Below are 144,179 nucleotides of genomic sequence, written 5' to 3'. Positions count from 1 at the left end.
TCGGTATATGTGAAATCACATTGAAAACATTTCATAGAAGAACACAGAGTTGATCTCCCCAATTATCAGGGCAGATACAAGTTTTATTGAGCAGAAGAGCAGGATCTCATGAACCAAGCAAGTGTGGCTTCACGTTTCATCTTGTAAAACAGAAACAGAGTACACCAGAGGAGGTCTTCTGTTACCTGTGGAGGTAAGTGGGGTCTCCTGAATCCCTTTCATCCTAGCACGAAACTGTGCCTCAAAACAGGTGTCACAGAAGTAAATGAAATGTATGCCAAGTTAGACTAGTAGTCTTTTGTTAAAACTTCATTTCAGCTACTGCTGAAACTACTGCTAAAGGATTGCAACATCTAGGACAGTGGTTTTTGGTCCTGAAAATGACAATACCGATAAAACTTATCACTAGACAACCACTACTCTTCTCCCTGACACTCAGCTCACAATGGTAATATAAAATGCTACTGGTTGCTATAGCTGCAAATCTAACATGTTTTCTGCACTTGTGCTCTTTAGTGTTACTGAACAACAATAAAAGGAATAAAGTCTAAAGATAAATGGCACTGTGGTCTCATGGGTAGTTCATGGTCCAACTTCATGTCCTGTACACTTTATTCCCTCCAATAATCAAACTGAAGATAGGAAAGACATAATACATCACAATTTAAAAAACTAAAAGGGATATGAAACTTAGAGGGTGCTCAAAACTTAGACTGTGACAGTCTGTGCACCTAAAGCCATCCTTCATGTCTCCTTGTCACTAACACCTCCCCAAAGCCAACCTCCCGTACATCTCATCTGAGGCCTCGACTCCATGAACAGGGTCCACAGTCACTACAGAGATGCCCATATGGTCACGACCCATCCTGTCCTCATCAGTGCGGTCTGTCCCATGTACTTCCTACTGGTTACAGGGACTTAGTATATTGTGTTTGAGGACACCACGGACAAAAAGATTTTTAACAGAGGCCTAAAAATAGACAGCAAGTCAGTAGAAGTAGGAAACAAACTCTTAGTTTTCTAAGAGTATTATACCAAAATATTTTCCACGATCATTTTTTTTGGTTGATCCCCAGTTAGTAGATATTACATGAGGTCATATTAAGAGGAAAATGCTGAAATTTGACTTTCTTCTGCCCCCAACCCCACAGTAGATGCATTTCATGATTCAAAGTGACTCATGCTGCTGGTGGCATTCTTACTATTTTGACCCTAAAAGATTCCTTACCATCCCCTGGGATCAAGTAGAGCCACATTTCTAAATGGACAACCTGTCGCTTACCTGCTCTGCGACTGTATTCCAGTTTATCCTCCAGATGTTCACCAGATAGAAAACATCTTGAATTTACCGGCTTTGTGCCAGGTATTGTTTTAAGTGCTAGAAACACAGAACTGAGCAAAGTTCAGTGGCCTCATGGAGCTTCTATTCTGTGGGAAACAAACAATAAGCAAGGAAACTGGTTAATTTTAAGAGTTGTAAGTCCCGTGAAAGACCTGGGATAGAGCCTGTAACAATGACCTGCACTGAGTTAGGAAGATGGTCAGGTGTTTCTCTGATTGGGAAAGAGGAATGGTGAGGAGTCGGCTGTGACAGGTCCGGGAAAGGCCCTACAAGCAGAGAGAAGAGCAAACCCAGGCCCAGAGGAACTGGTTTGCATGTCACAGGAGCAGAAAGGCCAGTTAGGAGGGGCAGGCGAGCAGTGGAATGCAGGAGGATTTCAGGGAAGCAGGACACACAGGGCGGGCATCAAGTCCTGAGGATCCAGCTAATGGGAAGCTACTGAAGGGTTTTAGACTGATGTGTGCATTTACATTTAGGAGACCAGGTGTTTTCAGAAGCCCACTTTGAAAACCATCTCTCCAATTGCTGTGTGGAAAAGGTTATTGAGACTACAAAGGGCCCCACCACAAAATGTAAAAATGCCTAACTACTTATGACAAGAAACCATTTAAACCACTAACATATCAATTATATATCAAAGCATATATAAAATATATACTTTTATTTCTTACTTATATAAACCCATATATCAAACATTTCACTGCCCAGCAAGCCATTTTGGCTCGAGATGGAATTTGGTGTGCACTAACTCATTCATTCCATGCCTGGCAAAGAAATACTGAGGCTGGGCCTCCCATAGATTTCTCACAATTACGCAAAACTGGAATAACCTCTCCAGTTGAGAATTAGATGGACTGACGGTTTATACCCTTTTATTGAGTGATTCCATTCCTCGGAATCCATCCTAAGGAAAGATTCAGGAATGTCATTAATATTTCATATAACTAGGATGCTCATCACAATGTTATTTATAAAGAGGAACAATTTAAATGTCCACTATTAGGAAAGTATTAAATAAATGACATAAGGAAATATTACATAGGTATTAAAACCCATCTCTTTAGCACGGGATAGGGGGAAATTGCATATTACTATAACTCCACATTTGTGAATGACAGAAAAACTACTGGCATAAAAATAATTCTAAAATGTTGGAATAAAATACACGCCAATTCTTCAGCTTTTATATCTGACAAGTGAAATTATAGGTAATTTAAATTTCTTCTTCATATTTTTGTGTATTTAAAATATTTTCTATATTGCTAGTATATAACTAAATTTTCAAGTGTTATTTAATAAATCTGAGCACCTACTATGTACAATAGCAAGAAGAACTTTTGTAGACAAAGTAGGAAATCCAGTGTGTCATTATTCTTAAGGAGCTTAGAGTCTAATACAGGAGAGGTTTTACATTTTTGTTTTTTTAAAGTAAAGTTCAATTGTAAAACCTCAGAAGTTCATTAGGGCAGGGCATCTTGCTAGTTGGCTAAATGGTATTTGTCTGATGTCTAGGGCAATGATTGGTAGAGATGACACGGTAATAAACACCTGGCGACTCTGTGTCCCAAATAGAGAATGACAAAGTCCAGTTTGAGATTAATCAAATACCCCACTGGCTCCCAGCCTGTAATGGTAATTAAAAAAAGAAATGACAACAAGGACAATTACTCATTAAGCCATCAAATAACAACATTTCCAAAAAAGTCAAGATAAGAAACTAAGCAGCTCTGTGTCTTTGGACACAAGAAGTCTCTTACGACAGCTGCAAAATTAAAGTTTCACAGAAAAATAGGGATAGATTCATCAAAATTTTTACATGGTAAAATATACTGGTTGTATATAGTGCAAAAGGAGCTATTTGAATACATACTACAACATTCAGTCAGTCCTCTGATTTAACTATTTCCCCACCCCCCCAAAAAAATAAAATTCATTCTTACTGAAGGAAATCTATAGAAATGCAGATGTGGATATATATGCAGAGCACATACATAACAACTTTTTCCCAAAGCACTTAATAGATCATTTTTACAATTCTATATGGTATTTAGAGTCTTGATAAAATGCATAATTATCTAAGAAAAAATAAATTGCAAAAGTTAGTCTCCAAAAAAATAGAAAGTCTAAACAGACTGGTTTTCAGAGAAAAAGTTGAGAAAGCTGTAAGAAAGATAAAGTCTTCCAAAACACCAGGTCATGAGCATTTCATAGAAGAATTCCACCAAACCTTTATAAAAGAGATCATTCCTATACTATATAAATTGCTCCAGGGCACACAAATAGGAAAACATTTAATATTTTTTATGGAGTATAACATTAATATCATTAATATGAAAACCTAAAAAAAAGATTACACAAAAAATAAAATTACAGACTAATCTGATAAATATCACTGCAAAATATTTAAATAAAATATTAATTGAATCCAGCAGCTCAATAAAAGAATAGTAGATAATAATCAGGATTATTCAATATGAAGAAACTAATTAATATCAATTATCAGAGCAGATCTAAGAAAAAATATTACAGAATCATTTCCATTGGCACTAAAAATTATTTTGTTAAGTATAAAGCACTGGAGGAAAATGTAGAAAAAAAAAAGTTAAAATCCAGTTGTAGAAGTTCATGCCAGAACAATAAAACGATTTCTGTTTACATATGACATGTAATTACATTTGACAAAAACTCAACCATTCTTGTTGGAATCATTCAATAACATAGACTCCATAGGTATTTATTTATGTACGTGTGTGTTTGTGTGTGTGTGTGCACGTGTGTGTGTGTTTGAGAGCTCCCAAAATCCAGCATGCTATTTAGTAAAGAAATATTGGAAGTCCTGAGCAAGACAAGCATTTCCACTCATACCACAATAATCTATTACACTACTATCAGCATTAGGCAGGAAAAAGAAATCCATGGTATAAAGTCTGGTAAGAAGAATATAAAATTATTTGAAGACGATATGATTATATACCTGAAAAACCCATGAGAATCAACTGAAAACTACTGCAACCAAGAGGAATTCAGAATTGTAGCAAGATACAAAATTGACATACATTAACTAATAGCTCTCATATACACAAACAACAACCACTTAGATTTTACAAGGGAAGGAAGGCCTCATTTACCATGACAACAAAAGGATCAAATGTATAGGGATAAACTTAACAAGAAACGTCCAAAAGCCTTATGAGGAAAATGATAAAAACATGCCTGAGCAGAAGTTAACATTTCCAAAATGTTCATCAGATATTTGAATGTAAATGCCGAGAGTTTCAGAGATGCATGCATTTCATGAAAACACATATAGCTTTCTGGTCTTGGACCAACTAGTGGGTGGATTTCAGAGTTGGCTCCATCATCTTTTGGCAATAGTGTATTTATTCTCAACGGATAGAGATTTACTGGTACCATGTTGAGATAAAACCCAAGAGAGAAGAATTTCTCTGAGGAAGAAATGAAGTGTCTGAAAAATATAAGCTACCTTAAGTACCTCTCCTCATGTCCTTTGCAAGGAAACAGGTGCTGAATGGCAACACCTTAATGAGGGTAATAAATATTTTAGTTAAGTGCATAGTTTCCAGGAGATAATAAGTGCTAAGATAAATGCCTTAGCTGTTAGAAACTCACAACTCTTCCCCTCTGGAAGTGGGATAAATTCCTCACAGCTATGAAAGATATTATAGAGACAGAACTAGTAAGACTTGGCACCATGACTGGGGCAGAGTTCTTCAGCTTGGGTAAGTGAACCAGAAAGGGGGCCAAAAGCCAGAGATGTTGACAAGACAGACCATGAATATCTGGGGCAGCTGGAAATACACAGAGTAGGAGCTTGAGCACGAAGTCAGGCCCAGAGATGGAGATCTGAGAGCCACTGGTATCGAGGTTTGAAACCCTGAGATTTTCAAGAAGTAAGAGCATCAGGTGGAAAAAGCACCAAAGAAGAAGAGAAGAGTAATGATTGAGAGCATGGAATATGAACTCACAAAAGACAGGGACCTTGCTTGTTTATCTTTACACTCCCCAGATTCTGATACAGCACAGGGCCTGACATAAATAGGTACTCAGTCAATGCTTATTGAATGAATGAGGGAATTGTGAAATACTGAGAGAGAGAGAGAGAGAGAGAGAGAGAGACAGAGAGAGACAGAGAGAGACAGAGAGACAGAGAGAGAGACAGAGAGAGAGACAGAGAGACAGAGAGAGACAGAGAGAGAGACAGAGAGACAGAGACAGAGAGAGAGACAGAGAGAGACAACATTCATAACAATAACAAGTGCAGCTCTGGGCAAACTATCTGGGTTCAAATCCCGTTTCATCACTTCTATCTGTGGGATAAATTACTTAATCTCTTCAGGTTTTAGCTTCTTCATTTATAAAATGGGGCTAATGGAAGATCATATCTTATGCAGTCATCATAAATTTTAATGTCATAATGTATATAAAAGGTTAGCATATTTCTAACGAAAGCACTTCATGGATATTATCTCACATCCTATAAATTTTAGCTTTACATTATTTTTTAAATTAAAAATAAAAGTATTGGAGGAGAACATAGAGAAAAATGTTAAAATCCTAATGTAGAAGCTCTTATCAAAACAATAAGGCAAGGAAAAGAGATAAAAATAATTAAAATTGGAAAGGAAAGAGCAATACTATTTCTATTTATTTATGACATGATGCGTTTTATATAAAATCTTGAAGAATACACACACATAAAAATACTAGAGCAAATAAATGAATTCATTAAATTTACAAGATCAACATACAAACATAAGTTTTGTTTTAATACACCAGCAATGAACAATCTGAAAAGAAAATTGAGAAAATAATTATATTTACAATAGCATCCAAAAGAATAAAATATCTAGAAATAAATTTAACCAAGAGAGTGAGATATTTATACATTGAAAACTACAAAACATTGCTGCAAGAAATTAAAGACCTAAATCAATGGAAAGACATCCTATGTTCATGGATTAGGAGACTTAATATTGTTAAAACTACAATATTATCCCTAAGCAATCTACAGATTCAATGTAATCCGGATAAAATTTCCAATAGCCTTTTTTGCAAACACGGAAAAGCTAATCTTCAAATTCATATAAAATTGCAAGGGCCCCCAAATAACCAAACAAAATTGAAAAAGAAGATCAAAGTTGGAGGACTTAAATTTCCTGATTTCAAAACTTATCACAGGCTACAATAGTCAAAACCGTGGTACTGACATAAGCCAGACATATAGACCAATGGCGTAGAATAGAGAGTCCAGAAATAAACCCAATGTCTATGGCCAACTGATTTTCAACAAGAGTGTGAAGACCATTCAACAAGAAAAGAATATTTTTTTCAACAAATGGTGTTCACTTCATCTAGGTAATTCTAGTCATGTTTCAGGTCTGAGCATTATGACCTTAGGGAGCTGTTCTGGAAAACTAGTCATGTTTAGAGGTTCCCTTTAACTCATATAGGTGTTCACAGCACCCAGTCCTTCTCTTTTGCAGTACTTAACCCAAGTGGAATAATTGTGTAATTAACTATTCAATCTTGGTCTCATCCTGTGGGCAGGGATCAATTAATTTTGTTCAAGACTACATTTCCAGTGTTTTTGTACAGAGGATGCACTGAATTACTATTTGGGGAGAAAATAATTCCATAAGGGCCACTACCCAGTCAATTGCTTTGTATCTGAAGTAGTTTATCTTAATATAACAAGTGAGATTTGAGGTGGGTCACTGAGGAATCAAAGACATGCCTATTATCCCAAGTTTAGCAGCAAACATCAGAGATACTCCAATGGGAAAACCAAAAACATAATAACCAATGACATTCAAGGCAGCAACAATCTTTTGTTTTCCTATACCTCTCAGGAACCCTAAAGAGAGGAAAACCAAAACCAACGTTGCAGTCATTTAGCTATCATCATATCAAGTTCAGAATACTATGTTTCTGTTTCACAAGTTTGCATGTGGTCAAATAGTTCTATAACAACAATAACAACAAACTGTAGCAGCTTTCATCAGAAACACACCAAGTAGCATCTAAATCTCTGACTATTTAAAAATATTTTGTAAAAGCATATGTTAAAAAAACATGTAGAGGGGAATAAAAGCCAGATGGCAAATGGACCTAAAATCATGTCACAAGGACTAATTGCTGAAACTGAGAATAAACCTCAAGGGATGATTCCAGGGTATAGCAGAAGGGTCTTCAAATACCTGTAAGTCTACAGATCAGCCTAGAGAAGGGTTTCTCAGTGATCACAGCTAACCCAAACAGAGCATGGCCTACCATGGAGGATACAGCAGAAGTCACTTCACCACGTGGCTAGAACATCACACAGGGCATTCAGGCCCCAATAAAGTAGAAGAGGCTGGATACCTCAGTCTCTTCCACCCTGAGATGCTACACTCTTAAGTAACCTGCAAAGGACAGATTGCTTGAAGCAAGAGCTCTTTCTTTTCAAAAATGAAATCACAGGCATTTAATTAAAAAGCTAGAAATACAAAACAAATTCTGGTATGTATATTAGAGTAAAATCACTCCAAATACTCACTGCAAGTACATCGAATAGATGAAAGGGAGCAAAAATAGGCATCACTTGGGAAATAATATCTCTGTTGGAGGAAAAGAAAGTAGTCAGTGACCCAAAAATCACAGTTAAGTGGAGTCTAATTAAATACTGATCTAACAAACCTAAAAAACGGATGAGTCGATTCAGTCAAAATAGTACTTTTCTATTTGACAAAATAAGGACACAATAATACCTCACTAATTTAAATTTTATTAGTTAGAATTTAGGTTAAAAGTGACCTGGGCTAGGATGTCACCAGAGAGGATAATTCTTAAAGTTTTGTTCATAGGTATAAACATGTGGGGATTGTGAAGAAAAATAAGCAGGTTTCAGCCTGTATAAGGTAATCTTCCTCTGAGTATGGGATTCTTCCTCAAAAATGGAGTTGAAGTTCAGAGTTCATATAGGGACCATTTACCTCATTGTGGATCTCCTGAACTCTGTCTAATTTGGATGGAAGATCTACCTGGGGAGGGTCTACAGTGGGGGTACTGGGGCTCCCGAGAGAGACACAGCAGAGATGGAGGTGATTAAAGACCTGCACGATGGCTCCAATGTGGATGAAATACATGAAAAAGACCAGAGTACTCGCCTCAAAGGAAGTCTTCCTGCTTTCCTCCCACTCACCCTAACAGATGTCACCAATTTAGACAGAGCCTGCAATAAGTCCTCTCACCAGAGGAGTGACCTCTTTGGAACAGATCTATAGGACTTCAAAGTTACCTAATGTGTGCACTATCTCTACTAATGAAATGACAACTTGGTCTTTCATTAAAAAGCATAAATATTTAACCAATGTTCCCCAGACACTGAATAAAATCAACAACGCAGAGAAAAGGAAAGACCAAAATGAGCATGCAGAACAGCTGACACAAAAGGAAACAGAAAAAAATGCAAGGAACAAAGGAGAAAAATTTTTTTAAATTATAATTACTATTCTTAGAGATATTCATAAACTAAAAACAGGCATTTGAGGGAAAAGGCGTAATTGGGGAAAAATGATTGTAAATGAAAAATGTGAACACTAAAATGAAACATTTTATTTACAGACTGGATAATGAAATGGACACAGCCAAAGACTAAATTTCAACTTTGGAGATAAAGTTGAGGAACTGTCCCAAAATATAGAGATAGAAAATGAGAAAAAAGAGACATGTCAGATTAATCCACAAATTCTACAATTTATCTAAACTTCCTAGAGCTAAAGAGAAATCCAGTGCTTCAGATTGATAAAGTGCCATGAGAAAAAAAGATTCACCTGCACCTAAACACATACAAGGACAAAAAGAATGTCTGGAAGATTTCCAGAAAATAAAATTTCCAAGACTAGAGGAGGAAGAATGGGTTGAACTCTCTCAAAGCTTCATTCCCAAAGAATAGTTGTTATTTTACAGAAAGACCATCTGTCTGGTGGTTCCTTAGAAAGCCCCACTTGAAAAGCTGTCTTTATTTCACCTGACTCAAACTTGTCCAGTGCTTAAGTTGATCTCTGGGAGATGTTTGTTGAAAATATTCACAAGCAAATGTTTTAGTTTCTGCCGCCTGAGGCAACAGATAATAGTTGGGGAAAACCAACTATTGGTAACCAACAAACTTGGTAGGAAAGTCTGGGGAATGATATACCTATAGGGGCTTTGAAAGCTCTGACATATTCCTGGGAATCAAGAAAGCCACGTGCATGCATAGGACTGTGCACACTCTCAAGAAAGACCAGAGATAGCTTCTCACCTCTGGCTGGACTTGAAACTCTGCACAAGCAGGAAATGAAGGTTAAGGACCAGTTGTAAACTACCTGGCTGAGTGTTAAAGGTGTGCCCTGACATATGTATAGACAGCCCCTCAGCAAAGACTGGAAGATGTTTGAGATGCAAGCATGTAAGGAAATCTCTATTCAATAATTAGTGGAACACTAAACTAATGCAACAGAGATTGTAGTGGCTGTTCAACAAAGACTATAGACTTTTTCAAAGTAGTTCATAAAAATCATTAAGCAAACAAACAACAACAACATCAACAACCAAAAATGCTGGAGAGGGAGAGAATATGATTTCTAGAATTGCTACAATATCACAAAAAATGTGCAGTTTTCAGCAAAAAGTTTTGATTCATGTAAAGAAACAAGAAAGTGTGCCCCATACACAGGTAGAAAAAGCAATAAATAAAAATTGTCCCTGAGGAAGCCCATACTTTGGACTCACTGAAGAAGACTAAGTCATCTATTTCAAATATGTTCAGAGTTCAAGAAAACATTGCCTAAAGAACTAAGGGAAAAATATGAGAAGTATGTCTCACCAAATAGGTGTTATCAATAAAGAGATAGAAATTATTTTTTAAAAAACACAAATGGAAACTGTGGAGCTGAAAAGTCAAAAAACTGAAATAAAATCAATAGAGGGCCTCCACAATAGATTTGAGTTGGCAAAAGGAAAAATCAGTGAACTTGAATATAGGACTAAGATTATTCAGTATGAGGAACAGAAAGAAAAATGAATGAAGAAAAATGAACAGAGATACAGAGGCCTGTTGGAACACCATTAAGAATACCAACACACACATAATGGGAATTCCAGAGGATGAGGAGAGACAGAAAAGGTCAGAAGAAATATCTGGAGAAAGAATGGCTGAAAGCTTCCCAAATTTGATTAAAGATATGAATCTACACATCCACGAAACTCAACAAACAACAAGCAAAATAAACTCAAAGAGTAGGTAAGGTCATTTGCTGAGAGTGATGGCTGAGGGTGATAGAGAGGGGGTCTGTAGTTTGAAGAAAGTGGAGAAGGTATACTATAGATTGCAGTGATGGACAGTGAGATGACCAAAGGGAGGCAAGATAGGAAATGATGAAGGTCTGACTGTGGTTGGTGATCTTACATTTCTAGTGGAACAAATATGTCCTCTTCGCGTGACTGTTACAAAAGTGATCAGCTATTTGTGCAGACAATATGCAACTGGGTTCCTCCAGGCTGGGGTTCTGCTATATAGGAGGGTCAAAGGAATTTAGGTTTCTAGCAAGAGAGTTACTAAAATGATGGGCCATGGTATCTAAGTTACAGAAGGAGAGAAATAAAAGCAGGGATGTCATTATTGATTGAGAAAGAGTGCAAGACCAGAGGTATCAACAGACTGGAGGGCTCAAGCAATTGAAGAATTCTTTTAAGTAGACATGGCTATAAAATCATGTTGGAAGCATTGGAGTTGTGGCCAACAGGACTGGAGATGGAGCAGTTATGTGTGATGATAAAGCCCAAAGTATGACCATGGGGGAATGTGCCTTAGATAGGGCAGAGAAGGTCACTGGGGTGAGGACTAGGGCATTGGAGTGAGAGGCTGTGACTATGGATGGCTCATCCATGTGGATGCTGGGTTCATCCAGGATGCTGGTAGGACTTGAAGGTAGAGAAGAAGACTATAATGAAGATGTGAGAGTTTTAGGCAAAAGAGGAGGAAATGAAGATGCAAAAGAACATATTATGTGTACAGGTGCCAGGAGCTGGAAAGGATCAGAAATACTATCATTGACAAAATTAGAAACCAAAAATTTGTAAAAATGAGCCCCCAAATAAGGAAATAAAGATTAGTGGGTATAAATATAGTATGTACTGTGTTCAAGACAACCAGATGAGGGAAGGGTGGGGATGTCGGGACTGATCAGTGGCACACTGGCAATCAACTCAGTTGGCTTAGTGTGGTGTAGCCATCAAAAACTTAATACTTCATTGAAGACTATCAGGTAGAAAGAGGTAGAATGGAAACAGTTTTTCTCTAAATGATGCGGGCTGAGCACTGCCTTAAGGTTTGTGCGAATTTGAGATAGTGGAGACTCAAACTCACATTCCATGAGAAATGGCTGAAGGAATTACAGATGTTTACCATGAAGAAAGACCCTGCAGAGTATGAGGGTCACCTTCAAACATCCATAGGGCTGTAAATCAGAAATGTATTTAGACCCTCACAAGCATAAGAACTGGAATAAGTGAGTGAAAATTATGAGTGGGTGTCATGCAGGGTGTCATGGGGGTCTCTGGTCCCACTCCCCACATAAGAACGCAGGATATGGTGAGGCCAAACAGGAACACCCACCGAGCCATAGATAGGGCAGTCATACCACTATAGTCTCGCTGGCGGCTAGGTTGGAAACACAGGGAGCAGGAGCCACACGATCTTCAATCCACACTCTGTCCCCTGCTAGCTTAGCCACAGCAGTTATATCAGTGGCTAATGGCTAACCGGTAACAGCTGGTGGTCAACTAGTCAGCACCTTTTCATGTGAGGCCGAGAGCCTGGAAACTGCTCTCTGGGACTCTGTCCCCACAGTGGGGAAGGGTAGATTTCAGCTTAAAATAAGTGACCTGAGAATCAAAGCTGCGTTGAGCAGTAGCAAGTTCCTCATCACTAAGGTTACAAAAGTATAAGTTGGACAACCTGGTGTGGGGGCAGAGCCCCAGAAAGTAGTTTCCAGGCTCTCGGCCTCACATAGAAAGGTGTTGGCTCAGGTAGCAAATGGCCAACTGTGATTGCATGGCCATCAGCTGTGGCTAGTTGGCCATCAGCTGTAACCAGTGAGCCATTGGCCACTAATATAACTGCTGTGGCTACGCTAGAAGCGAGAAAGAATGGGGGCTAGCAAGAAGATGGCAGCTGGGCTGGCAAGCGTGGATGGCAGTTTGCGGACAGTGTGGATCCAGCCTCCAGTGAGAGTATAGTGCCGCCAGCGAGAATATACTAGTATGACTCCCCTATCTGTGTCTCCGTGGGTGTTCCTTTTTGGCCTCACCATGTCCTGCGTTCTTATGTGGGGAGCGGGAGCAGAGACCCCACCGGACGCCCCGCACGACACCTGGCAAGGATGTTTTCAGAAGAATCCCAAAGTAACATGGGTAATTATATCAAATAGTCTTTTAGATCACTTCAATCCTAAGATTTTATCAAATTTGGAAAGTTCTTGCCATTCTTCTTCAAGTTCTTCCTTCCTTCCTTCCTTCCTTCCTTCCTTCCTTCCTTCCTTCCTTCCTTCCTTCCTTCCTTCCTTTCTTAATTTCAGGTGTACAAAATAACACAGTATTTAGACATTTATATACCTCACAAAGTGATAACCCTAAATCGACTCCATCTGACACCATACATAGCTATTACAATACCATTGACTATATTGCCTATGCTGTACTTTATATCCTATGACTACATATTTTTTAAATTATAGTTGACATTCAATATTACTTTATATTAGTTTCAGTTGTACAGCATAGTTGTTAATCATTTACATAACTTATGAAGTGATCCCCCCACAAATCTAGTACCCATCTGACACCATACATAGTTTTAATCATATTATTGACTATATTCCCCATACTGTACTTCATATCCCATGACTATTTTGTGACTACCAATTTGCACTTCCTATCCCTTCACTTTTCTCACTCATCCCCAAAACCTCCCTCCCATCTAGGAACCATTAGTTTGTTCTTTGTATCTATGAGTCTATTTCTGTTTTGTTAGTTCGTTTATTCTGTTCTTTAGGTTCCACAAATAAGTGACCTTTTATGGTATTTGTCTTTCTCAGTCTGACTTATTTCACTTAACATAATACCCTCTATGTCCATCCATGTTTTTGCAAACGGTTAAGATTTCATTATTTTTTATGGCAGAATAATACTCCATTGTAAACATGGACCAGCGTTCTTTATCCAATCATCTATTGGTGAGAATTTTGGATCTTTCCATATCTCGGATGTTGTGAATACCGCTGTGGTAAACATAGGGGTGTATATATATTTTCAAATTAGTGTTTTGGATTTTTTAAAAATAAATACCCAGGAGTGGATTTGCTGGGTCATAAGGTAGTTGTATTTTTAATTGTTTGAGGAATCTCCATACTGTTTTCCATAGTGGTTACACCAATTTGCAATCCCACTAACAGTGCACAAGAGTTCCCTTTTCTCCATATCCTTGCCAACATTTGTTTGTTGATTTATTGATGATGGCCATTCTGACAGGGGTGAGGTGAGTCTCACTGTGGTTTTTATTTGCATTTCTCTGATGATTAGTGATGTTGAGCATTTTTCCATATGTCTATTGACCATTTGTATGTCCTCTTTAGAGAAATGTCTATTCAGGTACGCTGCCCATTTTTTAAATTGGATTGTTTGTTTTTTTGGTGTTGAGTTGTATGAGTTTTTTAAAATAAATTTTGGATGTTAACCTATTATCAGATGTATCACTGGCAAATATCCTCTCTTATTCAGTAAAGTGTCTTTTTGTTTTGTTGATGGTTTCTCTTGCTGCGCAAAAACTTTTTAGTTTGATGTAGCCCCAATTTATTTTTTGTTTCCCTTGCCCAAGGAGATACATCATTAAAAATATTGATGCCGCGTGCCGGCCCAGTGGTTCAGACGGTTAGAGCTCCATGCTCCTAACTCCGAAGGCTGCCGGCTCGATTCCCACATGGGCCAGTGGGCTCTCAACCACAAGGTTGCCAGTTCAATTCCTCGAGTCCCGCAAGGGATGGTGGGCTTCGCCCCCTGCAACTAAGATGGAACATGGCACCTTAAGATGAGCTGCCTCCCGGATGGCTCAGTTGTTGGTTGGAGCGTGGGCTCTCAACCACAAGGTTGCCAGTTCGATTCCTCGAGTCCCGCAGGGGATGGTGGGCAGCGCCCCCTGCAACTAAGATTGAACATGGCACCTTGAGCTGAGCTGCAGCTGAGCTCCCAGATGGCTCAGTTGGTTGGAGTGCATCCTTTCAACCACAAATTTGCCGGTTCGACTCCTGCAAGGGATGGTGGGCTGTGCCCCCTGCAACTAGCAACGGCAACTGGACCTGGAGCTGAGCTGCGCCCTCCACAACTAAGACTGAAAGGACAACAACTTGAAGCTGAACGGCACCCTCCACAACTAAGATTGAAAAGACAACAACTGGACTTGGAAAAATGTCCTGGAAGTACACACTGTTCCCCAATAAAGTCCTGTACCCCTTCCCCAATTAAAAAAAAATGTTCTTAAAAGAAAAATATTATGGAGTGACATCATAGGAATGGCGGCATTGAGGTGGGCTTTTTGAACTCTTCTCTGGAACTTACCACAAGTTGAACATCTGTAACCCATCAAAAGACTCTCTGTTCATCACACAGAGCAGCTAACAGACTCACACAGGATTACTTGAAGGTGGGCAAACCGGGTGAGTGGGGGAAGAGGGAAGGGAGTGGTACAGAGATGTGGCCTGCATCTGCAGCTGGAGGGACGTGGGGGGCCCAGGACACAGAACAGAGATCACAGGAGCCAGGTGGTGTGCTCTTTCCCTGCGTCCCATAGATGATCTCTCCTGCCGAGAGAGCAGCATGTCCAACATTTGAGGCAGAACCTCAGCTGAGATCTCCAGCTGGGTCCTAGTCTCACAAAAAGACAAAAGGCAAAGGCCATACCTGGGCCACTCCCCCCACTCTTCCACAGCAATGCTACCCTGGCCCTTCCAGAGTCTCAAGCTGGTCCCTGAACTGAGCAGTAGTGCCAGATTACAGAGGCGCTGTAGTGCTCAGGACCTGGAAAAAGCCGGTTGCAGCTGTGACCTAGGGAAGAGACCAGGCCAGGAGACAGAAGGCACCTTCTTTCCCAGCCACCACCTTTTCTGTGCTGCTTGTGGCAGGGCAATTACAACTGTGGAGACACATGCAGGGGGCAACAGCAGGTGGCAGAGGCAGCTCTCGTTTTCTCAGAGAAATCTCAGGTCTTCCACACCCCCTGAGGAAAGAAGTGCCCTAAGACTCAAGAGACCTGGGCACAGGGAATAAGCCTACCTCCCAGTGGCTGGCTGTCGTGCTCTCAGCACATTTGTGCAGGGAGAGCAGAAATTGCACTGACTGAAAAAACTACCAACCATACCCCATAGCCCCACTCATCTAGAATAGCAGTGCCAGGGTCACTCTGTGCCCCAGGTCACTGGCTATTCCTCCACAAAATGCAGAGGACTCTTTGTACAGCAGAGGACAACATGGAGATTGCTTGGTGGGCTTAAGCCAAGACTGGTGCTGCTTTTTTTGTTATTACTATCATTTTTCATTTTGTGTGTGTGTGTGTGTGTGTGTATACATTTTCACCTTTCTCTCTTTTTTTTTCTCTTCCCTGCCCTACTTTTCCTCCCTATTTCCATTTTTCTGTATTGATATTTTTTCATATTTTTGATATTTTTGCCTATGTTGAGTGTTTGTATCGGTTGTTTTTACATGTGAGTATATTTGTTTTTTCTTTGTTGTTGTTGTTGCTGTGCTTGTTGATTTGTTTTGTTCTAAAATTGTTCTACACCAGGGCCCAGCCCAAGAGGCACAAAATTCAACACACCCAGAGGCCAACTCCAGACCAAACCAGAATATTACCAGGTTTGACCTACAAGTGACACACCCAGAGGGAATTCTCTACAGGCACAAGAGCCCACAGGGGCCAAGCCTCATCTGAGGGGTCAACCCTCATGCAGCAGCTCATCCACTGAGGGTGTAGACAATTCTCAAAACTAGGCAGCCTAGGAGTCAATCCCACCTACTGACAAGCAAAAAGCAATTAAAGCTGAACTTTAACAGGAGAATACACACAGCACAAAGGTCACCTTTGGAGCACATGCACAGGAGAATAAGGAAGTGGTGCAAGTCAAATGTAAAGGACACATACTACATAAGAACACCCAGCAAAGACTGAGAATCCTAGGGGATCTACCTAACACATCGAAACAAAAACACAGAGAGTCAGCCAGAATGGGGAAACAAAGAAACATGTCCCAAATAGAAGAACAGAAAAAGCCTCCAGAATTGGAACCGAATGAAATAGAGGTAACCAACCTATCAGAGACAGAGTTTAGAACACTGATGATAAGAATGTTTAAGGAGCTTAGTGACGACATAAAGAAGGATAGAGGAATCATAAAGAACAACCAGTTAGAACTAAAGGATACAATAACTGAAATAAAGAACACACTTGAAGGATTTACCAGCAGGTTAGATGAGGCAGAGGATCAAATCAGCGATTTGGAAGACAAGTTGGCAGAGATCACCCAAGCGGAACAACAAAAAGAAAAAAGAATTGAAAACAAAACAAGACAATGAAAATGGTTAAGAGACCTCTGGGATAACATCAAGGGCAACAACATGCACATCATAGGAATACCAGGAGGTGAAGAGAGGGAGCAAGGAATCGAGAAGATATTTGAAGGAATAATGACTGAATACTTCCCTAACCTGGTGAAGGAAATTGACATGCAAGCCCAGAAAGTGCAGAGAGTTTCAACAAAGATGAACCCAAACAGTTCCACACCAAGAAACATTATAGTTAAAAAGGCAAATGTTAAAGGCAAAGAGAGAATCCTAAAAGCAGCAAGAGAAAGACAGTGGGTTATATACAAGGGAACTCATATAAGACTATCGGCTGACTTTTCTGCAGAAACTTTGCAAGCCAGAAGGGAGTGTCAGGAGATATTCAAAGTGATGAAAAACAAAGGCCTACAACCTAGATTGCTTTATTCAGCAAGGCTATCATTTAAAATTGAAGGAGAGATAAAGAGCTTCTCAGAAAAGAATAAGCTAAAGGAATTTATTACCACCAAGTCAACAATGCAGGAAATATTAAAAGGGCTTTGTAAACAGAAGAAAGATGAAAACAATCGAACTAATGAAGACCAGAAATACAAATAACAAAATACAAATAACAAAACAGAAATACAAAATAATTTCAGAAAACTGAATGTACCTATGTACCTGTTAATAATCACTTTAAATGTAAATGGATTAAATGCTCCAATTAAAAGACATAGGGTGGCTGAGTGGATAAGAAAACAAGACCCTTGCATATGCTGTATACAAGAGACTCACCTCAGATTAAAAGACAGACATAGGCTGAAAGTGAAGGGTTGGAGTAAGATATTTCATGCAAATGCAAATGAGAAAAAATCTGGAGTAGCAATACTTATATCTGACAAAATAGACTTTAAAATGAAGAACGTATTAAAAGACAAAGACAGGCACTGCATAATAATAAAGGGATCGATCCAACAAAAGGACATAACCCTAGTAAGGATCTATGCACCCAACATAGGAGCACCTCAATATATAAAACAGATATTGACTGACATAAAGACAGAGATCAACAATAAAACATTGTCATAGTAGGGAACTTCAACACACCACTGACAACAAGGGACAGGTCCTCCATACGGAAAATAAATATGGAAACAGCGACCTTAAATAACACATTGGATCAGTTGGATTTAATCGATATTTTCAGAGCATTCACCCTAAAGCTGCAGAATACACATTCTTCTCAAGGCCACATGGATATTTTCCAAGATAGACCACAAAACAAGTTTCAATAAATTTCAGAAAACTGAAATCATATCAAGTGTCTTCTCGGACCTCAGTGCTATGAAATTAGAGATCAACTACAGGAAAAAAACTGGAAGACTCACAAATACATGGAGGCTGAATAACATGTTACTAAATAATGAATTGGTCAACAAGGAGACCAAGGAAGAAATCAAAGAATATCCCAAGACAAATGAAAATGAAAACACAAGGACCCAAAATCTATGGGATGCAGCAAAAGCAGCCCTAAGAGGGAAATTCATAGCAATTCAGGACTACCTAAAGAAACAAGAAAAATCACAAATCAACAGTTCATCCTTATACTTAAGGGATCTGGAAAAAGAATAGCAAAAATAAGCCCAAAGTGACTACAAGGAAAGAGATAATAAAGATCAGAGTGGAAATAAATCAAATAGAGACCAAAAAACAACACAAAAGATCAATGAATCCAAGAACTGGTTTTTTGAGAAGATAAACAAAATCGAGAAATCTTTAGCCAGATTCATCAAACAGAAAGAGAGAGAGAGAGAGAGAGAGAGAGAGAGAGAGAGAACCCAAATTAATAAAACCAGAAATGAAAGAGGACAAGCAAAAACAGACACCACAGAAATACAAAAAATTTTAAGAAATTACTATGAGCAACTATATGCCAACAACTTAGACAATCTGGAAGAAACCGACAATTTTCTAGAAGCATACAACCTTCCAAGGCTAACTCAAGAAGAAACGGAAAATCTGTGTAGACTGATTACCACTAGGGAAATTGAATCAGTAATCAACAAGCTCCCAACAAACAAAAGCCCTGAACCAGATGGCTTTACAGGTGAATTTTACAAAACATTCAAAAAAGAATTATCACCTATTCTCCTCAAACTATTTAAAAAAAAAATCCAGAAGGGAGGAAGGCTCCCAAACACTTTTTATGAGGCCCTTATCACCCTGATCCCAAAATCAGATAAAGACATTACAAAAAAAGAAAACTACAGACCGATATCCCTAAAGAACATAGATGCAAAAATCCTCAACAAAATATTAGCAAATAGAATTCAGCAATACATTAAAAAAATCATACACCATGATCAAGTGGGATCCATACCTGGTATGCAAGATTGGTTCAACATTCGCAAATCAATTAATATGATACACCATATTAACAAAATGAAAATCATATGATCATATCAATAGATGCAGAAAAAGCATTTGACAAACTCCAGCAACCATTTATGATAAAAAAAACTCTTAAAGTGGAAATAGAGGGACCATATCTCAACATAATAAAGGCCATATATGATAAACCCACAGCTAACATCATACTCAATGGAGAAAAGCTAAAACTGTTCCCCTTAAGATCAGGAACAAGGCAAGGTTGCCCACTTTCTCCACTTCTATTCAACATAGTGCTGGAAGTTCTAGCCACAGCAATCAGACAAGAAAAAGAAATAAAAGGCATCCAAATTGGTAAGGAGGAAGTAAAATTGTCATTACATACAGATGACGTAGTACTGTATATAGAGAACCCTAAAGACTCCACCAAAAGACTACTAGAACTGATAAATGGATTTAGTAAAGTAGCAGGATACAAAATTAATATTCAGAAATCAGTTGCATTTATATACACCAATAATAAACTATCAGAAGGAGAAATTAAGAAAACAGTCCCATTTACAATTGCTTCAAAGACTATAAAATACCTGGGAATAAATTTAACCAAAGAAGTAAAAGACCCGTACTCAGAAAAGTGTAAGACACTGAAGAGAAAACTTAAAGAAGATACAAATAGATGGAAAACACATACCATGCTCATGCATAGGAAGAATTAATATAGTCAAAATGTCCATACTGTCTAAGGCAATATACAGATTCAACACAATTCCTATCAAACTACAAAGGACATTTTTCACAGAAATAGAACATATAATCCTAAAATTTATATGGAACCATAAAAGACTCTGGATAGCCTTGGCAATCTTGAGAAATAAGAACAAAGTGGGAGGTATCATGATACCTGGCATCAAATTATACTATAAGGCTGCAGTAATCAAAACAGCATGGTACTGGCATAAAAACAGACGCATAGATCAAGGGAACAGAATAGAGAGCCCAGAAATAAATCCATGCCTATATGGTCATTTAATCTATGACAATAGAAGCAAGAATTTACTTTGGGGTAAAAACAGTCTATTCAATAAATGGTGGGGGAAACCTGGACAGACACATTAAAAAAAATGAAGCTGGGCCACCTCCTTACACCATATAAAGAATAAATTCAAAATGGATTAAAGACTTAAATGTAAGATCTGAAACCATAAAACTCCTAGAAGAAAATATAGGAAGAAAGTTTACAGACATTATCCGGAGTAATATTTGTACTGATATATCCCCTCAGGCAAGGGAAGTAAGAGAAAAAATAAACATATGGGATTATGTCAAACTAAAAAGTTTTTCACAGCAAAGGAAACCATTGATAAAACAAAAAGGGATCCTACTGAGTGGGAGAAGATATTTGTCAATGATATATCAGATAAGGGGTTAATATCCAAAATTTATAAAATACTCATTCAACTCAACACCAAAAAAACAAACAACCCAATTAAAAAATGGGCAGAGGAGATGAAGAGACATTTTTCTGAAGAGGACATACAGATGGCAAACAGACATAAGAAAAAAATGCTCAACCTCACTAATCATTAGAGAAATGCAAATAAAAAACACAATGAGATACCACCTCACCCAAGTCAAAATGGCTATCATCAATAAATCAACAAACAGCAAGTGCTGAGAAGGATTTGGGGAAAAGGGATCCCTTGTGCACTGCTGGTGGGATTGCAGATTGGTGCAGCCACTATGGAAATCATTGTAGAGACAAAAAACTGGAAATAATCCAGTAATTCCACTCCTAGGTATTTACCCAGAGAAATCCAAAACATTAATTCAAAAAAATTTATGCACCCCTATGTTTATGGCAGCACTATACATAATAGCCAAGACATGGAAACAACTGAAATGCCCATCGGTAGAAGACTGGATTAAGAAACTGGTACATTTATACAATGGATTATTACTATGCCATAAAGAAGAATGAAATCTTACTATTTGCAACGATATGGATGGACCTAGAGAACATTATGCTAAGTGAAATAAATCAGACAGAGAAAGACAAATACCATATGCTCTCACTTATATGCGGAATCTAAAGAATAGAATAAATGAACAAACTAATCAGAAACAGTCTCAGAGATATAGAGGAAAAACTGAGGGTTGCTAGATGGGGGGTGGGAATGAAGGAGAAGGTGAGGGGATTAGAAAGCACAATCGGTAACCACAAGGTTGCCATGGGAATATGAAAGTCAGTTTGGGGAATATAATCAATAATGTTGTAAAGATTTTATAGGGTATCCAATGGACACCTGTCTTATTAGAGAGACCACTTCAGGGATGGTGCAGATGTGATAACTATGCTGTACACCTGAAGCTGAAGCTGAATAATAATCAATGTCAAGTATAACATATACATATATACATAGTCACAAGAAGTGGAGTACAGCATAAGGAATAAGTAATGGCTGTATACGATGTCAGAGGTGTAGTAGTTTGGGGGACAGGGATTATCACTTTCTGAGTGGTATAAATGATAAATGTCTAACTATTACATTATTTTGTACACCTGAAACTAATAAACAAACAAACAAACAAACAAAAATGTTATGAAGGGTAATGTCTGAGAGTTTAGGTCCTATGTTTTCTTTTTGGAGTTTATGGTTTTGGGTCATACATTTAAGTCTTTAATCCATTTTGAGTTTGTTCTTGTATATGGCATAAGAGGGCGGTCCAGTTTCATTTTTTTACATGTATTTGTCCTGTTTTCCCAGCATCATTTATTAAACAGACTATCTTTACTTCAGTGTACATGCTTACTTTTTTTGTCATAGATTAAATGACCATACAGACATGTATTTCTGAGCTCTTCATTTTGTTCCATTGATCTATGTGACTGTTTCTATGCCAGTTCCATGCTGTTTGATTATTATGACCTTATAGTCTAATTTGGTAACAGGTAGCGTGATACCTCCAGCTTTGTTCTTCTTTCTCAGGATTGCTGTGGCTATTTGGGGTCTTTTATGATTCCATATAAATTTTAAGTTTATTTGTTCTAGTTCTGTGAAAAACGCCACTGGTATTTTGATAGGCATTGCACTGAATTTGTAGATTGTTTTGGGTAGTATAGACATTTTGACCATTAATTCTTCTTATCCATGAGCATGGTATGTTTCCATTTATTTGTATCTTCTTTAATTTCTCTCATCAATGTCTTATAATTTTCTGAGTACAGATCTTTTACTTTCTTGGTTAAATTTATTCCTAGGTATTTTAAATTTTTTTGATGTAATAGTAAATGGAATTGTTTTCTTAATTTCTCTTTCTGATAGTTATTTTTGTATAAAAATGCAACCAACTTCTGAATATTAATTTTGTATCCTGCCGCTTTACTGAATGCATTTAACAGTTCTAATATTTTTTTAGTGGAATCTTTGGGGTTCTTTATATATATGAGGTCAGACAATTAAGTTAGCAAACTCATCCTAGAAAAAGTGTTGCATACCTCATTGCTGAATATCACTATGGTCACCTTCAAAGTACTCCCCGTGGGAAGCTATGCACCAAAGCCAATGCCTAGTCCACCCTTCAGAGCAATTTTGGAACTCTTTTTCTGGAATGGCCATCAGAGCTGTCATCGTATTACTGTTGATGTCCTGAATGTCATCAAAATGTCTTCCTTTCAATATTTCCTTTATCTTTGGCTAAAGAAAGAAGTCGTTGGGGGCCAGATAGAGTGAGTAGGGAGGGTGTCACCAATACAGTTATTTGTTCACTGGCTAAAAACTCCCTCACACAGTGCTGTGTGAGCTGGTGTATTGTCTTGATGCAAGAGCCATGAACTGTTGGTGAAAAGTTCAGGTCGTTTTTGTCTAGCTTTTTCATGCAGCCATTTCAACACTTCCAAATAGTAAACATAGTTAACTGTTTGTCCAGTTGGACAAATTCATAATGAATAATCCTTCTGATATCAAAAAAGGTTAGCAACAATGTTGCAACAAGTTCACGAACTTAATTGTGAGACCTCATAGTCTCATGTCATCTGAAAATGACAGTTTTACTTCTTCCTTTCCCATTTGGATGCCTTTTATTTCTTTTTCTTGTCTGATTGCTGTCGCTAGAACTTCCAGTACTATGTTGAATAAAAGTGGTGAAAGTGGACATCCTTGTCTTGTTCCTGATTTAGGGAGAATGCTTTTAGTTTTTCCCCATTGAATATGATATAAGCTGTGGGTTTGTCATATATGGCCTTTATTATGTTGAGATATGGTCCCTCTATCCCATTTTGCTGAGAGTTTTTATCATAAATGGGTGCTGGATTTTTGTCAAATGCTTTTTCTGCTTTTATTTATATGACCACATGATTTTTGTTTTTCATTTTGTTTATGTGGTGTATCATGTTAAACTGATTTACAAATATTGACCCAACCTTGCATACCAGGAATGAATTCCAGTTTATTGTGTGTACGATCTTTTAATGTATTGCTGAGTTCAGTTTGCTAATATTTTGTTGAGGATTTTGGCATCTATGTTCATTAGGGATATTAGCCTATAGTTTTCTTTTTTTGTAATGTTTTTGGTTTTGGAACCAGGGTAGTGGTGACCTCGTACAATAAGTTTAGGACCCTTAGCTCCTTTTGAATTTTTTGGAACAGTTTGAGAATAGGTGTTAAGTCTTTTTTGAATGTTTGGTAAAATTCACCTGTGAAGCCATCTGGTCCAGGACTTTCGTTTGTTGGGAGCTTGTTTATTACTGATTCAATTTCATGAGTAGTAACTTGTTGGTTCAGATTATCTGTTTCTTCTTGATTCAGCCTTGGAAAATTGTATGCTTCTAGGTATTTATCTGGTTCTTCCAGATTGTCCAATTTTTTTGGGATATATTGCTTGTAGTATTTTCTTAAAATTTTTTGTACTTCTGTGGTGTCCATTGTCACCTCTCTTTTAATTCTGATTTTATTTGTTTCGGTCTTCTCTCTCTTTTTTCTTGATGAGTCTGGTTAAAGGTTTGTCAATTCTGTTTATCTTTAAAAACAACAGCAACAACAACAACCAGCTCTTCCTTTCCTCTATTTTGTTCATTTCTGCTCTGATTTTTATTATGTCCTTCCTTGTGCTCACTTGGGCTTTGTTTGCTGTTCTTTTTCCAGTTCACTTAGGTGTAAAGTTAGACTATTTATTTGAGATTTGTTTCTTGAGGTAGGCCTGCATTGCTCTGCATTTCACTCCTAGTGCTGCTTTCGCTGTGTCCCATAGATTTTGGGTTGTTGTGTTTTCATTTTTTTTGTCTCAAGTTGTCCTTTAATTTTTTTCTGCTTGATTTCACTGTTGACCCATTCATTGTTTAGTAGCATGATATTTAGCCTCCATACGTTTGTGTGTTTTTCAGTTTTTCTTGTAATTGATTTCTAGTTTCATACCATTGCAGTCAGAGAAGATGCATGATATAATTTCAATCTTCTTAAATTTATTGAGCTTGTTTTGTGGCCTAACGTGGTCTATCTTGGAGAAGATTCCATGTGCGCTTCAAAAAATGTATATTCTGCTGCTTTGGGGCGAAATGCTCTAAAAATATCAATTAAATCCATCAGGTCTACTGCATCATTTAACATTGCTGTTTCCTTGCTGATTTCCTGTCTGGAAGATCTGCCCATTGGTGTCAGTGGGGTGTTGAAGTCCTCTAGTATGATTGTGTTACTGTCAATCTCTGCTTTTATGTCATCGATTTTTGTTTTATATATTTAGGTGCTGGGTGCATAGATATTTGCTAGGGTTATGTCCTCTTTTTGGATTGAATCCTTTATCATTATGTAATGTCTTTCTTTGTCTCTTATTATACTCTTTGTTTTAACGTCTATTTTGTCTGATGCAAGTATTGCTACTCCAGATTTTTCTCGTGTCCATTTGCATGAAATATCTTTTTCCATCCCTTTACTTTCAATTTACATGTGTCTTTTGATCTGAGATGGGTCTCTTGCAGACAGCATAAGCATCCGTCTTGTTTTCTTATCCATTCAGCTACCCTATGTCTTTTTATTGGAGCATTTAATCCATTTATATTTAAAGTGATTATTAATAGGTACATAGTTATTGCCATTTTATTATTCATATTTATGTTCTTTTTTCTTTGTTTTCCCCCTTCTTCTTCTTAAAGAAGTCCCTCTAACATCCCTTTTAATACTGGTTTGGTGATGATGAACTCCTTTAGCTTTTCCTTGTCTTCGAAGGTCTTTGTCTGCCCTTCAATTCTAAATGATAGCTTTGCTGGATAGAGTAGTCTTGGTTGTAGGCCCTGGGTTTTCATCACATTGAATATTTTGTGTCAATCCCTCTAACCTGCAAAGTTTCTGTTGAAAAAAATCAGCTGACAATCTTTTTTTAAATTTTTTTTTTTTTTTAGTTAAACTTTATTGGGGTGACAATCGTTAGTAAAGTTACATAGATTTCAGGTGGTCAATTCTGTATTAGATCATCTATAAATCCCATTGTGTGTTCACCACCCAGAATCAGTTCTCCTTCCATCACCATATATTTGATCCTCTTTACCCTCATCTACCATCCCCCTCCCCCCTTACCTGCTGGTAACCACTAAACTATTATCTGTGTCTATGAGTTTTTGTTTCTCATTTGTTTGTCTTGTTCTTTTGTTGTTTTTGGTTTATATACCACATATCAGTGAAATCATATGGTTCTCAGCTTTTCCTGTCTGACTTATTTTGCTTAGCATTATAATCTCAAGATCCATCCATGTTGTCACAAATGGTCCTATTTTAGCTTTTCTTACCGCCGAATAGTATTCCATTGTGTATATATACCACAACTTCTTTATCCATTCATCTATCAAAGAACATTTTGGTTGTTTCCATGTCTTGGCCACTGTAAATAACGCTGCAATGAACATTGGAGCACACGTGTCTTTATGGATAAATGTTTTCAGATTTTTTTGGTAGATACCCAGGAGAGGGTTTGCTGGGTCATATGGTAATTCTATTCATAATTTTTTGAGGAACCGCCACACTGCCTTCCATAGCAGCTGCAACAGTCTGCATTCCGACCAACAGTGTATGAGGGTTCCTTTTTCTCCACAGCCTCTCCAACACTTGTTACTATTTGTCTTGTTGATGGTAGCCATTCTAAATGGGGTGAGGTGATATCTCATTGTGGTTTTTATTTGCATTTCTCTGATAATTAGTGATGTTGAGCATTTTTTCATATGTCTATTTGCCATTTGTATGTCCTCTTTGGAGAAATGTCTCTTCAGGTCCTCTGCCCATTTTTCAAGTTTGGTTATTTGTTTTTTTTTGTTGTTGTTGAGTTGCATGAGTTCCTTGTATATTTTGGATATTAGCCCCTTATCAGAGGCATTGTTTGCAAAAATCTTCTCCCATTCAGATGGTTGCTTCTTTATTTTGTCAATGGTTTCTTTTGCTGTGCACAAGCTTTTAAGTTTCATATAGTCCCATTCATTTATTTTAGCTTTTACTTCCCTTGCCTTTGGAGTCAAATTCATAAAATGCTCATTGAGCCCAAGGTCCATAAGTTTAGTACCTATGTTTTCTGCTATGAAGTTTATTGTTTCAGGTCTTATGCTTAAGTCTTTGATCCATTTTGAATTAATTTTGGTGCATGGTGACAGATAGCATTCTTTTGCATGTAGCTTTCCAATTCTCCCAGCACCATTTATTGAAGAGGCTGTCTTTTCTCCATTGTATGTTTTTTGCGTCTTTGTCAAAAATTATCTGTCCATATTTATGTGGTTTTATTTCTGAGTTCTCAATTCTATTCCATTGGACTACATGTCTGTTTTTCTGCCAATACCATGCTGTTTTGATTATTGTTGCCGTATAGTACAAGCTAAAGTCAGGGAGTGTGATACCTCCCTGCATTGTTCTTTTTTCTTAAGATTGTTTTGGCTATTTGGGGTCTTTTGTGGTTCCAAACAAATCTGATGATTTTTTTGGTTCTATTTCTTTAAAAAATGCCATTGGGATTTTGATGGGGATTGCATTAAATCTGTATATTGCTTTGGGTAATATGGCCATTTTAACTATGTTAATTCTTCCAATCCATGAGCACGGAATGTCTTTCCATTTCTTTGTGTCTTCTTCAATTTCTTTTAAAAATATCTTGTAGTTTTAGCATATAGGTCTTTCACATCCTTGGTTAAGTTTATTCCTAGGTATTTTATTCTTTTTGCTGCAATTGCAAAAGGAATTGTTTTTTTTATTTTTTTTCCCCCTGAGATTTCATTGTTAGTATATAGGAATGCAATGGACTTTTGTACGTTGATTTTGTAGCTGGCAACTTTACTGTATTCGTTGATTGTTTCTAATGGCTTTTTGGTGGAGTCTTTAGGGTTTTCTATATATAGCATCATGTCATCTGCAGAGTAACAATTTAACTTCTTCATTCCCAATTTGATGCCTTTTATTTCTTTCTCTTGCCTGATTGCTCTGGCAAGGACTTCCAATACTATGCTGAAAAGCAGAGGTGACAGAGGACAGCCCTGTCATGTTCCTGAACGTAGAGCAAAGGGCTTCAGTTTTTCACTGTTAATTATGAGATTAACTGAGGGTTTGTCATAGACGGCCTTTATTATGTTAAGGTATTTTCCTTCTATACCTATTTTATTAAGTGTTTTAATCATAAATGGATGTTGTATTTTGTCAAATGCTTTTTCTGCATCAATTGATATAATCATATGATTTTTGTCCTTTATTTTGTTTATGTGATACATCACATTGATAGATTTGCATATATTGAACCATCCTTGTGCCCCTGAGCTGAACCCCACTTGGTCCTGATGAATAATCTTTTTAATGCATTGTTGCATTCGATTTGCTAGAATTTTGTTTAGGATTTTTGCATCTGTATTCATCAGAGATATTAGTCTGTAGTTCTCTTTTTTTGTGTTGTCCTTATCAGGTTTTGGTATCAGGGTAATGTTGGCCTCATAAAATAAGTTAGGGAGTACTGTCTCTTCTTCAATTTTTTGGAAGAGTTTGAGCAAGATTGGTATTAGATCCTCTTTGAAGGTTTGGTAGTATTTGCCAGTGAAGCCATCTGGTTCCAGACTTTTGCTTTTGGGAAGGTTTTGGATGACTGATTCAATTTCCTTACTGATGATCGGTCTATTTAGATTTTCCAGTTCTTCATGGTTCAGCCTAGGAGGGCTATATGTTTCCAAGAACTTGTCCATTTCTACTAGGTTATTGAATTTGGTGGCATATTCTTGGATGATCCTTTGTATTTCTGTGGCATCCGTGATAACTTCCCATTTTTCATTTCTGATTTTGTTTATTAGTGTCTTCTCTCTTTTTATTTTAGTGAGCCTAGCCAAGGGTTTGTCAATTTTGGTAATGTTTTCAAAGAACCAGCTCTTTGTCACATTAATTTTTTCTATTGTCTTTTTGTTCTCTATTTCATTTAGTTCTGCTCTAATTTTTATTATTTCGTTTCTTCTGCTGACCTTGGGTTTCATTTGTTCTTCTTTTTCTAGTTCTTTAAGGTGTAATGTGAAGTTACTTATTTGGGATTTTTCTTGTTTCTTGAGATAGGCCTGTAATGATATAAATTTCCTTCTTAAAACTGCTTTCACTGCATCCCCAAAATTTTGGTAGGATGTATTTTCATTGTCATTTGTTTCTATGTATCTTTAGAGCTCGCCTCTAATTTCTTCTTTGACCCGGTCGTTCTTTAAAAGTATGTTGTTTAATCTCCATGTATTTGTGATTTTTCATGCTTTCTTTTTGCAGTTGATATCCAATTTCAAAGCCTTGTGATCAGAGAATATGGTTGGTATGGTTTCAATCTTCTTAAATTTGCTGAGTTTAGTTTTATGTCCCAATATATGGTCTATCCTTGAGAATGTTCCATGTACACTAGAAAAAAATATATAGTCTGATGTTTTAGGATGAAGTTCTCTATATATGTCAGTTATGTTCATTTCATCTAATGTGTTATTTAGGGCTGCTATTTCATTATTTATTTTCTGTTTGGATGATCTATCCATAGCTGTCAATAACGTATTTAGGTCCCTTAGTATAATTGTGTTTTGGTCAATTTCTCCCTTTAGTTCTGTTGGTAGTTGCTTGTATATTTCGGTGCTCCCTGATTGGGGGCATAAATATTGATGACTGTTATGTCTTCTTGTTGTATAGTCCCCTTTACCATTATGAAATGTCCATCTTTGTCTCTTGCTACCTTTTTCACCCTGAAGTCTGTTTCATCTGATATCAGTATAGCTACACCTGATATTCTCTGGATACCATTTGCTTGGAGTGTCAATTTCCACCCTTTCACTTTGAGTCTATGCTTGTCCTTGTAGCTGAGATGCGTCTCTTGGAGACAGCATATGGTTGGGTTTAGTTTTATGATCCAATCTGCTACTCTGTGTCTTTTTATTGGTGAGTTCAGTCCATTTACATTTAGGGTGATTATTGATATGTGAGGATTTCCTATCATTCTATCTTTAGTTTTCTGGTAAGACTGTATCTCCATTGTTTCTTTGCCTTTTTGTTGTTGTCTATTATTTCTGTGTGGTGGTATTCTATGATGTTTCCCTCTGTTTCTTCTTTTATTACAGTATATATTTCAGTTCTGGATTTTTTTGAGTGGTTACCCGTAAGTTTATGTAAAAGAAAGTCTGATATTTAGAGTGTTCCATTTTCTTCAGCACGCTTACTTTCTCCATTCCCATATTCCTGTTCAGGCCTTTACTCACCCCCTTTTTATGTCTTGGTTGCCACAAATTGTCCCTGTTGATGGTAGTTGAATAGCCTCCTTTAGTGTTTCTTGTAGTGCAGGTCGTGTATTAGAAAATTCCCTCAGCTTCTGTATGTCTGGAAAGGTCTTTATTCCTCCTTTGTATCTAAAGGATATCTTTGTTGGATATATTATTCTTGGCTCATAATTTCTCTCTTTTAATAGTTTGAATATTTGATTCCACTCTCTCCTGGTTTGTAGAGTTTTTGCTGAGAAATCTGATGATAATCTAATTGACTTTCCTTTGTAGGTTACCATCTTCTATCCCCTTGCTGCCTTGAGGATTCTTTCTTTGTCGTTGATTTTTGACAGCTTCAATACAATGTATCTTGGAGAAGGCCTGTTGGGATTGAGGTAATTAGGTGTTCTATTTGCTTCTTGGATTCGAGGATCCAGTTCTTTCCACAAGTTTGGGAAGTTCTCATCGACTATTAGTTTGAATATACTCTCTGTTCCTTTCTCTCTTTCTTCTCCTTCTGGTATGCCCATTATTCTTATATTGTTCTTTCTGATGGAGTCAGAAAGTTCTTGTGTGGGGAGCCATGGTTTCTTGCAGCCCTGAACCTTGCAGACTGGCTCGGTTTCTGCCCCCATAGCATTGCCTCTGCCTTATCTGAGAGGCGCCTAACGGCTACTGAGGAATGTGGTGAAAACGGCCAGTTCCCAGACACAGAAAACTAAGGGCTTTCTGGACAATTAGTAGATTCTGTCTCCTTGAGATATTTACTTTTGTGAGTTTCAGTGACCTTGTATCTTCTATGTCAAAGTAAGGTTGAGGCTGGAAAGATTTACTTTCACTGAGATAATGCATATCTTCTTCGTTTAACTGCACGTACTCAAATTGTATATATTGGTTAGAGATAATAAACTCAGGGCTTCAGCATGACTGAAGACCGGCCGCATTAGCATTTGTGTGTGTCTTTTATTTCATTCCCACTCCCCCATTCAGGTACTGATCGACTCGTGGCGGCTGGCCCGTCACACTTGGCGCCCGAACAGGGACCTGAATACGGGGGTAACAGTGAGGAACACCGCGTGGCAAGGGCCCAGCTCGTAGAGAGCTTATCAGTGGATGCGTGGTGAGTAAGGCACAATACCCCTCGGTCGAATGAATGTGTGAGTGAGTGATAGTTCCACGACTTCTTGTCACGGAGCTTGATTGGGCCCTAATCTGCGGTTCCGGTTCTGTCATACGGCATAACGGCGACTGGACTTCTGTCCACCTGTCCGGGGGTTTATACCGGAGCGCCTTAGCCAACACAGATTTAGCTCCGCGAGGGGCACGGCCAGACGGGCATCAGAGTGTTTTCTTTGTTTGAAAGAAGGGCCGAGTTAGGGTGAAGGATGGGTCACGCTAGCAGCAAGGACCTGTATGTTAGAGGACTTAAGAAATTGCTTGCCGCCCGTGGCAGTCGGGTGAGCAGAGAACAGTTAGATAAGTTTTTAGAATTTGTAAAAGAAGTTTGTCCATGGTTTCCAGAAGAAGGCACTGTCAGTCTGGAAACTTGGGAGAAAGTGGGAGAGCAGTTACAAGATTATTATGCTGCCCACGGACCTCAGCAGATCCCTGTAGAAACATTCGGGTTGTGGACCTTGATTAGAGATTGTTTAGATCTCAGGCGTAAGAGCTGTAAGCTAGAGAAAGTAAAACAAGCTGGCAATGAAGAAATTCTTTCATCTGCCGCTTCTCTGGCAGAGAGAGAAAAGGGGGAGGAAGCCAAACCCATAGAAGAACGTTTTAAAGATACAGAGCCTATTTATCAGGAACCTCCGATCGAGGACTGGGAAGATTTAGACCCTCAGGATCAGGAAGACTTAGAGGATGAAGCAGCCAAATATAATAGGAACAAATACCCTCCTTTGGTGGCTATGGCTCAAGAAGGCAGACAACCTGCAGGCACTACACTTTCTTTTGCAGATCAGCTAAAAAAGATTCAGGGACAGCTGATTGAGCTTAAAGTTGCTGTGGATGGAGGAAATTGTCCTCGGAGTCCCCAGATTCCTTTTAGAAATCAATGGAATCCTCGGGGTAAAGATCCCCCTTGGAAGCAGAGGTGCAAAGATTACAAGCTGCACTCACTTCCCTCTCTGTTCAAATGCAATTAGTCCAGGCTCAACAGACTGGGCCTTTATTAAAATCTCAATCAAAATAGAAGCCTAGGTTACAATTAAGCTCTCCTCCAAGTGTAGTTGCAGGGCTAGATCCACAGCCTGAGGCCCCTGTTGTAGCCCCTGTGACAATCAGACAATTATCAGGCATAAAAGATCAAAGGTCCCCCCTACAAAAGATTTTACAAGCTGCTAGTACAGGACCAACTTAAAAAGGGACACATTGCTTCCTCCAATTCTCCCTGGAATTCTCCCATTTTTGTTATTAAGAAAAAATCTGGTAGATAGAGATTATTACAAGATTTAAAAAAGGTTAATAAAACCATGGAATTAATGGGAGCCTTACAGCCAGGCTTGCCCTGTCCTGCAGCCATACCAAAAAACACATATAAAATTGCTTTGGACTGAAAAGATTGTTTTTATACTATACCTTTAAATCCTGATGACTGCCCTAGATTTGCTTTCAGTGTTCCTTCTGTTAATTTACAAAAACCTTTTAAGAGATATCATTGGCTAGTGCTACCACAGGGTATGGCTAATAGCCCTACATAATATCAAAAATTTGTATCAGCTGCAATAAAACCTACCTAAAGGACATTTTCAGATATTTACATCATCCACTACATGGATGACATACTTCATGCCCACTCTTGTGAACCAAAGTTGCTTGCTGCTTTTGCTCACTTACAAAAAAAACTCCTCAATTATGGGCTAGTTATAGCCCCAGAAAAAATTCAACAAGTGCCTCCTTACTCTTATCTGGGATATTGTTTAATGCCTCAGGCCATTGTGTCTCAAAAAATACAAATCCGGCGAGATTGTTTAAAAACATTAAATGATTTCCAAAAGCTACTGGGAGACATTAACTAGATTAGACCTCAGTTGCGGTTGACAACCGGTAAATTACAACCTTTGTTTAAAATATTACGTAAAAAAGCTGATCCTACTTCTCCCCACGAGATAACACAGAAAAGAGGCTTTGCTTGTATTTCTCCAGGTCCGGAAAAAAAACCTTTGTGAATTCCTGGTCGGTGTTAAACCATACCATGAGCGACAGCCCACAGAAGAGAAGACATCTATAGATACCCATCCACGCCCCTAGGGTGTGAAAAAGCTCTCACTTTCCGCAGCTGCAGAAGGACTTTCCACTTTAAACCCTGTTAAATGGATAAAGACTTTGGGTAGAGGTTTTGCTGGGGATATTGCTATTCTGTTTATTGTTCTGTTTGTTTTACATAGTCCTCAGATGTGGACAAATAGCCCTCCGACAGGCTATAAATAAAACAACTGCACGTTCTGTGTTTCTCATGCTTCAAAAACAAAAAAGGGGGAGATGCAGTCACACAACAGCCTAGCCGACTGTCCCCCCATGTCTTTCCTTAAGGAAAGAAGAGCCTGTAAGACTGTGTCTTTTTAGAAACTTTGCTTATCTCTATATTTTACACCTTATGTCTCTCTGTCTGGTCCCCAAAAGATGGTTTGCAGCCAAAGACGGGTAAGATATCTCACGGGAGATACAACCTAAGCCAGGCAAAACCGAGTGGGGACCCCCAATGAGCTGCCTTAAAAGATCCAAAAAGGAGCCTTGCCTCCCCTTCCCCCTGCCTGGGAAAAGCCACTGCTGTCTCTGGCTTTCCTCAAAGGAGATCGGTAGCCAATGACGGGTAATGATCAGTAAGCGTTTTTACAACCTAAGACAGGAGTCGATCGCTTTGATGATTGATATCCAATGACGGGTAAGTAAAAATGTCTGTACTGACTACCTAAGCCAGACACGATCTCAAAAATAAAAAATAAAAAAGGGGGATATGTAGGGAGCTGGAGCATTAAGGGTTAAGAGAATGTAACTTCAAGCAGAGTTTGGGAGGATCGCTAAGGGAAACTCCGATAAGCATAAAGAACAAACAGACACCTGCTGCCCTGGGAATGGGAAAATATCTAAAGGTCTAAGAACAGTCAGGGTCAAACTTTGAGAAAACGTAACTAATCTGTACTTGCTGCCTCAGCCGCTTTATGTAACCTTCTTGTTTCTGTGTGTATAAAAGAAAGCTGGCTTCATGATGAAATTCAAAGTATGAGAGAAGCTGAACCCTTAAAATTTGATGCAGCTCAGGCTGCCTCTGAGTTTGTTGATGTTCTTAGGAGTGTTTTGCCCTCAATGCCTTATATTACCCATTCTGTTATGATATTTCTTACATTGAACATCTGTGTCTGCTTGGTTCTGTGCCTACTCCCCATCCTCATCAGATGTTTCATCAGCAGGATGTTAGACTTACGAGCTGACATCCATTAGCTTGAGCTTAAGGCGAAGCCTTAAGTCTTTCTCCCCCATGCATTTAGAGAGGCGGGTTAGTCAACGACGGGCAAATACTTGGGAGCCGCTTCAACACCTAAGACAGGGCTTGTATTAATAAAATATGAGTACCAATGACGGGTAAGTTGAGGCAGGCGTCCTGGGATGCCTAAGTCAGGCACCGTCACCTCGCCATCCTGGCTGGATGGACTTTGCTTTTATAAAATAAAAAAGGGGGAGATGTGGGGAGCCATGGTTTCTTGCAGCCCTGAACCTTGCAGACTGGCTCGGTTTCTGCCCCCATAACATTGCCTCTGCCTTATCTGAGAGGCGCCTAACGGCTACTGAGGAATGTGGTGAAAACGGCCAGTTCCCAGACACAGAAAACTAAGGGCTTTCTGGACAATTAGTAGATTCTGTCTCCTTGAGATATTTACTTTTGTGAGTTTCAGTGACCTTGTATCTTCTATGTCAAAGTAAGGTTGAGGCTGGAAAGATTTACTTTCACTGAGATAATGCATATCTTCTTCGTTTAACTGCACGTACTCAAATTGTATATATTGGTTAGAGATAATAAACTCAGGGTTTCAGCATGACTGAAGACCGGCCGCATTAGCATTTGTGTGTGTCTTTTATTTCATTCCCACTCCCCCATTCAGGTACTGATCGACTCGTGGCGGCTGGCCCGTCACATTCTTGTAGAGTTCTTTCATTTTTTTTAAGTCTCAAGTCTCTTTTTTCTTCCATCCGTGTCATTTCCAGATTTGTACCTTCCATGTCACTGATTCTTTCCTCCATCTGGTCAACTCTACTACCTAAGCTGGTTATTTCATTCTTAATTTCTTCTATTGAGCTTAATCTCCAGAAATTCTATTTGGTTCTTTTTTAAAATTTCAATCTCTTTGGTAAAATGCTCATGCTGTCCTTTGATTGTGTTTCTGAGTTCATTAAACTGTCTTTCTGTGTTTTCTTGCATCTTGTTGAGTTTTTCAGAACTGCGATCTTGAATTCTCTGTCATTTAAGTCACATATTTCCATATCGTTAAGTTCATTTTCTGGAGACTTTTCACTTTCTTTCTGAGCTGTTGGGGTCTCTTCCTAGACATCTACAGGAGTGGGTTTTGCAACAGGTTGATTGGAAGAGGTTTTTCTTTTGTTTTCCAGTACGTGTATGTAGAATGTTTTATTTTCTCTCCGACTGCATCAGCTGACAATCTTACAGGAGCTCCATTGAAAGTAACTAGTTGTCTTTTGCTTGCTGCTTTTAGGATTCTCTTTGTCTTTAATCTCTGCCATTTTAATTATAATGTGTCGTAGTGTGGGCCTGTTTGGGTTCATCTTGGTTGGGACTCTCTGTACTTCCTAGGCTTGTATATTTGTTTCCTTTGCCAGTTGGAGAAGTTTTCCATCATTCTTTCTTCAAATAGGTTCTCAATCCCTTTCTTCCTCTCTTTTCCTTCTAGTACTCCTATGATGCAAGTGTTGTTAAACTTGATGACCCAAAGGTCCCTTCAAATGTCTTTTTTTTTTTTAATTCCTTTATATTTTTGTTGTTCTGATTGGATGTTTTCTGCTATGTTATTTTCTAAATCAGTGATTCAATCCCCTATTTCATCTAATTTTCTGTTGATTCCTTCTAGTGTATTCTTCATTTCAGTTATTTTATTCTTTATTTCTAACTGGCTCTTTTTTTTTTATGGTTTCTATGTCCTTCTTTATGATCACTATCTCTCTGTTGAAGTCCTCATTAAGTTCCTTAAGCATTCTTATAACCAGTGTCTTTGGTAGGTTGGTTGTCTCTATTTCATTTAGTTCTTTTTCTGGAAGCTTCTCCTGTTCTTTTATTTGGCACATGTGCTTTTGTTTCCTAATTCTGGCTGCCTCTCTCTGTTTTCTTCTATGTATTAGATAGACATTCTATGTCTCTCAGTCTTTGCCAAGTGGTCTTACGTAGTAATGTCGTCCAGTAATGCACTCTCCCTGATCACCTGTGCATGTGTTCCAGGAGTGTCCTTTGTGTGTATCCTCCTGTTGCAATTGAGCCTTGATTGCTTTTGGTGCATTAGGGGATAGGACTGACTCCCAGGCTGACTGGCTGTGAGGATTGGCTATCCACACAGTATATGAGCTGCTATGTGGGAGCTGACGCCTCAGAGGGGGATTTACCCCCAGCAGGCTCTTGTGTCTGTTGAGACCACCCTTTGGGTGTGCCACTTGTGGGGCTAACCAGGTAGTGCTCTGCTGTGGTTTGAAGCTGACCTCTATGTTTGTTTTTTCTGGTGTCTTGTGGGAGGGGCTCCTGTGCAGGCCAATTTCAACCTTGCGTGTGACCAGTCCAAAGCTATCTGGTAGGAGCTACAAAGCTGTGTGTGATTGGTTGCTGCCTGTTCTGGACCTGGAGGTGTGCGTGGTGGCCTTGCTGTGAACCAAGGCCAGCTACCACCAGTATTAGGCCTGGGGCAGCTTAGCAGAAGGCCCAAGGCCCCCTAGACCTGTTGCCCTCAGCTGGAAGTCTGCAAGGCTCTCTATTTAGAGAACCTCTTAGGTGCATGGGCAGGGCTGGTTGATCCATTGTTGACAGTGTCCCTGGTGATACAGTACGAGCTGGGTGGGGCAGGGTCCCAGGGAGTCGTGAGGTGTGGCTGGTGGTTTTTACAAAGGTAATGCAGATTCAGGTCTTACACCCATGCCAGGCCTGTGACCACTTCACAAATGCCCTGAGAAAACCACAGCCACCACTGTTTGACTCAGGCCCACTGATCACCAAGAGCTGTCCAAGAGAGGCTTCAGTGCAAGTTGTGGCTGACTGTCCGCCACCGAAAATTCCCCAGACCACTGTGGGCCTTCTGCTGCTGTAAAAGGCTTCCAAAACCAGCCACCCAGAAGCCGAGAGCACCCCTGATGATAAAGCACTAGCTGGGCAGAGTAGGGATCCAGGGCATCACCAAGGTGGCACACACACGCAGATTCTACCAGACTAATTCGGTCTCAGATTTGGCCCCTTTGGGAAAGGTTTAACATAGAAAAGATGTTAAAGCCTCTTGTTGGCTATATGTGAGGCAGGCTCCACATAGGGACAATGGCAGCTGTACCTGCAGCCCTTGCCCTGAAGCCACACTAGCTCAGTCTTTCCCTGTATGTCTTTGGTGCCTCTCAAGTTGCTGCCCCTCCACTGGAGCCCAGGTGAGTGTTTGCAAGCAAGTGAATCTGTGTGCTGGCCCTTTAAGAGGCTATCTGGGTGTCCTGCCTCCTTCTGTCTCACTGGGATGAACAGAGTCCTCACTGATTTTCACTGCCAGATGTTGTGGGGACTCCTTTTCTTGGCACGGGACCCCTGGGCTGGGGAGCCCAGCATGGGGCTTAGACTTCTCTCTTTTCAGGGGGTCCTCTGCCACTGAGGTGTCCCTACCGATATTCAACCATTATCTGTGGGTTTGGGGTCAGCCTGTTTCATGTCTCTGCCCCTCCTACCAGTCAATGTGGCCTCTTATTTATATACTTAGTTATAGGGGTTCTGTTTATCTAGTCTTCAGATGATTCTTGTGGTTAATAATTCTATAATTAAGTTGTAATTTTGGTGTAATCCTGGGAGGCAGCAGGCATAGTGTTTACTTAATCCGCCATCTTGAAACTTCTCTAAGAAATTTCTTCATATATTTTTTCTGTCCCCTCTTCTCTCTCTTCTGCATTGAGAACTTTAATTATCTGCTTTTTTTTTTTGGTCAATTATAGCTCACTGCTGCTCCATTCATATTTTTCCAGTCGTTTTCTATCTGCATTTCATTTAGGATATATACTATTGCTACATCTTCAAGTTCATTAATCTTTTCTTCTACTGTGTCTGTTTTTTATCTCACCCAATGTATTTTCATCTCAGACCTTTTTTTTCAGCCTTGTAAGTTCAGTTTGTTGTTGTATTTTTTAATCTTTGATGTCTTACCTTAACATGCTCAGATTTTTATCTATCTTTTTAAAACTACAAAGTATAGTTATAAAAACTTTTAATTTCCCTGTGTACTAATTTTATCATGTTTCATTTATGGGTCAGTTTCAATTGATTGATATTCCTCCTCATTATAAATTTTAGTTTCTTGCTTCTTCATATACCTGGTAACTTTTAAATAGATGCAGAAATTGTGGATTTTATTTTGTTGAGTACTGCATTTTTTAAAAATAAATTTTATTGGGGAATATTGGGGAACAGTGTGTTTCTCCAGGGCCCATCAGCTCCAAGTCATTGTCCTTCATCTAGTTGTGGAGGGTGCAGCTTAGCTCCAAGTCCAGTCACTGTTTTCAATCTTTAGTTGCAGGGGGCACAGCCCACCATCCCATGTGGGAATTGAACTGGCAACCTTGTTGTTGAGAGCTCGCGCTCTAACCAACTGAGCCACCTGGCCACCGTGAGTACTGCATGTTCTTGTATTATTTTAAATAATTTTGAGCTGTGATGCAGTTAACTTTCTTGGAAGCAGTCTGATCCTTTCAAACTTTGCTTTTAAACTTTGTTAGGTGGGCCTAGAGTAGCCTTCATTCTAGGGTTAATTTTCCTCCACTATTGAGGCAAGATCTTTCTGAGAACCAGTTGTCCCATGCATTACAAGGTTTTGTTCATTCTGCCTGGTGGAAACACAAACTCTTACCAGCTCTTTGGGAGCTTCAGGAATTGTTCTGCCTGCTCCTTTCAGGTGTCCCCCACCCCCCATGCACCGGCCTCAAATAGTATCCTCATATACGAGGTGTGATTAAAAAAAATACAGTGAATGTTTAAATTAAAAAAATTATTACAGTAAAAGACACATTTCCATTAATGCCCCTCACAACACTCCCCTGCTCTTCAAACACACTTATCCCATCATCCTTGCCACTTTCTGAAGTAATTCTGAAAATCCTTTTCCATGAGTGTCTTTAGTTGCACTGTGTGGCTGCCTTGATGTCCTGAATCAATTCAAAATGTTTTTTTTTTCCGTGGTCATTTTGACTTTGGAGAAGAGCCAGAAGTCACATGGTGCCAGGTCTGGTGAATTAGGTGGATGAGGACACACCATAATGTTTTTATTCGACAGAAATTGCCATGCCAGAAGTGATGTGTGATACAGAGCATTGTCATGATGGAGGATGAAATAAAGACACTCATGAAACAAGACTTCCAGAACTGCTTCAGAAAGTGGCAAGAATGATAGGATAAGTGTGTTCAAAGTGAAGGGGAGTATTTTAAGGGGGATTAATGGCAATGTGTCTTTTACTGTAATAAATTATTCTTATTTAAACATTCACTGTATCTTTTGATCACAACTTGTACATGAGTGGCTCAGCAGACAACTGAAGATTCAAGGGAAACCCTCTGCAGATCTTCAAAGCTCACTCCCCTTCAGTATTTTGTCTTGTGAACTCCAGCCATATGGCATTCCCAAATTCCCAACTCCATTTCCTCAACCTAGGGAGACAGAGGGGCTTTGCCAGGATCCCCAGCTGTGCTATGGCCTAGAAACTGCCTCCTGATAAGGTGGGGCAATCATAGGAGCAATCCTCATAAACTGGGGCAATCATTCGTTTCTCCTCTCAGGGATTCCTATTCTGTGATGCCTGTTGTCCAGTGTCTGAAAACCAATTTTAAAAATACAGATTTTGTCCAGTTTTTAGTTGTTTAATGTAAGAGGGTAAATCCAGTCCATATTATTCCATATGACCATCTCTTTAGTCCTAAGACTTTACACAAATATGTTTATGTATTGGTCTAAAACCAATGAAGTCAGATGAAACTAGGAGAGCACACTTAAAAATAATAAAATGGAATTTCTTAAGAGTAATCTGAGGCAACTAGTGCAAATTATTGAAGCTTTTTCGTAAAGAGCATTTGATTTATTCGAAAGACACTTTGTTGTATCTAAATAATTATAAAAACATATAATTACAAAAAATGCAATAAAATTCAACTTAAGATTGGGTCAGTGATTTATGCAAATTCTGCCCTTTTGATTCAGGCATGCATGCTGTCAGTTTGCCCAGAACTGGGAGGTGACTTTCTGGAGATGAGGATATTCCATGTGCTTTTTCTGTGTATTTATGAGCAAAACCAGCATTAAACACAAGAGAAATCCCACTCAGGTTTGATAAATAAGTAAACTGGGTATCGGAGGAAATGGGGATGATCTCCGTGGGTTTCCTTCATTTAAATCCATTCCAATTTAGTACTCTGGTTCTCATTCTTGGATACACATTTTATTGTGAAGTAAAATACTACTCACCTCTCAGACTCAGAAAAGTATAGTGAAGAAAGAAAGCATAAAACTACAAACATTTTTCTAGAAGATGGTACATACTTGTTACTGGTAAATACATAGGCAATCATATTCTTCGAAGCTGCGAGTAAGACACCCACTACAAGTGAGCAAACACCTGGACAATATAGAAAAAGCAACAGGAAATTAAAATTCTCTAGAGTGTGATAAATCCTAGTACTGACTTCTCATGAGATATTTAGGTTGATGATTTAAGAAATGTAATAATTTAAATAGTGTTTCTTCTTGTTGTCTGTGAAAAAAGTAATTAAGGTGAGATTATTCTCTTTTTCTAAGGGATACTCAGAGAAAAGATGCTCAATAAGATGTCAATGCAATCAGAAGCTTCTCTAATTGCTCAGATTCTAGAACATTAAAAATCTCAGAGGGCACAGTGGTCCAGGAACATGGAGAACTTGTCACATATATTTTGGTCAGAAAATAAGCCTGCATGTGGTAATAATTGCCTCTGAAACAATTTCAGTACTACCTAACATAACATTATTTAGTTGGTATCTAATAATAGAAAATCATAATTAGAAGCTTTAACTCAATAAACTGGAAATAGCAATAAAGATTTTAGTTGCATTTATATATGTACGTCAATTCCTAGAGAAATTCTGATAAGTATATTTTAACTTATCAGATGAAACCCAATATGGATGCCAGACAGAAGAAGTGCTTTACTCACCTGCACAGGGGATAACAGTGATGCTGGAGTGTCAAGCCTGTTCAGTATTTCCTGCCCTCAAAGCATTGCCCACTCGAACACTGGCTGCTATACCAAAGCCAACAGGTATCTAAGAATGAACAATCACAAATCACAAGGAGAAGTTAGAGGGCCTGAAAATTAGAATATTAGTGCACTAGGGTCTAACTGCATGGAAACCCTAGATAGAGTCTGAAATCTGGGTTTTAGAATTGGTCCCATTACATCCTAATTGTGTGACTGTAAACAAATTCCCCAGCCTTGCTGATACACAATTTCTTCATTTCTAAAGAAGCATCATGGCTGCCCCAGTTGCTATCTGTATCAAAGGTATCAGAGTAGAATCTCTTAATGATACTGGATTTGAGGGTAAAGCATCTCCTTTGTGGGCTAAACACATACTATCAAGACTTAATTCAACCTAGCTACAGTCTACAAGATAAGACTTAATGCATTGTAAATATAAATATATAAATAACTTGCAGAAATTAAATGAACCATGTGAAAAAGCACTTAGAACAAAGCCAGGCACACTTTAGAGACTCAACAAACGTTGATGAAACTTGACTCTATAACAATACATTATGTATCCAATATTCCATGTCTGATTACATAGTAAATTGAAATATGTCCTTTCAGATGACAAAACTTTATTTTAATAATTGATTATGCAAATCTGAAGCTATAAGCTTGCTTGTTTCTTAAACAGAACATTATTCAACCTTCAGAGTTATTCTTTTGACCCTCTATTGTTATCCTGTAATACAGTATTGCCCTCAGGGCTGTTTGGGTAACATGGGTTGTACAGAAAACTTTGGTATTAGCTCTTATGTCTGCTTTTAATAATTTATATGTCAGTTTTAACTTCTTGTTCATATTAGAAACATCATCCTCCCAAAAGCCTTCTAATTTGTTACTGTTTTGAGAACTAGCTTAAAGCGAGTTGGTAAAAAATATATATATATTAAATTTTAAGATTAAGAACTTGAAAAACAATGACTATATACAATTTTACAAAACTTGTGCACCCAAAGTATAAATAATTGGTTTTCGATTCAAGATGAATGGCTGGCTTATATGCTTACTTCCTTTCCCTCCTATAATACCATTAAAATATCAAAAAATATGCTTAACAGAAAAGAAATTCATTAACAACACTGAGAATAAGAGAGCAGACCAACTTCTGGAAGAGGAAAAATAGGTACCATGATCCTGGGGTAGAACTACAAGAAGCCAATGTCTAGGAGACAAACAGGAGAAGGCTGGATCCTGTTTTATCTTCCCAGTGGAGCCCCAGGAGGCTTGAAGTTTTAGGTCCATCAATAAGGCAGAGATGAGTAGTACTTGGAAAGATTCACTAGAGGGCTACAAATGGCATGACTGGACCTGACCCCATTACCCATCTGGATCTCCCTCTCAGACTCACAGCACAGAGAAAGACTGGACTGAAATAGAAAAGCAAAGTGGAAGAGCTCCCTATGTGGTATAAGCACCTTAGAACCAAACCCTTCTTGTTTTGTCTTGGGGGATGCATGGGACATGAGAGGTAGGGAGGGTTGGCAGGCGAGGAGGTCAGATTGTCTGCTCCCTGCACCTCACCCATAGACCCTAAAATGAAGATATCACTTGATAGATACCGCCTGATAGATACCATACTCATCTCCTGACTTGTCTTTCTCATTCAGGGGAAAGGTCTGTTGAAGAAAAATCCCCAAATAACTAGACAGGAAAGCCATGTATTCATTTATTTTATAAATCAATGTATTCATTCATTCATTCATTCATTCATTCATTCATAAGTACAAATAGACTAATAAGGATTACCATACCTTTGAGGAAAATAAAAGAACATTTCTGCAAAAAAAGAAAAAGTTAAATTAAAGAACAACTGACCTCAGAGGAAAGAAAGAAATGATTCAAGGAACAGAGGATAATGTTTGAAGGTTTGACTTAGCATCCTAAGATATTAAAAAGGTAATGTAACACAAAACAAGAACAGGTCCCTATGAAGAAGGAATTATAAGAGAAAAAAAAAGAGTCATTGGAAATTAAAAATGAAACAAGAAAAAATCAATAGCAAAAAGAAAAAGAGGGTTTTTTTGTTCTGTTTTGTTTTTTTGAAGAAAAAGGTTAAAAGCCCAGGAGGTCAACCTCCACCTAATAGGAAACTTAAAAAGAGAGAATAGAAAAAAAGTACAGAAAATGGGGAAAGAATATTTTTAAAACTTTTCAGAGTTGAGAAAGTCTTCACACTGAAAGGGTGTAGTAAGTGCAAACAAGCAGGTAAAGTAAAAAAACTACCCTCAGAAAAATACACCTTGTGAAATTCCAGAACTACATGGCTAAAGAAATACATGGTAAAATTTTCAAAGAGAAAAATCATATTGTTTCAAAGGAACAAGAACCAGATTCAGATTAGACTTCACAATAGTAACTCTGAATGCCAGAAAAACATAGAGTAACACCTTAAAAATTCTGTGGGAAATGTCATGGCCTAAATATGAAGCAAACTAAGATATGGTATGATTTTGACTAACTAATGAAAGCAAGGGAAAAAAAACCCAGTTCATCTTTTACTTATAAAAGTCTCTTTCCAGTGGGAGAGTTTTAGTGACTATTGGGATTACATTTCCTTCATATCTGAATTAAGACCATCACTTAAGTCTGTAAATAATGATATTTTCAAACATTACGATATCATAAATATTGGTTATTAGTTTCCAGATTTTCAGGCAAGCTTAAAACATGAAAGACTCAATAATGATTACTGAACATAATTCAATGGTTTTAACCTTCACAAAATAAAAGCAGTGATATAGCTGAGAGGCAGCATAACATTACGATTAAGGACATGAACTCTGAAGGGAGCCCTCTGGGATCAAATCTTATCCAAATACTCCCTTAAATTTGGACAAATTATCTTCCCTGGGTCCCAGTTTCTTTATCTGTAAAAATGTGGAAAATAACAGTAAATGCCTCATATGGCATTGTAATGAGGATTTACTTACTCACTGACAGAGTCTCTCAGCTTGAAAGTTTCCAGGAACATATGGGGAGAAACTGAACTGTCTGTTCCAGCGAGGGCTGGAGGGGCAGCTTTCTTCCAGACAGATGTGCTGGCAGAGGGCATTGTTACTTTGTTGAGCCCTCCTGCCTCCCAGCATGCAGACTTGGGCAAGTGCCATATCTGAGTCTCCATCAACCTAGCTAATACCATTTGCCCAACCCTGGTTATTCCCTGAAACCCTGCCCGGCCCAAATGTCAGGTCCACCCAAGCTACTTCCAGTAGTTTTTCCTTACAAACAGCCTGTTTGGCTCATGCTTTGGACTTTCGTAAAATCTCTCAAAGATTCACAACCCCCAAACAAACAGCATCTGGCCTCAGCCTGCACCATCCCTTTTGCTAAGTAGACCCAAGCCTGGCACTAGCAGCATCCAGCCTTGGTTTGCAGTTTAGCCTCTCCCAGGCACGTCCTTGCCCGACATGGGTGGCGGCCATCTGCGGATTGTTTTGTCGCTCATTCCATGTGTCCCCAGGCAGGCACTGGCTGTGGCTAAAATTGGCCTGCAGTGGGGCCCCTCCCAGAACACCCTAGGGCCAGCATCCCTGGTTAATGGCTTGAGACTGAGCCTGAGCACCACCTGGATGCCTTGGAGGATGGCACACACAAAGGGCAGACTGGCCAGGCATCAGTGCTCTGCTAAAGTGAATTCTGCTTCACAACTACTCCACTGTAGCAAGGCCAGTTCTCACAACTGATCAGCCTGAGGGTCATTCCCTCCCACTGACATACAAACAGCAACCAAGGCTCAACTACAACAGGGGAGTGTTAGGACATATTTAGGCCAGAAACAGGAAACTTCTTATCTTAGAAGTCATCTTTTCTTGCTTTGTACCTTGTACCTGCCAGTTTGTGTTTGCCTTAGGCCTGGAGAAGCCACCTGGAATGTAGAAACCATCTAATCCTGTCTTGTTTTGTACTTTGTATGTCTCCTAGAGGCTTGTGATCAGCGGGCGTGGGTGGGTCTGGGCAGTTTGGATGGAGGCGCGGGGGCCAGGTTGTGGAGCTGGAGGACTTGGTCATGACCCCAAACTCTTTGTTACTAGAGACAATGCAACGAAAACCCCCTGAAGTATTGAAGAGGGAACAACTTCGTTTACCCCCTCCTCTTTTTGCTCAGAGAGGTTATGGTCTTCTCTAGCCTGACCTCCTGCAGCTCAAACACGCCAAACAAATTCTAATAGATTAATTTTGGTCTTCTGTGACTCATCCCTCTGGCCATGCCTAACAATTTGGTGGCCCATATGGGGAGCCACCTTCGTTTACTCTTCAGCGGACGACTTAGGTAAGTCTTTCGTCTTTCACCCTCTGACTCAGTCAGATTTGCCAACCAATACAAGACCTAGTGCTAGGCCTGACCGTCTCCTGGGGCCAGGGCCCTGGGTCAGCCATTGGCAGGGACGCCTGCCCTGGTCTGCATTCTTCCCCTCCAGCAGACCTGAGGAAACCGACAGCGGGACACCCTGCAGTTTTCCCTTTTCCTTCCGGGTGATTAAGAGGGTCCAGACTTTACCTCCTTTTGCCCCCATTCCCTTCCTTCATTATGAGCTGTGGCTCTTCCTCTTACCCCAGGGACTCCCCTTTGGAGATCCTTTTGGACCGCATTAAGAGAAGACTTTACCCCCATTTTAGAGGCTAAATACCTTATTTCCTTTTCAACTGTGGTCTGGCCACAATATAAGTTTGATAATGGCAAATCCTGGCCACCTACAGGAACTCTTGACCTTGATGTTCTCCAAAATTTAGACAACCTCCTCTGCTGGCAGGGTAAATGGAGTGAGGTCCCCTACCTCCTGGCTTTCTTTGAGCTGTGATGGGACTTGTCTAATTTCCCACCTAAGGGTGAATCACACCTCTTAGATTTAGCTTCAGCCTCTTCTCTCCCTCTGCTCCAGAGCCCTCACCTTTTAATCCTGATCCAGATCCTTTTGACTCCCCTGATTTTTCCTCTCCTCCCCCGACCTCTGCTAGTTCAAATCCCCCCATCGTGTCAACCCACTGCCTCCGCGTCACCACCTAATGCTTCCTCCACTACTGCCCCACCTGCTCCCGACGTTTCTCCCTTCTCATACCCAATCCAGGCAACCTTACGCACCCCCAGCTACTCAGATGCCTCTCAGGAAAGTGGCAGGCACTGAAGGCACTGTGAAGGTCCATGTCCCTTTCTCAATGACAGACCTGAGTCAGACTGAATCTAAGCTAGTCTCTTTTTCTTATGATCCTTCCCCCTTTAATAAAGAGTTCAAATACTTCACCCTTAGCTATAACCTTACTTGGCGGGACATCTATATTATTCTCTCCACATGTACTAACTCTGATGAAAAGGATTGTATCATTCAAAAAGCTAGGGAAGTAGCAGACTTCATGCATCACCAAAATAATAGCATCTATCCTCCTGAGGAGACAGCCATTCCTACCCAGGATCCTAATGAAAATTACCAAACTCATTCCCAGCCCAATCCAGACCACCTAAAGAGAGACCATATGGTTAATTGTCTCCTTCAGGGTATGAAGGCAGCCATTCAGAAAGCTGTCAATTATGAAAAAGTTAGGGAAAACTACCAGGACCACCATGAGAACCCAGCTGTTTTTCTCTCCCACTTTTCAGAGGCCCTACATACCTAAACTAACATTAATCCTGACTCTCCAGATGGCAGAGCTGTTTTAGCCATGCGTTTCATTCTCCTAGTTGGCCCCTGACATTCGTAGGAAGCATCAGAAACTAGAGAAAGGTCCCCCAAACAGATCTTTTAGAACTGGCCTTTAAGGTCTTCAACAATTGAAATGAGGAGAGTAGACAGGCTCATACTCAGGCCTTACAGATGGTAGCTGTAGCAGTTTCCCAGGCCGTTAGGCTGGGCTGGCCCCAGAGGTTAAAACCAGGTACCTGCTTTAAATGTGGCCTCCCAGGACACTGGAGTGGTTCTTGCCCGAACCCAAGGCCTCCTACTAAACTTTGACCCCTATGCAGCCATGGTGGCTACTGGGAGTCGGATTGCTCTCGAGCCTCTCAAGGCTCAGGAACATCCACTTCCTGGGCCCAGCCAAACACCACGCCTGCCACAGCACCCACAGATGGGAAAAATCTTTCCCTCCTGGGGATCCTCAGCACCAATGAAGATTGAAGGGGCCTGGTCCCATCACAGGTCTCCACCTCCACCATACACATGACAGAACCGTGGGTAACTCTCCTAGTTGCCGATAAGGCCATTTCTTTCCTTCTAGACATGGGGGCCACTTACTTGGCACTCCCTGAATTTTGGGGCAAGCTCTCTCCCTCGCTCATTGATGGGATACTTTCTCACCCCATGGCTACCCACCCCTTTTATGTTCCCTAGAGGGACACCCTTTTACTCATTCCTTCCTACTCTTTTCTTGTTGTCTCACTCCTATTTTAGGGAGGGACATTCTCTCCAAGTTTCATTCTGTTGCAGAATTCAAGATCTGAAAGAACCCAAGCAGCGCTCAGAGAGTTAGGAGAGTCAGCTTTATTATGCTGGTGGGCTCAGCGGGATCCTCCCCAAAAGACTGAGCCCCTAGCAAGGTTTTGAGCAGGTTTTTATGGGTTGGGGACTTCCTTGAGTTGGGGAAGGGGTAGGTGTTGTCTGGTGATTGGCTCAAGGTGTGGCTTGGAGGGGGTTATGCGGAAGTTGGCTGGGGCTTAGGCTGAGGACTTCTCTCTCCACTGGGGCCACCATTTTAGCTCAGTTCCACGTGGCAGGGAACCATTTTAAGGTCAATTTCTCCATCATGTCCCCTCTGTTGATGATCGTAATTGGTAACAACTAGAGATCATCATATTAGCTAAGAGGATGATAATCCCATAGGGCAAGGATCCGGGCTGTAGCCCGATGGGTGACAGAGGTCTCTATGAAACATAAGTACGAGAAGGTTGGATGGCCAACGAAATTTTCCCGGCAGCCTGAGGGACAGGAAGGGGAGGTCGTGACTTCTTCTCGGGGAAGAGATAGTATGAGAAAAAGCCAAACCATGGTTGCTGCCTAAGACAGGTTAGGGAGAGGAGGCAAGCAGCCCAGAACAGGAAGTAGAACCTAACAGTCCCTTTTCCAGCAGTGACCAGCTTGGTGGGGAGGATGCAATGAGACCAGCAAAGGCTAGAAACAATAGGAGTCCAATAACAGCGAAGATGGAGGCTGGGCAGATGACGGCAAGGCTCATATGGGCAGTTTCTTGAGGGTCAGATGGAGTGGACAGGCCGGGCGGTCCAGGCGTCAGTCTCTGGCTGGGCTCCTTTAACCCGGGTGTGATGGATCCATGGGACAATGCCTGAAACTTTAAGAGCGGTGGGAGTAACGAGTATTACAGTATGAGGGCCTGTCCACCTGGGCCGGAGGGGTTTGCATTTCCAATAATTAACCCAGACCTGATCTCCTGGGGTAAAGGGGTGTACTGGGGTAATGAGGGAAATGGGGGCCCTTTCCAGAATGTAAGCACGTACATCTGTGAGGACCTTGCCTAGCGCGGCCATCTGGTTTTGGAGGCTGGAAAACCCCAGCTGGCGAATGTCACCAGGGAGACTGGTTAGCAGGGGAGGGGGGGTCTCCCGAACATAATTTCAAAGGGAGATAATCCAGATTTGCAGGGGTGCAGCGCGCCCGAAGGACGGCTAGCCGTAGGAGGTCCACCCACCCTAGGGAGGTCTCCTGGTGGAGTTTAGCCTATGTCTCCTTGAGGGTACGGTTCATGCGTTCAACTTTCCCTGAGCTTTGTGGTCTGTGAGCTGTATGGAGCCTCCAGTTGATGCCCATGGCTCTGGCTACCGTCTGGAGAAGCTCTGCTATGAAGGCTGGCCCATGGTCGCTGTGTATGGAAAGTGGAATCCCGTAACGGGGGATAATTTCCCTGAGGAGGACTTTAGCTACTTCGCGGCTTTTTTCAGTCTGAGCGGGGAAAGCTTCGACCCACCCGGAGTAGGTACAGACCAAGACCAGTAAATACTTAATACCGCGGCAGCTTGTCATGTTTGTGAAGTCGACTTCGAGGTCTTCAAAAGGCACAGCTCTACTCCTTTGGATCCCAGGAATAGGGCTGGGGCCGGACTTTGGATTGTTCTTTGCACAAGTGAGGCAGCGTTCTCCGATGGACTTGCAGAGAGCTGACAGTCGGCTAATGTAGAAGTCTTGGGCTAGGAGGCCTTCGAGAGCAGTTTTTCCTAAGTGGGTTAACTTGTGGTATTCAGCGGTTACTTGAGGACCCAGCAGGGCCGGATGAAAAGTCTTCCGTCGGGTAGTTGCCACCACACTTGTGGCAACCTGGTGGCCCCTTCTGACCTTACCCATCTGAGTTCTTCTTTTGTGTACTGCGGGAGGGATATGGTAGTAGTGTCAGTGACCAAGAGTAGTTCACTAGGGCTTCCCATGGCTGCTGATTTGGTCGTGGTGTCGGCGAGCCTGTTCCCAACTGCTGAGGGCTCGTTGCCCCTCTGGTGGCCCTGACAATGGATAACCACAACCTGCTGGGGAAGCCAAATGGCTTGTAGGAGCTTAAGGATTTCTTGTTTATTTTTAATAGTTTTTTCCTCCGCGGTCAGAAGGCCTCTTTCCTTGTATATAGCCCCATGGATGTGGACGGTAGCAAAGACATACCGAGAGTCACTGCAGATGTTGACTCTCCCGCCCTCAGATAGAGTAAGGGCTTTTATTAGTGCCCACAATTCTGCCCATTGGGCTGACCACCCCGATGGGAGTGCCCCTGCCTCAAGTACCTCGTCTGTGGTGATTATTGCATACTCCACGTGACATTTTCTGTCCCTCATTAAGCTGCCGCCATCAGTATACAGAGTAAGGTCCAGGTCAGGATGTGGGCTGTCCCAGAGGTCGGGTCTGGTGGCAAAGACCTCATTGATAACTTCTGTACAGTCATGTTCTGGATCCTCATCCTCGGTTGGCAGGAAAGTGGCTGGGTTCAGGGTGCGCACAGTTTCTAATGAGACCTGAGGGTTTTCCAAGAGTAGCCCTTGATACTGAGTCAGCCGTGCATTTGACAGTCATCGGGGTCCTTAACTGTTCATTAAGGTGGTAACCGAGTGGGGTACTTTAACTATGAGTCTCTGGCCTAAGGTGAGCTTGTCTGCCTCTTTGATGAGAATCACAGTGGCTGCTAGGGCCCATAGGCATAGTGGCCAACCCGCTGCTACAGGGTCTAATTTCTTTGAGAGGTAGGCAGTGAGACAGAGCCATGGTCCAACTGTTTGGGCCAGCAGTCCTAAGGCTATTTTGTCTCTCTCATGGACGAATAAGTGGAATGGCCTCTCAGCATCAGGTAACCCGAGGGCTGGGGCCTGTCCAAGTGAGTTCTTGAGCTGCTGGAAGGCATTTTCTTGATCTTCTGTCCATATAATGGGGGCATTTTCTTGACCAGCTAGAGCCTCATATAAGGGCCAGGCTATTGCCGAAAAGCCAGGAATCCAGATCCGGCAGAAGCCAGCATCCCCAAGGAACTCACGGAGTGCCCTCCGGTTGGTGGGCCGAGGGAGAGAGGTGATGACTTTCTTCCACTCAGTGCTGAGGGCCCGCTGTCCTTTGGAGATGACAAAGCCCAAGTATTGTACCTGTTTTCTGCAGAGCTGGGCTTTCTTCCAGGAGATTCTATACCCCGTCTCGGCTAAGCGGGACAGGAGTGCCTGCGTCATGGTTTGGCACTCGGTTTTGATGGCACAGGCTAAGAGCAGATCATCCACATATTGCAATAGAGTGCAGCGGTATTCTTCTCAAGGGAAGGTGGCTAAATCTGAGGCTAGTGCTTTCTGAAAGAGGGTTGGGGAGTTTTTGAAGCCCTGTGGGAGCCGAGTCCATGTCAGCTGGAGCTGCCGGCCGGTGTCAGGTTCAGTCCATTCAAAGGCGAACAGTGATTGGCTCTGGGGCGCCAACTGAATGCAGAAGAATGCATCTTTCAGGTCCAGGTAGGTGAACCATCCGGCTTCCAGGGGCAGCTGACTGATGAGAGTATATGGATTTGGGACCATGGGGTGTAGGGAAACCGTAGCTTGGTTCACCTCTCTCAAATCTTGTACTGGCTGGTATTCTCCATTAGGCTTCCTTACCGGCAGGAGGGGCGTATTCCATGGCAACTGGCATTCTACGAGTATCCCTGCTGCTCTGAGATGGATTAAGTGTTTTTGGATCCCTGCCCGGGCTTCCTTGGAGATGGGATATTGGCGTAGCCTTTGGGGTTGAGCTCCGGGTCTCAGTTCCACCAAAATTGGGGCCTTATGCTTTGCCAGCCCAGGCGGATTATCTTCTGCCCAAACTTCTGGGAAATTGGCCCTGTAGGCTTCTGGGTTCTGTTCTAAACTGCCAGTCCCGAAGAGCCTCCATTCTTCTTCCCTCGGGGTGGTGATAGACAGAATAAATCCTTCCGCTGGAGGCTGCAGAGACATGATGGCTTGGCCTGATGGTCCGAAGGAGACTTGGGCCCCTAATTTGGTAAGGAGGTCGCGCCCCAGGAGGGGACTTGGAGAGTCCGGTAAATAGAGAAACTCATGTGACACAGTGTGTCCTCCTAATTTACAAGTCCTGGCCTGGTAGAATGGCCGGCTCTTAGCTTAATACCCTCTGGCTCCCATTATGGTGACTCTGCGGTCCCCGAGCAGTGCCACCAGCATGGTGACTACCGAGTGTTCTGCTCCAGTATCTACCATAAATGTCACTGTTTGGCCCCCTACATCTAAATCAACCGTGGGCTCGTGGGGGCTGAGTTTGAATGAGCCTGGTCCTCTTTAGTCCGACTCAATTCCCGCTAATCCTATGAAGTCGGGCTCCAGGCTGATTGGGTTGGGACCATGGGGAGGCCGAGGCTGGAAGCAGAGTGTCTGGAAGTGGCAGGGCCGTGCCAGCCGTTGGCCGTATTGCGTAAGGAGATGGTGGCGGCTCCTCGTCGGGGTCCCCCTGGTAAATGGCCTTAGCCATGTCTTTCTGAGCGCGGCCTCCTGGGTTCAGTGCAACGTAGATCCTGGACTGTCCATTACTATTGGAGTAGAACTGCGCCCAAGGAGGAAGGGTTTGGGCTATTTCCAACCACGAGTCAACTTAAGGAACTGGTCTGGATGTCCTGGGGTCCCAGTGACAACTATGTAGACTCAGCAAATCGTGGGGAGGTCAAGAATGCCTTCTGGGGGCCATCCCACGTCAAAACCTGGCCACTCCAGCTCACATAAAGCGCGGAGATGTCCGGAGGTCATTTTAACCCCATAGTCGCCTCCGAAACCTTTCCTGAAATTCTTTAGCATGCAATCTAGAACCGTGGGCTTCCCGTGCTTCCCTCCTATGATGTTTGGTGTTGCGCGGACAAGGGAAGGGTTTCAATCAGGCGCCCTCCTGGCCGTTTCCCTCGTGGGAACTTAGGGTTCATCTTGGCTAAGGTGTGCCTGTATAAACCCCGGGCCAGGTCGCACCCTGAGAGTGCGAATTGCCATTATGCCTTACGATGCTACCATGGAAATGCAGGCTGGGGCTTACTCGGGTTCCATAGCCAACAGGCCGTGGATCCACATAGAATCCCATTGGGGACCAAGCACACACACTCATTCAGGGAGGAAAGATGCCCTCCCCCGGAATGGCCCTAACGGAGTCTGAAGTGGGACTCAGTGGGAGGTGATCAGGCTCCCCTTCTGCCCTTAGGCAGGACTAACTGGGTCCGGGTCCCGGGGTCTTACTGTGTCCAATGTCCTGGTTGGCTGTCCGTCCTTTCTCCCTACTGGGCTCCAGCAGGGAGCCACGGGCCGGAGCCGGCGGGAGGTCGCCGGTCCTGGGCCTGCCGAAATCAGCAGGGCGCCTAGCCCTGTTTTGCTCTCCCCCTACCCTGCAGCCCTCCTCTGCCCAAACCGGTAGCTCAAGGGGCCAGCGAGGTTGGGTTCCCGGTCAGGGAACCAAATGTTGCAGAATCCAAGACCGGAATGAACCCAAGCGGCACTCAGAGAGTTAGGAGAGTCAGCTTTATTACATCGGCAGGCTCAGCGGGATCCTTCCTAAAAGACTGAGCCCCTAGCAAGGTTTTGAGCATGTTTTTATGGGTTGGGGAGTTCATTGAGTTGGAGAAGGGGTAGGTGTCATCTGGTGATTGGCTCAAGGTGTGGCTTGGAGGGGGTTATGTGGATGTGGGCTGGGGCTTAGGCTGGGGACTTCTCTCTCCACTGGGGCCACCATTTTAGCTCAGTTCCACGTGGCAGGGAACCATTTTAAGGTCAGTTTTCCCATCAATTCCACTGTTACTCTATATACCCTTTCTTCCACTACCTCTTTTCTTGGTTTGCTAGAAGAATCACCCCCAGAAGCCACCCCTGTTTCCTCTTCTAACCCACCTGACATTGACCTCTCAATGTGGGATACCTCCCAACCCATTATCGCCACTCACAACCCACCTCTTATTATCTTATTCAGAGATCCCACTCACTTCCCCAATAAAGCTCAATATCCTATTACCTCTAATGTCTAAGTTCCTCCAGGCAAAGATTCTCCCTGAAGCTTCTTCCCCTTACAATACTCCCATTCTCCCCGTCAAGAAGCTGGACGGGACATACCGCTTTGTTCAGGACCTTCGAATTATAAATGAGGCAGTTATTCCCCTCCACCCTGTAGTTCCCAATCCGTATACCCTTTTATCCCTCATATCTTCTGACACTCGATAGTTTACTGTCCTTGACCTTAAGGATGCTTTCTTTTCTATTCCTTTATACCCCGATTCCCAGGACCTATTTGCCTTTACCTGAACTGATCCTGATACCAACTTTTCTCAACAATTAACCTGGACAGTCCTCCCTCAGGGCTTCAGGGATAGCCCCCATCTTTTTTATCCAGGCCTTAGCTCAAGACCTAACCTCCCTTTCCTGTCCTGGCTCTATGATCCTCCCGTACATTGATGATCTTCTCCTTTGCAGCCCTACACATAATATCTCCACTTCCCATACCCCCCTGCTCCTTAATTATCTGGCTTCCCTAGGTTATCATGTATCCCACCATAAGGCCCAACTCTCCACCTCATCCATCACCTATCTAGGATTTTGCCTTTCCCTAGGTCACTGGGAAATCACTACACAACGCAAAACGCTCATTTGCTCTATCCCTTTCTGCTCCACTACACAGGATCTTCTCTTTCCTTGGCTTAGTTGGATATTTTTGCATCTGGATCCCCAATTTTGGCCTCATTGCCACACCCTTTTGCCAGACTGCTGCTGGTCACCTCCAGGAACCTCTCCTGCCTACTTCAGAGAACACCACTGCTTTTTCCTAACTCCAGACGGCTCTCATTTCTGCCCCTGCCTTTCCTTTACCTGACCTGACTCAGCCTTTCTTCCTATACACCCATGAATCTCAGGGGCTTGCTCTAGGCCTCTTGGGTCAGAAATCAGGCCCCGATCTCAAATCCATCACTTACCTATCCAAACAACTAGACCCCACTGCCCAGGACTGGCCCTACTGTCTCCGTGCCCTCACCGCCTCTGCCTTCCTCACTTTAGAGGCTTCCAAACTTATTTACGCTCAACCTGTCACTGTTTTCTCACCCCATTTAGTAATAATAAAGCCCCTTCTTTTCTTAGCTCTTCTCATCTTACTCATTATCAACTTCTTCTGACCTCTTCCCACACTGCTCTTCTCCAGTCGCCTGCCCTTAATCCCTCCACACTTCTTCCTACTTCCACCTCTGTATCGCATTCCTGTATTGAGGAACTTGAATCTTCCCGGCTTCTTCCCCCTGACCTTTCTGACAACCCCTTCCTGATCCCAACTACACCTGGTTTGTTGACATGTCATTACATTCATAACGGAGAACATTATTCAGGCTATGCTGTTACCTCTGCCTATGAATCTTCCCCTCTCCCTTCCAACACTTCTGCTCAGAAGGCTGAACTTATTGCCCTTACCAGCGCCCTAAGCCTAGCCAAAGGATGCTCTGTCAACATTTATACAGACTCTAGATATGCCTTTCATATTATCCCTTCCCTTGCTGCAATCTGGGTAGAACACGGCTTCCTTACTTCCAACGTTCCCCTGTAGCCCATGGCCCCTTAATCCTCAAGCTTATTGAGGCTCTTCAACTCCCTGCTCATGTTTCCATTATACACTGCAGGGGACAACAAAGGAGCTCTGGCCTTGTTGCCATTGGTAACAACAAGGCTGATAGGGAGGCATGCTGGGCCGCCCTCGTTGGCTCTCGAGAGCCTGTTACCCAACTCCTTGCCATCCCTAACCTTCAGCCCACATACACTCCCGATGAAATTACTTCCCTTACTAGTCAGGGAGCCATTTGGGAGGGCCCCTGGTTTACCTCCGCCAGCAAACTAATCCCTCCTGATAGCCAGGCTTTAGATCCTTACGGCTTTCTATAACTCTCTTCACATTGGACATAGACCCCTACTCACTTTCTTACATCCCTTTATCACTCATCCACGTCTTTCCTCCCTTTTAGCCCATGTCACCCAAGCTTGTTCTATTTGCCGCCTCTACAAGCCCCCAGGGGCCATTCAGCCTCCCCGATCCTTCCCAGCCCATCAGGCCCATGGCCACATTCCTGGCCAAGATTGGAAAATTGATTTCACTCATATGCCACGCATCTGCCAACACCGCTATCTCCTCACTTTCCTGGATACTTTCTCTGGATGGCTAGAAGACTTCCCCGCCATGTCTGAAAAATCCTCTACAGTCGCACATGCCCTTCTCCACCACATTATCCCCCGTTTTGGCCTCCCTTCAACCATCCAGAGTGACAATGGTCCTAGTTTTATTTCCCAAATCACCTAACAATTTGCCACCTCTCTTGGTATTCAATGGCGACTGCACATCCCGTATCATCCCCAATCTTCTGGAAAGGTAGAAAGGGCTCACCTTACCCTCAAAACTCAATTAACCAAGCTGTCTTTAGAACTCCATTAGGACTAGATTTCCCTCCTCCTTATCGCCTTTTCCTACCTCTGTGCTGCCCCCTCTGCTCCAACTCTCCTCAGCCCGTTTGAACTCCGGTATGGTCGCCCTTTCCTCCTTGGAAATATACCCCCTTCCTGTTCACCTCTCCTTGGTGATTACCTCCCTACCCTTTCTCTCCCGGAACCTCCTCTGCTATCGTGCTGATGCCTTCCTCCCTAAACCTTAGGATGGAACTGAAATTCCAGCAACTCCTCTAGAACTGGAAGATTGGGTCCTCTTGAAGGCTCTCCCAGACCAAGTCTGCCCCTTCTTTCCCAAACGGGAAGGACTATATCAGGTCATCTTAACAACCCCCACAGCAGCCAAACTGTTAGGAATACCTTCTTGGATTCACCTATCTAGACTTAAAAGGACCTCGGAGCCAGCAACCCCGGACATAGACTAACAAAAACAACAGAAGCTGGACCAGCCAGCCAGACACACTACCAGACATTTATACCTGCACTCAGATGGGGGACACAAAGGAGACAGTATGTAAGCAACAGACCACATGAGTAATAAGACCTCAGAGGTTATGTGCTAGACAAGTTTCTGGGAACTGGCCTTTGACAGGGGGACTTTATGGACTATAAACCAACTGACCTATAATCCCCAAACCCTTTATTCCGGCCTGTCAAAATGACCGGCAGGCAAATTGCTCTCACCATGCTCCTACAAGAACACTGTTACAACCCCCTCACCCGAAACTCTAATTAGGAACCCTGATCGACACCCCCGCTCAGCAGGAAGCAGTTACAGAAGACTGACCACCACCCCTTTTCCCAAGAATAGTTATCAAACCCAGAGGGGGAATTTGTTAAGCCATATTTAGGCAAGGAACAGGAACCTTCTTATCTTAAAAGCCATCTTGTGTTGCTTTGTGCCTTGTGTTTGCCTTAGGCCTGGAGAAGCTGCCTGGAATGTAGAAGCCATCTTATACTGTCTTGCTTTGTACTTTGTTTGTCTCCTAGGGGCTTGTGATCAGCGGGACTGGGTGGGCCTAGGCAGTCTGGACAGAGGCCTGGTGGCCAGGGTGTGGAGCCAGAGGACATGGTCATGCCCCAAAAGCCTTTGTTGCTAGAGACAATGCAACAAAAGCCCCCTGAAGCATTGAAGGGGGAACAACCTTGTTTACCCCCCCCCCCCATAAAACTGCATATCCCTTTTTACTTGGAGAGGTTTTGGCCTTTTCTAGCCTGACCTCCCGCAGCTCAAACATGTCAAATAAATTCTAATAGACCAATTTTGGTCTCCCACAATTCATTCCTCCAGCCATGTCTAACAAAGTCTAGATCTAGCCACCAGGGTTTATGTTTTTGGATATGAACGCTATTTATTTTGTAATAATACTAATACAATACAAGCATATCTGGTGCCTTATCAATTTCAAAGCTTTCACATGCAATCTTTATTTACAATAGTTCTAAATTGATTTGGACATTGAGGCTTCCAGAGATTAAGTGACCTAGCTTGTGGTATGTGATTAGTTTGTGTGCAATGTCTGGGAGTAGATGTCACAGCTGTATCTCCAAATCTCAGGCTTTTTCATTGTATCTGCAGGGGGATTTGTTGTGGAAGGGTCTGAGGAGCCAATGCTGCTTGGCATTGCTACTCGTTAACCAATCTCTTTTCTGCCAAGTCTTGTCTTTTGTGATTGCCTGGGATGACATTGAGACCTTTGATTCCAAAGCATCTAGAGTTTTATGAGGGAGGAGTACTGAGACTTGTAGATAATATGTATAGATTTTTATCTAATTGGGTGAGAGGTCCTGAGAAAAGTAGGGGAAAGGGAATAAAAGAAAGAAAGGAAAAAAAGAAACATGTCCCAAATGAAAGAACAGAACAAAGATCCAGAAAAAAAACCTAAACAAAATGGAGACAAGCAATCTACCAGTACAGAGTTCAAAACACTGGTTATAAGGATGCTCAATGATCTCATTGAGAACTTCAACAAAGAGAGAGAAAACATAAAAATGGAGCTAGAAAATATAAAAAAGGGGTGGCCAGTTTTCTCAGTGGTTAGAACGCAGTGTTCATAACACCAAGGTTGCCAGTTGATTCCCACATGGACCAGTGAGAAACAATGGCTTGAGCTTGGAGTTGAGCCACCAGTGGTGGGTGGCTGGTTGGTTCAATGGTTGGAGTGTAGTGCTCATAACACGAAGGTCGCCCATTCAATTCCCACATGGGCCAGTGAGCTGCACCCTCCACAACTAGATTGAAAACAATGACTTGACTTGGAGCTGGTGGGTCCTGGAAAAACACACTCTTCCCCAATATTCCCCAATAAAAATTGAAAAAAAAAAAAAACATAAAAAAGAACCAGTCAGAGATGAAGAATACAATAACCGAAATAAATAATACATTACGGGGAATTCAACAGTAGAGTAGATGAAGCAGAAGATTGGATCAGAGATTTAAAAGACAAGATAGCAAAAACCACCCAATCCAAACAGCAAAAATAAAAAAAGAATCCAAAAAATGAGGACAATTTAAGGGACAACATCTCGTGTACCAACATTTGCATCGTATGGGGTACCAGATGGGGAACCAGAAGGAGAAGAGAGAGAAAAAAAGAATTGAAAACTTATTTGAAGAAATAATGATGGAAAACTTCCCTAACTTGGTAAAGAAAACAGACATACAAACCCAGAAAGCACAGAGTCCCAAACAAGATGAATCCAAACAAGCCCACACCAAGACACATCATAATTAAAATGGCAAAAGTTAAAGACAAAGAGAAAATCCTAAAAGCAGCAAGAGAAAAGCAGTTAGTTACCTACAAGGGAGCCCCCATAAGACTGTCAGCTTATTTCTTAACAGAAACTCTAGAGGCCAGAAGGGATTGGCACAAAATATTCAAAGTGATGAAAAGCAAAGACCTACAACCAAGATTACTTTACCCAGAAAGACTATCATTTAGAATGGAAGGACAGATAAAGAACTTCCCAGGCAAGAAAAAGCTAAGGGAGTTCATCACCACAAACCAGTATTATAAGAAATGTCAGAGGGACTTCTTTCAGAAAAAGAAGAAAAAAGAAAGATTAAAAAATGGATTAAAAGCTCAAATCAAGACAGGGTAGTTGAATGGATAAGAAAACAAGACACTTACATATGCTGCCTACAAGAGACTCACTTCAGATCGAAAAACACACAGAGACTGAAAGTAAAGGGATGGAAAAACTATTTCCTGAAGAAAAAAAAGTTGTGGTAGCAATACTTATACCAGACAAAGCAGACTTTAAAACAAAAGCTATGACAAGAGACAAAAAAGGACTCAGTAATCCCACTTCTGGGTATTTATCCAAAGAAACCCAAAACACTACATTGAAGGAACGTGTTCATACATATGCTCATTGCAGCATCATTTACAATAGTCAAGATATGGAGGCAACCTGGGTGTCCCTGAATGGATGAATGGATAAAGAAGAGGTGGTACATCTATACAATGGAATATCATTTAGCCATGAAAAAGAATGCAATCTTGTCATCTGCAACAACATGGATGGACATAGAGGGTATTATGCTGAATGAAGTCAGACAGAGAAAAACAAATGCCATATGATTTCATTTATATGTGGAATCTAAAGAACAACATAGACAAGCAAACAAAACAAACAAGCTTACAGATACAGAGGATTGCCAAACATGAGAGAGGTTGGGGGAATGGGTGAAAAAAGGGAAGAGATTAAGAAGTACAGATTGGTAGTTAGAAAATAGTCATGGGGATGTAAAGTACAGCATAAGGAATATAGTAAATAATATCATAATAATTATATGTATATTTTTTACCATCTTAACCATTTTTAAGTATTCATAGTGTTGTGCAACCACCACCACTATCCATCTCCATTACTCTTTCAAAAATGTTTGAAACTGAAACTCTATATACATTAAACAATAATTCTCCATTCCTTCCTCCCTTCCATAAGCCCCTTGTAACCACCATTCTACTTTCTGTTATGACTTCTGACTACTCTAAGTATCTCATATAAATCAAATCATACTGTATTTGTATTTTTCTGACTGGCTTATTTCATTAAGCATAATGGCTTCAAGATTCATCCATGTTGTAGCATGTGTCAGAATTTCCTTCCTTTTAAGGCTGAGAGATACTCCGCCATATGTATATATTACATTTTGCTTACCCATTCATCTGTCAATAGATGTTTGGGTTGCTTCCACCTTTGGGCTACTGTAAATAATGATGTAAAAAGGAAACTCACAGAATAGAAGAAAATATTTGAGAATCTTATACGTGATAAGGGATTAATATCCAAAATACATGGAGAACTCCTAAAATTCAATAACAAAAAAGAAAAAAACCCACAACCTGATTCAAAAATGGACAAAGGACTTGAATAGATATTTCTCCAAGGAAGATACACCAGTGGCCAATAAGTACATGAAAAGATGCTCAACATCACTGATCATTAGGAATGATTACAAAAAACTATATTGAAATACCATTTCACTCCCATTAGTATGGCTACAATTAAAAACAAACAAACAAAAAACAGAAAATAAGTGCTAGTGAGGATGTGGAAAAATCGGAAGCCTTGTGCAGTGTTGGTTGGAATGTAAAATGATACAGTTACCATGGAAAAAATTGTGGTGGTTCCTCAAAAAAAGTATTGTCTTTTGATGCACACATTTAAAATTTTTTCATGAAGTCCAATTTGTCTAATTTTTCTTTCATTGCCTATGCCTTTGGCGTCATATCCAAGAAATCACTGCCAAAGTCAATGTCGTAAAGTTTTTGCCTTATGTTTTCTTTTGAGAGTTTTGTTGTTTTACATCTTATGCTTAGGTCTTTGACCCACTTTGAGTTAATTTTTATATATGGTGTTAGGTAAGGGTCCAACTTCAGGCCTTTGCATGTGGATATCCCAGTTTTTCCAGGACCATTTGTTGAAAAGGCTGTCCTTTCCCCATTGGATAGTCTTGGCATCTCTGTCAAAAATCATTTGATCATATATGCAAGGGTTGATCTATATATCTAATTTTATCTATCTGCATGTCTTTGTTTTATTCTGGGAACTTCCACATATCTATCTTCAAGTTCATTATTTGTTTTTTCAGGTTTAACTGACCTTTTAAGTATCTATTAATATTAAATTTCTATGGCTGTATTTTCTTTTTGAAAATCCTAGCTAGTTCTTTTCCAAATATTGTTCTTTTGGTTTCAATTCCTTCTTTTATTTTTAATGACTTTTTAAGCATAATACTTTTCTATTCTCTTTCTTATTATTAAACCATCATTTCAAATTTGAACTCTAATTTTCCCGTTTGTTGTATCTGTTAACTCTTGCTCACAATGGATTGTTTCTTTGTATTTTATAATTTTTACTGTAAGCTCACCACTAGTGGGGCTTGTTTTTTCCACGGGAATAATGAAGAATTATTGCCTCACTGTCTTAATATTAAAAAACCTGTGACAAGAAGCAGAAAGTAGAATGGTGGTTGCCAGAAGCTGAGGGCAAGAGGAATAAGGAGTTGTTTAATGGGTCCAGTTTCAGTTCTGCAAAATGAAAAAGTTCTGGAGATTGTATGCACAACACTCTGAATGTACTTGTTATGTGTATTTTACCACAATTAAAAATTAAAATAAAAGAAAGAAACCTGTGACATAACAGGTAGAAAAACAGAAAATCTGAAGATAGAATTATTAGATGATTTTAATAGTTTACCACACACCTATAAACAAGCTCTAGTATCACTACTTAAAAGTAAAAGCAAAAGCAAACCCTTCTTTGATCATATATTTACTATCATCAACCAAACTCTAGACAGAATCGTCTACCTCAGCAGCCTCTGCTTCTTTACCTACCTTGAAAGACAGTGCATTCGAATCTCGCTCTCACTCCGCATCACTCCATAGGGTCTCTAATGACCCTTTATACAAAAGACACTTTCCAACCTTATCTTTGGCTACCTCTCAGCAGCCCTCAACTAGTCACCATTCCCTCTGTGAATCATTCTTTGTAGCTGGCCTCCCTCATAACACGTTCCTTGATTTTCTTCTTTCCACATTGACATGTCCTGTCTCTTTGCCAGGTTTTCCTTCTATTTCTGACCTCTACACACTGGGGCTTGCTCTGAGATACTCTTCCTTTTTTTCCCAGATGACCACATCAAGTCCCACTAAAATTATTATTTTCATTTTTAAGATTGAAAAAAAATTACATGTAAACAAAAATGGCTCATAATCCCACTGCCCTGATGGCCTCTGTTGATCTTAAGACAAAAGGAAAGAAAAGAAAAGAAAAGAAAAGAAAAGAAAAGAAAAGAAAAGAAAAGAAAAGAAAAGAAAAGAAAAGAAGAAACAAACAAAACAAAGGGAGTACTTGTACAAAGTTGGAATATTCAAAAAGCATCTGAAGGTAAAAGGCATTACACTCACACCATTCTTCAAGCCAGAAACTCAAGTCATTTGTGATTCTTCCCATTCAGTGCCTTGTCTTCTACATCCAAACCCTAGTCATATCCTGTCAGTTCTCCTTCTACAACATTGTATAGAGCACATAAAATATATTATATATGTTGGACTGAGGTTTGCAAAACAAGTTGTTTACTAGTAGAGACATGAGCTAAGAATATGGCCATACATGTGTGAGACTGATAAGAGTGAAGTGAACGACATGTTTTTGTGTGAAACTGAGCATAACAAAATTGAGTGATAAACACATTTACCAAAAAAAACTTCTGATTATCACCTAAGAGGTAAAAAACTCCTGGCAAACAACTTCTGGTTATCACCTAAGTAAACAAGTCCAAGGAAAAGAGGATAAAAGCAGAGCTCACGAGCAGTGCAGTGAGTAGTCCGTCTGGGCGCTCCGGCTAAGATCCTCTGTGAGACTCTGAGCAAGACACTCAGGAACGATCCTCCAGGATGTTCGTCTGGGCGATCCAATAGAGTCCTCTGCGAGGTGCAAGCTGCGATATTCCGGGGCTCTCCAAAGTTCTTCCTTGCAGGACCAGCTTTCCTCAGACCCGTCATGGGCCCAGTGATCTCTCCTGGACCAGGGACTTTCTCCACCTCGATTGACTCTGGGACTTGGTTCGTTATTAAATTCTATCCTATTCTGTATAATCTTCTGTGCTTACCAGAGTATTGGCCTCTGGAGGGACATTGGTTCCTAAATAAAGCTGTGCTACTTACTCAAGTGGGGAAAAAAGTCCTGACACACAGGTTCAGATAGAGTCACAAGTACCACGCAGGGATTTAGGGCCCTGCCTGGGGGTTAATGTCCCCTTGACTTTCAGGAAGAGACTGAAATGTGGCGACTAACCTTCCAGGCGCTCGCGACAAACATGACTAATTCATCCACTTTCCTCCTCCTCTATCAGGAGCCTCTTTCTTGCTTAGCTGGACAGTCTCTGTCTAGCCCTCCCCACTCCCACACTTGTTCTCTTCTAAGCCAGCTTGTAAATGGCGGCAAAAAGAATATCACATCCTTCTTTCCTCACTAAGCCTCTCAGCCAGGTTCCCATTTCAGGTCCTTGACCACGCCAAGCGCTTTCCCACGCAGGAGGCTTTGCTCAGGCTGCCCAGTCAGCTCTCCCCCTTGGGCTTCCTGGGCGGCTGGCTCGCTCTCACTTTGTGTCTCAGCTTAGATAGCAACTCAGAAGGATCCTTCTTGACTACTTTATCTAAAAAAGTATCAGCATCTATTTTTATGTATTTCAGTCTCTTTTTGCTTCTTTTACGGTACATGTTATATATATTTGTAACACTCGTATTGATAGAGACTGGGAGTAACTGCAGTTCTAAGAAAAATAACACATTTTAATGATGTAAAACAAGACCAAAGTTTGAGATTGCAAGAATACAACTGGCAATACTTAGTGAAACTGAAATTATGTGTATGCCCTATCACCCATACATTTTACTCCTGGGTATAAGTGACACAGAAACTTTTGTAGATCTCCACAAGAAAACCTGTAGGATACTCACTGTGGCGGGATGTGGTTGTGGGATATTAGGGACATCAAGGAGACCATCACTAGGGGACTAGAGAAGTAAATATGATAGATGTACCTTATAGTTAAAAGCAAAACACCAGATGTCCATACAGCAATATGGTTGGATCTGAAAATACATTGTGTAAACAGACAACAAAAGTAAAAAAGATAAGTTGGACTATATCAAAATTTAAAACTTATGTGTGTCAAATGACACAATCAACAGAGTAAAAAGACAACCCACAAAATGGGAGAAAATATTTGTAAATCATATAACTGATAAGGATACCTGGATATCATAATATCCAGTATATATAAAGCACCCCTACAATTCAACAACAACAACAAAAATTAAAAATGGGCAAAGGACTTGAATAGACATTTCTCCAAAGAAGATATACAAATAGCTAACAAGCACATGAAAAAATGCTCAACAACACTAATCATTAGGGAAATACAAATCAAAACCACAATGAGATATCATCTCACATCCATTAGAATGGCTGCTTTAAAAAAAAACATGAAATAACAAGTGTTACCAAGAGTGCAGATAAATTGGAACCCTTGTACACTGTTGTTAGAAGTGTAAAATGGTGCAGGCACTTTGGAAAAACAGTATGGTGGTTCCTCAAAAAAATGAAAAGTAGAATTATCATATAATTCAGCAATATCACTTTTGGGTATATATACAAAAGAATTGAAAACAGAATCTCAAAGAAATATCTGTACACCCATGTTCATAGCAGCATTACTCACAATAGCCAAAAGGTGGAAGCAACACGTGTCCATCAACAGATGAATGGATAAACAAAGTGTGGTATATATGTACAATGGAATACTATTCAGAAGAAATTGTGACAAATGCTAAAAAATGAATGAACTGCAAGGACATTATGCCTCATGAAATAAACCAGTCAGAAAAACACAAATACTGTATGGTTCCATTTATATGAGGTACTTAGAATAGTCAAAATCATAGAGACAGAAAATAGAATGGTGGTTGCCAGGGGATGCCAGGAGGAGGAATGGAGAATTGTTTCATGGGTATAGAATTTCAATTTTGCAAGATGGAAAAGTTCTGGAGACAGATGGTGGTGACGGTTACACGACAATGTGAAGGTGCTTAAGAACTTAAGATGTGATTTTGTGCCACAAAGAACCTGCCAATTAAATTATGGTATTAAAATTTAGTACATCAATTGAAAGATGAATTCCAATTTTAAAGATATTAAAATGCAAAATAGTGAGTCTCAGAATTAACAAAGTATGGGTATAGGTATGTTCCATGACTCAGGATATAAACAGATGAGAAACCTAATGCCAGGAAAGAAACATCACAAAACCAACACAAAAGATTTCACACCTGATGAAGTACAAATAATAGGACAATCTGAAAAAATTTTTAAATACACATTCTTAAAATGTTTAAAAGCAGGAGATTTTAAAATAAGGATTAACAGATATAAAAGAGAACCAAGTAAAATCTCTGAAATAAAAAATAAAATTGCTGAAAATAAAAACAATAAATGAATAAGAAACTAGACAAGACACAGCTTAACATATAATTAGTAAAGTGAGAGAAAGAAAATGTCTCAAACTACAACACAGAGAGTTACAGAGAAAGAACATGTGAAAGAGAAATGAAGATATAGGGAAGATATCTGAGTACAAAGTAAAGAATAGCTAGAAATGGAGAATAAATAGTGGAAGAAGAAGCTAAAATTTTCCCAGAATTTAATAGAGGCTCTCACATTAAGAAAGTTTATCAAATACAAGATAATTTTTTTTTTTAAATCCTCATTTGGCCATGTTATAGTATAAAAAGGAGAAAAAGAAAATCTTTAAAACTATGAGAAAAAATACTGGTTTGTTTACAAAGCAAAGACAGTCAGGTTTTGGTGGACTTACCACTGAGAACAAGAAGGAAAAACGGGGATACTAGCCATGCAAAATGACTCTCAACTTGGATTTTTATACCCATAAATATTCAAGAATGAGAATAAGATAAAGATAGTTTTGAAACATTTAAAGACTTAAGAGTTTACTCTTTATTGACTCTTACTGAAAAAACTACTGAAAGATGTATTTAAGCAAAAATAAAAGTAAATCCAGGAGGAAGAAATGAGATTCAAGAAACAACAGTGAAGAAATTAATTTCTAATATGTTAATAAATCTAAATTTAGCAAAATAATATTTTATTAGAATTTTTTAAAATCTGGGATTAAACTTATAATTAACAATAGTTTATAAGATAAGGCTAGGGAAATTAGAAATTAAGGTATGCTGTCTTATCTGGGAACAGGACAGAGATAAGAAGAAGCATGTATTTTAAAATATTACAGTGAGCATTATAGTTGTCTGTCAACCACCATTTCTTCTTCTCTTGGAAATGCCTAACTTTCATTCAGATATCTATAGCTCCCATGCACACCAATATTGAAACACATACTGTTGGTATTCCAGTTACATGGGCCAGTTATATAATGTAAACCTTTAATGGTTAAGTTAGGTTGAGCTGGTTGTTTTGTTTTTAACTTACAGCTGAATGCATCCTAACTGATACAAGTATGCACATTAAAATTTAAGAATATTTGAAACCCCCATTGTAATAGTTGATTTGAGAGAGAATCATCAATGTATGCTAAAAGCATTGGATGAAAAGTTATTGGAGAACCAGATAGTCAAATGATCTCCATCACCCTACAGATTACTTTCTAATTACAAAGGAGAAAATGTGTATTTCCAAAGGAGAAACATAGTGGTCAGCCAAATGATCAAACCCAGCATCACCTGAAATTATTTGCCTCCAGATCTAATGCAGAAAGTACACACCACCTCTTACACAGTTTTCTTGCCAAAATGCTGTAACCTGAATCTACTCCTGAGGAAACAAACACAAGGAGACAAATCTAGTCTGTAGGAAATTCTCCAAGACAATTGGCCTAAGCTCTTTGAAAAATCAGTGTCATAAAAACAAAAATGATAAGGGGATTGTTTTAGATAAAAAGAAGATAAATATACAACAGCCAAATGCAATGTATGAACGTTGACTGGATCCTGGATCTCAAAAACAGGTTTAAATATATGATGGTTTGGGGACAGCTGTGGAAATCTGAATATAGAATGTATACCATATGATATTATTGAATATCATATTCAATAACTTTTTTCTTTTCTTCAATATGATAATACTGTGGCTATTTAGAAGAATGTTATTTAGGAGAGATGCATGCTGAAACAATTAGTGGTAAAGTGTAGATTTGTTGGGTAGCAAACAAGTGGATATATATACATACATATATACCGTGGGTGCCAAAAAAATGTATAGAAGAGGGCACTTGGGTCAACGTTGCTCAAGCAGTAGTGCACCATAATCAGAAGTGTCTGGAAGCTGATGGTAACCACTTTGAGCACCTCTTGTAATTGTAGAAGTCAAACGTGACTTGTATTCATTTTGTGTTATCGGTATATGGGTATATTGAGTGTTACAATTTTAATAGTTTTCCTTTTTTAAAATATGTATACATTTTTGGCACCCTCTGTATGTATATGTATGTACATAAAAAGAGAAACAAATACGGAAAAATGTTAAAAGTGGCAAATTTAGACAAAGCACACTTGAATGATCATTAAACCATTTCTTCTACTTATCAATGGGCCTGAACATAAAAATAAAATAAAAAGTTGGAGGGAATAATGAAAAAATGCTTGTGACTAGAAAACAATAAAAATGTTTAAGGCTAATAAAAAAAATAGCAGCTAACATTATTGAATGCACTTTCTGTCATAGTCTGTTCTAAAACCTTCATATGGATAACTCAGTTAATTCCCACAACAATTAAATGAGATAGGTCCTATTATTACCACCATTTTACAAATGAGGAAACTGAGGCACAGAAGTTAGTTACTTTTGCCAGATCCCACTGCTAAGAAGTGAGGTCTGAACCTAGGCAGTCTGGCTCCACAGCCAAGGTGCTTAACAACTTTGCCCTGCCGCCTCCCAAATGAAGAGGAGTTATAGTAAGAATAGAGAAAAGAAAAAAGTGTAGTATATAATCATTATACATTTGATATATATATATATATATATATTTTAATGTTTTTAAGGTGGTTTAAAGCATTTACAAGATTGGTATATTAGGCTTAAGATTTTAATTAAATGTTTAAAATGATAAATTTGCAATCAATGTTTAATTGTTTGGGAAATCTAAATTGTTAATTCTTAAATTTTTGGTTTTTAGTTGTGTAAGTACTGGGTGAATATTTAGAGGAATGTTGATTATTTAAAGAATGTTAAATGGTTAATAAATTCACAACAAATAAATAAATCCACACCAAAATCCAACCCCCAAACATTAAAGGATCTAACAACTTGGTGTAATGAACTACATTTGCAGAGGGTCCAAGTTATGCATCTGTGTCTATAAAAAACTATTTAGACATGGCTGTTTTCCTCCACCACTAAAACTAAGGGGCGGGGGAAGATAAAAATGAAGACAAAAATTGAGCAGAGATGAAAATCACTTTGCACAGATTTAAGTGCTCTTTCCTTACGTTATTTATTAATCATTGGTAATTAGCCCCCTCTGCTGAAGCCATTATTGTTTCTCATAACTAAATAGTTTACTCACAATTTAAAATATTTACAATGGTCCAGAAAATGTGATTCTATAGAGACTGAGAGCAGATTAATGGTTGCCTGGGGTTCAGGGTAGGAACAGGGATTGATTGACTGCAGTCATGAGGAGTCTTGGGTGATGAAAATGATCTGAAACTGAATTTTACAGCATGTAAACTATACCTCAATAAAGCTGTTAAAAAAAAATCATGAGATTATTTTCCTCATTTTGACTTTGAAACCTAAAGAATCTGAAATGATCAGAATTGTGATCCACCAAGAGGAAATGATCCAATGTTGTTTATAGTTAGATGTGGAGGCAGGACAGAGTGAAACTGAGAAATTCTCTAAGCATTCACTTATCTATTGCTGCTTTTAGAAGTGAAAGGGGGCTGGCCGGGTGGCTCAGGTGGTTGGAGCAGCGTGCTCCCAACGCCAAGGTCTCAGGTTTGATTTCCACATGGGCCAGTGAGCTGCACCATCTACAGCTAAGATTGTGAACAACAGTTTTCCCTGGAGCTGGGCTGCCGTGAGCAGCCAGAGGTTGGCGAGAGCTGCCGTGAGCTGCTGACTGGCACTGGTGACCAATTGCCTCAGCCTGCCTCAGCCTGCCTCACCTGGGGGGAGCGCAAGGCTCATAATACCAGCATGGGCCAGGGAGCTGCGTCCTACACAACTAGACTGAGAAACAACAGCTTAAACCGGAGTGGGGGGGTTAATAAAAGTTAAGGTTTAAGGACCTAAGCTTGCTCTTATTTTATCACTTTTATTTATTTATTTATTTATTTATTTATTTATTTATTTATTGGGGTGACAATTGTTAGTAAAATTACATAGATTAAGGGGGGTGGGGGTGGGAGATGAGGGTAAGGGGGATCAAATATATTTTATCACTTTTAATGATTAACTGTGTTTTAAAAGCTTGCTCTTATTTTATCACTTTTAATGATTAACTATGTTTTAAAATGTGTGTATGAAATTTTTCTTGTTGCGGACAAACTCTGATCTCAAGTTGGTAGTGTTTGTACAAATGTATTGGGACTCAATTGGGTTAAAATGAACATTTCACTATTTCAGAGTTTACTTAATTGAGAAGTATTTCTTTCAGTGTATGAAAAAAGGGGTCTGTGCAAAGTAACTTCAGGGTGATCTGATCATAAATTCCTAATTGGGAAGCTTAAGGTGGATAGTCATGCCTCAGGCAAATAACTTTTTAGTAAAAGATTTATTTTGGCCTTAAGGAGCCCTGTCTACTGTTTCTGTGCATGTAGGTTAACACACCTGTCACACAGGGTGTTCAGCAGGGTCTCTGGTCCCGCTCCCCACATAGGATCGCAGGATACGGTGAGGACAAAAAGGAACACAAATGGAGGATATGGATAGGGGAGTCATACCACTATAGTCTCGCTGGTGGCTGGGTTGGACAAACAGGAAACAGGAGTGTGGTGACAGAACCCCAGAAAGCGGTTTCCAGGCTCTCAGACTCACATAGAAAGGTGCTGGCTCAGGTAGTAAGTGGCCATCAACTGTGCTTGGATGGCCATCAGCTGTGGCTAGTGGGCTGTCAGCTGTAACCAGTGAGCCATTGGTCACTAATATAACTGCTGTGGCTACGCAAAAAATGGGGGCTAGCGAGAAGATGGTGGCTGGCAAGCGCAGATTGCAGTTAGCATGGTGGAGTGCGGGTTGCAGATTGCAGAGAAGTGGACAGCAGGTTGCAGATCGTGTGGCTCCTGCTTCCTGTGTCTCCAACCCAGCTGCCAACAAGACTATAGTGGTATGACTCCCCTACCTATGGCTCCATGGGTGTTCCTTTTTGGCCTCACCATATCCTGCGTTCTTATGTGGGGAGTGGGAGCAGAGACCCTGCAGGCCGCCCCGCATGACACATGGCGCAGCGAACAGGGTACAGTGCTGACCAAAGCTCCCCGAAAGGCAGTGGAGCAGTTTGTGCCTATGAACACTCAGTCTCAGGAAGAACAGGAGGAGCAGCTGCCAGAGAGCTGGACCCCCATGGAGGGGTGGGAAGACGTGGATAGTTCTCCAACCAACATAGGCCAGAGAAAGCGAAGGTCATTGCGGCCCTGTGGGCTGGGAAGTGCTTGCTGAGTTAGCCTGGATGCGGGACTTGTCCCAGGAGGAAAGGCTTGCTAAGTCCTCCGTGGGAGATGCGGGTGAGGTCAAGGTCGTCCCTCACCCCCAGGACAGCCCTGGCGAATGAATATGGACTATGGGGACTTGCCTTCCATCCCTAATTTAATGGACCGCTTGACTGTTTGTTTGGGAACATACCACCATGTGGTGGAACTGGCGGATGTTTGCTTTTGTGTCCCAACCGGCCACCATCGAGAATATGTAAGCACCTTGACTATGAGCCACTGTTGTTCCAGCACAGTACCCTGAGAAGACCAGAGAGAGTGGTGGTACCCTGAGAACCCTGGCTGAGCCCAGGAAGTCTGGCTGTGCCCAGAGAGAGTGGCAGTGCCCTGAGAGCCCTGGCTGAGCCCAGGAAGTATGGCTGTGCCCAGAGAGAGTGGCAGTGCCCTGAGAGGCCCTTGTTGTGCCCGGGGTGACTGGTGGTACCCTAAGAAGCCCAGGAAGTCTGGCTGTGCCCAGAAGGACTGGTGGTGCCCTCAGAAACCCTGGCTGTGCCCAGAGAGCCTGGCTGTATCTAGGATATTGCATTCACCTCCAGGCTCCTCACACAGGGCCCCTCGCGGAAGACGCTTGTCGCATAGATTGTGAGGCGAGAGCCTGTAGGGTTGGAGTGTGGGGACAGATCCCCAGAAAGCAGTTTCCAGGCTCTCGGACTCACACAGAAAGGTGCTGGCTCAGGTAGTAAATGGCCATCAACTGTGCTTGGATGGCCATCAGCTGTGGCTAGTTGGCCGTCAGCTGTAACCAGTGAGCCATTGGCCACTAATACAACTGCTGTGGCTACGCTAGCAAAAAATGGGGGCTAGCAAGAAGATGGTGGCTGGCAAACACGGATTGCAGTTAGCATGGTGGAGTGCGGGTTGCAGATTGCAGAGAAGTGGACAACAGGTTGCAGACAGTGTGGCTCCTGCTTCCTGTGTCTCCAACCCAGCTGCCAGCAAGACTATAGTGGTATGACTCCCCTACCTATGGCTCCATGGGTGTTCCTTTTTGGCCTCACCATATCCTGCGTTCTTATGTGGGGAGGGGGAGCAGAGACCCCGCAGGCAGCCCCGCATGACAAGGAGCCACACGATCTGCAACCCTCATTCTGCCACTTGCTAGCTCAGCCACCATCTTCTTGCTAGTCCCCATTTTCCTGCTAGCATAGCCACAGCAGTTATATTAGTGGCCAATGGCTCACTGGTTACAGCTGACAGCCAATAAGCCACAACTTGGACATTTACTACCAGAGCCAGCATCTTTCCACGTGAGGTCGAGAGCCTGGAAACTGCACTCCTGGCTCTGTCCCCACACCTTTGAAATAATCTGTAACCACCATCAAGAGAGCATAATATCTTGTTAATTATTCTGTAATCCACTCCCTGCCTTGTTTTCTCCCACATCCATGTAATCTTCCTTAGTCCCTCCTTAATTTCAAAAGCATAAAAGAAGATGCAAAACTGTTATTCTCTGGAGCATCTGAGATCTTGCTCCCAGGCATATGTTGTCAGTTTGGCTCAAATAAACTCATAAAAATTCTCTACAGGTTTGGACATTTCTTATGTCAACATTTCCATTAATGAAATGATAACGTTTTCAGGGAACTTGTTTTTTAAGCAGGAGTATGCCTGAAATTTGGCAAGATAAGTGAGAACTTTAAGAGTCACAGCCTTAACATTTCCTGAGTGCTTCATGATTCCCAACTGTAGCAGAGACCACAATTTGTCTACCAAAATCCATTTCCCTATCTTTCACAGAAGTAAATTCATCAGAATTTAGAGGCCACTTGTACATTTCTAGCAACTTGATATGACCGCATGACTACGTATTGGCCAACAAGATAAAATCAGAATTGGTGTGGGCAACTTTGAAGCGAACATGTGGGTGTCTTGTTCTTCCCACCCTCCTCCTTCCTACCCTGTTTCCCTGAAAATAAGACCTAGCTGGACAATTAGCTCTAATGTGTCTTTTGGAGCAAAAATTAATATAAGACCTGGTATTATATTAAATTATTATATTAGACCCAGTCTCATATTATAGTAAAATAAGACAGGGTTTTATATTAATTTTTGCTCCAAAAGATGCATTAGAGCTGATTGTCTGGCTAGGTCTTATTTTCAGGGAAACATGGTATTAACTGGAATGTAGCAATGCTGGAGCCATCTTGGTCCATGAAGTGACCTTGGTAATAGAAACCATATACAGTAGAGAAACAAGATAAAATGAACCTGGAACCCCTATTAACCTATATAGTACCATCTTTATGGGTGGATATAACACTGTGCCATATAGCTTGGCCAGCAGATGCACCTTTGTGTTAAGAAAAAGATGCTGCAGCCCTGTTCTAGGTTGCAGAGCATGACAAGTGAAATACAGGTTGTATGCTAGCCCCCACTCCAGCTGGGGACCTTTGTGAACTCAACTAGTAGTGATGATCCTGCATAGGACCCTAACACTGTGGAAACACACCAGTAGTGATGGCTTTGCATAGGACCCTAACACCGTGGAGAGACATAACAGCTCTACACAACTACCTCTGGATTTCTTGCGGCCAATCTGCTTTAAGAAATTCTTTGTTCTTTTTTCTGTTGTGCACAGCAGAATGTAACCCTAACTAAAACAATCTCTATCTATAATGTTTAATTTCCTTTTTTTTTTTTAATGGCAGAAAGAAAATAAATGTTAACATCTATTAGATCTATTATAAAGTATGGGTGTTCTATTATTCTTTATACCTCCTGTGACTTTTAAATATTCAGTAATTTGTGACTTTAGTGCTGTATCCAAAAGGCCAAAAACACAGAATTCAATCAGGTGGTAAAGATAAAGAACATAAAGAATTATATAAAGATGTAAAGCATGTGGTGCAATGTCACGACAGAATGTGTCCTTAGAGCCATTAGAGAAATGCAAGTCAAAACCACAATAAGATACCTCTTCCTGCCCACTAAGATAGCTAGAATTTTTTAAAAGGAAAATAAGTGTTGGTAAGAGTGTGGTGGAAACATAAAATGGTATAGCCAGTTTGGAATACAGTATGGTAGCTCTTCAAATGGTCAATCACAGAATTACCATATGACCCAGCAATCCCTCCCTTAAGTACTAACCCAAAAGAATAAAAAACTACATCCACACAAAAGCTTGTACATAAATGTTTGTAGCAGCATTATTTGTAATAGCCAAAAAGTAGAAACAAACCAAATATCCATTAACTGTTGAATAGATAAGTAAAATGTAGTATATCCATATGATGAAATATTATTCAGCTATAAAACGAAATGAAGTACTAATACATGCCACAACATGGATAAACCTTGAAAACATTATGCTAAATGAAATAAACAAGTCACCAAGAACCATGTTTTGTATGGTTCCATTTATGAAATGTCCAGAATAGGCAGATCCATAGAGACTGGAGTAGCTTATTGCCTGTCAGAAAAACATGAATCTACACATCCAAGAAGCTCAACAAACTCCAGGTCACTCAATGACATACACAGTAGGATATATTATAATCAAATTGTCAAAAGACAAAGAAAAATAATTTTTAAATCAGCAAGAGAGAAGTGACTCATCATGTAAAAGTGATCCTCAGTGAGATTAACAGCCAATTCCTCATTAGAAACCAAAGAGGCCATAGGGCAGCAGAATGACAGATTTGAATACTAAAAGAAAAAACTGTCAACCCAAAACTTCTGTATCCGACGAAACTATCCTTAAAAAAATGAGAGAGAAATTAAAACAAACCCAGATAAGCAAAAGCTGAGGAATTCTTTTTATTTATTTTTTATTTTTTTACCAATAGACCTGCCCTAAAAAGAAATGCTAAAGGGAGTCCTTCAAGTTGAAACGAAAGGACACTAGAGAATAACTCAAAATTGTATGAACAAAGATGTTCAGTAAAGGTAACTATATGGGAAACTATAAAAGCCCGTATCATTGTATTTTTGGTTTGTATATCCATGTTTTATCTCCTCCATAATTTAAAGAGCAAATGCATAAAAAAGAATTAAAAATATTTGTTACTGGACACACATGTATAAAGATATAATTTATGACATCAACAACATAAAGGGGTGGGGGAGAGAGCTGATTAGGAGTAGCATTTTTGTATACTACTGTAGTTAAGTCAGTATCAATTCAAATAAGTTTGTTTTATTTCAAGATGTTAAATATACACAAAGGAAATGAGAATAGATTCGAAAGAGTTCATTAAAAAAAATAAACTAAACACAGAAGAAGGCAGTAATGGAGGAAGTGAGACAAAGAAAGGTAAAAGACATACAGAAAGCAAATAGTAAAATGGCAAAGAAAGTCTGTCCTTATCAGTAATTACTTTAAATGGAAATGGACTAAATTCTCCAATAAAAAGGCAGATGTTGACAAAATGGATTAAAAAAGTATCTAGCTATATGCTGTCTTCAGGAGACTCGCTTTGTGAAAAAGTGACTCACAAAGTGACAACAGGCTAAATATGAGAGGATAGAAAAGGATATTCTATGCAAATAGTAACCAAGAGAGCTGGAGTGGCTATACTGATAGACAAAATAGACTTTAAATCAAAATCTGTTACAAGGGGCAAAGAAGGGCTTTATATATTGATAAAAGGATCAATTCATCAAGAAAATATAACAATAATAAACATGTATGTACCAAACAACAGAGCCTCAAAATATATGAAGCAAGGGCTGGCCCAGTGGCTCAGGCTGTTAGAGCTCCATGCTCCTAACTCCGAAGGCTGCCAGTTCGATTCCCACATGGGCCAGTAGGCGCTCAACCACAAGGTTGCCAGTTCAATTCCTCGAGTTCTGCAAGGGATGGTGGGCTGCGCCCCCTGCAACTAGCAACGGAAACTGGACCTGGAGCTGAGCTGCGCCCTCCACAACTAAGACTGAAAGGACAACAACTTGAAGCTGAATGGCACCCTCCACAACTAAGATTGAAAGGACAACAACATGACTTGGGAAAAAGTCCTGGAAGTACACACTGTTCCCCAATAAAGTCCTGTTCCCCTTCCCCAATAAAACCTTAAAAAAAATATCTATCTATCTATCTATCTATCTATCTATCTATCTAACAAACATTTACAGAATTGGAGAATTAGTTCTACAAAAGTAGTTGGAGACTCTAATATACTACTTACAGTAATGGATAGAACATCTACACATATATAGAAGATCAGTAAGGAAATAGAGGACTTGAACAACAGTATAAACCACCTATACCTAATAGACACATATAGAACATTCTACTCATTTTAAAAGACTAAAATCATACAAAGTATATTCCCCAAGGAATAAGGCTAGAAATCAGTAATAGAAGGAAATCTGAAAAATTCTCAAATATGTGGAAATTAAATGACACACTCTTAAACAAACTACAAGGGAAATTAGTAACATACTTTGAAACAAATAAAACAAAAACACAACATACCACACAGGATGCAGCAAAGGCAGTACTCAAAGGAAAATTTATAGCTGTAAGTGCCTATATCATCAAGAAGAAAGAAGAAAAAGAGCAAACTGAACTCAAAACTAGAACAATGGAAATTATAATAAAGATTAAAGCAGAGATAGAAGAAACAGAGAATAGAAAAACAATAGAGAGAATCAAGAAACCAAAAATTGTTTCTTTGAAGAAAAAAAACACACAACTAAATTGACAAAACTTTAGCTTACACTGACCAAGAAATAAAGAGAGAAAACTCAAATATTAACAACTAAAATCAGAAATAACAGTGGATGCATTACTAGGGCATTACTACCAACCTTACATTAACAAAAAGGACTATAAGAGGGTACTATGAACACTTGTACACCAACAAATTAGATAACTAAACGAAATGGAAAAATTCCTAGAAATTACCTAAACTGAATGAAAAGAAAACCTCAACAAACATATAATAATAGACTGAATCAGCAATCAAAAACCTCCCAAAAAAGAAAAGTCCAGGACATGATGGCTTCACTGGTGAATTAATCAAACATTTAAAGAATTGACATTGATCTTTCTCAAATTCTTCCACAAAATAGAAGAGGAAGTAACACTACTGAACTCATGGCTTATTCTGTGAGGCCAGCAATACCCTGATACCAAAGCCAGATAAAGACATCACAAGAAAAGGAAATCACAAACCAATATCCTTTATGAACATAAATGTAAAAATCCTCAGCAAAACACTGGCAAACTAGATCCAGCAGCATATTAAAAGGATTATACACCATGACCAAGAGGGATTCGTCCCAGGAATGCAAGCAATGACCAACACCAATCAGTTCAATTCACCACATTAATAGGATGAAGGAAAAACAAACATACAAACATGTCAATGAGATGATCATACAAATGATCATCTCAATTGATGCAGAAAAAAAGGGCATTTAACAAAACCCAATACACTTTTGTGAATAAAAACCCTCAACAAAGTAGGAATAGAGGAAACTTCCTCAATCTGATGAAGGTCATCTATGAAAATCCACAGGTAATATCAAACTCGATGATTAAAGACTTACAGCTTTACCCCTAAAATCAAAAACAGGACACAGATGATCAGTTTTGCTACTTATATTCACCACTGTACTGGAAGTTTTAGCCAGAGCGATTAATCAGGAAAAGAACTAAAAGGCATCAGAACTGGAAAGAAAGTAAAATTATCTCTTGACACATGGAATAATCCTATATATGGAAACACCCAAAGAATCCACAAGAAAGCTACTAAAGCCAATAAATGACTTCAGCAAAATTTCAGGGTACAAGTTCAACAAAAGTAGATTAGAGGTCACAGCAAGAGGGTGGAGCGGTGGTGGGAGGGAAAGGAAAACAGGGAGTTATTGCTTAATAGGTACAGAGTATCTGTTTTAGAAATAGATGGTAGTGATGGTTGCACAACATTGTAAAGAGCACTGAGCTGTACACTTAAAAATGGTAAAAAAAAAAAAAAAAAAAAAAGGCAAATTTTATGTTATATACATTTGACCACAATTTTAAAAAGTAGAAGAAACAAAAACAAATCTATTTTACTAAATTTACAAATGTATGTTATTTAAGGGAATTTAGCGAAGTTGTAAGTGATTGTTTAAATAAGAAAGTTCAGTCTGTTCACTTGAGATCATGGTGAGACATTAATCAAACCGCACTTGAGTAGAGCAGGATCATTTGCAAGGAAAAATTAGGATTTTGGATTTGCAATTTCAATCAAATATTATTAATTCTCTCAACTCAGTACTGCAAACAGTTTTCTATGAACAAAAGCTGCATTCATGGACATAAAACAAATCTCACATTGACCTGTACATTTTATATTTCAGTAATTTAAATACATTCCATAATTTTTTTTTTAATTTCCAAAAGATAAAAACAACAAAAAACACCTCTCTGGGGAAAAAACCCAGAAACCAGTATTATGTAGTTCTGAATGACAAATAACATAATGTAAGAAATCAATGTCCTGGTACCTCCCCAGGTGTTGATGTAAATTGTTTTCCACAACATGTACAGGAAAAGAAGAGCAGACAGGAAACACTGGGAAGTGGTGTTTGCCCAGGCAGATCCTCTGAAGGAGAAAAGATAATTACTAGCTGTGAGGGTTTTTCTTCTAAATGTGAATAAACAGACCACCCCTGACAAGCTTTTGCTCTGTGTAAGAATCATAATTATTAGAGGAGCTTAGAACTCCTGGACTGTCTTAATATTTTAAACAGTGTATCCACTTACATGAGACTTGTTTTCTTTCACCAACATTGAATTTTGTAGGAGAACCAAGTGTTACTATTCACCAATGGTAAAACAAAAGGACATAAAGATTTATCACCATTCCTTGTCCTAACAGCCTTAAATAAATTCTTTAAAAAATGTAATTAATTAAAAAGGATATAGCAAACAGCTACTGTGTTCACAATCTGGTTTAAGGCCATAGTAGTTTTATTTCCCAGGATTATAATAAGTTTGCTTTCTATTAAAATATAACCTTAGAGCATCTTCAATAAATGACACATTTTATCACAAATAAAATGATGGCCTGCTCTGGCCCAGAGAGCCAGAAACTTTCTCTCCTGTTTTTTCATTTCACTCCCCTGACCAACCCTCACATTTTATCATTTATTAATCCATTCCTGTATGTTCCTCTCCTCTTACCCACCTATCCCCAGACTGTCCTTTATATATCGGTTAGAAACTTCTAAGAGGTATGCCTGCAGAAGACCTGGATGGCTACTCAGGTGTTTATGTGGGTCAATGTCACCAGTCCTCAGACTTGTCTGCTGACTCTTACTTCCCCCATGGCCAAAGACTCTTTTAGTTCTCTAGCATAAGGAAGGTGCTATAAATCTTTTTTTTATTGATTATTCTTATGTTCAAACTCTCCCATATCCTTTGAATAATGGCTTTTGTGTATATTTTTTACTGCAACCAAGAGTAAGAAATAAATTTTCCATCACTATCCAGTATCCACATTAATATGTGTTCCTACGAGTATACATAAACACATGCACATGTCATAGAAACAAAAGTCTCATGAAAATTACCCCCATACCACCTTATATTTTCTATGTTATTAATTTTATTTTATTTCACTCATAATATATTTCATGTTTTAAACTGCTGGTCATCACCCACTAAAACAGTTTTCATTTATAAAGAAACATACTGCCCGAAAGCACATAAAAACTGCTGGGGCTTGGACCACAAGTGTTGGCGTGACCACACTAGCCACACGTAAAGGAGCCTGGCTCAGGGCCAACACACGATAGGGGTCATAAGTGAGGGATGGACCAACAGCATGGCACCTACTGAGGAAGGTCCGACCCTTGTCTTCTCAAACTTCATAAAGATGGAATTTGGCTCAATTTCTTACAATTCAGAGACAATGGGAGAATTTCTGCTGGCATCTGCCCCCCTCTTGCCTTTGCTCAGGTCCCCCATCTCAGTTTTCATAGGCTGTAGCAACCCCCTCCTTGGGCGAACTCCACTTACACATGCAGGTGTAGGCTCAACATAGCTTCTTTTGTGACGCTCTCCAGATCTCTGCAGACTAAGGCCTGCCACTGCTCCCTTCCATCAGCCTGGGTTGGCTGCTCCTCCTGGTACTCCACGCACAGCTCTTCCCCCGTCCTATGGAGCACCTGGACACTGCTTGAAATTCCCGACTAGGCTGCTTCCCTGCCTGGGGTCCCAGCCCCAAGGACTGGTGCACACAGTGACACTCAGTGTTTGCTGAATAAACGGGTCACTACTTACACCGCTTCCAGGTTCAAGACATACAGCAGGAGGGCATTCATGCCCTCATTGATGACATTCACTGCAATCCCAAAAATAACCTGAGGCAAGAGGAGGCCCTAAAATACCCAAACAAACAGGAAAACATTAGCATTTTCTAAAGCTAATCAGTCAGGTGGTGTGAAATAATAAAACCAAAATATTGGTCTCTGCCCCCAGTTTCCAGCACATAGCTCCTAAAAACCATTGTAATTTCCTGGGTGATAAGAACACTAGGAGCATCTCTTGTTCTAATATTGGTCTTTGACCCCAGTTCCTGACACAGAGCTTCTAAAACCTCGGCATTTCCTGAATGACAACAGTGTCTTTTGTTCTAATGAGGTGACTCTGGGAGGCCTCCTGGATGACTTCAGAATGGGAGCTGGTTACCAGGAAGAACAAGCCATGATTAGAAGCTGGAATTGTCAGCCCCTTCTCCCTTCTTCAGAGAAGGAAGAGGGCCTGGAAATGGAGTTAATGGTCAATCATGCCTACATGAGGAAGCCTCCATAAAATCCCAATAGTACAGGGTTTGGAGAGCTTCCAAGTTGGTGAATAGGTGGAGGTGCTGGGAGAGTGGCACAACCTAAGAGGGCGTGGGAGCTCCATGCCCCTTTTTCCCACATACCTTGCCCTATGCATCTCTTCCATCTGGATGTTCATCTGTATCCTTTATTATTATCTTTTTGTAATAAACTGGTAAGCAGTAAGTAAACCGTTTTCCTAAGTTCTCTGAGCTGCTCTAGCAAATTAATCAAACCCGAAAAGGGGGTCATGGGAGCCTCTGGTGTACAGCCAATCAGTCCCAAGCCCAGGTACAGGTGACAGCCTGGACTTCGACTGGTGTCTGAAGTGTGTGTGTGTGGGGGTGGGGGGGGGGAGAGGAGCTGTCTTGTAGGACTGAGCCTGTAATCTGTGTTAGAATTGAGGTAAATTGTAGGACATCCATCTGGTGCCTCTGAATTGTTTGGTGTGTGTGTGTGTGTGTGTGTGTGTGTGTGTGTGTGTGTGTGTGACAGGTCCCACACATCTGATGTCAGAAGTGTTATGGGTGTGAGAGTAAAGGAGAAACACAAGAGGAAAATTGTGTTTTTCCTACACTGTTGGTCAACTGAACATTCAGTGTTAAATAGGCAATGGTTTTAAATGACAGCAGTAACACAAGACTGCAACAGCCAGGAGTTGAAACCTTTGGATAAGTCTCCTCCATTGGTGCAGCTTTGAAACCAACCAGAAGTTTGTAAGTGCTTCTGAATGAGCTGGCAGGTCAGTTTCCATCACAATAACATCTAGAGAAAAGAGAGGGGAAATCACAGGAAGAGGAAATCGGGTCCTGGCATGAGGTATAAAGGAAAGACCATTTAGGAGACACTTGGGACAAGTTACTTAACCTCTCTGCAGGGTTTCAGCAAGGGTTCATTAAGTTATCTTACACAAAACACCCAGCAGTGTCTGCTTCATAACAGGCATGCAGTAAATGTTCATCTGCCTATGTTATGGTGCCAGTTACTCGCTTCTTTTTTATCTGCTGCCTTCCCTACACTTGTACTCAGATAAACATTTTGTTTAAGTGAGACTCCTACATCACTTTTCCCCGGCATATAAACAGAGCTGACCACTATTAAAGCAGAATGGCTTCTTTGGACAAGAAGTAATATGTAGGCAAATGGAGGGCTCATAGTTAGTTGGACTCGGAGGGAGACACAGTGAGGCAGCAGAGCTCAGCCTCTCACCCCTGCCCACAGCCTTCTCCATTTCCCTTCTCCCTCTGGTGTGTGAGGACCTGGGGAAGCCCGTGCACTGCTGGAAATGTGGCCATAGGAACTCTGGGTCCTTTTCCTCTAAAACAGAGGTACCAGAGCCAGGCCTGAAGCTAGATGCAAAGCCAGCAGCCAGACCATGGAGGAGGTAAGAGGTGGAATGTGGGGGCCACAGAAAGACACAAAAGGTGACCTGCAGGAATCTGACAGATTGATTTGGGCATCTCTCCCAGGCTGGACAAATCCATCTACAAGACTCCACGTCTCCCAAACAAAGAGCTCTGGGTAGAATTCCAGGGGGAAGAAAGTGTGAATTACTTTTATGAAAAATTCCCTAAGGATCTTTACCACACATTTCCAGTATTATGGAGTAAAAATATAAAAATAATCTGTACCTGACTTTGTAAATATTTTGTCTGCAACTGGAACAGGAATGATGCCTGTAAGATAAAATAGAAATACAAATACATCTCATTAATATGAAAGTATAATTCTAACAGTTTACATCAGTTCTGGTTTTTAATAAGCTATTTCCTCTTGATATGTGACCTCAAATTCAGAGAACAAGACACACACTAATTAAATGTCAGGACACTAACTATTTGGAATTTTCCAGAGTAGACTCAGTGAAGAAATGACAAAGGCAAACTCTAGCTGCTTGCTGCTTGACATCTGAATGGTTACAGAATGTCACCTGGTGATACTTCCCCAAATCCCAGAGTAACCCAGGAAACATATGATCAATTTGCAATCAAAAGTAACCACAGAATAAGGAAGGAAATTTTTTCCCTTTATCAGTGTTTGTACTTAATTTAAGCTGTTGGACATCAAAGTTGCACAGGCTCGGAGAATCACTAAGGTAAGGATGACAGGCCCAAGAAATACAAGTCGAGGGACAGCTGTTTTGCTCAGTGGTTAGAGCACAGTGCTCATAACACCAAGATCACCGGTTTGATTCCTACATGGGCCAGTGAGTTGTGCCCTCCACAACTAGATTGAAAACAACGACTTGACATGGAGCTGATGGGTCCTGGAAAAACACACTGTTACCCAATATTCCCCAATAAAAATTTTAAAAAAATACACGTCAAACCTTTGCACAAACAGCACTGTGATAAAATAAACAAATAAAAGGAGGGGAGCCGCGACCATGACAACATTCATGAGCTGCTTCACAAGAATATCCTGACACTTACGGGAAGAGTAGGAATGAAAATCGTTACATAAATCTGGGCTTTCCTGCAATAAACAACAAAATAGCCTTCAATTAATATTAAAACAATTGCTCATCATACTGTCTTTAAATTGAATCCATATTCTCTAAAAATTAAAATTAAAAATAATTTATATGGGGAAAATTTTAAACAAATTTTAAGTGATTGGTTTTCTTCAACTTAAGTCAATATTACATGAGGCCTGCTAAACGTCTGATTTCAAAGAGGAAGTCTGACTTTACATTTTTCAGCTTGTTCTTAGCAGAAAAGGTGGAATGAACACAGCAAAATGAACTAAAAGTTGGTCAAAATTCAGAAAATTTTGGAAGGGTCAGGACTGTAGCTGTAACTCATAGTGAAGCAAGACCAACAGTCTTCTAGGAAAGAGAGATGCCTCCTTGTAATCCTTGTATCCTAATGACAATACCAGAGAACATGCTGGAATTGTAGCTTAAAAAAATCCAAGTCTAGAAACAAAAGAGAGGGCAACTGTGTTGCTATTCTACTTCTGTCAAAAATATTCTGTGCATTGGCAAACCACTAAAATGGAGGAACTCCATGGAAGGCAGACTGGGGCCAAAAGTATTATATTCTCATCCTGTGTCTTGTCATTCTGGGCAGGACGTCAGGTAGTCCCTGCCAGACAGGATTCTGTGGTCCACAGTCAGTTTCAATTTTCCATATGGTTCAAATCCAGGTAACTTGCCAAAATTCAGGTCAACACAGGTAAGATGACCAGTCACTTACTCTGAACCTGGGACGATGACATGAGAGACGATGCTGACCTGGAGACTTCAGGGTCTTGTTTTAAGAGCAGGAAGATATGCTCAGTAATGATGAAGATGGCCCAGCAAGGGAAGCAGCACAGCATCAAGACGAGGACTCCTCTCCAAAGAATGATCCCCACGCATTTCAGGTTCTTGCCTCCAAAGGACTTGAGAAAACAAATACAATGATAAGGAATGCCACCATGTAATGGACAGGCCAAGGTCTGGACCACCTACACTACAAACAGCCCCCCAAGGGAAAGTGCTCTGCCCATCACCACTGCCACCAGGTAGCCCTGTCTGCTGCCATCTGTTCCCCAGCCAGTGTCTGAGTCATGGACAGCCAGTGAGCCAGTTGGCACCAGTGGCATTTCAAACATGCCCTGGGATAACGAATCCCTTGCTCCTGGAACACGGACAGTTAGACAGGAAGGGCGCTGAGAGGAGAACCCAGAGCTTAAAAAGGTGCGGGAACAGGTGGCTGGATGCCTCAGTTGGTTAGAGCGCGAGTTCTCAACAACAAGGTTGCTGGTTCAATTCCCACATGGGATGGTGGGCTGCTCCCCCTGCAACTAAAGATTGAAAACAGTGACTGAACTTGGAGCTGAGCTGCACCCTCCACAACTAGATTGAAGGACAGTGACTTGGAGCTTCTGGGCTCTGGAGAAACACACTGTTCTGCAACATTCCCCAATAGAAAAAAGAAAAAAAAAAGACAATTCTATTTTTTTAAAAAAAAGGAAAAAAAGGTGTGAGAAGACAGGGCCCATATTAGAGCCATCCAGATTCATTCAGCAAATGTTTCTTGACTCCCTACTGTGTGCCAGACATTTTCAAGGCCCTGGGAATTCACTGAGCAGTGAACAAAGCAGCAGGAGTCGCTGCTCTCATGGAGCTGTCTTTCTAGGGGGAAAGGGAGACAGACAATAAACAAGAAAAACAACCAAGACCTATCTAGAGTAAGTAAGTGCTGTGGAGAAAAAATAAATCTGGGAAGAGGGACAACGTGTTGAAGGAAGAATGCAATTTTTAAACTGGTGATGGGAGGCCTCACTGAGAAGGTGATAGCGGGCAAAGACCTGTGGGAGCTGGAAGAATGAACCAGGACATTTGGGAGAGGCATAGCAGGGCCTCCAGCACAGCTGGAACCAGAGTGGGCAACAGGTCCAGTGGCCTTCAGTGAGACGGGGTCACTAGAGAATTCTAAGCGGAGGAATGACATAGTCTGACCAAAGTTTAAGAGTGACGAGGGGACAGGAGCCATGAGTAAGCAGCAGCTGAGAAGCAAAAGCACAGCAGAGAGTGGGCAATGAGAGGATGGGGCTGGCACCAGAGAGAAACAGATCCTGACAGGGGTGAAGGGGCCAGGCCCCACAATGGCCTTGGCCCAAGCTAGGCTTCAATTATATTTTCCAGGCTCCTTTTTCTTTAAATAACCTGAACAATTGTCTCTTTCTTACCACCAAATAAGTCTAACTTAAAGCACATTAAAAGAAACAATGGAAACAAATGAATAATAAAATAATGGAAATATAAATGACATATTATAGAATATTATGCAAATATTAAAAGGGAATGTGTATACCTATTTCATTCAATGTGTTTTTCAAAACACACTGTTTAATGGGAGGAAACGTAACAAAACCATATGTAGATTTCAGAATTGCATGGGTGTATAAATGTACATAGATTGAAGTATTTGTAGGATATTCGCCAAAAAGTTAATAGAGGTAACTTTAGAGGGGGAGGGACTAAATTTTAGCGGTATTTTCACTTTTTTCAAATACTTTTCTAGATAAAATTTCTGTATACATTTAACCTATATAATCTTTTTAAAAAGAATTAAAGTTTGGGAAGTAATGTGCTATTATGGAAATATAATTAATAATACAGAAAGATGTCCATTATACATTGATAGGTAGGGAAAGAAGTTAAATATACAGTCTTTTTTGTTTATAAAAACTATTATATGAATAAAAATGACTGAAATGGTGCTAAAAAAAGGTACAAAAAAACTATTAAAAATATTCATAGTCTACACCATGCCAACCTAGAGCTAACTTTGGCCTAAGTTACATGAAGTCCTTTAGAGCCATGTTCAGCTTAGCCTGTAAAAACTATCTCAGGATGCCCTCAGGTACAAACTGCTGAGGAGCTGAGTGCAACAGCTCAGGAGACACCACATGCTCAGTGCTGCATTTTCCCTGGCACATAACCCTATTCTCTCTTTCCCAGGCTTTGGGTTTGAAGGCAGAGTCATCCATCATATATCCACCCACCCACTCATCCATCCATCCATCCATCCATCCATCCATCCATCCATCCACCATCCATCTCTCTTCCTCTCTTCCTCTCTTCCTCTCTTCCTCTCTCTCTCTCTCTCTCTCTCTCTCTCTCTCTCTCTCTCTCTCTCTCTCTCTCTCTCTCTCTCTCTCTCATTTAACAAATTTCCAGGGTACCCACTATATAGCAAGCACAATGCTGAACCACAGGGATTCAAAGACTGAAAGGGTTCTAACCATCATCCCTAAGGAGCTCAGTGTCTAGTAGGGAAACCACTATGATTATAAATTGGGTGGATGAGATGGGAAACAGAGCCAGGAGTAAAAGGCCTCGACAGAATCTGTCTCTCCTCTGATTATTCTAGCACACCAACTTAGAGCTCCCAATCCCGTGGCAGGCAATCAGGATGGAGAGAAACAATGTGGAGATAGGATGAAGAAGAATTCTGGCTTGAGTAGAGGGTAGTGTATTTGGAAACAGTTCAGAGTGGGAAAAACTGATGAGCTTAGTTTTGGTCAAGCTGAGTTTGAGATGTCCGGGACATAACCGACATTTGAATCTGACCCTCAGGAGGCAGATGTGGGCTTTCAACATCGGGGTGGGGGGGGAGACAGAAGCTAGGGAACAGGTGTCCCTTGGTAGAAGGTGAGGCCAAGGGGCCTCTGAGGAGTAGGGGTTATCTCAGGGGCAGAAGAACATACACCAGAGTGAGGATGAGCAGCCAGAGCAGTTGTGAGAACACTGGGAGCACCGAGGGAGTGTTGGGAGAGCAGGGAGAGCCCAGTGCATTAAGCACTTCGAAGTGGTCACCTTGTGGCATACATAGGAAAGGAAATGCATCCGTGGGTGCTGAGTCAAGAGTGGGGTCGGGACAGGGAGCGCAAAGAACTAAAACCCCCAGGCTTTAGTCCTCCAGTAAGGAATGAGATGAGTTGTCTTGTTGCTGTTGTTGTTTTGTTTTGTTGGCTTTTTTTTAGCATAAACACATTTATTAATAACCAAAGGGACGATCTTAATTAACCACTTGGAAATAATTGCATGTAAAATGTTTGTGATAAAGATAACTGAATACAGTGATGAAAAAAAAGCATGGAGAGATTTGCTCATTGAACTGAGCCTGTTTACTTGCGCAGCTAATTCCTGTCCAGAAGGATGATGGAATTTTTACTCTACTTTTTCATAGACCGGAGTACAGTTGACATTGTTCATGACGCATTCCACCACTAGTTTCCCATTTTCCACTTTTCTTGTTATTGTGCTTTCCTTGCCATCCCATTCCTGATGTTGCACCAATGCGCTGTTGACAAAAATGCACACAGTCTGAGTTTTTCTGCCATCAGCTGTAGTTTCTTCAAACTTCTCTCCCAGGTTACATGAAAACTGCTGTTGTTTTCAACGTGCTCTCAGTTTTTACAGGTGAGGTGTTTGCCGTCAGGGGTGATGACACAGTCTGGTTTGGCCATGGCACCCATTTTTCGCACAGCCATCCCTACTCCTAATTCCTTCATGTACTCATCAAAGCCTCTGCTCTCCACTAAGCGCCATCTTCCTACCAGCTGCTGAATGGAGGCCATGGTGGGCGTGGGTGGCGTGCGGGGCGAGAGGAGCAGAGTACAGCGTGGGGAGCTTGGCTCAACGAGATGAGTTTTGTGTCATCCTCTCACCCAGTCCTCACCCAGAGCCCTCGACAACCCAGGGCACAGATGGCAACCCACAGGTAAGGGTCAGAGCCGGTTTTGCAACAGAATGGAGGGAGGGGCTCTGAAGACCCTCGTTTTCATCCTGGGTCTCACATTTAGCAGCTATGTCACGCCCAGGTGAGCTGACTTCTTGCCTGACCAAGACCACAAACTCTAGGCCCCAGGGGTCAGTGACAGACTACATACAGAGCCCCCAGGGAGGCGCCCATGCCAAGACACCTGCTCTGACTTTCACCCCAGGGAAGTGTCAGAGCTAAAGCTTAAGAGACTCCTTGGCCTTCCAGAAAAAGAAAAAGATGACACATGTCAATTTCTGAGAAGTTATGTATTTTTAAAAATGTCATATGAGCCATTTGGGGTGGGGGACTGGTAAACAGACTGACTTTGCTTGGCTTGGGGTGCTTTTCTTCCTCTGTGGCTTAAAGTCCATCTACAGTCAAGTCAGTAGACAGAGACTGCTTTGATTAAAGTCAACAAGATTTTACCAAGCTGAACTCTGATGTCATACTTTCCCCTTACAATGGTTGACTGTATAATAAAAGATGATACAACAATTGCTACTATGTATGTCAGAAAAATAAAATGTGCCAAAAGTTGGGTTATTCCAATATCTTTCCTTCGCACCTCCAGAGCATTTTGCTGGCATTTCTGGTAACATTTCTCCCTCTGCCTCGGTTTAGGGCTGTTTTAGAGTTTATTCCCCTGGGGGTGGGGGTGGGGGGGATGAACTCCTTACCGCACTAATTTGCTGCTGGTTGGATGAGCCTCCCTATCCAGAGGGTTGCTGCCAGGCCAGGGGAAGAGAAGGTAGTGTGAGAAACCTCTAGAAAGCTAGGGTGTCCAGTGGGGAGGGAATGAAGAGGGGGTGTGCGGTCTCCCTAACAAAGAGCTGGAAGGAGGGGCATTGCTGGGGCCCAATCGAGAGGGCCATGTTCAGTGCAAGCCTTTATCTTCTCCTTGGAAAATGACCCTCCACTTACAGACTCACAAAGCATGAAGCACTGAGGGCAGAGATGCCGTGAGGTGGACTTGGCCAAAGTCTGCCCTTGGTTGTTTTTACTCATTGCAGCTAACTTTTCTGATATTGTCCATTATCTGTTCTTTCAGGGCAAAGGCCATGCCTAGTTTTTGTATCCATCCCAGCACCCTGCGTACTTAATATATACTCAGACTTACTGAGTTAACGGTGTGGACCTAGGCCTGGGAAGATTAAATCCAACTATAGTTACTACTTAATCTACAGCAGCTACTGAGACGTTGTACTCGGACTCTCCCTCTCAGAGGAATTTACCAATGGTTGTTTGGACTCCCACAGCTCCAAAGATTTCCCCAATTATTTTTGAAGGCCAGGGAGAAGGGAGCATTCATAAAATCTCTTTTTGAGATGCGCCCACACAAAACTACCTGGATATATATACCATGTCTGCCACCAAAACCCCGTTTCTTTTTAAAGACAAGAACAGGAGATAAATAGGGCCTGCCAGGACCCCAGTCTCCCCATTCCTAGCTGCCTCTTTTCATTTCTGCGGCCTTTCAACTTTATAACCCCTTCTTTTTTCTATCAAAATAGGAAAGGGCCTGACTTTTTCCTTCAGTTAGCTTTTCAAACACTTTATTTCTCTCCATGGGATGCCTACCACAACAGAAAAATGAAATGCAATTCCCAGTGGAGCCTTAGCCTTCAGCTTCATCCCTCTTAGCCTCTGCCAATCCGTGTCAGTCCAAAAGGATATTATGACAGGACCTTAACAGGAAGCATGCTAAGTGATGCCGTCAGTCTCCTTTCTTCTGAATAATGTCTCTCCCCTTTTCATTTATTAAGCATCTCCAGTGCCATGAGTGCATGAAATTTGACCCCAAATGAATATTAACAAATGCTGTTTCCCATTGAATAATAATCTAAGGCACAAGAAAAGATATATTGTAACATATATTTTAAATAGTTCAGACAGTAACAATCCTTACACATTTTGTGTCTAAAAAACAGGAAGCAGAGTATCAAAGCCATGGATGGATGCAGTCAGTACACAGTGGTCCTTGGTTGAGACAGTGGTGGATGAATTATTACTCTAATGTAATCTTTAAAACATTATCTTGGACTACAACATAGTATTTACCTTAGTTCCTTTTCCTCATTAGAAAATATATCTTTGAACTCTCAGTTCTTGAAGTCCATGGGCACAGTTGAATTACCTTAACAAAACAAAATCCCGCCTTTGGGCCTATGGATTATTTGTGAGCTCAAAAATATCACTTGACCTGACTCTCTTGCCACATCACTGAATTCTGACATATACTCTCACTAAAATACCCACTAGCAAGATTGAAATGACCCCCAAGAGCAGGAAACCTCGCCGCAGCACCAACTGTCTCCCCGTCAACTTTGTCATGTCCTTTGGATGAACCCGAAGACCTTCTTGGTGCATCTGCTGATCCAACTGGGCCTTGTCTTTTTTTGCAACATTTCTGGTTAAAATTTCTCCATGGTTTTCAGGACCCACTGAGGGGAGAAAAAAACTTAGTTAACAACTTAAAAGGATTTTGTTTTTCCATCAGTATAAAAGATGTATAAATGTGATATGTATATGTGCTGATATGTCTACTAGCTGAGAGAAAGTTTATTCAGAAGCAGTTGCTACACTAGATAAATAAAAGAAATTCTATCTCAGAGTGCCTCTCCATTCACTCACTCACACTGACTGGATCGTACTGTTGTAGGACCCTCCAGGGAGCTCTGCCTCATCACAACAACTAGAGAAGTGCGGTAGCTATCTAAGTTAAGATTCATCAGGGAAATTTTCAAGGGCCAACGCCCATATAATCATTTCAGAAAGAGAATAAGGCCAATGGAGGAGAAAAATAACCTAAGAAATACTTCAAGGTCATTCACAGAACTGAAGAGAGATGGAAATCTTCATGCCATAAGGTCTACTAAGTATCCAGCAGGATAGTGACTCAGACCTAGATTTGGTCTCAGAATACTTCAGAATAGTAAGAATAAGGAAAATATTCTAAAAGCTTCCAAGGAGAAAAATATAGGCAGATAACCTAATGGGGCAAGAGTAAGATTGGCATTAACTTCTTAATAAGCATAAGTGGATACTAGGAATGTTACAGTGCCCTCGTCCTGAGAGAAAATCATTTTGAATAAAATAATATCTGCTCACACTTACACAATGCTTACTTTGAGTCAGGCACTGCTCTCAGCACTTCACATGTGTTAGCTCACTTAACTCTCACAACAACATATGAGGTAAGTACTATTATCCCAGCTTTACAAACGGTAGATGGTAGAAAACTTGGACTAACCCCTTCTCTGCAGATAATTATGAAAGCTGGATTAAAAAAATGAAAAATATCATCTTGAAGGTGTCAGAGGGTTAACAGTGTAATGAAAAGTCACCAGGGCAAGCTGGAAACCCAGAGGAGTGTGCCAGGCTTTGGGGCCACTTTTGACCTGAGATTCTCCATCTTGGCCAAGCAGTGCTTTGGAGAGCTCAGGACCTACCAAAGTAAACCCCTCTGTACTTCAGGTTGAAACACTGAAGGGCTGCATCCAAGAATTAAGGATGAACCAGAAGTAAACCAGCCCTTACACTGGTCACCTTGGGGTCAGCCAGATAGTCCAGAAGCCTCCATTTCTGAAATTACTCTGGACTGCTGGTAACCCTAAGTGTTCAACAGAAGCAAAGGAAAATCCTCTCTGTAGACAGACAACATCATCTTAGGCTTCAAATTACTTTGACAAAAATTTTCAAGTACAAAGTCTGGAACACAATAAAAGATAACCAGGCACATGGGCGACAACATGAATGAGAACTGGCAGAAACAACAGAATTGACCACTGACTGTAATTCATCCAATGTATGAGTTCAAAAGGGTTTTAGTTATAAAGGGGCAGGAGAATTAGTGTAAGTGCACAACTAACTGCCTCGGGAACTGGGAACCTAGGGGATTACTAAATTGACAGAGGGAAAATGATTAACACATTTGCATGATGTTTACCAGAAGCAACAGTCAAAACAATAGTCTGTTTAAAGCTCACGTGTGTTTGCCTGGTAAACAGGGGAATCCCACTGAAACAAACATACAAATGTCAGTTTCCAAGATACAGTCAAAGCACAGGATCACCACACATGAGAGAAGTCTGTGGTCTGCTTGTATGAGCACATAAATTAACCAAGGAATTGGCTACTTGCAGCCTTTAATCATCTACAACAGCATGTTAATATATGCAATTAGAGCAACAAACTTCAAGTCCGTTTCCCTTAAATTGGGTGTTTCTTGACTCTATTGTTTGTTTCTGAAACATTATTGCCCTATTTAAATGGGAGCTCACAGCAGCAAATCTAGTTGTGTCCCACAAATGGCCTCTTCCGGATCACCTAGACAGTCCTGTTCCAAGAGTGGAGGCACTTATATCATACCTGGATAAAGTAGGTCCTGAGAGAGAGTTCCATCCTGGGGCATGTTTAGTTTCATATTGGCATGTACCTGGGCCTAGAAGATGAAATGCAAAGTAAATCCACAAGGCTTTACCATAGTATTGTTAACATATTTGACTTGACTTCCCAGTTTAGGAAAAGCCAAACCATTTTCTTTAACTGACATGTAATGTTGGAACTTCTCTAGTTCACAAGTATGGAATCATCCTTCGTAATGATTGATGTGGGGTTGGTGGGTGGGGGAAGTTTGGACAGAAAAGCACAAGATGAGGGGGAAGACTGGGACCAAGATCATTTAGAAGTATCCCTTCTTTTTCCTTCATCTCTTTTATCTATCACCTATTTTTCAGACCCCACATTGACCCTAGAAAGTTGGAGAGAAAGATGCACACAAATAACAGAATATTTTGGGATCATAAAAAATTATCAGGATAAATTTGACAGCAGTCCACCTTTCTCTCCAGCTCCAAATCTTGTCCTGAAATTGGCTTTCAGGCACAAGGGCGGTAGCCTAGCATGGGACAAAAGGGGAAAGGAACCCCTTATTTTTCTATTCAATGAATAAACAAAGGGGAATGGATAAAGCAAGGGTCATCTGGCCCCTCACATCTGAATCAAATGCAGTTAAAACATAACAACAAAAACGTAGTATTCCTGATAAAAAGAGAAAAGAACTTTCCAAAATGAGAGACAGAGAGAATGAGAGAGAGAGAGAGAGAGAGAGAGAGAGAGAGAGAGAGAGAGAGAGAGAGAGAGCACTAAAACTAATTCTGTTTATTTTCTAAGAGAGGAATGACTACTGGGACAGCAATGAGCATAGTTACCTGTTGACAGGCTTTTTCCCAATTTAGCCGAGCAATAAAGCCTAGAAAACACACAGCTTGACAGATCGTGCAGATGATTATCCCTGACCACAGACCTAGAAGTGGAAATATTTAATAGAGGTTATTTCAGTGGGAAACCAGCTGCCCTTGCATAGTATATTTCTCGTACCTCACTTCTGAGAATCTGCTTTCATGGCTGAGGTGGAGCCAGAGATCTCTATCCTGCTCTCTCCTTTGGTTTCCAGAAGGTTCTGGGAGTCCCAGTGCTCCCTGAGGCTACTTCTTGGGGTTTTGGATCTCAGAACAAATGTTCAGAATCATTCTACTTGGCTACTAAGTAAAGTGACAATTATAGGGAAATAAAATTTCCAGGACAAACAACCTCTTATTTCTAATAATACTATCAAACTACTGTGCCCTATTTTCCTCAAAAAAGTGGACTAACCTTTTAAATATGCAGCAGTCACCAGCCATCTAAAGTACTACAGCTGTCTCCCTGGGAGCTACCTGCAGAATCTTACTTGCTTCAAGTACAAACTTCGGGAACTCCCAGGGCAGGGTTATCTCAGAAAGATGATTACACAAAAGGAGAGGCTGAGCAGGAATGGAAGATGGGAAAAGCCTTGTAGATCTCAAAGCACCATACAAACTCTACCTAATAAACCCACACAAAAACAGAGGGAGACCCCAAGGGATGAGGGGTTTTTTTTGTTGTTGTTTTTTCTTTTTTTTGGTCAACAGTGAACTAATGACAAAATTAGAAATTTTAACAATAGCTGTGAGAGAATGAATATACAAACAGACAAAGGTCCACCCCTGCCTTCCTTTTGTGCTGTTCACATACACCACACCCATGACCAGTGGGGAGACCCACAAAACACACGGCTCAGAAGGTTGTACCAGGCAGGAGGTGGGGTTGCAGAACGGCGATGAAGGTGACATTGAGAGCACAGCTCTCAGGTCATCCCCTATGTATTGCCCTCGTGAATCCTGCCAATTGCATAGGCTAAGACAGTGGGTATTGCTCCAAGATGTGTGCAGCCACCACAATGCTCCCACAAATTCTGTAAGAATCACACCAATCACGTATATATACACATATGCTTTCTCTTTCAAATCCAGTGTTCCCAATCCAAACAAACTACAAGCTCACCCTATCCATCTTAAATGGAATATAAGCAGCTACCTTCAGCTGTAATTTGCAATTATGAATTAGATTTCCAGGAATTTCACTATACAATATTTAAAAGATTTCTGTTTGACTCATCCTAAGAACCCTAAAGCAGGATAATTCTCAGAATCCCCTGGGCAGGGCCCAGGAATTTGTGTATTTGAAAAGCCTCCCAGGAAATTATGGTGGCCATTATAATTTGCTGGAGCTGCCCATGAGAACCTGTGGCACTCTGATGCTCCTTCGGGAGTCATCCTGCAAACCCTACCAGAGGTGACACAATATTCAAAACGAGTTAGTACTATACTTTTTCCTTAGTGGTGAGCGGCAGGATTGACTGTAGTCTTCTCACAGAGGTCTCACCTCCCCAGAGTCCCCAACACTATTTTTTTATTGAGATGTAAATGACATATAGCATTATAATCATTTCAGGCATACAACATAATGATTCAATATTTGTATATATAGTTGACCCTTGAACAACATAGGGGCTTAAGGCACAGACCACCGTGTAGTCAAAAATCTGCATATAATTTTGACACTCCCAAAACCTAACTACAGTTGTCCCTTTGTGTCCTTGGAAAATAGTATTTTCCATCTGCAGTTGGGAAACTGCTGTTGGGAATACGAAAATACTGTTTTTAATCCATGATTAGTTGAATCCATGGATGCGAAATCTGTGGCTATAAAGGGCCTGCAGTGGTTATTGAAAAAAAATCACATATAAGTGAACCTGTGCAGTTCACATCTGTTGTTCTAGGGTCCAATGTATTGTGAAATGATCACCAATAAATCTAGTTAAGGTTCATCACCACACATAGTTACAGCTGGTTTTCTTATGATGAAAACTTTTAAGATCTGCTCTCTTAGCAACTTTAAAATATACAATGTAGTATTATTAGCTACTTTAAATATACAATGTAGTATTATTGACTACCACGCTGTACATTGCATCCCATGACTTATTTATTTTATAACAGGAAGTTTGTCCCCCAGTATTTCTTTTAAGTGATTCTTAACTCCCTGTGCTTTGCACCTAGTAGGCATGCTTTATTAAACAAACTAATGGGCGTAGTACAGCACTTGGGACATAGGTGCATCTATATTTTTAAGTGGATTCCTTTAATATTTTTCTTAGCTATGCAATTGCCAAATTTAAAATATGAGTAATGCCAGAAACTCAGCTAAATAATTTTCTGCACCATGATGCAAACCCAGTGAACTTTGCATTGGCAACTCCATTCTTTGAACAGCTCATGTATTTTTCATTAAAATATTATTGAACTTAAGAAAAATGTGCAACATCATGGGACACATCGGACTGGAAGCTCACTCTAGGTATCAGATGACTTCTCATCACTTCTGAGCCTGCCTAGTACTGATGGATGAAAACAAACCAGGCTTAAGTCAGTCACTACTTCACCCAAAGATAATTTGTTCAAATTTTAATATAATAATTTATTAACTGCCAATGTATTCTAAATTATTATTTTACAAATCAAAGCTGGGCAGTCATTTCTTTCCTTACTTTTTGAAAAATTAGCTCTGGTAATTTCAGATCCTGTGGATTAAGTTCTTTCCTCCAAATGTAGTAAGATGATAAAAGGGTCCCATCCACCCCTGCCTTCCTTCTGTGCTGTTCACACATCATACCCATGGCCTTGTGGGGAGACCCACAAGACACAGGGCTCAACAGGTTGTACCAGGTGGGAGGTGGAGGTTGCAGAATGGCGATGAAGGTGACATTGAGAGCACAGCTCTAGGGTCATCCCATATGCATTGCCCTCCGTGAATTCTGCCAACTGCATGGGCTAAGACAATGGGCACTACAGACAAGTTCTGTAAGAATCACACAAAGGCTGTCCTACATCTTCCCCTGTCTCAACCCCAAACACTCCAGTATGGCCAGTTTATGATGGCCTCAGTCAGTCCTGCAGACTCACTCTCAGGGTCTCACCATACAAGGGCTGTCACCAAAGGACAGAGGTACGTTTCTGAACGTTTTCTCAGCATTCCCTGCTGTTCCCAACTTTGAAGAAGTGAGCATTCAACGACATAGGACAAGGAGATAAACAGCAATGTCACGTTGCTCCACTCAAGTATGTCAGTGTGGAAGGTGGCCCACCTGGGCCAGAGGGGCATGAAAATGCAGCCCTGAGTCCCTGGCTACCTCTTGCCCCCTCTTGCTCTCTCTGACAGGGCACAGAGTAATGTGGGAGACCTCCGAAGTCCCACAGCCCTTGATAAAAGCCTATGCGCTCTGACAGTGATTTCTGGGGCCTGCAAATAAATCATTTCTACCTGCCCACAGTTAAAGCTTACCAATCACTCCCAGTCTGGTTGCAAACATCAGCGAAATCCCTATGGGGAGACCAATCACATAGTACCCAATGGCGTTGAAAATGGCTCCAACTTTCTGATTTCCACTTCCCCTCAGAATGCCACCACTTGTACACTGTAGACAGATAACATTCATCAGTGTGAACGGTGCTGATGCTTCTGAAAGACTCCAAATCCCTCACCTGTCCCTTTCCAGGGGACTCTGACTTCAAATTTGTGATCAGTCGCCAGTGTTCTTGTAAAACAAGTATGAAAATACTCAGTATTACCTACCTACCCCCCACCCGCCCCTCTCCTCCATTTAAATTTACCATCATCAGAAGAAACACATAGATCATAAAAGTGCTTAAGGGAATACTGCATAATACTTACAGCAAGACCTTCAAAGAGGTGGGAAACAGCATAAATCGGAACCACTTGAGCCACAAGAGTGATGATTTCTCTGTTAGGAAAATAAGGCACATGCTGATCAGGAGGAGACAAACATTTGGAAAAGTGAACTCTGCAGTTCCCCAGTGATGGCATTTGGCTTCTGTGTGTAACTAAAGAGGCTCATGCCTTCTAGCCAACATCCCATTCAGGGACAACCCGACTGTTTTGGGCCTGTAGAGGAAACCAACTCTACATTGTATCTCATGACTTTTAGAAAAAAAAAATATATAGTCCATTTGGTCAATGTAGACAGCTAAATCAAATGATTTGGTTCTCCTCTCCCCCCGCCCCACAAAAAACAAATACAATTTCGATTATAGTGCCATCCTTCTTTTAACATGATTCTACACGTGTCTCATTGTGTGTCCGAATGAAGCACAAGAAAATAAGAGTGATGGTTCTCCCTATGGAACCAAGGTTGGCAAGTTCTAAAGGCCATAGATATAGTTTACAGAATTTTCCTTGTTTCCTAGAAATGGGCCCTAACCTCTAAAGCTGGAGACTTGGATTTTAATGCCTACACTGTAAGGGAGACTATAAAAATGATGTCATTGACCAGGGGAGGCAAAAAATTCATAATACCCTTGAGTGATTAACAGATAAACCTAGAGCATTGTCTGGCAATAAATATCTGTTCAATGAATTAATAAGAAATCCAACACTGAACAAGATGATTACTCCCCCTCCAAAATAAAGGACAGAAATACAGTTCTTTTATTCAAAATTAATTTTATTTTTTTGAGTAGGTAACATGCAAATGTTTAAAAGAAGTCAAACAATACGAAAAGGAAATTGAGAAAAATCTTTCTTCCACTCCTTTCCCAGTCCTCCCATTATGACCACCAAGCCAACCAGGTAACAATTTTTATCATTGTCTGTATTTGTGCAGTGTTTATGAAAATATAAGAAAATACAGATATATATTCTTATTTTCTCCTTTTAGACTGTATTATTTCATGATAGCATTCTCTACATGATAATCTGCATTTTTATTTTTCCACCTAATATATTACATTCACTTTTATACTCCATCAAACCATATTATTTTTAATGTGCTGCTGAATTCTGTCCACTAATATTTTTTTATTTTAAAATTGATATTAATAAGTGACATTGGTCTGTGACTTTTTTTATTGTGCAAACTTTGTCAGAGTTTAGTACCAATGTAATATTTGCTTCATAAACAGAATGTGGAAATTTTCCTTTTTCTGCTTTAAAGGTAAGATTTTTATAAAGTCTTCCTAAAGAACTTTATAAAAATTCCTCTGGGATTGGTGCTTTTTGAAATTTTTAAATAGTTTTCTTTCTTATTTCATCTAAGGAAATCAGTCTTTTTAGATCTTCTGTGCTTTCCAGGGTAAATTCTGATAAATTGTTTTCCTAGAAAATTATTTATTCCTTCCAGATTTTAAAATTTACTTGCAAAAGTTGTGCAAAATAGTCTCTTATGCTTTAAAAAAATTATTGTTTTTTAGTAATTTCCCCCTTTTTTACTTTGCTTAGAGGTGTTCTCTCCCTTTTTTCTCTTTGACTAGGTTAGGTATATATGTCATTGTTAGAATCTATGTCATTGATTTCGCCAATTTCAGTTAATCCTGGCCAGTTTACAAATAATTTGATTTTGAAAGCTTTCTATGTATCCTAATTTCATCAAAGGTATAGTCTGTGAACCTTTTGATTTTATTCGTGTTCCTGCTCTGCGTGGTTTCCGGAAGTGGACAGATCCAGAAGCAAATGTTTACCATATTCCTACTGAAACCATCAGTGTGGGATACACTTCTGATAAAGTGAATTCTGATTCCCTTTGAAGAAAATAAGAACAATTTCTGGTTGCCTTCCTACTCCTTCTGAAGTGAGGGACAGTTAAACAGTATTTCCCCACTGCAAAATGGCTGAGGCTGAAAGATGACAACCTAATGTCAGAAGTCAAAAGACAGATACAGGAAGAATGGACTGTGAAAGTTAGTTCTGTCCACTCCACCTGCTTTTTGAATCCATGGAAGTCAATTTACATTTGTAACTGTTGATGAAATAATCCCAGATAAGAGGTGTCTCCACAATGTATCTACATAGGCAGAATGCACAAGCTAGCTTCACTGATAAAAGCAACAAAATCAACCAAACAGAATCTGCACAGTTAAAGGGATTAATCTTGCTTAAGATGTCTTTTTCAGTAATTAATCTGATAATGTGATTTTTAAAGACAGCTCATTGGTGAGATTTTAACTTTAATTCAGTTTGACAAATATATTATGCAAATACTACAAACCAGGTACTCTGGCAGATTCTGAGATGCCAAGATGATTCTTGCCATTGGAACAAAATACATATATATAACGGAAAATGGTATCAATGGTACCAAAAAGGAAGTTTCCTTCTTTAAAATACATGAGTATCCTGACCACCAGAAGCATGTATCCCCACCAATGCCCATTAAATTGGCACTTTAGATTATAAATTAGTTCCTATACCTAATCAGTTCTTTCCAGGTAACATCAGTGAGTTTCTGACATTGCAAATTATTCAGGAACCCTCTAAGATGCAACAACCCCAGGATGCCCAAGGTGAAAGCATCTGTTCAACCATTTCTTTACCACAGATTCCACATTTCAAGGAAATCTCAGCACTCACCGATCGGTAGTGAAAATGTACCCCACAAGATCCTTACAGCTTAACAGCAGGACACAAAAGGTTACAGCACAGAGCTCTGAGGGTAAAATGACAAAGAAAGAGCACAGTGAAAAAGGAGGTCTGTGAGGAACAGGGAGCCGGGTTTTCTGGACACAGACTGCTTGGGTGAATCATTGACTAAAAGTCTAAGCACCTGTGACCAGCACGGAGACTACTGAGGACCTCTTGGCCTGCTCGATGTTTCCAGCACCCAGCGCATTCCCAATCCGGACACTGGCAGCCACGCTGAAGCCCGTAGGTATCTAAAAGGAAAAGGACACAGTGAGAGCATGGAACAGGGAAGCAGCCCTGCTTCTCGGCTCTATCCTGAGCCTCACCATGCACCTTCACAAGGGAAGAGAAACCAGGTAAATCATGCTTTTATCAGCCCATTGATAAAACTTGGTCCTAAAAGTTATGAGAAGACTAATTTGCAACATCCCCTTGTTTAGCTGGGAGCCCCCAGGCTAACAAAGAACCTGGAACCCCGGGCTGTGATCCTTGTCACACACCTGGCTTTTCTGCATACAGAGCTTCCAACCTGTGCCCTGGGAGGCTCTGCACAGTCACATTTGCCTTCTGGGTGTGGAAGGGTGGACTGACTGCCAGGAGTCCAGCTAGGTCTGTTCCGAAAGCCCATCAACGGATCAAGTTTAGAAGACAGAATCCTAAAATGGTGACTTTCCCCACCGCCACCCCCATCCCTCAAAAACGTTGGATAAATAGAACTTATGAAAACAGAAAGACACATACCAACCTGATAGCAATCCTACCCTTCTTGTGAGGGGATGGCTGGGGACAAAGCAGATACAGGAAAGCAGTATGGCACTGTGGTGAGGAACAGGAATTCTGAAGCCAGACTGCGTGGGTTCAAATCCTGACTCAGCCACCCATCAGCTGTGTGACACTGAGCGGGTTGCTTACCCTCTTCACACCTCAGTTATCTGTAAAATGGATCTCGTAATAGTAGTAGCTGCCTATTAGGGTTATTGTGGGGATTCAATGAGTCCATACATGCTAACTGCTTAGGATAGTGCCTCACTCGTAGTAATTGTTCAGTAAAGATCAGCCATTATTATTATCTAAAAATTTGCCACTTGAAAAATTAGTGTTAATTAAGGAAAAAGATTCATCACTCTTTTAACATGAATTTTGGCTTATCATCAGGATCGCTAAAAGACAGGCTATAGAAAATCTGATACACAGAATAAGGTGTATAAAAGAAATGGGAGGCTGAGTCCCTAGTGGGAGCAAACACAGGAGTTGCCCAACAAATTATTTATTAGTCACAAAAGGAAAGAGAGTCACTTGGTGGAGAAACCTGGCAGACAGTGCTTTAACCAAGCAATCAGTTAACATCACCAATAACGGAACAAATCCACATCATGTGCCTCCGGATATGATGGACAAGAATGACATAGTGTCACTTCTGTGGTATTCCTGCCAAAAATGTAGAGGTAGAATGTGTTCATGAGGCAGTATCAGCTACAAAAATTTGAGGGAAAGTCTGTATATAATAGTTTCTATTCTTCTAAAAGATCAAGGTCAAGAAAGACAAAGAAAGGCTGAGGATCTGTTTTAGATTAAAGGACATTAAAGAGACAGGACATCTTAATGCCAGTGAAAAAGAAGTTATAAAGGACATTATCAGAACAATGGGTGGTATTTGAATATGGACAGTAGCAATAGATGATAGATAGATAGATAGATAGATAGATAGATAGATAGATAGATAGATGATAGATAGATAGGGCAAGCAAATGAGGTAAAATGTAAACAATTCATTAATATGAGTAAAGGGTAAAAATCTTTTGATTAGGGAGAAACATAAATATAAATCCATATAAGCCTGTTGGAAAGCATATGGCAATATATGCAAAAGATTTAAAACTGTAATTAAATTTCACTTTTAGGGATTTATCTTAATGAAATAATCAAACATGTATACAAAGATATTCATCCTAAGATGTTCATTGAAGTTTTATTAAAAATATTGAGGACGTCATAGGAATGGTGGCAGTGAGGTGGTCTTCTTGAGTTCTCCTCCGGAACTCACCACAAATTGAACATCTATAACCCATCAAAGGACTCTCTGCTCATGACACAGAACAGCTAAGAGACTGGTACGAGGATTACTTGAAGGTGGGCAAATTGGGCAAGCAGGGGAAGAGGGAAGGGAGCAGAGTGGAGACCAAGGCAGCATCTGAGACTGTGGAGACACAGGGGTTCCCAGGACATAACAGAGACCACAAGAACCAGGAGGTGGGCTCTTTCCCTGTGTCCTACAGCTGATCTCTCCTGCCCAGAGAGTAGCATATGCAGCATTTGAGGCAGTAACCTCAGCTGAGACCGCCAGCTGGGCCCTTGGTTGGACAAAGGATTTAAACACTATACCTGGGCCCCTCCCCCCACTCTCCCAATCCTACCCCCACCCTTCCAAAGACTCAAGCTGGCTCCTGAACTGAGGAGTAGTGTCAGATTACAGAGGAGCAGTAGCGCACAGGATCTGGGAAGACACAGCTTGCAGCTCTGACCCAGGGAAGAGGCTGGGAAGAGTGTGATACTGCTGGGCTGGGAGAGAGAAGACTCCTTCATTCCCAGCACCCACCTTTTCTAGCCTGCCTAGGGCAGGGCCATTACAACTGCGGAGACACTCCCAAGGGGCAGCTGTAGGCAGCTGATGTAGTTCTGGGCTTTCAGCAGCTCAGAAATCTCCCGCCCTACACACACACACACACACACACACACACACACACACACACACACAGAGAAAAAGTGCCCTAAGACTCAGGAGACCTCGGCACAGGGCTGGTTGTGTTACTCTCTGAGCATATGTGAAGGCAAACGCAGAAACTGCACTGACTTTGTAAAAACTACCATCCAGACCTCATAGCCCCACTCATCTAAAACTGCAATTCCAGGGTCACTCTGGGCACCAGGTGACCGGCTCTGCCTGCACAAGATGCAGAGGACTCTTTGTACAGCAGAGGACAGCCTGGAGATTACTTGACGGGCTTAAGCCAAGACTGGCACTGCTTTTTTGTTTTGTTTTGTTTTCGTATTTTTTATATTTTTGCCTGTGTTGAGTGTGGGTTATCGATTGTTTTTACATGTGAGTGTATTTGGTTTTTTCTTTGTTGTTGTTGTTGTTGTGCTTGGTGATTTGCTTTGTTCTGAAATTGCCAGGGCCCAGCTCAAGAGGCACAAGATTCAACACACCCAGAGGCCAACTCCAGACCAAACCAGAGTATTACCAGGTTTGACCTACAAGTGACACACCCAGAGGGAATTCTCTACAAGCACAAGAGGCCACAGGGGCCAAGCCTCATTTGAGCGGTCAATCCTCATGCAGCAGAACATCCACTGTGGGCAGAGCCAAGTCTCACAACTAGTCAGTCTAGGCGTCAATCCCAACTACTCACAAGCCAAAAGCAATTAAAGATCAACTTTAACAGGACAATATACACAACACAAGAGTCACCTTTGGAGCACACGCACAGGAAAAGAAGGAAGTGGTGCAAGTCAAATAGAAAGGACACATACTACATAAGATAACCCAGCAAAAACCAAGAACCCTAGGGGATCTACCTAGCAATACATCGAAGCAAACACAGAGAGTCAGCCAGAATGGGGAAACAAAGAAACATGTCCCAAATAAAGAACAGAAGAAAACTCCAAAATTGGAACCAAATGAAATAGAGGTAACCAACCTATCAGAGACAGAGTTCAGAACACTGATGATAAGAATGTTTAAGGAGCTTAGTGATGACATAAAGAAGGATAGATAAATCATAATGAACAACCAGTTAGAATTAAAGAATACAATAACTGAAATAAAGAACACACTTGAAGGAATTACCAGCAGGCTAGATGAAGCAGAGGATTGAATCAGCAACTTAGAAGACAAGTTAGCAGAGATCACCCAAATGGAACAACAAAAAGAAAACAGAATAAAAAACAATGAAAATGGTTTAAGAGACCTCTGAGATAACATCAAGTGCAACAACATGCACATCATAGGAATAACAGAAGGTGAAGAGAGGAAGCAAGGGATCGAGAACATATTTGAAATAATAATGTCTGAAAACTTCCCTAACCTGGTGAAGGAAACTGACATACAAGCCCAGGAAGTGCAGAGAGTTCCAACCAGGATAAACTCAAACAGGTCCACACCAAGACACATTATAGTTAAAATGGTAAATGTTAAAGACAAAGAGAGAATCCTGAAAGCAGCAAGAGAAAGACAGCAGGTTACATACAAGGGAACTCCCATAAGACTATCAAATGACTTTTCTGCAGAAACATTGCAGGCCAGGAGGGAGTGGCAGGAGATACTCAAAGTGATGGAAAACAAAGGCCTACAACCTAGATTGCTTTATCCAGCAAGGCTATCATTTAAAATTGAAGGAGAGATAAAGAGCTTTCCAGAAAAGAATAAGCTAAAGGAATTTATTACCACCAAGCCAGCATTGCAGGAAATATTAAAAGGGCTTCTATAAACAGAAGAAAGATGAAAACAATCTAACTACAAATTAAAAAATGGCAATAACTATGTACCTATCAATAATCACTTTAAATATAAATGGATTAAATGCTCCAATCAAAAGACATAGGGTATGCCTGATCACTGCACTGTACACCTGAAGCTGAACAATAATGAATGCCAACTATAATTTCATATATATACACACACACACACACACACATATATATATATATATACACATATATATATATATATATATATATATATATATACATACATACATATATATGTATATATATGTATGTATATACTTACAAGAAGTGGAGTACAGCATTAGGAATAGAGACAGCGGAAACATAATGGCTCTGTGCGATGTCAGAGGGATAGTGGATGGGGGGAGAGGGGTTCACACAGTGTGAGGGATATAAATGATAAACGTCTAAGTATTACTTTGTCTTGTGTACCTGAAACTAATAATAATTTTAAAAAGACATAGGGTGGCTGAATGGATAAGAAAACAAGACTGATGCTTATGCTGTCTGCAAGACACCCATCTCAGATCAAAAAATTTTAAGAAATTACTATGAGCAACTATATGCCAACAAATTAGACAATCGGGAAGAAATGACAATTTTCTAGAAGCATACAACCTTCCAAGGCTAAGTCAAGAAGAAACAGAAAATCTGAATAGACTGATCACCACCAGCGAAATTGAATCAGTAATCAACAAGCTCCCAACAAACTAAAGCCCTGGACCAGATGGCCTTACAGGTGAATTTTACAAAACATTCAAAAAAGAATTATCACCTATTCTCCTCAAGCTATTCCAAAAAACCCAGAAGGAGGGAAGGCTCCAAACACTTTTTATGAGGCCACTATTGCCCTGATCCCAAAATCAGACAAAGACACGACAGAAAAAGAAAACTACAGGCCGATATCCCTAAAGAACATAGATACAAAAATCCTCAACAAAATGTTAGCAAATAGAATTCAGCAATACATTAAAAAAATCACACACCATGATCAAGTAGGATTCATTCCTGGTATGCAAGATTGGTTCAACATTTGCAAATCAATTAATGTGATACACCATATTAACAAAATGAAAAATAAAAATCATATGATCATATCAATAGATGCAGAAAAAGCATTTGACAAAATCCAGCAGCCATTTATGATAAAAACTCTTAAAGTGGGAATAGAGGGACCATATCTCAACATAATAAAGGCCATATATGATAAACCCACAGCTAACATCATACTTAATGGGAAAAAGCTAAAACTGTTCCCCTTAAGATCAGGAACAAGGAAATGTTGCCCACTTTCTCCACTTCTATTCAACATAGTGCTGGAAGTTCTAGCCACAGCAATCAGACAAGAAAAAGAAATAAAAGGCATCCAAATTGGTAAGGAGGAAGTAAAATTGTCATTACATGCAGATGACATGGTACTATATATAGAGAACCCTAAAGACTCCACCAAAAGACTATTAGAATTGATAAATGGATTTAGTAAAGGAGCAGGATACAAAATTAATATTCAGAAATCAGTTGCATTTGTACATACCAATAATAAAATATCAGAAGGAGAAATTAAGAAAACAATCCCATTTACAATTACTTCAAAGACTATAAAAGACCTGGGAATAAATGTAACCAAAGAAGTAAAAGATCTGTACTCAGAAAATTATAAGACACTGGAGAGAGAAATTAAAGAAGATACAAATAGATGGAAACACATACCACGTTCATGGATAGGAAGAATTAATATAGTTAAAATGACCATACTGCCTAAGGCAATATACAGATTCAATGCAATTCCTATCAAACTACCAAGGACATTTTTCACAGAAATAGAACATATAATCCTAAAATTTATATGGAACCATAAAAGACCCCAAATAGCCTTGGCAATCTTGAGAAATAAGAACAAAGTGGGAGATATAATGATACCTGACATCAAATTATACTACAAGGCTACAGTAATCAAAACAGCATGGTACTGGCATAAAAACAGACACATAAATCAATAGAACAGAACAGAGCCCAGAAATAAATCCATGTCTATACGGTCATTTAATCTACGACAATGGAAGCAAGAACTTACGGTGGGGTAAAGACAGTCTAGTCAATAAATGGTGCTGGGAAACCTGGACAGACACATGCAAAAAAATGAAGCCAGACCACCTCCATATACAAGAATAAATTCAAAATGAATTAAGACTTAAATGTAAGATCTGAAACCATAAAATTCCAAGAAGAAAATATAGAAAGAAAGTTTACAGACATTACCCAGAGTAAGATGTTTACTGACATATCCCCTCGGGCAAGGAAAGTAAGAAAAAAAATGAACGTGTGGGATGACATCAAACTAAAAAGTTTTTCACAGCAAAGGAAACCATCAATAAATCAATAAAACAAAAAGGGATCCTACTGAATGGGAGAAGATATTTGCCAATGATATATCCAATAAGGGGTTAATATCCCAAATTAATAAAAAAAACTCACTCAACTCAACTCCAGAAAAACAAACAACCCAATTCAAAAATGGGCAGAGAACATGAAGAGACATTTTTCTGAAGAGGACATACAGATGGCAAACAGACATAAGAAAAAAATGCTCAACCTCACTAATCATTAGAGAAATGCAAATAACCACAATGAGATACCACCTCACCCCAGTCAAAATGGCTACCATCAATAAATCAACAAACAACAAGTGATGAAGTGATGGCAAGGATGTGGAGAAAAGGGAACCCTCATGCACTGTTGGTGGGATTGCAGATTGGTGCAGTCACTATGGAAAACAGTATGGAGGTATCTCAAAAATCTGAAAATGGAACTACCTTATGATCCAGCAATTCCACTCCTAGTTATCTATTCGGAGAAATCCAAAACTCTAATTCAAAAAAATTTATGCACTCCTATGTTTATTGCAGCACTATACATAATAGCCAAGACATGGAAACAACCAAAATGCCATTGGTAGATGACTGGATTAAGAAAGTGTGGTACATTTATACAATGGAGTATTACACAGCCATAAAGAATGAAATCTTACCATTTGCAACAATATGGATGGACCGAGAGAACATTATGTTAAGTGAAATAAGTCAGACAGAGAAAGACAAATACCATATGATCTCACTTATATGTGGAATCTAAAGAAAATAATAAATGAATGAACTAATCAGAAACAGTCTCAGAGACATAGAGGTAAAACTGAGGGTTGCTAGATCGGGGGGGATAAGGGGGAAAGTGAGGGTATTAGAAAGCACAGTTGGTAACCAAAAGATTGCTACGGGGATATGAAAGCCAATTTGGGGAATGTATCAATAATGTTGTAAAGATTTTGTGCGGTATCCAATGGACACTTGTCTCATTAGGGAGACCACCTCATGGATGATGTAGATGCCTGATCACTGCACTGTACACCTGAAGCTGAAGCTGAACAATAATGAATGTCAACTACAATTTTACATATATATATATATATATATATATATATATATATATATATATATATATTTACAAGAAGTGGACTACAGCATTAGGAATAGAGACAGTGGAAATATAACGGCTGTATGCGATGTCAGAGGGGTAGTAGATGGGGAAGGGGACTTATCACTTTGTGAGGGATATAAATGATAAATGTCTAACTATTACACTGTTTTGTGCACCTGAAACTAATGATAATAAAAAAAAAGTTTTAAAAAAATTGAAACATTGGAAACTAACTATTCAACAGCAGGAGATTGGTCTCAAAATTATACTGCATACAATGGAATACTATGTACCATTAAGTATTTTGAGTTAGATACTGAATTTACTGAAATATAAACTATGTATAAATATAAAAAGTATTGAAGTAACAAATATAAGGTAAAAAATTCTACTGAGAATAGAACAAAAAAAAGCATAGGTACTCAAGAGAATGCTTCTTTAAAAAAATAAACAAACCAGAAAAGCATATCTATGTACTTTTAAAATATAAGTAATCTGGGGAGCGGGTGTCTAAGCATTAGTACTACAAACAATGCCGAAGGGCATGCATTAGCTTTAGTCCCTTTCCACATTACATACTCCCTTTCTATTCCATCTTTCCTTTTATATTTCGAAAGTGGCACTTGCTAAGGTGGGGGAAGGTGACAGTGAAATTTTGTGCAGTTTTCTAAAAATTATCTAGTCTTCCTTTAGCCTTAGCGAACTATGAAATATGAAGGCCTTAATTTTGTACAATAAACTTTTATTTGTATTCTTAAAAAAATAATAATAAAGTGGCACTTACTAGAGAAGAAAGCCCCTCAGAATTTCCAGTTGATGTTTTCAGTAAAACAAAGTCAAAGGAAAGCCTCTAACAACTGGGGTTCTTCTCTAACATACCAAAATTTCCTTCCTTTTCAAGGCTGAATATATTTCATCATGTGGATAGACCACGTTTTGTTTATCCATTCATTCGTGGATGGACACTTGGGTTGTTTCCACCTTTTGGCTATTGTAAATAATGCTGCTATGACCATGGGGGTACAAATGTCTGCTTGAGACCTTGTTTTCAATTATTTTATGTCTAACCTAGGAGTGGTCACATCAAGTTTTAAGAGACATCAGACCCAGGCAGGACCAGAGCTTGGTGAGACACAAGGAGCTTGGCCCTTGTTGACATACACCCAGCGCCATCATCCTTTGTACTCCCACCCCACCCCCAAGTCATTTGTGTTGTGACAACTATTTGGCAAGTATGGCAATGAAATGAAATCTTTCAGATTTGAACCTTGTTAGGGGACGGAGGACTAGCAGTGAACAAGTCATTTAGAGCTTCTCCCCAACCCTATTCAGCTCACAGGAAGACCCCACCAAACCAAAAGGACCCTCCAGGCTCTAGGAGGAAATTTTACTTTCATGAACCATTTCACAAATTATAACTGAATGTTATGAACAGCTATGCTCATCTTGGGACTCTTTCAAGAGACACATCTAGCTCCTCCACATGACTCGTCTCAGACACTCACCATGAACACAACAGCGGCCAGTTCGTAGACGATGGACTGGGCCCCCAGCTCCACCATGCCGAGAATACCTGGGGAAGACAGACAGCTGATGCCATGCTCCTGGCCAGGCCCCCATCCTTCCACCAGCCGTCGCCATCTTTCCCACACTAACCACTCAGGAAGCTTCCGATCTCGTACGCCCACCACTCAATACACAGCATGAGCATGCTGGGGATGGCCAGCTGGAAGAAAGAGCCCCAGTCCTGCAGGCACTCAAGAGACCACCCTGCAGGTGGGACATAGATACTTTTACAGCACATCCAGCCATCAGACCAAGTTTAACCCACGACAAAACCCATGTCCAAGTTGGAAAATAAAAAGCAGCATTTACCTTCCCAGGTAGCTTGATGCAGTTTCTTCCAGAGGATGTAGAGAAAGAGGAGCAGAGCCAGGGAGAACTGGGAAATTGCATTTGCCAGTGCTGAACCCCTGGGAAGGACGATGCCAGTGAGGGCAGGTGCCGGTCCTCCACCCTCTCCCAGCCTCACTTAGCAGGTGAGCACTCATCCCTGGCTGGGACATCTGCAGCAGGCCCAGAGGTCATCTTCTTTCCAGAGCAGTATTACTCTCCATCCCCGAATGTGTTTCCCAGAGTGCTCCAAGGAGGAGATAATATGTGGACACAATGACCAGGTAAAGGTCTTGGTCTCCTCCACCCCCACTGGAAAAGCCACAGGCAGGTCTTTCCTTTTCCCTGCCCCAAGAATTGATTGGACTCACATCACTCCAAGATGCAGTTGATGGAGAAACAGGTAGTTGATGAGGGCATTGACAAGGTTGGCTGCTACTCCAGTTAATATTTGGGGCAGTACAATTCCCTAAAATGAGGAAAGACCACGCCCTGCTGGAGATCAGTGGAACAAGACTGCCGCTTTCTACCCCAAGACACACCAGGCTCTACGTGGCCTGCGTGACAAGCTGTCACAGGCAAGCCAGAGGTCCTAACTGTGGATGTCCCATCCTTGCTGCTCTTACCTTCCCACCCTCCCATCCCCTCCTGTTCCTCCTCCTCTCTGAAGCATGAAGAGCATTGTTCTGGTCATGGAGAGACATGGGCAGGTGATGAGAAGGCAGTAGAGAGAAAAGAGAAATGGCTCATCTGCAAGAGTACAAGGACCGGCAAGGATTAAAAAGTAAAAACAAGTTACTTTCCACATTGCTCAGTTGGTGAAAGTATACTTTCTCAACCAAAATTGAAATTTGGAAAATTAACCTAAAAAGAGCTTATGCTACTAGAGTGTGGAATGAATTCCATCATATCTGGCTTTGCTCATAAGTACAGGGGCAGAAACATCCAGTCTTATTTGCCATCTCAAACTAAGACTTAAGGTGAGAGAGTAAAATGACAGGACTAAAGAAGTAAAAAGCTGTCCTGCCATGTATCAGGATAGAATAACAGACATAGTCAAAGCTAGCTGGGAAGTTAGCAGGAAACACTATTTCTCCCAACTGTAGTGTCATCTCACCCTCTTCTTTGAATAACTATTGATTTCTTATTCTCTGAGAAACTTGGTTCTCTAAAATCACAGACTGTAAGAAATCTTGCTGTTTGAAATTATATCAGTAAAAATAAAACTTCCTACTCTTGCCTGGAGCATTGAAGTCACTTCTATACAAAAAAAAGCAGCCTCAATTTCCAACACAGAGGCAGAGCTTCACATGAACTCCTGGACATAGTACTTGACATCTAGCTAAGCTTTGCAGTTCCCAAGGAGAGAGGACTTGGGTGAAGAGAGACAGTGCCGACCGACCTGGTGTCGATCCCTTTACTCACAGCCTGCTTTGCTCTGAGCCTACCAAAGTGTGACTTCTTTTGGGTTTCATCTGAACTCCGTCCTTCAGCATCTTATAATAATAACCCTCCCCCCTTTGTTTGGTGAGAACTCAAGGCCCCTCTGATCTCTTAATTCTATAGGTTGATAAACCCAACTGCTGGACTGCAGGTTTGTTTCTGGTGGTCTCGTGGTCTTGGGCTCAGGGGCTAGGACAAGGGTCTTGGCCAACCACTTATGTGGGTCACTTATTTATCAGGAGACCCTGATTAATTTTTAGCAAGGGAGTTACATGATCAGATTTGAATTTCAGGTAGAAGGTAAAAGAAGCAGTGTGATGTGCAATTGACCTAAGGAAAGACCAGCAGTAGGGAAATGAGGTAAGACCCTACTGAATTAATACAGAGGAAAAAGAATAAGAAGTGAATTAGGCAGAGGCACAGAGGAGGGACAGGAGCAAGCAGGACCTGTAGGACCCAGTGACTAATCAGATATAGGAGTGAAGGAAAAGATGAAGTCATGGATAATGGGATGTATGAAGGATAGGTTATCAAGAGAGAAAATGGTTATGTCCACTAACTGAGAAAGAATGCAGGAAAGTGGAGGAGCAGGCTTGTGGGGACGAGGAGGAGGTCAAGTGTGCCCCATGCATTGCTTTCTACAGGCAGCAGGAAAGAATGTTTGGAGGTTAGAGATATAAATGTGGGAGTCATGAACATACAGGGAGAAACCAAAAACATACAAGGAGACAGCTTCCCTCGGCATAAGGTAAGAGGAGGCCAATGGAGTCACCTTCTCTTTCAAAGTCATCTCACTCTCCCCCTCAAAAGTCTAAGCATTCTGCCAGGTTTTGTCTCGTTCTTTTCCTACCCTATACCCTCTCTAATAGTATTAACTTCCTCCAAAACACTAGCTGCTTTTCTTGTGTCCTATACTTTGAATAGGCCAGGCCTCCAAGGTGGAAATGAGTTAAATGCAACTCCTTCCTCTCCTGAAGTAATTTCATTCTACAGGATCCATCCCATCATTATGTCCTCCATTTGGACGATGTCCATAACTCTTATCTCTTCCTCTGGCAGTTAGCTTGTTTCTCATAAACTAAAATCCAAAGCAGAGAATATGCAAAGCCCTGTAGGCACTGATGCTGGGCCAGCCCCTCTCTCCAATTCTATGGTTCACTGTGTCCCTCCACCCACATTGTGGTCTCACCCCGCCTCTGCATTCCCCCCCTCCATGACCAGGCTCCTGCTGTCCCCTTTCTCTGTGATGCCTGCTTCTCCTTCCGTACATGGGAACCCTCTGAATCCTTCATAACCTAAAGTGTATCTCCCACACCCTCTTGGCTCATGGCTCCTACTTCGGGGTCTTTCCTTCTGCCTCAGAGTATTGGAGAGAGCAGTTTCACACCCACTCTCCTCACTAGATCAGGTTAGAGCTTGATGTTAGGAGACTCCATGTTTGTTGGAAGACTGAGAATCAGGGGAAGGCCCCACACTGTGCTGAGGCTTCTACACAGCTTCAGATAAGGTTATAGACTCAAGAAGACAGCCTAGGGCTCAGACATGCTGATTTTCACTCCTTTACAGACATTTCAAGTCTATAATTGTGGTACTAAAAAAGATTTGAAATACTGTTGTCTCGTTAATAGGGTAATATCTTAATTTTAAGAACATTAGATAGGCAGAAACTTCCTCCCTTCTCTCCTCTCCCTCCCCCACTGTTACCTAGGCCCTGAGAACCTGCTGACATGGCCATGACCCATTCCCCAGTACCCTCCTTTACCTGGATTCATCTGGAAGGAAGTTGACATCCCTCACCTTCTGGCATCATAAATCCATACCTACCAAGCCAGAGCAGCCCTGGGTCTTTGGCCATTGCTTTTAGTCACTGAAGGGTTCTGACTGACATGAGGTATTCTTACAATTTGAGCTTTCATGTCCCCACTGAGGAAAGTGGACGCTTTCAGACAGGCCCTTTCAGACAGAGATGAGAGCTTGGCTCCCTGGAGCCTGACGGGAGCTCTCTTACTTCCAGGGGCCAGTGACAGCACAAAGCCAAAGAATACTAGGGCTCTAACCCCATCCTGCCAATGACAATATTTACAAGTAGGAATCAGATCAGAAATTTCCAAAGCCAATAATAATGTGACCTTTGCTAGATATCACTTAACACACCTCTCCACACCAAAGTCTTGCATGTACAACACGGGGAATGTATTTCATTGGCTCCAGGCAGACGAGGTCCTCACCCTGCCCTCCCACATCCCTGAATATTTTCAGGGTCCCCAATCTCTGACAGGTGTAAACTCCCATTAGGACCACAAAGAAAAAGGAAAGTCTGTATTACCTGGGTGAGCAAATATTTAACTTGCAGTGTATAAAGAAAGGTTGCCTACAAGAGAACAAGAGAGATAAATGTTAACATTTTGGCCTGGCCACACAGAGGAAGCTAAGAGCCACTGTCCTTAGCTTGGCTGCCCTCTGCTCCCCCAAAGAGCCACAGAGGTGTATCATCTGAGTCGGGTCAGGGACAGGGGGGAAGAGGAGGGAGGACTAGGGGTGTCTAAGGCTGAGTGTCCCAAACATCTCTTTTATGAACGAACATGATCTAAGCATCCCCGGGGTCTAGGAGTGCAGTTTTCTTGGGAGCATGGCAAGGACTCTTGGTGGTGGTGGTAGTGGGGTCCTGGGCTATAAAGGAAGCCCCTAGGCAAACTCTAGGGGGATGCCTCCTTTTATAGCCTAGGCTAGTACTATTTGGTGGAATAATTAAACAATATTAAGCTTTTTAAAGTCTCAAGACAAATTAAAGACCACAGTACCAATTATGGGGGCAGATGGCTACTTTTAAGGGCTAAATTGTGCCTCACACCAGTTCATATGTTGAAGCCCTAACCCCCGATGTGATTGTAGTTGGAGATGAAGTCTTTAAATATGTAATTAAGTTAATATGAGGCCATTAGGTTGGGCCCTAATGCAATTGGACTAGTGTCCTTATAGGAAGACGAGACACAAAAGATGCATGCACACAGGGGGATGACCATGTGAAGAGGCAGCAAGAGGGCGGCTGTCTGCAGGTCAAGAAGAAAAGCCTCAGAGAAAACCAACCCTGTGACACCTTGGTCTTGGAATTCTGACTTCCAGAACTGTGAGAAAATAGATTTCTGTTGTTTAAGCCACCCAATCTGTGGTATTTTGTTATGGCAGCCCTAGCAAACTAATAGTCATTCACCGCTTAATGAAAGAGATACATTCTCAGAAATGCTTCCTTAGATAATTTCATCCTTCTGTAAACATCAGAGTGCATATGTATAAGCCTAGATGGTGTGGCCCATTACACACCTAGGCTCTATGATGTAGCTTATTGTTCTGTATGGAAGGAAAAATAATTCTCCCTCTAATCCTTCTGGGTTCTTGGCTGAGACATCCCTGTAATAAAAGACAGATTCACAGGAGAAAAACAAACAAAAGTTTAATAGCACGTGTACCTCCTGTACACCTGGGAGAGACCCAGGAGTAACTCACCAAACTGGCTGAACCCACCATCTTCAGTTGAAGACAAGAGAAGATGTTGGGGGTGGGGGAGTCAGTTATGGGAGGTGACCAGGAAAAGCACAATCAAGTTGTGCAGATTTAAGTCCTTGTCTTCTGCACTGATAAGAGTTTCTGGAGATAAGGTCATTCCCCCTCTACCTGACATGCCAGGAAGACACCCTTACAATTGGAGCTTTCACTTACAAATGTAAGTAGCTTTTATGGAGAGTAACTTCTACTTGGTTGTCAGAGATTCTCCCTTATCTGCTGTTTCTTAAAATTAACCAAACTAAAATAGCCCTTATGCCAAAGAGATATTTGGGGGTGACAAATTCTGTTCCCCTACCGCTCCTAGGCTACAAACCTGTACAGCATGTTACTGTAATGAATACAGTGGACAATTGTAACACAATGGTATTTGTGTAATGTGTTGTGCTACAACATTAGGACAGCTACAACTTCACTAGATGATAGGAATTTTTCAGCTTGTGGGGGTTCAGAATGAGCCATCCCAAGATGTGCCGCAGTGGTATGCAGATTGCTTTGAGCTAAAGGCAACTTAGCATCAGGCTTAAGAGAAACTTCTGCCTCTCCCTTTAACTACCTGGAAGAATTTTAATTAGGTGCCTTGCCCTTAATAAAAGATTATCAGTGATAACATTTTTGACTCACCTATATGGCAGAGAAAACTTTTATTTATTAAACGTCTGCTCTTCTTGTCATCCTGCAATGACCCTTTGAGGTCTCCAAAGCAGCTTACCTCATCCTTGGCTCAGAATGTCTTATATACCTAGATCCCCCTTTCTGTCTCTGAACCTCTCCCACATGTGGCGTGTCTCTGACTCTCATGTATGTGGGGTTCCCATCCATGCATATGTATTAAATTTGGTTATTTTCTCTTTCTAATCTGTCTCATGTCTATTTGATTATTAGACCAGCCAGAAGAACCTTGAGGGTAGAGAAAAATTTGTTCCTCCCCCATAGTTGGCGCTGTGAGCAGGATAAACTCACTGGCTGAAACCCCCACTTCCCCATGAGGCTGCTGTAGATGAGGATATCCTGCGGTATCTGACACAGGCTGGCAGAATGTAAGGATTCTTTTCATGTCAGCATACCCTTAGATCTTTGTCTGCCGGATCTGGTGGAAGCGAAAGTGGTAAGAATCTTTTTCTCTCTTCTGAATTTAGATTGATAGGAGAAAATATTTGTGAAACCAGTTTCTTGGACTAGCGACTCTTGGTTACTTGGTATGAGTACTCATGGGTTTTGTTTTTCTTTGTCTCTGTCTGGTTTCTTTCTTTTCATCTTTTCTTAATGTCCTAAGAGCTTGGCCTTATGGTTGTGAGAATATTTTGTCTCTGGCTTCCACCATCCAGAAGGTACACTTGCCAAAGCGCACCTTGCTCTCTGTCCTGCCAGGAAAAGCCCTGAAGGGAGTGTGGTATGCCTATCCTGTTCTTCTTAGAGATGGTCTATTATGTGTGACAGCTGGAGGATGCTTATGCATCTGGCAGGCAACCAAATAGGCTGTTGATCCAAAGTTAGGAAATCTTAAACCTTATTCTGTTTAAGGGGGGAAAGCAGTTGATTCCCTGTGTTTTGGAACAGCTGTTTAAAGACAGAGCTCCTCATCTTTCTTAGACTAAATCTAGGAGTGAACTTTCTTGTGAGGGCTGCATCTTTTTTCCACTCTCCTTTAGGGATGCCGCTTGCATCCCTAGGATTGGTTTGATTCTCTATTAAGATCCAACTCATCAAGGCCAGATGATGGATCCTTTTAATTGGAAGAAAACTTCTAAACTGAAGAGAAAGAAGTTTTTCCCAGAACTCTCATATTGTTATAATAGCTAGTCATTAAGATTCCTTTATTAAGATGGAAGGACAGAAATTAAAACAAAAATCAAGGACCACTCAGACCCCCTCCTATTTGCCTTCAGACATTTGCAGATATTGTTAAAAATATATATTAGGACATTGGAAGTACAATTGTACTGCACTTAAGAAGAAAAGTGAAAGAAACAGAATGGCAAAATCTTACTGAAAGACAACCTAAATTTTTTATGTCCTAAGAACTCAGTTTGGTAACTGTCAGGTTGGAAGCTCTAAAATATGGCCAGACAGAAAGGTGGGCTAAACTCCATTTACAGCTGGGGTCCTACCAAACTGCTGCCAGCCCTCAAGGAAATTATAAACTAAAATTATAATGGCAATTATGGTGAATGTTCCCATTAGATTAGATCATTTAAAAGTGCATTTAAAAAGCAAGAGCTTCCAAATCAAACAAAAAGAGATATCGATTTTGTTTAAAATAAATAAGGGTGGACAAAGAGAAAGGAGAGTTATAGGACTCCTCCCTGCAGGGTGGAAATTTTTAGCTCATTAAACACACACACACACACACACACACACACACACACACATCTGGGGGTGCCAAAAAGTGTATATACATGACTTGTATTCATCTTTTGTTATCAGTATATATTGAGTATTACAATTTTAATACAGTTTTCCTTTCTTACAATGTGTATACATTTTTTTGGCACCATGTGTGGGTGTGCATAATATGATATACATATGATAATATTATATATGTTAATGTTATAATATAATATTATAATATTAATAATATTATATGTTAATATATAATATTATATATGTAATAAATGATCAATAAAACATACATTGATGGGTTTAAAACAAAGGTTTTAATATAGCACTACCAAAGTCTGAATGGGCTAAATTGACCCTCCATTGTTTCCCCAAAATTAAAGGGCTCCAAACAAGACTGCTCTCTTTACCCCAGTGTGGAGAAATTTAAAAGACTGGAAGGAAGTGATTACAATGAGACCTGACAGAAAGGTGGGCTACACTCCAGCAATCATCTGGCACAACAGTTAGCCAGTTAAATCAAGTAAAGATTCATAACAAGGCCAGGGTTCTTGGCTTGACCCCTTGCTGCGGACCCAAAGCCTTTTTATTCAAGAGTAAAATGGTCAGGAGATAGGAAAGAGAAATTTCCAGGACTCTTTGATATTGGAATTCATTAACTGTGACACCAAAACCCATTGGTAAAGCCCTGACTCAGGCTACAATTAGATTAGAAGCATATGGAGGGCAGGCCCGGTGGCTCAGGTGGTTAGAGCTCCATGCTCCTAACTCCGAAGGCTGCCGGTTAGATTCCCACATGGCCAGTGGGCTCTCAACCACAAGGTTGCCAGTTCAATTCCTCGAGTTCTGCAAGGGATGGTGGGCAGCGCCCCCTGCAACTAAAATTGAACACGACACCTTGAGCTGAGCTGCCGCTGAGCTCCTGGATGGCTCAGTTGGTTGGAGCGCATCCTCTCAACCACAAGGTTGCCGGTTCGACTCCCGCAAGGGATGGTGGGCTGCGCCCCCTGCAACTAGCAATGGCAACTGGACCTGGAGCTGAGCTGCACCCTCCACATCTAAGACTAAAAGGACAACAACTTGAAGCTGAATGGCACCCTCCACAACTAAGATCGAAAGGACAACAACTTGACTTGGGGAAAAAAAAAGTCCTGTAAGTACACACTGTTCCCCCAATAAAGCCCTGTTGCCCTTCCCCAATAAAAAAAAAAAATCTTTAAAAAAAAATAATAATTGTGGTTTTAAAAAAAGAATATGGAAATGTAACGATTGATAAGATTATGAAAATTGCAATGCTTATACGGGCTTTATTTTAAAGTTACGTCAGCTTTAATTGATTATATCTCTTTTATCTGTTTGTATTGTGGAAAATACACATTGCATCTCATTGGGTAACTGGCAGTTCTTTCTTTTGTCTATCAGAGGTAAAAACTATAGAAGATAGTGACCTTTGCGTCCTCTTGGGTCCATGGAATTATTTAATACTGCCAGAAATATTTACTGTTTGTCCCAGCTGAAACTTGAAGATATTTGAAAAGATTTAATAACTTTTTTATTAGAAGTTTGGCCAAATTGGAAGCTAATTGTGTCTAAGTTTTGATTGGGAGAGTACTCAATTTACTATCTTACTTGTGTGTTATTTGTCTGTCAATCTTGTTTTGCGTATTCTTTGTTTACTGACTTGGAGTAAGAAGTCAAATGGCATCTGAGACTGTGTCTTCTCCTCCCCCATCTTTGTCTCCAGACATGTCTCATGCTCAGGATCCGTCCCAAAGCCATCTTCCTCTAGGAAAATCTGCTGCTTTAAATTCAGGTGTTCTGAAGCCACTCTTTTTACATTTTGAACTTTCTAACTGTATTGTGCACACTCACTTTGCATTTTCTGTTGTTTGTGTTTTTTCACAAGTCTACCCTTGAAGGAGAGGATCTCAGACCTCTTGGAAACAATGGAATGCATTTTTTGATTGATTATAAATTAATTTCAAAATGGCTTTAAAGGAATTCTTACAGCATGCAAAACTTTGGTGATCTGAGCAAAATCTTAACTTAGTCCATCTGCTAGAAACATAATTTGGATCCAGTTTTTTTCTCTGAGTTTTGCATTGTACCTGGGACACAAAAGCTAGCATTTTAAAATAAAAGCTATGAGATCTCTGCCTACGTTTATGTGTATGTTTATGTTTATCTGTGTATGTTTGCTCTAGATATGGTATATTTCTATCACTGAATGGTATTGCTAATTTACAATATTAAATTGGCTTCAACAAACAAGTTCTTATATGAGAATTCTCAAAAATATAACAGAAACTAACCCAAATGCTATTCAGTATCTCGTGATCTGGGAAAATATTTGATATTAAAGATGGTTTGAGTTTGGTTTGGTTAAATAGGCGTATCTTTAGAATCATCAGCATTAAATAATATTTTTAATTCTACCTTGGTTCATTAATCAAATAAGTTCATGTTATCTCTGTTGAAAAATTTGTCTGCAAGAAAAATAACTTGGTATGATGAAATTTTCATAAGCAATCTAAATTTAATTGTTAGGAGCAAGTAAAATAAATGTGAATGGGATAAAAAGTTTCTTTTAGGTTAATTCTTTAGCAATAATTATTTTGTATATGTATTTAAATGGTTTTCTAAATCTCTTTGGTACTTGAAACTTTAAAGTTTTGCTAGCTAAATTAAAAAACTGATACTCATTGAATGTCTAGACCATTTCCAAATAAGATAAAATAATGAAATATTAATTACTGAACATAGGTTTATATACTTTTTGCTTCTTATAGAGAAACTAAAGATATTTGGGTCTATTAGTAAAAATGTCTTATGTCACATTAAAAAATTTTTTGTGCTATGAGGAAATATATTTATAGAAATGATCAACTATGTTCATAAGTATGTCAATCTAAATAATACTGATATAACAGTTCACAATTGCTTATTTCTTAGTTTTCACTGGAAATTAAGGTCTTTAAAGGTTAAGAATCTAATATATATAATTAAAGCTACAGAAATTATAAATAATAGGGAAAACAACTATGTGTACAAGGAAAACTGGAGCTGTTTTGGTTTAAAATAAAAAGGTATGAGACATGAAGACATATTTTTGAAGGAAAGAAAATTCATTTTGTGCTAACGTAAGGCTGATTATTTCAGAATGGGAAAGAGGAAAAACAGGACAAAAATCTGAATGTAAAAGGAAAGCTGTAGGATATTTGTGAGAAAGGAATCTTGAGAAAAAGAAAATTTTATGTGAGGTCAAGCTAAATAAGATTGAAATAAATTTAATCAAGTAAGTAAATATAAATACCAAAAGTAAGGTGATGCAAAATTAGAGTTTGGTTTTCTCTTCCTGCTAAAAGCATTTTTGGCCTGCTACTGATATTGTGAAAAAGTTTTCTACTTAGAAAGCAAAAATTCTGTGTTTTTTTCAAAATAATTTTCTGTGTTTTATGTTGCCTTTTCCAGGTCTTTGATTACTTAAGAAAACTGAATTTCCTCATTAGTAAGAACTAAGTTTTGCTAATAATTGTGTAAAATTCTGTATTTTTGTTTAAAATCTTCTATTTTCACTTTGGTTAAGTGGATAATTAAGTATTGCTTCATAATGGCATATAATCCTATTTAGCCAAATATCTAAACTTCTTGATATATTTTGACAAACTTCCAAAAATTTAAATTATAAATACTTGACCTGAGAATAACTTTGAGGTATTTCAGAAGGGCCTTTGGAACACCTCAAAAGATTAGTTTTCTTTCCTTACCAAAGGGAAATATTAAACTAATTAGGCTTATTTTTGGTGTGTTGAAATTACACGGGAAACATTGTCAAATAAAAAATAACATTTAGCCTTCTTTCTTTTGTATTTATATATGTTATAAATGTTTCAGAAATATATATGTGGGAAATATATTTCCAGAAATATATTGCTGGAAATCTGAGATGTCCTGATATAAGATGTCTGTTATTAACATTTAAGGACACACTAAAATGACTAAACCTGAATATCCAATTGTGGCACATATGGATGAAGTCCATTCTGTTTTTGCAAAAATGACCCCTCATTGCCAGACTTTTGCCATCCTGATACTCTTGTAACATAGCAGCAGTCTGCTTCTGAATCAGAGAAATTAAGATGGGTAAACAATGGCTGTAAATTAAATGAGTCGTCAGGGCTATGGGAAACCCCAAAAGGCTGCTTGGTTCTTTCAGGCTCCCTGGCATTTTGTTGTCGTTGTTTGCATTCCTTCATCCTTCCTAGTGCATTGAAGCTGGACTTCATTTGACTGCTACTTATTATGGGTAATCAGTATGTTCTTGTTGTTGTATGTGTTTTCTGGATGGTTTGAAGCTTTCCCCTGCCACAAGGCTGATGCCCTCACAGTGACAAAGAAGCTGCTAGAAAATGTGTTTCCCACTTGGGGTTTACCTTCCACAATTTCTAATGATTGAAGCACCCACTTCACTGAACAAATTTTATGAACCTTGATGGACAGCCTTGCAAATTTCTTGGAATTATCACTGACCCTATCAGCCTTAATTATCAGGCAAAGTTGAGAGAACTAATCAAAAAACTGGATTCATGCAGAATAAATTTAATTCCACAGAACTGAATGAACTGATGAAAAAGGTTACAATTTTATGACTTTTTATTTGAAATATTGCTCATTTTAAAATATTTGGTTTTCCAGATATAAGGAATTCTTTTTCTTTCTCTGAAGCTAACTTACAGCAGTTTGGCAAATTACACCTCTGTAAACAGAACTGAAACATTTATCTTTTTCTCTGTACCTGATTCCTCCAGAATTCAGAAACTCAGTGAGTGGGTATTTTTATTTTCATGGCAATATGTTTGTTTGCATAAATTCAATAAGAATTTGTCCTCTTTATAACAGGACATAATGAGAAACTGGTTTTATCACCAAGGTTTGACTGGAATGTCATGTTAGAGAAAGACATGCATGGACTTAGATATGTCCAGAAAGCTTTAAGGAATTAAGATGGACTTTGGAAGCTAATAAAATCCCCTTGGAAAAACAACCTAGTACCTTTCTTACGTGGTTCACAGCTGTCTTTCCAGGTTAGGAGCAAAGGTTGCTTTCCTGGGAAATACAAAGAAAGAACCTCAGGATATGTTGGGAACCTCAAGAAGAGAGCAATTAACCCCAAATCTATAGGTATTGCAGGCAAAGTCTGATGGTATGTGTGACTTGGCTTCTTGGTCTTTCAAAGTTCTATCTGAAGATTCCTTATGAAAAATTCCAGCAAAGTAGATTTAAAAGAGCCTATGTGGTTAATTACTATTCTTGCTGAGCTTATACAAATAATCAGGACAAGTTTATTAAAGCTAGAATTATTTTGCAAATGAATTAGTCTTAATTTGGATATCTTTGGTAAAAATGAGGGTAATTTTAGAGAGAAAATTATGTTCAATAAAAGCTATAATATATTTTGTGGATATTAGATTCTAGTGCTATTCATCGTCTTTTGAGTTCTTTTATTTTCTACCTATAAACTGGACTGGATCCTGAATTTTTCTAGTTTTCTTAAATACTCGGCTGCAACACTCTGAACTAACACTTTAATTTTCCCACCCATTGACTTGGAATCATTGAAATTGTCCTTTTCCCAAGGCCATGCAAGCTACAGTGGGACAACTTGATGTGACATCAGAGAAACCACCACAACAGATCATCTATGGACAATCTTTGTATCTGCTGCAGAAAGATCACCAGACACATTCAAACTGCGGACCAGGAGAATCTATATCGTACTGTTACTGCCTGCCTTCACTCCACCTGAAGATGACTTGAGACAGACATCTAGAAATCTTTTTGACTGCCTGCCTTCAGAACTCAGAAATTGAGATTATAATCTGCTGCAACGATTAACCTTTGTTTTTCTTTTGCTTCCATAGAGATGCCTCCTTATTAAATACCTGAGTGCTTGTTTGCACCATAAGCTTAACTTTGGGAGCCCACCTGCACAACTGCCTCCAGAAATGAGACACAACTGTTTAACTGAACCAAACTTTTCACAAAACTGAGACTGGTTTAATGAGGTATAGAACTATCTACCAACCCAACTTCTGGAATGTGAAATTTCCAGGGAAGTTTCAGAGGAGGGAGCTGTGGGGGTTTAGAACAACCATACAAAGATGTGCCTCTGTGATATGCAGATTGTTTCAAGCTAAAGGCAATTTTAGCCTCAGGCTCAAGAGAAACTTCTGCCCCTCCCTTTAACTATCTAGAAAAACTTGAATTAGGGGCCTTGTCCTTAATAAAAGATTATCAGTGAACTTTTTTGACCCACCTATAAGGCAGAGAACTTTTATTTACTAAACATCTGCTCTTCTTGTCACCCTGCAATGACCCTTTGAACCCCCAAGGTGCATTACCTCATCCCTAGCCCAGGATGTCTTATATACCTAGATCTCCCTTTCTGTCTCTGAACCTCTCCCACATGTAGGGTCTCTCTGGCTCTCATGTATGTGGGGTTCCCATACATGTGTATGTATGAAATTTGGTTATTTTCTCTTGCTAATCTGTCTTATGTCTATTTGATTATTAGCCCAGCCAGAAGAACCTTGAGAGTAGAGGAAAGTTTGTTCCTCCCCCACGAGCTCCATTATAATCTTATGGAGCCACCATCTTATATGTGGTCTGTCCATAATTGACCAAAACATCATTAAGCGGTGTATAACTATACAGCTACTCTGTCCAACTGAATAAAATTAGCTTAGATTGTTCATTGACCATGTATGACTGTGTCAATCATTAACACACACTGTGGTTCTGTGTGATCACATTCAGCAAACAAAAAATGTCTAAAGGTTCAGAGTAAGTTCCTCAGGTGTTCTGAGATGGGGAAGAATTTACCCATACACACAAAAAAAGTCTGAAGTCCTCCCCATGGATGATCCTAGAGGTCCCTCTAGCTATATGAGCTGAGGGCAATGGCCTACTGGAGTCGCCTTGACTTTAGTGTTTCTTGAGGGACTAAGCTTTGCATCTTTCATGGGCATAATTAAAACTGCACTTCCCTAAATGAGCCAACATCACATGTGGAAATCCATTGGGGTCATGGGTATCTCATCTGCCTTTCACCAGTGAACCTCAAGAAAGGAACCTCTTAACCCTTGAAAACTTACAGGAAGAGCTGGAATGAAGATCATGACATAGGTATGGGTAAGCCTATACAATGAAAAGAAAAAAAAAGTGATGGAGGTCTTCATTTCAAGGGAAAGGAAGGCAGGATAAACCAACTGTAACTGCATTTCACTTTCGTGGCTCTTTCTAAATTAATGGGTTTAAACTGCTGGAGCAAATGTGAAAATTTACAATAGAGCTTGCCATCTTATAACTCAAATTATCTCTCTTTGTTCCTCCAAGTCTTTAAGTCTAAGACAGGATTTTTTCAAACTTGGCACAATACCTGGATAATTCTCTGCTGTGAGGAGCTATCCTGTGTCCTAAAATGGTTTGTAGCATCCCTGGCTTCTACGAGTAGTGCCACCCCAATACCAGTTCTGATAACAAAAATGTCTCTTGACAAATGTCCCCTAGGTTCAAAGCTGCTTTGGCAACGACTTTTAAAATAAATCTTTATCAACTAAACCAGCGGGTCTCAAACCTGGTGGCACATTAGAATCATCTAGGGGACATTTGAAAGACACTGATGCCTAGGCTGCACCCCAGACCATTTAAAACAGAATGCTGGGAGGAAAAGGGACCAGGCAGGGATGGGTTTTAAAAGCACAGAGGTGGCTTTTAGATCAACCAGGGTCAATAATCACAAAACCATGAATAAACACCACAAACAACAATCTCACATGGAGGATGTTTGCAAATCCTATTTCACTCAACACTATTTACCCTTGAAGTCACCCAGACTAGGAGAAAGTCTAGGTCTTAGGTGCCAGGTGAGGAAAGCTCTAAGGCCTGGTAGAAGTCAGCTGAGGTAGGTTTAACCCCCTCTTGGTGTGTGTGGTCTTGTTCCTGGCCTTTGTAATTCCCAGAGACTGAACCTGGATGGGAGCATCTTTCCGCTGGGATGGACCCAATCTCACTGTGGCATGGCCCGTCTTACCTGGACACGTCTGGGTCCTGCCTGAAGAGCAGCAGGATCTGCTCGGTGTTGAGGAAGAGCGCCCAGCAGGGGAAGCAGCAGAGAAGCAGCACCAGCAAGCTCCTCTGCAGGATGATCCCCATGTACTTCTTGTTGGGGCTACCATAGGTCTGGGTACACACAGTCAAAACAAACCCATTAGCACAGAAATGGCACCCCACTACTCCCACAAATTGTTGCTCTTGAAGAGACAAATCACCCTAGAGACCTGCCACATTCTTTGGGTGTTAGTAGTTCTTAAACTTGGCTGTCCATTAGAATCACCTGGAAACAATTTTAAAACACTGATGGTAGAGTCCCACTAAAAATAGTCTGGATTTAACTAGTCCAGGGCAGTACACAAATATCAATAATTTTTAAAAGTGCTCATGTGATTCTAATGTATAGTCAGGGTTGTATCACCTGGAAACTTGTCAGAAATGCAATATCACCCCCAGACCCACTAAGCAGAAACTCTGGGGGGTAGGACCAGTGGTATGCTGGAGCCAGCTGCTATTGGTTTACCAAAGCCAAACTGTGCACGTCTCTTCCCAGGTCCCTGTTTAATGACATGTGTGGTAGTTTGAAATCAGCTACAGAGGGAGTTACTTATACTATTGGAATCAGCCGACAGAACAAGTCAGAGTGTTTCCCTTCCTGTAGAGGAGAAACTATGCCATGATGTGACCATTGCCTGACTGCTGCCTGACCCACCAGCTAGATCCTGGCTAGAAAGAGATTACTTCCTGAATATCCCCTCAAAGACTGTCTGATTGACCCCTCCCTTATGCCCCAGGTAAGCATGCAGGGCATTTTCCCCTTATCTGATGAAGGTCAGTATTCGTATCTATCCTGCCCTGTCCTATATAACTTCTTAGTAACTGCCATGTCGTGTGACGACACTGCCATGTCGTCTTGCTACAGCCCAAGATGTGCCTCTTTTGTAAGTTCCCTTAATAAACTTGATACAATTATGGAGTTGTCAGCCTCTTTCTTTGGTCTCGCAGCCCTGAGAAATTTTACATGTAATAATTGGCGAGCCAGCCAGGAGACCCAAGAAATGGGCCTTGGGAAAAAGGCATCCATAGGGGAAATCCCGGGTTGGCCGTGACCTTCATGTGGGAAGAGGTGGCCCATTGCTGGATTTGTGTGGACTGTCATGTGAGTACGGGGATGCCCTGAAAATGCCAGCTGATCTTGTGCTTTTGTTTGAAGAAATGCACATTACACACTGTGGCAAGGAAGGAAAGCACATGGCTGCAACTGTGGCCTGGCCTCTTTTATGGGCAGTTTGGCTGGCCACCAACACCCAGCTGGAGGCAGAAGCCAGAGTTAGAAAATTGGAAGATGAACTGAAACTAGAAAAAGATATTAGAGTGTTCACAACTTAGCATGGGACTGTATGATAAAGGTGGGAGGAAGGAAAGGTCCTGTGAACAGATCCCTCTTATTTTGTGGAGGTCACAAAGTCTGTTTGTGTCTGTTTATATGTTCATATGTGTCTATACATATGTGTTGTAGATGTGGGGCATTTTCTACCTATGAGAGTATTGCTAATTTGTAAATGAGCTATGTTTAATTGGCTTAAAAAACAATCAAGCATTTGTAAGGATTAACTACTCTAAAATTCTCAGAAACATAGAAACTAACCCAAATGCTTTTCAAATTCATGTGATCTAAGATTAATATTTAATAAATACAAGCTAGTTTAAGTTTCTCGACTTAAGTAGAACAGAGATGTCTTTGAGCTATCTAGAGGTTAAGAATGCTAATTAAATGAAAGGAAAATAATACATGTTTTCAGTTAAAGAAGGTAGAAGGTATGGAAATATATTTTTGAGGGAAAGGAAAGTAATTTTGTCCTAAAGTGAGGCTGGTTGTTTCAGAATGGGAAAGATGAAAAACAGGACAAAATATGAATGTAAAAAAATGAAAATTATAGAAGGTTTGTGAAAAGTAATCTTGAGAAAAGAAGTTTTGTGTGATCACGCTGAATTATTCAAGTACATTAATTTGACTATCAAGAGAAAGCTGACATAAAATTAGCCTTTTCCTTGAAATGGCTTGGGGGTGTTCTGGAGGGCCCCTGGAATACCTCAAAAGATTTGTTTTCTCTCCTTATAAAAGAGAAATATTAAATTAATTAGGCTTATTTGATGTGTTGAAATTACATGGGAAACATTGTCAAAAAAAATGACATTGAGCCTCCTTTATTTTGTATTTGTATATGTTATAAGAGTTCCAGAAATTGTGTGAAATTCTAGAGAATCCTGAGATGTCCTAACATAAGATGTCTGTCATCAAAATTGAGGCGCACCTAAAAGAACTAAACCTGAATATCAGATTGTGGCATATGTGGATGAAGTCCATTCTATTTCTGCAATAATGACCCCTCATTGCCAGGTTTTTGCCAACATGGCAACAGTCTGCTCCTGAATCAGAGAAATTAAGATAGGTAAACAATGGCTGTAAATTAAATGAGTCATCAGAGCCATGGGAAACCCAAGACAGCTGCTTGGTTCTTCTCTACTTCCTGGCAAACCCCATTTTTCGTTTTTTTGCTTTCCTTCATACATTGTAGTGCCTTTAAGCTGGACTTCATTCCACCGCCACTTACGTTGTATGGGTTGTCAATATGTTCTCATTGCTGTGTGTGTGTTTTCTGAATGGGTTGAAGCTTTCCCCTACTGCAAGACTAATGCCCTCACAGTAACAAAGAAACTGTTAGAAAATGTGTTTCCCACTTGGGATATACCTTCCAAGTGCTCTCTCAAGGTTATTCATATAGCCCTATATGCCATAGGCTGATGGCTTGGGAACTGTCAATATTTTCCTTTCTAAGCTTTATGAAATGGATTGCCCTACAAGGGCAATATGTCTACCTGGATGGTCCACCATTCAGCCGTCCACTGACACTATCTGAATGGAAACAGGAACAAATCACAGCAGCCAATGGACTGAGTTAAGAGTGGTGTGGTTGGTAATCATGCATGAACCTTGGCCACTGACCCTGTGTACTGACAGTTGGGTCTATCTACTAAAAGGATTGACTCTGTGGCTTGGACAGCGGGAGGCAGAGGGGTGAGTGATCATGAGCAAACCTTTATGGGGACAAGAGATGTGGAAAGATAGTCAGCTCAATTGCAAAAGCCAGAGACAGATCTTGTTTTCCATGTCCCTGACCACAGGCATCCATACCTCCAGGTAATCAGGAAGCAGATGTCTTGGCAAAAATACCCACCTTAGCAACTGACCCATCAGTAGACACTGCAGATTGGGTACACTGGGAAAATGGACACCCTAGTGCCCAGGGATCGTTGACTGGAATCTGCAATGGGATGTTCTGCCAGATGGGTCAGTTACTTCATGTTCCAGGATGGAAAGAAACTGCTCAGTCTCCTGTGAGACCCTGTCATCCTAATGCTTTTGGGACCCATGGAGACACACTATACGTGGACTGATACATGCACCATTGAAAGAGGGGCTATTATAGGGGTCCTGGCCTGCCATATTCCCCCTCCTATTCAGCTCTTTACACCAGAGAACAACACCTCCCCTGGCCAACATGTATGGTTTACACAGCCTGGCCAGGTTCCCAAGGCTGAGGCCATATTAACATTCAAAGACTAGGGTACAAGTGTAATTCTCATACAAGGAGAAGACCTCCCAATTCAAGTCCCTACTAAATATTTGTCTTTCTGACCTTAGACTTCTGCTGTTCCTGTGGCATCCAGTAGTTACAGAGGGTAGGGGGTGGGAGGGTGGAGGTGGGTGTGGGGAGGCACCCAAACTAAATGCTCTGTGTTTTATACTAGATGAATCTGCTAATATTTCTTCTTTGTTAACACATGAAAACTCAAGTAAGTGCCCTAAGTGACCCACCCCCAATTCTAGGTGACCTAGCATACTGGTTCAGATCCTGAGGGACATCATGGAAAAAATTGTTACCAAAAGTTGGATTCCTTCTTTTAATTTTTTCTTTTTCTTGCATGTGTCTATATTGTTGCCGTGGATTATGTTCCTAATGTGTTCAACTGATGACTAAGCAAGCTACCTCCTTGCTAACGAAGCCTCTCACTGATCACTCATGGTACCTTGTGAAAGAGGGGGCACGTGAGATGGTGAGAGCTGGTCACAAGGGGTAAAATATAGAGAAGAGACTACTCCATGATGTCACTGCTGCCTGACCCACCAACTAGATCTGGGACAAATAAGAAACTGTTTCCCCTAAATCCCCTCAGAGACTATCTGATTGACCCCTTCCCCATGCTCCATAGCATGTTGGTTTGTGCTGGTTCCTAGAACAGGCCATTGTACTGCCTTGGACAAGCGTGTAAGTCATTTTCCCCTTACCTGGGGTGAGTCCTACCCTAATATCCCTATCCATCCTGCCCTGTCTTATATAATCCCTTAATGCCTGCTATGTGATATGGAGGATATCCACGTCGTCTTGCCACTGCCCAAGATGTCCTTCCTTTGTATGTTCCCTTAATAAACACTTGATGTAATGATGGAGTTGTCAACCTCTTTCTTTCATCTCTCAGCCTTGGGAAATTTTACGTAACACTCTCCCACCCAAGACCTGGTTGTTCAGCATTTACCAGCATGCCCCTGGATGGGGCCCACCAACCTGTGTTTAAACAAGCTCCCGGGTGACTCTGATGCACACTAAAGTTTGAGAACCATGGGAATATACCAAACTCAATGGTGTGGAAAGTGATAGAAGAGACGTTTATAAAAATGTCCCGTATTTGGTCAAAATGTAGTATAAGGTAGTCATGCAGATAAACACTATTCCACAAGCCCGAAAGACATCCAGCCACATTTCTAAGAAAGCAGGCAAGAACTGAAATTGATAGCTGACAAAATGCTGCAAGATTTTCTGTTGATTTTCTCCCTTTGTGCACACGACTCTACCTGCCATTGGGGTTCTTCCAACTACACTCGAGAGAGATATCCAGGGTCACTGCGAGAGTGACCCGGGGCATCCATTTACCTGAGACATGAGGGTGTCACAAGCGGAAGATAAGCCAAATCCCACTGAGATACCAGTGACATTGATAACCTGGAAATAAATGCAAAGGCTACTCAGAGTTGAAGAAATATAGGCAGGCAAATTCCCTGCATTGATCAGAGCCTAGAGGGTGCCTCTGCCAACCCAAAAAGTCAACTTAATCAACTCTGTTATCTGCCTGGATGGAGTCCCTACATAAATCTGTTGGGCCAGTTTGCACATGTTTAGAGGGAAGAAAAATATAGGCCATAGGTTATTACCTAACCTTTTCTTTTATAAATCTTAAGATATTGCTCCTTAATGTCAGAGGGACGTGAATCTTTCCTAAGAGGAACGCAACATGGCACAGTGGAACTTTTGGGTAAGTCCACTTGCTCAAGACCAAGCATTGCCTGTTACAATATCCTAAAGTCAAGGCTAGTGCCAGAGGCCTTGACCTTCCAGGTGTACTTGACCAGGGTCAGCAACACTGGGATTCTTGGAGCTTTGAGGAGCCCAGGGAAACACCCCTAAAACCAGGGAGTGGCATGGCAGGGAGAGAGCATCTGATGCTCTCTCTCTGTCTGGTATGGAACCTGCTACCTCCACCTGAGTTTGCAGGGAGATGTCCTGGGACAACAGCTCACACCGGGCACAGTCTAGAAGCTCCAGCTTTCTTGCACTTCCTTGGCCGAGGAGAATCTGCTGGAGGTTAGCTGAGTGCATATCTGTCTCCTCCCAAATTTCCAAACATTAAAAACCAAAAGGGATAATCAAGCTTGGGTTTGTCCATGTTGCCTCCTGAAGGCAAGATAATCTGTATACACCTGGGGACTTGTTCAGGGTAGTCTTGCACAGTTCAGAGATAACAACTCAAAATGGCTGGAGGGAGCAGGCAGGTAAGGTGAATGTGTGCCTTGTCAGGGTAGGAGCAAAGGGGAGTCGGGAGGCTGAGGAGAACAGGAACGCACTTGCTGAAGGCCACTGAATCCATTTTTCTAGGAACACCTAGCTAACTGAGCCATTTTGGCCATGCTTAGCCAGTTAACCCCTGGCAGAGGTCAATGACATAGCTCTCCAGTTTTGCAAGTTTGATACAGAGAGGATTTGAGGTTCCTCCTAGTTTTAGGGTTAGATATTAGGATACAGGATTTAATCTTCCAGTTCAATTTCTGGATTAGGATTCTCAGTGAGACAGACAAGTCATGGGGGTGAGAGGGGTCACAGTTTCTTCTAAAGTCAGAGTTCAACCCTCTTTTTCAATTCTTCCAGATGTGGGACCAAGAATGGGAGCCAGATCTGCATGGATTACAAATTAGCTGATCTGTTAGACAGAACAATAGCTCCTCAAAGATGTTTCTGTACTAATCCCCAGAACATGGGAATATGTGAGGTTAGGTGACAAAGGAGATTAAGATTGCAGCCCTCCCAAAACCTTGATTTTAGCTCAGTAAAATCCATTTCAGACTCTGACCTCCAGCACTGTAAGATAATACATTTGCGTTGTTTAAGCCACTAAATTGTGGTAATTCTAGTTAGAGGAAACTAATACAGATGGCTTTCATAAATTCGTGTTAGAAAATCCTATACGTACTGCAATTGCAAGTGTGACAGCATCCAATTCCAGCTTCCCCAGGTGGCCACAGAACACAGAGCTTATGAAATTGATGAGAAATACCATCAACTGGGCCAAGAACTGGGAAGAGACAGAAAACAAGGAGTTACATATGAATGCCAACCATCACAGTCAAAGGAGAGGGGTGCGGCTCCTGGGGTACCTCCACCCTCTCTGAATCAACTCTAACTAGAAGTAAAGAAATGCGACTTTCAATGAGCACTGCCAAATTTCACAGGCAAAAGTGTGGTTTCTGGTGGGCTTCTTGAAAAATATTAAAAAGCTCACTTGTAATCAGAATGTTTTTGTGAAGTTCTTAGCTTTCTAAATTTTTTATATTTTTACATTTTTCACTTTAGATTCTCATGTCATAGATCCCATATATATTTTCTCTGAAAATTTCAGAGGCTGCCTTCTAAGATAAACCCCTTGTTAACCCAGATTCCTAGTGAGGTCTGGAAAGAATACAGCCTCCAATAGCCAGCAAGAAATTCCACAGACAGGAGCAGCTGAGGCAGAAATGAGATCATCCAACCAGACCAGTGGGATCTGGAATTTTGGGGTGAAACATTACCAGTCTGCAGAACACCTTTAATTCTTGAATTCGATGAAGGCTCAGATATGAGGGCAAATTCGGTTTCTGGAACATTGAGCCATTCTTCTTCAAGGTTCCAGGAACCATAATGAATTGCTCTGTAATGCTTTAGCTGCATATCTGGACACTTACCTTATTTCCTTCAGTTAATTTAAAACCATGTCCCACCCTACCCTATCCCCTGCCAGACCCAGGCAGTCCAGTACATCTTGGGAAAGCCCCTCTTTGCTACGAGGCTTATGTGGCCTAAGAAGAGGATTCATCTGACTCCCACTCCTGAGGACAGTGAAGCCCAAGGCTTCACTGCTGCTGCTGCTGCTAGGACACAGCATCTCACAGTCCTTCAAGGGCAACAGGCTCCTCTGTTCTGAGCTCAGGCAATACTCCATCTTTCTTGGGTTCCCAGTGACACAGCTTCTAGTCCTCACCTCCATCGGCTCACACACAGCACATTTGCCAGCATTGTTGCCAACCCAAATTTCCAATGTTGGGATTTGATTGGGCCCCCACCTCTGATGGTTCAGATGACAGCCCTCTTTCCTTCCCTGAAGCCACATCTGGGGAAAGACGGTTTTCAACTCTGCTGATGGGCCCAGATTCTCAAAACATGAAAGGCCTGCTCCTAACCTTGTGTGTGTGCAGAGGCAGAGGACATACCTTTCCTGCATCAACTTCCAAAGCATGACCCAGGAACCTCTCTCACTACTACAGAAACCAAGTATGACTTAATTTCCAACAGGGCCTCCTGCTACTTAGCAGAAGGGATGCTTTTAGAATGTATTGCAAAAGTAAGCCAAAATGAGACAGAAGACAGGGGACACTGAAAAGCTGAAGGAATGGGGTGTAAATTAAAAAGGTTGGTATAGAAAGCCCAATTCTATAGAACCTAAAGTTAGAGTCAATGGATTCCCATGGGCCTGTCCCAGGGGATAGGCCATTATTTAGGCATTGTCAACCACCCTAACAGATATTCTCTGTGGTTTCATTCAGTGGAGCTTGGTGTCTCTTTGACTGTGAATTTATATAACTTTAAAGGCCATGAGGTCCTTTTTTATTTGTAAACTCAGCATCGCTTTCAAATCTTCTCAGCTAATTGTCGTTTAAGCCTTTATACACATAAACCATTACAATCAGTTGTGTCACAGAATCTGCTTTCCCCTTTTCCATGGAATGGTATTTCCATTCCACAGTGCCCTGTCTCCTGGCAAGCCACACACAAACTGTTTCTCATGGCTTCACATGATAATGTGCTCAGTCTCCTCTATGTTCAGGCCTTTGGGTGGCTTCCCAGATTTCGATATTATAAATCATATTGCATGGAACTTCCTTCCTTCCTTTCTTTCTTTCTTTCTTTCTTTCTTTCTTTCTTTCTTTCTTTCTTTCTTTCTTTCTTTCTTTCTTTCTTTCTCTTTCTTTCTTTCTTTCTTTCGAACATTTTTCTTAATTGTGTGGAGGATGGGATTTTCATAGGGCAAGGGCCCAGTCCAAGGGTGGGAACACAGTCATGTGTTGCATAATAACATTTTGGTTGGTAAAGATTATGACTGAGATTTCCAGTCAAGATGACAGAGTAGGTAAATGCTGTGCTTACCTTCTCTCATGACCACATCAATATTAAAACTAAACTACAAAACAACCATCATAGAGAATTGCATAAAATCTTGCTGAACTGAAGCCCTAAAACTAAGGAGATGCAGAAGAAGCCACCTCAAGACTGGTAAGAGGGGCAGAGATGTGGAATGGGCTGGTCCCACACCCGCATGTGACTATTTAAAATTGGGAGGGATATCTCAGCTGAGGAGGCCCCCCAGAGGAGTGAGGGGTCCCAACCCCTCCCCAGCGTTCCAGTCTGGGGAGAGAAGTCCCCATAACTCAGATTTTGAAATGGTTGTGAAAAACCATTGGAGATTGTGGCTGAGTAAGACGGAGGGTGGCTAGAGTCTTAGTCGCTCCTCTTAAAGAGACTGCACAAGGACTTACCCACCAACAGAATCAATGGCTCTGAGCTCCAGCACTGGGGCAGCAGCTGGACAGGCCACAGGGACATATGGTGTGGAACTGAGTTATCTAGCTACAGGATGGGGTCTAGAGAGGCAGCTTTCTCCCAGATGTTGGAGCTGGCAGAAGCCATTGTTTCTTTGTTGAACCCTCCCCCTTCCCAGTGTGCAGACACAGGCCACTGCCATATCTGAGTCTCCATCAAGCTGGCAAACACCATTCATTCACCATGCCCAGGTGATTTGAGACACCACCCCTCCCACATTGTGGGCACATCCAAGCCTCTTCCACTGGCTTTTTTTTTTTTTTTTTTTTTTACTTTTATTTATTTTAAATGTGTTTTTCCAGGACCCATCAGCTCTAAGTCAAGTAGTTGTTTCAATCTAGTTGTGGAGGGTGCAGCTCACACTAGCCTATGAGGGGATGGAACTATGCGGGGATGGAACCGGCAACCCTGGTGTTACGAGCATCATGCTCTAACCAACTGAGATAACTGGCCACCCCCTCCAGTGGCTTTTTCATACAAACCACCTACCTTGGTTCAGACTCCTAGGGTCTCCCAAAGGTTTGTGGAACCCAGACAAGCAGCATCTGGCTTGAGCCTGTCCTGTACCTCTGACTGAGCAACCGTAAGCCTGGCATTCGGGGCAGCTGGCCTTGGTTCTCGGCTTGGCCTCTCAAGGCACTTCCAAATACAACATGGGCATTGGCCATCTGTGGATTTCTTTGTGGCTCCTGCTGGGTAGCCCCTGGTGGGGCACAGGCTGTGGCTGAACTTGACCTGCAGCAGGTCCCCTCCCAGGTGGCCCTGGGGCTGGTGCCCCCAGTGGCCAGCTTCAAAATGAGCTGGAGCATCACCCAGCCACCTCCAAGGATGACACACCCAAGGAGCGAATTGGGCAGACACCAGAGTCCTGCTGAGGCAGATTTTTCTCTGTAGGATCAGCCCCTGTACAACAGAACCTCCACTGTAATCAAGGCCAGTCCTCACAACCAATGAGCCTGAGGGTCAATCCTTCCCATTGATGTGCAAACAGCCACCAGGGCTCAACTACAACAGGAGGGCACACACCACCTACACAAGGGACAGACATGGAGTATGCAGCTCAAGTGACCAGGAAGATTGTGCCACTGAGCCCCACAACACACCTACTATGTAAGGCCATTCTATTTAGACTGGAAGACTTAGCAGCCCTACCTAATACATACAAACAAACACAGGGAGGCAGCCAAAATGGGGAGATAAATAAACATATCCCAAATAAAAGAACAGAACAGAGCTCCAGAAAAAGAACTAAACAAAATGGAGACAAGTAATCTACCAGGCACAGAGTTCCAAACACTAGTTATAAGGATGCTCAATGATCTCAGGGAGAACTTCAACAAAGAGATAGGAAATATAAAAATGGAAATAGAAAACATAATTAAGAACCAATCAGAAATAAAGAATACAATAATGGAGATGAAGAATACATTATAGGGAATCAACAGATTAGATGAAGCAGAGCATCAAATTCAGTGATTTAGATGATATGGTAACAGAAAACACCCAATCAGAACAGCAAAAAGAAAAAAGAACCAAAAAAGTTGAGGAGAGTTTAAGGGGCCTCTGGGACAACCTCAAGTGTACCAACATTCACATTACAGGGTAGCAGAAGGCAAAGAGAGAGAACAAGGAATTGAAAATCTTTTTGAAGAAATAATGACAGAAAACTTCTCTGACCTGGTGAGGAAATCGATATACAAGCTCAGGAAGGAGAGTCCGAAACAAGATGACCCTAAACAGGCCAATACCAAGACACATCATAATTAAAGTGCCAAAGGTTAAAGACAGAGAAAATCTTAAAAGCAGTAAGAGAAAAGCAGTTAGTTACTTACAAGGGAGCTCCCATAAGACTATAGCTGATTTCTCAACAGAAACTTTTCAGGCTAGAAGGGATTGGCACAAAATATTGCAAGTGATTAAAACCAAGGACCTACAACCAAGATTACTCTACCCAGCAAAGCTATCATTTACAATTGAAGGGCAAGTAAAGAGCTTCCCAGACAAGAAAAAGCTAAAGGAGTTCATCACCACCAAACCAATATTACAAGGAATCTTAGCAGGACTTCTTTAAGATGATAAATAAATAAGTAAATAAATAAATAAATAAATAAATAAAATTTGAATAATAAAATGGCAATAAATACATACCTATCAACAATTACTTTTAATGGAAATGGATTAAATGCTTCAATCAAAAGATAGGGTGGCTGATTGACTAAGGAAACAAGACCCGTATATATCCTGCCTACAAGAGATTCACTTCAGATTGAAAGACACATACGGACACATACAGAAAGTAAAGGGATGGAAAAAGATATTTCATGAAAATGGAAACAAACAAACAAAAAAGCTGGGGTAGCAATACATATACCAGACAAAATAGACTTTAAAACAAAGACTACTAGAAGAGACAAAGAAGGACTTAGTAATCCCACTTCTTGCTATTTATCTGAACAAACCCAAAATGCTACATTCAGGGGTCATGCTCATCCATATGTTCATTGCAGCATTATTTACATAAGCCGAGATATGAAGGTGACCTGGGTGTCCCTGAATGGGTGAATAGATAAAGAAGAGGTGGTACATATATACAATGGAATATTATTCAGCAACAAAAAAGAATGAAATCTTGCCATCTGTGATAACATGGATGGGTCTAGAGGGTATTACGCTGAGTGTAGTAAGTCAGACAGCGAAATATAAATGTTATATGATCTCACTTTTAAGTGAAATCTAAAGAACAAAATCAACAAACAAATGAAACAGAAACAAACATAAATACAGAGAACACTTTGATGGTTGCCAGATTGGGGCGGGGGGGAAGTGAAAAGGGGAAAGGATTGAGAAATACAAACGGGTTGTCACACAGTAGTCATGGGGATGTAGAGTATAGCATAAGGAATATAGTCAATAATATTGTAATAACTATGTGTCAGGTGGGTACTAAATCTATCAGGGTGATAGATGGGAGGAGATTGGGGGTAGGGTGAAAAAGGTGAAGGAATTAAGAAATACAATTGGTAGTTATAAAATAGTCACAGGGATGTAAAGTATAGGGAATATAATCAATAATATGGTAATAAGTATACATAGTGCCAGGTGGGTACTAGTCAGGGGATCACTTCCTAAATTATATAAATATCTAACCACTATGCTGTACACTTGAAACTAATATAAAATAATATTAAATGTCAACTCTAATTGAAAAATTAGAAAGGGGGGAGAAATAAAGAAGACTAAGAGGTTCAAATTTCCAGATATGAAACAAATAAGTCTTGGGGATGTAATACACAGCATAGGAAATATAGTTAATAATATAGTGATAGATAGCATGGTACAGTGTCAGGTGGTTATTGGACTTATCATGGTGATCACTTCTGTAGCATAGAGACTATAATCAATAATGTGGTAATAACTCTGTATAGTGCCAGGGATGCACTGTTGAATAACTATGATGTACACCTGAAACTAACATAACATTGTATGTTAGCTATATTTTAATAAAAATCTTTTTTTTAAATAAAATAAAATAAAAGATTATGACTGAGACTTTAAATGAACATGGGTCTGTGGGAGGAGCTAGGACTAGGAGCTAGGGCACTATGTTATTGTGAGAACCCTATAAGAAGAACTCTATGCTTACAACAAAGCTCTGTGGTTGTAACTGTCCCTCCCCTTAACTTCCTTTTCCCTTCTATATGTACACTTTTCCATCTTGGCACTCAAAGCAATGTGTGCACATGGTTTGTTATGTCTGCATGCACAGAGTGCAACCTTTTTCTTTTTCCCCAAATAAATCCTTTTTGGCAATGAAACACATAGTCAATATTATTTTTCAGTCAACATGGTCAATGACAGACCTAATATATAATGGTGGTCCCGTAAGATTATAATGGAGCTGAAAAATTCATATCGCCTAGTGACATCTAGCACAACACATTACACAAATACCATTGTGTTATAATTGCCCACAGTATTCAGTACAGTAACATGACGTACAGGTTTGTAGCCTAGGAGCTATAGAGGAACAGAATTTTTCAGCCCCAAGTATCTCCTTGGCATAAGGGCTATTTTAGTTTGGTTAATTTTAAGAAACAGCAGACAAGGGAGAATCTCTGACAACCAAGTAGAAGTTACTTACATTTGTAAGGAAAAGGTCCATTTGTAAGGGTGTCTTCCTGGCATATCAGGTAGAGGGGGAATGACCTTATCCCCAGAAACTCTTATCAGTGCAGAAGACAAGGACTTAAATCTGCACAACTTGATTGTGCTTTTCCTGGTCACCTCCCATAACTGACTCCCCCACCCCCAACATCTTCTTTTGTCTTCAGCTAAAGATGGTATTTAAGGTAGTGGGTTCAGCCATTTTGGCGAGTTACTCCTGGATCTCTCCCAGGTGTACAGGAGGTATACATGCTATTAAACTTTTGTTTTTCTCCTGTGACTCTGTCTTTTATTACAGGGATGTCTCAGCCTAGAACCCAAAAGGATTAGAGGAGAATTATTTTTCCTCCCATACAGAACAATAGGTTACACCATTGAGCCTAGGTGTGTAATGGGCCACACCATCTAGGTTTACATATATGCACTCTGATGTTTGCAGAAGGATGAAATCACCTAAGGAAGCATCTCTCAGAATGTATCCCTGTTGTTAAGGAGCAAATGACTGTAGTTAAATCACCTACACAAAAGGAGACTTAGGACAAAAGGCCAGGAACACATTGCTCAGACAGTCCAACACAGTGGCCCTTCGTGAGCTTCAGTCCCAGGAAGATCCTGGCCTATATTACTAACCCTGTACTTGTTCTCAGATTCTGGTTTCAAGCCCTTTGGGTAAGGCTCTTGGCCACAGCTTGTGGTTCCTATGCTTAAGTATTACCTGGGGATGTTCACAAAGCCCATGCTTATCTCAAGAGACCAGTTCTGATGTCTGTGGGGCTGAGGGATCTGCTTTTCAACACATCCCCACCCCTATCCCTTACCTACCCAATGAAGATGCATCTGGTCAAAGACCAGATCCTTTAGAACTGTCCCATCCCAGGGCATTTTGCTGCTGTGCCCAGAGAACTAACAAACCTGCATACTGGCTTATTCCCCCAGATGTCTCGAGAACAATTGTCTCAACAACCTGAACTGGAAGTGACTCAGACGTAGCCTAACTGCCTATTAGATAAATGTCAAACCATTAGCCTGCATGTTTTGTGTGTCCTCTGGCTGCAGTCAAGCCAGTCTCTCCAGATGCCCCTCACCCAGCGGAATCTTCCTGGTCTCCAGCTCTTTCTTAGGTAGTCTTTTCTCTACATAGATGAAAACAAACTTCCTCAGTTTGGGCTCTGGTTATTCCACCTCTTTTATATCCTGGGCCATTCTGTGCACAGCCTATGCCTGGGGAACAGGCAGTCCCTCCTTCGGAGTATTTTCAGAACTCTGAAAATTCAGCCTGGCAATGAGGTGCTAATGACAAAAAGGAAGCATGGTTGAAATACCTGAGGCTAAGTAATTTCCACAGCCGCCTTCCCTCCCTCACACATACACATTTTCCTAAAGCTTTCTGCAGGATAGATGGAAAATGTACCCCTAGCATCTTTTCAAATATGCACTGTTCACTCAGTTTCCTTTGTAGTATATATCACTCTGTCTTTCCAGATCTCATTTAAAGCTCAATGGGCTCTCTTTGCCGCATCTACTGTGAAGATGAAAACCATTCTTGGCAATCAGACTGCTGACAAGAAAATGTGGACATCATTCTGCAGGGACGCACAGCTATTGTGAAGGGCCCCAGAGGCACCTGTGGAGGGACTTCAATCACATCATTGTAAAACTCAGTCTCCTTGGAAAGAAAAAGAAGAGGCTCCGAGTTGACAAATGGTGGGGAAATAGAAAGGAACTGGTTGCTGTTTGCACTATCTATGGTCACGCACAGAACACAATCAAGGGTGTTACACTGTGCTTCCATTACAAGATGAGGTCTGTGTGTGCTCACTTCCCCATCAATATGGTTATTCAGAAGAATGGTTCTCTTGTTGAAATTCAAAATTTTTGGGGTGAAAAATATATCCGCAGGGTTCAGATGATGTCAGTCATTGCTTGTTCAGTATCTCAAGCCCAGAAAGATGAGTTAATTCTTGAAGGAAACAACATTGAGCTTGTATCAAATTCAGCTGCTTTGATTCAACAAGCCACAAGAGTTAGAAACAAGGATATTAGAAAAATTTTGGATGGTATCTATGTTTCTGAAAAAGGCACAGTTCAGCAGGCTGATGAATAAGATCTAAATTGTTCAGCTACAGAAACAGCAAGATAGTAGATCATTCCTCAGCCTTATTTGTGATATTTTAAAGATGCAATAAAAGCCGTGTGTTTTAAAAAAAGCTAGAAGGAAGAGTGGTAAGTCCTAACACTTTAGCCTGAATCCTCTTGGATACTCATAGGTTAGTGCTTAATATGAGAGGCCTGGAAGGAACATGGGGAATGGACAGAGAAGATCACAGAGGAAATCCAGACCAGACATCCTACCTACTGTATGGTGGAACCTTGGAGAGCAGAGTATGGGTCATTGAGCATGGGAGAAGGGGCCATTTCCCCTGTTTTGCCCCTGGGGAGATAAAAAACTCACAGCATGTAAGACCAGAGATGGGAGAGACAAGGAGAGGCTGCATATAGAATTCATAAGAGATGAAACAGCTGCCAGAACTCTGTGACATCATTGGGTAAAGCAGTCACATAGAAACACACACAAAGGACTGGAAGGAAAATTTCCAAATTATCTCTCATTGGTGAAATTTCAGAGCTTTTTTCTGTTGTTTGCCTTGGTTTTCTATTTTTTATACAAGGCAAATATATTACATTTGTAATTAACAGTTATATACATGTATACACATGTGTATATACAAACATAAAGGATGAGGGGTTTGGCATGTCAGTCTAGTGCTCATCCCTGGAGACCACGAAGGTTCCAGGGACCAGGTTACTGTGGGGGCCAGTGAAGACAAAGGACCTGTCCTGGGAGGAGTTGGTCTCAGAAAGCTGCCTTGTTTATTTATTTTTTGTACTACTAGTATTAGAGCAATAACAGCCTTGCAGAGACCTTTCTCACAACTCCTCGAGGGAGTGTTGGGCCACAGAACAATTAATAACCTCATGTTATGAATGAATGGGCAGAGAAAAGAAGAGGGTACAAGACTACTCAAGTTCACATATCAGTTTCCTAACCCACTTCTGTGATCAAAGCAGGGAACTGGGCCCCAGGTATGGAGATTCCAAATCTCGTTTTCTTTCCTTTCTGTAAGAGAGCTTCATAAACTCCTTGCTGCTGGATGGATTTTTCACTTCATGGATTTCTCCCTGACATTATTCTTGAAGCCACTGTGCACACCAGTGCGGGTATCACAAGATCCCACGAAGTCACCGTTCCAGGAGGGCACACCTGCCGACTTAAGCTTTGCAAATGCATGTCTACCCATGGAATGGCTCTCCTATCCTACTGACTTGAAAACAGCCCAAACTGGCAGGAGAACAGGGATGGGGTTACATTTTTGTGTGTGTATGGGTCTTGTGGTTTTTAAAACCCACATTACTTTTACAGACAACGCGGAAAGAGCCCTAACCTAATGATTAAAAACAAAACAAAACAAAACCTCAACCCCAAAGAGAACCACATTAAAAACTTTTTTTGAGCGTAATAATTGGGGGAGGAAGATGTGGGACAGGATGCCTCTTGCTTTCTTGCGCAGAGGTTGACTATAGATAAGATAGTGTTTTTGCTTTAAAGCCAACACAGAGAATTCGCCTTCCTCCTTCCTCCTCCCTGCCTCTAGATAATTTAGATACCTGAGCTCCAGAACTGCTAGTTTTCAAAGTTCCCGAGTGTCTTGCGGTTCTGATAACTTGCTTGCTTTGCGGGAAAAAACCCAGAGAAGATGGGTCGAGCCCCTTTAGGCGAGCAGATCCCCGCTCCGGGGTAGCTGGCCAGCTGCGCCCCTGTGCCCGACAGGTCCGCGGGCTGGGCTGTACAGAGCGAGTATGAGGACGCACGCCCGCCCTGCTCTGGGCACGCTACCTCTCCGGCGCCCACTCGCGGGCTGCCCTATCAACTCCCTCTGTTTCACCCCCTTCCAAGCCACACGGGGCGACACAGTCACCGGGCTTCCAACCCACCGAAACTCACCGCCGGGCCCGCCAGGACCAAGAGCGCCCTCAGCTCTTCTCGGAAGTTAGACACCCGCAGGCAGCGTGGCCTGTGGCGCTCAGGGGTGGCCTCACAGCCTCCAGGAGGGGGCCTGGGCTTCTCCGGAGCCTCCATGAGCCTAGCGCCGGCGGCCCGGGAGCGCAGAAGCTGTAGGAGGGAAGGCACACGGCCTACCCCTCTCCCTAGTCCCCGCCCCTGTCCGCCCTCACTGCGCCCACAGCCAGCAGCCCCGGGCCAGATGAGCTCGCCGCCAGCCAGTCTGCGATCTTGGGCACGCACGTCCCTTGCACCTCTGCACCCCTGTGACCGCCCGCGGTTCTGGCAAAGGCACACGACCTCCTGGATTTGGAAAGCAAAGTTTTGAAAAGCTCTGGAAACAAACGGAAGGCGTTACAGAGCTGAGTCCTCCGAGCCTTGGACACCAGGGCTACCCCGGCTCTGCGCCTCCCCTGGGGAGGAGTGGGGGTAGCGGGTCTCAGGGTCTGAAATTTATGGTGTGGAAGGACCTAGCGACCCGGCTGGCGCCAGCCAGGCCCACAGGTTGGACGAACGCCCGCATCTCTGAAACCTCCAGGCTTTGGTGGTACCTGCTGGGTAGACTGCTTTCAGCACAGGCTTTCAGCACATGCTTTGAGACTGGGCTTGGAATTTGCGTATTCCTCCTACCAGCTGTTCCATTAAAGAACTTGGAATCCACTAGGATAGAGCACCAAGCCCACATTTCCAAGTAAGACCATTCTTGTCTGCTAGTTTTCTTGGATGTTTCTCCCTCAGCCTGATCTGGGGAACAATATCTATTTCACCAGTTGTGGTGAGGATTAAATGAAATTATATGGGTGGACCACTGTACCCTCAGCCTGGTGCACAATAATAGCCTAATAAATGATAGTTACCAGGACAAGGATGATTTCTGTAACAATCAGAATTCCTTCTGTTGTGAATGACCTAACTTAAGCAAAGAAAATGGAAAATATAAATTTTGGGTCTCACATAACCAGGAATTTTGGATTCAGGGATTTCAAAACAAAGTCATTAGTGTTCTTCCCATTTCTCTTCCCCTGCCCTCTTCTTCTCACTATTTTTGATTGTCTCTTTGGTGTCATTCTTTATCTGTAGTCAGCATCCCTTTTCCTGCTCAGGGGAGGGTGGCCTCCAGTATAGGGGCTCAGAATGAGTCACCCCAAGATGTGCCTCTGTGGGTATGCAGATTGTTTTGTGCTAAAGGCAACTAAGACGTTGGGGCTCAAGAGAAACGTCTGTCTTACCCCAACTACCTAGAAGAATTTAAATTAGGGGTCTTGCCCCTAAGAGTTATTATCAGAGACAACATTTTTGACCTATC

The 144,179-nt window shown here is 40.9% G+C and overlaps 1 protein-coding gene, 1 long non-coding RNA gene and 2 pseudogenes across 3 annotated transcripts; 1 reads left to right on the top strand and 3 right to left on the bottom strand.

Annotated features, from left to right (window-relative positions):
- Positions 1–40,387: 40,387 nt before the first annotated feature.
- LOC141568810 (uncharacterized) lies at positions 40,388–81,333 on the bottom strand. The gene is made up of 3 exons (XR_012492026.2): positions 78,663–81,333; positions 63,290–64,577; positions 40,388–41,595 (listed from the first exon to the last, which is right to left on the bottom strand). It is a non-coding gene; the product is annotated as an uncharacterized LOC141568810 (long non-coding RNA).
- Positions 81,334–87,530: 6,197 nt separating this feature from the next.
- Positions 87,531–88,169, bottom strand: LOC148756459 (fatty acid-binding protein 5 pseudogene; annotated as a pseudogene).
- Positions 88,170–90,101: 1,932 nt separating this feature from the next.
- On the bottom strand, positions 90,102–143,029 carry SLC47A1 (solute carrier family 47 member 1). Of its 2 annotated transcripts, XM_019757426.3 has the most exons (17): positions 142,817–143,029; positions 131,990–132,091; positions 130,399–130,467; positions 125,385–125,533; positions 124,447–124,489; positions 113,718–113,762; positions 110,320–110,417; positions 109,931–110,028; positions 109,712–109,825; positions 109,561–109,628; positions 100,221–100,329; positions 100,028–100,103; positions 97,337–97,406; positions 96,947–97,079; positions 93,454–93,548; positions 92,612–92,684; positions 90,102–90,684 (listed from the first exon to the last, which is right to left on the bottom strand). In XM_019757426.3, exons 1-17 carry the CDS (start codon positions 142,949–142,951, stop codon positions 90,461–90,463), a joined length of 1,701 nt encoding a protein of 566 aa, XP_019612985.2. In that variant the 5' UTR covers positions 142,952–143,029; the 3' UTR covers positions 90,102–90,460. The 2 variants fall into 2 exon arrangements, with proteins under 2 accessions (XP_019612985.2, XP_074175609.2); XM_074319508.2 differs by lacking the exon at positions 109,712–109,825 and having other exon boundaries at positions 142,817–143,028.
- On the top strand, positions 140,344–140,917 carry LOC109461303 (large ribosomal subunit protein uL6 pseudogene; annotated as a pseudogene).
- Positions 143,030–144,179: the final 1,150 nt, after the last annotated feature.

This window comes from Rhinolophus sinicus, chromosome 12 (genome assembly GCF_057876585.1).
Source record: "Rhinolophus sinicus isolate RSI-liver-muscle chromosome 12, RSI-T2T, whole genome shotgun sequence".
NCBI lineage: Eukaryota > Metazoa > Chordata > Mammalia > Chiroptera > Rhinolophidae > Rhinolophus > Rhinolophus sinicus.
The sequence above is the reverse complement of the archived record's forward strand: the minus strand, read 5'-3'. Positions and strand labels throughout refer to the sequence as shown.

Bases quoted from the DNA above. Each gene is read 5' to 3' on its own strand.
- SLC47A1 (XM_019757426.3), bottom strand. From the start codon at position 142,951: ATGGAGGCTCCGGAGAAGCCCAGGCCCCCTCCTGGAGGCTGTGAGGCC. The intron at 130,468-131,989 runs GTACGTATAGGA...ATTTATTTCCAG, and splicing joins CTGTCACACTTGCAATTGCA to GTTATCAATGTCACTGGTAT. The intron at 90,685-92,611 runs GTATGATATAAG...TTCTCCCCTCAG, and splicing joins TCAGGACCTACTTTATCCAG to TGGGTCCTGAAAACCATGGA.